General features: G+C 40.3%; 4 protein-coding genes, 1 long non-coding RNA gene and 2 pseudogenes across 9 annotated transcripts; 5 read left to right on the top strand and 2 right to left on the bottom strand.

Moving 5' to 3' along the window:
• Positions 1-7,101: 7,101 nt before the first annotated feature.
• On the bottom strand, positions 7,102-9,886 carry LOC123518150. Its single transcript, XM_045278847.1, has 2 exons — positions 9,660-9,886; positions 7,102-8,198 (listed from the first exon to the last, which is right to left on the bottom strand). The coding sequence occupies exon 2, from the start codon at positions 8,087-8,089 to the stop codon at positions 7,283-7,285; it is 807 nt and encodes a 268-aa protein (XP_045134782.1). The 5' UTR covers positions 8,090-8,198; positions 9,660-9,886; the 3' UTR covers positions 7,102-7,282.
• Positions 9,887-19,649: 9,763 nt separating this feature from the next.
• LOC123517980 lies at positions 19,650-20,491 on the top strand (annotated as a pseudogene).
• A 27,079-nt stretch (positions 20,492-47,570) lies between these two features.
• On the top strand, positions 47,571-49,483 carry LOC123518154. 2 transcript variants are annotated; one of them, XR_006678684.1, is made up of 3 exons: positions 47,571-47,744; positions 47,838-48,034; positions 49,001-49,483. It is a non-coding gene; the product is annotated as an uncharacterized LOC123518154 (long non-coding RNA). The 2 variants fall into 2 exon arrangements; XR_006678685.1 differs by having other exon boundaries at positions 47,573-47,740.
• Positions 49,484-49,485: 2 nt separating this feature from the next.
• LOC123518153 (protein ALP1-like) lies at positions 49,486-53,562 on the top strand. Its single transcript, XM_045278850.1, is given in 4 exon segments — positions 49,486-49,839; positions 51,033-51,381; positions 51,531-51,584; positions 51,587-53,562. Coding segments are annotated over 3 exon segments (1,158 nt in total). The 5' UTR covers positions 49,486-49,839; positions 51,033-51,152; the 3' UTR covers positions 52,462-53,562.
• Positions 53,563-54,310: 748 nt separating this feature from the next.
• On the top strand, positions 54,311-83,985 carry LOC123518149. 2 transcript variants are annotated; one of them, XR_006678683.1, is made up of 3 exons: positions 54,311-54,676; positions 54,764-55,059; positions 82,854-83,985. XR_006678683.1 is itself a non-coding variant. In XM_045278846.1 (2 exons), exon 2 carries the CDS (start codon positions 54,787-54,789, stop codon positions 55,393-55,395), a length of 609 nt encoding a protein of 202 aa, XP_045134781.1. In that variant the 5' UTR covers positions 54,311-54,676; positions 54,764-54,786; the 3' UTR covers positions 55,396-55,537. The 2 variants fall into 2 exon arrangements, 1 of the variants encoding a protein (XP_045134781.1); XM_045278846.1 differs by lacking the exon at positions 82,854-83,985 and having other exon boundaries at positions 54,764-55,537.
• Positions 61,528-139,159, bottom strand: LOC123518147. Of its 3 annotated transcripts, none has more exons than XM_045278843.1 (8): positions 139,098-139,159; positions 133,385-133,490; positions 114,717-114,854; positions 98,958-99,095; positions 98,308-98,513; positions 66,186-66,297; positions 65,754-65,934; positions 61,528-61,812 (listed from the first exon to the last, which is right to left on the bottom strand). In XM_045278843.1, exons 1-8 carry the CDS (start codon positions 139,144-139,146, stop codon positions 61,543-61,545), a joined length of 1,200 nt encoding a protein of 399 aa, XP_045134778.1. In that variant the 5' UTR covers positions 139,147-139,159; the 3' UTR covers positions 61,528-61,542. The 3 variants fall into 3 exon arrangements, with proteins under 3 accessions (XP_045134778.1, XP_045134779.1, XP_045134780.1); XM_045278844.1 differs by having other exon boundaries at positions 98,308-98,501; XM_045278845.1 differs by lacking the exons at positions 61,528-61,812; positions 65,754-65,934; positions 66,186-66,297 and adding an exon at positions 97,185-97,658.
• Positions 68,509-71,711, top strand: LOC123518148 (annotated as a pseudogene).
• Positions 139,160-144,179: the final 5,020 nt, after the last annotated feature.

Below are 144,179 nucleotides of genomic sequence, written 5' to 3'. Positions count from 1 at the left end.
GCAGGAACTAAAGGACCTAACATACGAGGAACAGCTGAAGGAAATGGGACTGCCAACCTTAAAAGATAGAAGAGAATGAGGAGGCATAATAACAATGTATAAAATAGTAAATGCCATTGAAAAGATTGACAAGGAAGATAATAATATTAATACTCAATATTACTATCGACCATTGTGATGCTCTTGTCAATAAATCAGAGAAAGGTACTCACTCTGTTGCTTATCCTTAGGAGAAGTCATATTGCTTAGTTATTATAACTAGGTTTGGGCATAGCACATCATTGTGAGGAGACTCTGCTTGATAGCTCTTAATGGACCAGATATGGCAGGCCTTTGCTCCCGTTTGAGCACTATGAAGGGCGGGAATCCTCATAGGATGGCCAGTTACAGGCTCTATAATCAAACCCCAGACATCTTTGCACATGTAAACAAAGTGATGACTGGTACTACACCACAAAACAGCTATTTCTATCAAAATAACAATATATTATAGGTCAAACTTACTGATAATTCACATAGAATGACACCAGTCAGGAAGAATTTGCCTAAATGGCCAAGCACCATGCATTACATGTACCACAACAAACACGGGGTCGGTGATCTTGATCTTGACATGGCAAAGCTTCACTGCATTCTTTATAGTGTAATGTTGTTAATCCTTGAGGTAAAACAGAATTCATACAATTAAAATTCCACCTATCTTTTTACATTCTTACATGTAAAAAAAATTATGATAAAAAAAATTATCATTATTACCCTTGTAGTCTCTCAGTTACTGCCAACACCATATGCCAGGTACATGTTTACATCACACAACATGAATGGTAAATAGGCTACTAGCAAACATTACTTTTGAAATGCAAAATATTGGGATCTAATAATAATGATCTAAATGCATGTGAAACTCTTCAAGTGTCAAGTGAAATCCTTCACTTCACATTCGAGGTTTAAATATGCTCATTTCTCTCTTTCATTTCAATGTCTGCCAAAACCAGGTGTGTGGAGTCGGATTTTCAAAAGTCCAACTCCAACTCCAACTCCGTTTTTTGTTTTTTTTTTACAGTACAGCGATATAGTCTATTTTTTTTTACATGAGGGATGGTGACCAAGGGAAAAGATTAAGCAAAAAGCCCGCTAGTTGCCACACCCAAAAAAGACGAAAGTTAAGAGAATCAATACTTACATATTTTCGAGTCAAATCCATAATAAAAGTGTACTTTACGATTATATAATTGTCATAAATTAATAAAAATTATCTTTATATGTAGTGCTTGATTGGACACATCCTCCACAAAGTCAATTTCTCCCAATTTGTAGGAATCTCCAATCTCCATGAAGTAGTAGAATCTTTACTCGAAAATTTATCACGTAAAGGAGTCGGAGTCGCTCATATTTTTACCGACTCTGACTCCAATTCCGACTCCGACTCCACACCCCTGGCCAAAACTGTGGGTGTCTTATAACCCCATGCATCTTATGAATCAAATATGGTACCTTTTTCTTACCTAAAAACTGTAAAAAAATTGGGATGCTTTTTTTGGAAGACTGGAATGGATTAATAGCATCTCAATGCATTTCAATGAAGAAATTTGTTTTGAGATATGTACAATTTGAGATATGAATTAAACTTGTATCTTAAGGTACCACTGTATTATGTTTCTGTATACATACTTTCATCTATATCAGATAGAATATACTACAGTAAAGAAAAAAAAAACTGCTTTTGGCACCTCAGCAATGTGGCCTTCACTGCTGGCCTGGCCAGTTGTGATGTGCTCATGTGATGTGAAGGAAAATTAAAAGCACATCTTTACTTTTTAAATGCTGATGAGTGTCACTAAACTATCAATGATTTCAGATCATTGGAATACTACTTTAGTACTCTGACTGCTCTAGAGCCCCAGTCTTCAACTTGGCCATCATGAGTAGAAATCAGTTCTCTCTAAAATTCAGTGTTTGATCAGGCACTCACAACCTGATGATGCTAAACATAAGAAACCACTTACCAGGACTGCTACATTCTTCAGCACATTGCAGGAAAATACCAAACATTTCTCAGCTGGTAACAGCTTTGCAGCTGATAAATCATTGTTTTTATTCAAAGGCAGACAACACTATAGACAATATATCAAGACAAAGAAGAAGTGGTTGGGATTGAAATCATTTGCTCTTTGTCCATGCATGTTCAGGAAAGGAAAGACTGTACATGGAATTTTTGCCTCTAAATGACTTTACAACATAATGTTTGAGAACACTGGCTTCTTTGTCTAAATTTCTTTGTGTGCCAATCTTCCTCATGCTAGACTGCGTAACGGGAGACATGTAGTTTATCTGACTTTTATGTTTACATATATGTATAATGAACAGTGAACCACTTCATATGCATATAAAATGGCTTCTAAAGTTATCTTAATTCAACATAATTTTGCCATATAGCAAATACAGGTAACTCTACTTAAGCGAGTACTGTGTCCTTCAGGAGGTTGTGTAAAACAAAATATAAATAAAATAAGAGATATGTTTGTTTGTACCTTATTGCCTGTCATTGATTCAAATTCCTCTCCCTCTTGTGATTCTCATTTGGCTGCCAATTCTCTTGTGGTTCCTCTTATGACTGCTCTTCTTCCTCTTCCCCTTTCCTCATGAAGACAGTTTTCTGTTTTTCATGCAATATTTCTTGATAACACCCAAAATCTGCCAACACTTTGCGAGAGACTGAGAAGCTTCTTTGTACATTTGGGTCATTTTCCTCAATCAAATCAAGAGCTTCTCTTAATTTACCCATAGCCTCCGACAGCACCTTAAATGAAAGCACACGTTGTTGTTGTTGTTGTTGATGTTGAGCTTGTGATGCCTCTATTTCTTGTTCCTTCACTCGTAATCTGTTCATACATTGTGATTTGATAATAATTTCATGTATTTAATAAGAATACTAAATATCACAAGAATTCTACTTGTATGTTATTGATAGATATATTTGTTGATTAGCAAAAACATACTAAACATACTAAAATATTTAGTTGAATCTATGGATTGTGTTACCTGTAGACCAGACACAGGTAACTCTCATTTTATGTGAGTATTGTGTCCATGAAAAGGTCATGTAAACAAAAAACTGTATATGAAACAAGAGATATATTTGTTTGTATCTTTATTGTCTGCCACTCTGATTCAATTTGTTTGTACCTTTATTGTCTGCCACTCTGATTCAAACTCTTCTCCCTCTCGTAATTCCTTCTCTGGCTACCCATCCCCACGTGGTTTCTCTTCTGACTGATATTCCTCTTCCACTTTCCTTTTAAGAATGAAGTCATTGTCATCTGGACAAACTTTTGTTGTTTTTCTCACATCTCTTGATAACACCCAAAATCTACCAACACTGCAAGAGACTGAGGAGCTTTTTCGTACATCTGGATCATTTTCCTCAATGAAATCAAGGGCTTCTCTTAATTTACCAACAGCCTCTGATAGCACCTTGAGTGAGAGCATATGCTGTTGTTGTTGAGCTTGTGATGCTTCTGCTTCTCGTTCCTTCATTCGTATTCTTTCCAACTCCAGTAAATCTTCATTGATTAATTCAACATAAGACTTGTCAATTTCATCTTCCTCTACTTCATCAAATCCAACCTCGAGCAACTAGTGCAACACCCTACTCATCCCTGACTGTCTTGGAGATATGTCCAACATTCTTGATCTTTTCCTTACCTCTAATCCTGCTTATGCTGTTACCCTATCTCCATTGGGCTCCTCCGATCACAATATCATTTCTGTATCTTGCTCTATTTTTCCAATTCCTCCTCAGGATGCCCCAAAAGGAAAGGTGCCTCTGGCATTTTGCTTCTGCCAGTTGGGGGGACCTCAGGAGGTATTTATGTTTATTTTCCCAGGAGAGATTATTATTTGTGTGTTAGAAACACATCTCTGTGTGCTGAACACATAGCAGAGGTGATATTGTCTGGCATGGAGGTGTATATTCCTCATTCTTTTTCTCAACCTAAACCTTCTAAACCTTGGTTTAACACAGCCTGTTCTTGTGCTATACATGATAGAGAGCTTGCCCACAAAAGGCACTTAAGCCTTCCATCTCCTGAACCTCATGCACTTTATATTTCTGCCTAGAATCATGTCAAGTCTGTTGTTCAACTTGCCAAACACTCCTTCATAAATAGAAAATTTCAAAATCTTTCAAACTCTAACTCTTCTCGTGACTTCTGGCATCTGGCTAGAAACATCTCCAATAACTTCACTTCTTCATCTTTAATTACTTTATTTCATTCTGATGGCACCACTGCCATCACATCTGTCTCTAAAGCTGAACTCTTCTCTCAAACCTTTGCTCTCAACTCCACTTTGGATGATTCTGGGCTTATCCCTCCCTCTCCTCCTCCCTCTGACTATTTCATGCCTTCAATCAAAGTTGTTCATAATAATGTTTTCCATGCCCTCACTGGCCTAAACCCTCAGAAGGCTTATGGACTTGATGGGGTCCCTCCTATCATTCTCAAAAAATGTGCTTCTATACTTGCCCGACCAAACTCTTTAAACTATGTCTATCGACTTCTACCTTTCCTTCTTGCTGTTCCTAAAAAAGGGTGACCATTCAAATCCCTCAAACTACCATCCTATAGCTTTAATCTCTTGCTTGTCTAAAGGATTTTAATCTATCCTCAATAGGAAGATCCTTAAATATGTCACTTCACAATCTTCTATCTGATCATTAGAATGGTTTCCATCAAGGTCGCTCTACTGGTAATCTTCTGGCATTCCTTACTGAGTCTTTGTCATCCTCTTTTAGAGATTTCGGTGAATCTTTTGCTGTCATGTTACACATACCAAAAGCTTTTGATAGAGTTTGGCATAAAGCTTTAATTTCAAAACTGCCCTCCTACTGTTTCCATCTTTCTCTCTAAAATTTTATCTCAAGTTTCCTTTCTGATCATTCTATTGCAACAGTGGTAGACAGCCACTGTTTTTTTTCCTAAATCTATTAATAGTGGTGTTCCTCAAGGTTATGTCCTGTCATCCACTTTCTTTCTACTATTCATTAATGATATTAACTAAACTTCTTGCCTTATCCACTCCTACACTGATGATACCACCCTACATCTTTCCACATCTTTTCAGAGACAACCAACCCTTCAAGAAGTCAACAGATTGCGCAGGGACACCACAGAATGCCCGACTTCTGATCTTTCTAATATTTCTGACTGGGGTAGAGAAAACTTTGTAGTGCTCAATGCCTCAAAAACTCAATTCCACCATCTATCAACTCGACACAACCTTCTATGTAGACAACTATCCCCTCTTCTTCAATGACATTCAACTGTTTCCCTCTTCTACACTGAATATCCTCGGTCTGTCCTTTACTCATAATCTTAACAGGAGATCTCACATCTCATCACTTGTTAAACAGCTTCTATGAAGTTAGGCATTCTGAGGCGTCTTTGTCAGTTTTTCTTGCCCCTCCAACTGCTAACTCTGTACAAAAGCCTTATCTGTTCTTGTATGGAGTACTCTTCACATCTTTGAGAGGGTTCCACTCACACAGTTTTATTAGATAAGGTGAAATCAAAAGCTTTTCATCTTATCAATTCCCCTCCTCTGACTGACTGTCTTCAGCCTCTTTCTCACTGCTGAAATGTTGTATCTCTTTCTATCTTTTATTGCTATTTTCATGCTAACTGTTCTACTAATCTTGTTAACTGCATGCCTCCCCTCCTCCTGCAGCCTTGCTACACAAGGTTTTCTTCTTCTACTCATCCCTATTCTGTCCAACTCTCTAATACAATAGTTAACCAGTATTCTCAATCATTCATACCTTTCTCTGATAAACTTTCAAATTATCTGCCTGCTTCTGTATTTCCATCTTCCTACGACTTGACTTCTTTTAAAAGGGAAGTTTGAAGATATTTGTCCATCTTTTGGCTAATTCTTTACTTATCTTTTAGGGAACTTGCATCTCAAGTGGGCCTTTTTTTCTTAGTCTTTTGTTGCCCTTGGCTAGTCTTCCCCTTTCGCAAACGAAAAAAAAGAAATCTTGTATCAGGATAGGTACTGATGCGCCCTGCAAACAATAAGTTTATTATAATTTTTTGGAACCAATACGTACATATAAGATTCATTATGATTAGTTTACCGTATAAGTGAATATTTTCTGTTGTTTGTCATCTTTAGAAAATGGCCAAGAGTAGGAAAACTATAATTCTTTTTGTCTAAAATTTGCATAGGTTTATTTTATAATGTATGTACCAACCTATTATGAAAAATAACTTATGTTTATCATTCTTATTTCTTGAGAGAGAGAGAGAGAGAGAGAGAGAGAGAGAGAGAGAGAGAGAGAGAGAGAGAGAGAGAGAGAGAGAGAGAGAGAGAGAGAGAGAGAGAGAGAGAGAGAGAGAGAGAGAGAGAGAGAGAGAGAGAGAGAGAGAGAGAGAGAGCTGGCAGCTCACGATAACTCAATTTGTGGCTCTCGAAAAATAAATAAATAAATTAATAAAAAACTAAAGCACACTTCCACTCATCACAGTATTAAGTAAGTTTGGTCTTTATTTTGCTATTAATAATAAGATATATAGGCCAATATTACCATGTCTAATTTTTCTTATTTATTATATTACACTAGCAGTCCAGTACTACTTAATTTAGTTGAGTTAAGCCTGCGATGCTACGCCATGCACGCCACGCGCTCGGTGGAAGCCACATCGCTTTCAATCGATTCTGTACTTTTCAATGAGAGTGCTCACACTGCCTGTGTATGCTAGCGATGCCAGCCACATAGCGGGCATCGCTCTGCTGATCGCCCAGCCCGCGATTTTTGAAACATAGCTTCACTTGCGCATGTGCACTTGACTCACTCCCCTACCACCCACAGCAGGGCTCCTCTCCCCTACTCCCACTCAGTGCGTGACACTGACAGTCCATCTGTTGCTGTCGTGGTGGGGGGTATTTTGCAGTGAAGTCCAGTGAAGCAGTGAAAGATAATGGAGAAACTCATTGAAGAAGTACGGAAATACCCATGCCTGTATGATATGAGCTCCGAATGGTACAGGGACATAGGAAGGAAGGACAGTTGTTGGGAAGATATAGTGCAGACACTACAAATGGATAGTGAGTAGATTTTATTTCCTAATTGATACAATACAATATGTATGATATAATGTTGGAATATCATTTGTCTATGAAATGAGGCTACATTTAATGTTGTGACTTTAGATCATAAAAGTAGTATGTAACTTCCATTAAATGATATTCTCTCTCTCTCTCTCTCTCTCTCTCTCTCTCTCTATCGACGATTGACCACCATATCTGCCTGCCAGGGAACACTACCTTCCTCTGATAAAAAATATTCCATGAATTTGTTTCGTACTTCAAATGCCTCACGGGTGGAGTTATTACCTACCTTTCTCATTCTAGAGAAAGCATTGCTACTATCATTATCTGATGCAGATTCTGGTGTAATTTCAGAGGTACTAGTGTGTTCATTAATACTTGATCTTAGAAAGTTGTGTAGCACTGCTGTTGCTTTAATGATTTTATCAGTCAGTTCTACTTTGCACTGGAATGGTTTTTGGAATACCCTCCACTGTTGAGTGTATATACTAAATGCATTTTCAGCAACCCTTCTACATCTACTAAGCCTGTAATTGAAGATTCTCTTTGAAAAATTCAAGTTCTCTCTTGGAAATGGTCTCATCAGGTTTCTTTTTAATGGGAATGCTTCATCGCCAACAATGACATGAGGCGATGTGGTATTCATTACAGCCTGGTCTGCAGGGACACCTAAGGAATTATTCATCAACCTTTTACCCATTAAACTATGATTGAATATTGCACCATCACTATTTTTACCATAGGAGCCTGTGTCTATGATGGTAAATTTGTAATTTGCATCCACTAAGGCCAAAATAACAACAGAGAAAATTTTTTTATAGTTGAAAAACTGTGATCCCGAGTTTGGTGGTGCCCTAATGTTCACATGCTTACCATTTATGGCACCTATACAATTGGGAAAATTCCATTTGGAGTTGAAATCCTTCTCAATGTTGATCCAAGTGTTCATGTTTGGTTCTGGCACGAAGATAGGCTGCATGTTTTTCCATATAGCATCACACACTTCATTCACAATTTCTGAAACTGTTGTGGCTCCTATCCTGTAACTGAATCCAATTGTTTGGAAGGTGTCCCCAGTCGACAAGTACCTGAAAAATTATATATTTATATACATATATATATATATATATATATATATATATATATATATATATATATATATATATATATATATATATATATATGACACACACACACACACACACACACACACACACACACACACACACACACACACACACACACAGTGCGGCGAGGCAAATGGGCAAGCCTCTTAATGTGTAGCCCCTGTTCACTTAGCAGTAAATAGGTACGGGATGTAACTCGAGGGGTTGTGGCTTCACTTTCCTGGTGTGTGGAGTGTGTTGTGGTCTCAGGCCTACCCGAAAATCGGTCTATGAGCCCTGAGCTTGCTCCGTAATGGGGAAGACTGGCTGGGTGACCAGCAGGCAGTGGTGAATTACCCACACACACACACACACACACACACACAGTAGGGAAAATTACCAATTTATATTTTGTTTTCTCTGCAGGTAAATATATCAGACATGAGTGGAAGAAGCTGCAAGACTGTTTTCGGCAGGCCCTTGCTCGGAGGAAGACTTCAAGTGGTCAGGCCGCCAAGAAAATAAAACCTTGGCGTTATGAACACCAAATGGAGTTTTTAATTCCATTCATGAATCAACGAGAGTAATTTGAAATATTTATGTAATTATGGGGGAAATAGGTAGATTACACCAAAATAATGTACAAAAATAAGTATAACCATTGTAATAAATATATATATATATATATATATATATATATATATATATATATATATATATATATATATATATATATATATATCTCTCTCTCTCTCTCTCTCTCTTAGGACCAGCACTAATATTGAGGAGGACATCAATGATGATGCTGATGCTGATGTGGCAACACAGGTGGTGGAACCAGATAACCAACATCCCACCCCTGCCATTCATACAGAGGAAGGATCTACTCAGAAAAAGACAAGCAAACTCAAATCAAGGTCTCCTAGCGAGGTTGAGAAAGTAATCACTTACTTTGAAAATAAGAAACGGTTTGCAGAAAAGGATGACTTGGAGCATTTCTTTATCAGTGCATGCCAGTCAACAAGAAAATTGTCTCGCTACATGCAAAATCAAGTGAAAAGAGACATTATAGAAATAATCATTTGGGCAGAGGAAAAGATCAAAATCTAACACAACTCCACACTCACACCACATTTCCCTACACACCATTACCAACACAACATACATCAACACACCATACACCATCACCGCAGCAATCCCCAGTTGACTCTGTATACACACCAATTTATACACCATGCCCTCAACCTCAACAATCCCCAGTTGAAAATGTGTTGTCCTGCGAATAAATAAATAAATAAATAAATAAATAAATATATATATATATATATATATATATATATATATATATATATATATATATATATATATATATATATATATATATTTTATTTATTAACTCAACAGTGTCAATGAACTTTTGAAAATAAAATTAGTTTTATTTACCTCAAGGTGATGGCCAATCGTTCCCTCGCTGTGATAGATTTCCTGTAAGTTGTGTCTTGTTTTCTTATGTCATTTTCAATTAGTTTCAGCGTTTCACTAAACTGAGATGGAGATAGCCGAAAATACTGACGAAATATTTCTTCGTCATTCTCCAGCTCCTTGATGAGATGATGATATTCACCATACTTTTCCCTTCCCAAATTTAGTTCATGAACCCACTTTTTTTCTTTTCTTTTTCAATGCTAATGTCAGCATTAATAACTCTTCCTCATCTTCCTCTTCGAGAGACCACGGAGTAGTAGTGTCGTTCACTGCAGTAGTAGAAGGCTGGTGTTGAGCCGGAGATCCTATGACGAGTGATAGTTGCTTCCAGAATTCAAATGTGGCTTGGCGGCATCGCTTCCTGTGTGAGGATTGACATAGCAGGCATCACGCACATCTGTCCGCAGCATAGCGTGCGTGGCGTAGCATCACAGCCAGTGTGAGGCGGGCTTTACACTAGCATGCAGTAGGTGTGGCTCTTTCAATGAATGTGTTTAACTGAAGTGGCTCCCTTGCAAAAATTAGTGAATAACACTGGTCTAGAGTGAAGAGGTTAATGATAAACTTCCCTATTTTCTAGTTGCAGGGGTAGAAAAATCTGGGGATGGCTGTTATGGGGAGGGGAGGGGGGGCTAAGTCCCAGTAATGAAGAGGTTAATAGTTTGCTCAACATTATTACATGCCACACTTTGTGCATCTAGCACTTCATCAGGATACTATTATCAGAGCTTATCATCATATCAACATGATCACTATTGTTTGGACTTTGAAATAGTGTCAGAAAATTAAACTATACCTTTCTATATACAGGTAACTCATTTTATGCGAGTTTCTTTAATGCATTTTTTTCATTTACATAGCCTGTCTGCTATAGGAGACACTGGGCATTATATATACTTGCTTTGATACTTATCAACAGCTGAAGAAGAATTTATGTTTTTATAGCTTTTATGTTACTGACTAGTGGTTAAAGTAATTATTTTTGTGTATTATTTGATGATAAGCTTGTCAATATAATGGTTGAACTGTTAAATGCTTTATATATAGTATTTCTCTGTATTCTATGTCTGATTATTAATGAAGCTTCACAGTTAGTGGAAATGCCAGGCAATGAGGAGCAGGAATCTAAAGATTCAAATGATGGTATTAGAGGCAAAGATATAGGAAAAAAAACATATTTTCCCTTTTCAACATACAGCAGAAACAGATGAGGATTCAGATAAGGAAGACAAGAGATTTTAATCACCTTACCATACCTCAGTTAGTTTCAGACTGTGAAATAATTGCCACTGGGAATAAGATTTCTAGGAATGGAAGACAAACAAAGATGAGGAAAGAAAGAAAGACAGTGGAAAGCTGATACAGACCTCTCTGTGATATCTATAACAGAGATTACATATATATATATATATATATATATATATATATATATATATATATATATATATATATATATATATATATATATATATATATATATATATATATATATATATATATATATATATATATATATATATATATATATATATATATATATATATATATATATATATATATATATATATATATATATATATATATATATATATATATATATATATATATATATATATATATATATATATATATATATATATATATATATATATATATATATATATATATATATATATTTAAGTCAAGGCTTTCACTCACGGTCGGTTTGCTCCCAAAGACGAGATTACGTTATCCCTGTCTCAGGAGTTTTAAGGGTCTGGATATTAAGAGAAAATCTCACCCTCCCCAGCCGTCCGTGGCCTCTACTCACTGCACAACACTATTATAACTCTGCTTACCTCCAACAGTCTCCCAAGGCTTCACTCTGGTGTTATGATCAGTTACGTGAATAATTGGAATAATTCAAAAGCAAGACATAAATAAACATAGGTATATTACATAAAGAAAATATAGGCAATGCATGAAATAATACAAAAATAAAATATCAATGGTACACATATAAATCATGGAAAAATATTAATTTCATAAGAATTAACCCAGGGGACGACACTACTCCAGATCAGTGGTCCCCACAAATCTCAACTGAGATAAGATCCAAGGCCACAGCTGGCCACATGGATTGCAATCAATCAATACTCTCAAAATTAATCTTTAACTCCACATATCAAGAAATGCCGTAGTAACATCCCATCTACTCCTAATTCAACACAGTATGAGCAAAACAAAATATCCCCAAAATCACGCTCCACCTCACACCTCACCCGTGCTCTCCCTCAGTTGACGCCACGACCTCCTAAAGACTAGTCACCAACAAGAAAACACCACACAACCCATGAAAAGTCTCCAAGATCCACTTATAGTCACCACTCCCACTATGCGGTCCTTCCCGCTCAAGAGCCACTCCACATCACCACTTGTTTTCACCACAGCTGGTCTTGCCAGACCTTATAAACACCACAAAAATCTCCCAGATAACACCACCAACCTTTAGGACTGGAGCACAAATAACCAACACACTTTATACCCACGACATCACCACAAAATTTCTCCAATACCACCAAAACAAATCCATTCCAGGAGGCGCCCGCTGAGGAAGAGAGCAACAAAAGGAGCGCGGGCTCTCACAATGCAACGGGGGCAACAAAAATAGCGCATAGCCTTGCGCTGTGGCAAAGACATTACTCCTTATTCTACATTTAAATTCGCTTTGCATAAACATAATAATAATAATAACATATTATAGACAATAAAATAAAGAAAATCAAGGCACAAACCGTAACACAATTTTTAGTAGGTGAGGTATTAGGGTGTTAACGTGCCAAGCGTCAGTAGCACACGCCCTCAAATGATTGTGGCTACTGCTCTTACCTTCAGCCTTCAGGTGAAGGTGACTGTGACTGTAAGCAGGTATGTTACGTGTTATGTGTTCTTGTTCATACTGAGTACTGTATTCAATTTTGTTGTATAATCATTTAGTTGTATTTTGAAAGTTGTATCATTATTACTTGTTTTCTTCTTACAGCTGTGTATAGTAATACTCCGCTAAACGAACGTTCGTTTAACGAATTTCCGGTTTAACGTACTATATAAAGTTAGACCAAAAAGTCTGCGTAACATACAACCACATCCGTTTTAGCGAATTTTCTGGGTTTGAATTTGCGGGTGAGGAACCGAACGCAGTAGTTTCGCTGTGATTGGCTGGCTCCCCGGCTCTGTCTCTAGCGCTCCTGGAGCTGGATCCAAGATTCTTTAACAACGTACAAGCAACCTCTTGCAGCGAAATGTCATCCATGAACACTTGGAGGGACGGTGACAAGGTTGCTATCAGGTTGCTCTGAGGTTGCTGGGAAATCCACCTCTGGAGGTGTTGTTACTGTCTTATATATGCATTTATGTTCACAAAACAACATTTCTATTAGCTTTTTACAAACCTTGCTCCCAAGAAAGGATTGTTTTGTAATGCATAAAGTGAAATCTTACATGGAATACTAAAAAATAAAGCAGAGATGAGATGAGCCACAGATGAAGCGGGAGACTCACGGCCACTCAGCCGCTTCTTCTTCTTGAGACCCTTTTGCTTGCGTGTTACTTTCATCATGATGTTTATGTTTTCACTCCTCTATTGCCTGCTATAATGGACATCATATCTTAGTATTCATATACGCTCATGCCACGAGGATAATCTTGACTTCGTGGCACTGAGTGATAGTGAATTACTAATGAAATACTGCGGTATTTCAATAATAATTCACTATCACTCTGTGCCATGGAGTCGAGGTTATCCTCGTGGCATGAGCGTATATGAATACTAAGATATGATATCCATTATAGCAGGCAATAGAGGAGTGGACACAAATATCATGGGGAAAGACAACATGCAGGCTAAAAGGGTCACAAGAAGAAGAAGTGGCCGAGTCGCCGCAAGTCTCCCGCTTTGTCTGTGACTCATCTCATCTCTGCTTTATTTTTGGTATTCCATGTAAGATTTCACTTTATCATAGACAGACTACTTTGTTAACGCGGAGTAATGTAATGTTCTGTATATGGTGTACTGGGGCTGTGTATTGTTCCGTTACCCCAAGGGACGCCACGCTCAGTCTGGTTCCTAACGCAGCTTAAGGAACAGGCTCCCGCTCCGTTTGGCAATCCACCTGCTTTCCTTCTTTGACTGGTCCTCCTGTCCTGCACAGCCAGTCTACCTCTACAGTCTACTGTCTACAGTCACACTCCAGTGTGTAGACTGTAATTCTACATCATCACGCTCGCTACAAGCTTCATCTAGCCGCTCTGACTACAAGTCTCTCTGGCCGCCGGCTACTTCTCAAGCCTCCCTCACGGCTACTCGCTACCAAGCTACCAAGCCTCCAGTACATTTTGTAACCTACAATAAACACAGGAAGTTTCTCCAGTGTTTCTCTTCAACTACACCAGAACATATTGATGGTGCCAGCGGTACCAGGACAACTTTATGCATTACAAAACAATCCTTTCTTGGGGGCAAGGTTTGTAAAAAGCTAATAGAAATGTTGTTTTGTGAACATAAAGGCGAGAATGTGAGAGAATTTGTATGTAGCTTCTCTAACTAACAAGTACTCATATGACATCATAAAAGTAGTGGTACACCGGTGGCCCAATATGCTGCCAAACATATATATAATTTTTTTTTTTAACCCATGTGGTATGTTGGGGACCCGCCAAAACGCATCCCCCACTATTTCCATTATTTCCTATGGGAAAATTACATCCACTTAACGAATTTTCGCTCTGAGCTGCCGTTGATGAACTGGGGTCAGTATCGAATCTCTCTCTGGTAAAAGGAGAAGCTCCATGCTACTTAGGGAGATGTCATGTTCTCACACCCAATTCAGCACAACAGGAAATTTGTGTATATTAAATTGAAGTGCTACATAAACACACACCTATCTCTAGGTTTTAACATACACAAAATCCATAGGAAATAATGGAAATAGGGGGGATGCGTTCTTGGCGGGTCTCCGTTAGAGGAGAAGGGTGGCTTAAAAGGAAGCACATTGAGATGGATAGAAAATTATTTGAGGGGGAGAGAAATAAGGACGGTAGTTAAAGATATGAAGTCCAAGTGGAGAGCAGTAGAAAGCGGAGTGCCACAGGGATCAGTATTGGCACCAATACTTTTCCTCATTTATATTAACGATATGCCAGAAGGAGTGAACAGCTACATAAATCTGTTTGCAGATTATACGAAACTGTGCAGAGTTATAAAGCAAAATGAGGATTGTGAAATACTGCAAGAAGACCTAAATAAGATCTGGGAATGGAGTAAAAAGTGGGAAATGGAATTCAATGTGAACAAAAGCCATGTCATGGAAATGGGAAAGAGTGAAAGACGACCTGTGGGAATCTATAAGATGGGAGATGGAGTAGAACTGGAGAAAGTAAAAAAGGAAAAGGACTTAGGAGTGACGATGAAAGAAAACAATCAACCAGTAAGCCATATTGATAGAATTTTTAGAGAAACATATAATTTGCTAAGGAATATTGGAGTAGCATTTCACTACATGGACAAAGAAATGATGAAGAAATTGATAAGTACTATAATAAGACCCAGATTGGAATATGCAGGAGTAGTGTGGACCCTCATAAAAGAAACACATAAGGAAGTTGGAGAGACTACAAAAATGGCTACAAGAATGGTTCCAGAATTTGAAGGGATGACATATGAGGAGAGACTAAAGGCTATGGATCTACCAACCCTGGAACAAAAAAGGGAGAGAGGGGATCTGATACAAGTTTATAAATTGATCAACGGAATGGACCAAGTGGATAATGAGAAACTGATCCTGAGAGAAGAATATGACATTCGAAGCACAAGATCGCATAGTAAAGAGCTGAGAAAGGGAAGATGTCTGAGAGATGTTAAAAAATATAGTTTCCCACAAAGATGTATTGAGACGTGGAACAGTTTGAATGAAGAAGTAGTGTCTGCAACGAGTGTGCATACTTTTAAAGTAAGATTGGATAAGTGTAGATATGGAGACGGGGCCACACGAGCATAAAGCCCAGGCCCTGTAAAACTACAACTAGGTAAATACACACACACACACTTTCTTGGACTTCCTGTGACTTTTAATTTGCTCTCTCTCACAGGTTTCTCTCCCTCTCCTGTCTTTTCATTCCTTCCCTTGAGAATAACAAATCCTTTACTTACAAATGTTTCTGAGGTAATCTGTCCAGAGAGGTGTGAGTGACTGTACTACTATTAGAGATAAATCAAGCAAAGAAAACAAAGCCTGGGACAAACATATACCTTGATTCACTCTCATATTGCCATGAGTCTCGAGTTCCAAGTGACGATTCAACTTCTTCTTTTACATTTGTTTCTGAAATCTGATCCATTCTGGTTACCTAGGGTTCTGAAATTAAATTGGAATATAATAAAGTTTAGTAAATGTTACCTTGGGATTTACACTACAATCTCCTTTTGTTCTTATTCCATCTACACAAAGAATAAAAGATCCTGATGGGAATAGAGGATTTTTGAGAGGAAAACTTGAATTTCACAAACATAATCCATAATTCTTAACTTTAACTTCATATAGCACCATTCATTTTTATTATCATTATGGTTTTATCATACATTATTAATACATAATTGTATAAGGAAAAAAACATAAACCAGCTGATAACATGATCACATCTCTATAGATAATGTCAAACTTAACTTTACATATGAGAGATTAGCTGCATTTTATGAGTGACCTTTCATTACTCATAACAATGATGGTTGTGACAGTGGCTTGAGTTATGACCACTGTAGCTTAGTCAGGGGTGCAAAAATACATATAAAATCAGTGTAGATCAAAAGTGCTTTATTTTCTCCAATCTCTACAGTAGAACCAGCCCAACTTATTACTTTAGGCATTTGCTATACCCCTCTGTGTTGTTGCCCGCTGAACCCTAGAATGACCTAACCTGACCATGGGCAGCAGGGAGCAACCTCAGGGATTCACATGTCAAGGATAATGGGGTAGCAGCACAGCATGGCCTACACATGTTGCAAAGTGTGGCGGAATATATACAGCAATGTTCTTCCATTTCCAAATAAAAAATCATTCAATAAGCCATGCAGTTGTATAATTATGAAGTATTATAATTATAGATAAATAAAAGCAAAGGATGAAAGTATGAGCAAGAGAGATCACCACGTGTATGCTGAGTATAAATGTGATATCAATGGTGGCAGAGATGTGCACAGGGTTGTAGAGGAGCAGGGCAGTTCAATTCCATGTGAGCACACGAACTAAAAAAAAAAAAAAAAAAAAAAAAAAAAAAAAAAAGTGCATTTACTTATTAATTAAAATGCATAATATGGCTTTTAACATTGCAATCAGATTATATTGATGCCTGGTTTTCATTTACAATCTCATCTGGTGGTGAGTGAGCCTACAGTGCTTGACAAGGAAGTACGAACGGGGCCACCATCATTCACACTTTCTTGTCAAAAATGGAAAGACCCTAGCAGGGGGGCTAAGTGATATGGACAAGGAAGTACAAACGGACAAGTGGGAGGAACTAAGGGTAAGGTTTATGGTATGTGCTACCAATCATCCCTCAGTTCCCTCTTAGCCTTCGTGGGGAGAATTTTTTTTCGTGAGTGTTCCGACAACTCCATCTAGGCAGCCAGTGTTTTTTGCAGACAGAGGTGCTTTCTAGCTTTAATATGGGCAAGAACAAGTATTTATCACAAGAGACAATAGCCCAGATCATAGCTTTACATAGTGCCAGTAACCAAACAAAGGAAATAATAGAGCTGGTTGGAGTTGGCAAGACGTCTGTGTGCAAGTGGGTTGCCATTTTTAAGAAGGAAAGTGGCTGTGACACACCAGGTTACAAACCAAGGAAAAAGTACCCCAAAAAAGACATCCCATCGTGCTACTAATGTTATCAAGAGACAGTTAGAGCATAATCCACGTGTTACTGCCAGAAAAATAAAAGAAAGTAACCCAGGACTCTTTGGGGAGGTTAGTGTACGAACCATTAGCTGCCGCATACATGACCTTGGGTACAAAAGCCACCGCCCAGTGAAGAAGCCTCTTCTCACCCTTAACCAGAGGCACTGTAGGGTCGAGTTTTGCAAGTAATATCTTCAGTGGGATGCTGACAAGTGGCTGGTTGTTCTCTGGACCAATGAGTCCACCTTTACTGTGACTGGCGATACGGGTGGAAACATGTATCGGCATGCAGGTAGCGACCCTCTTGACCCCCAGTACGTTCAGCAAACAGTGAAATACCCTGATTCTCTCATGGTATGGGGAAGTTTTAGTGGAAGGGGACTTGGGAGCCTTGTTGTACTACTGAAAAATGTAAAAGTGAACCAATATGTTTATTATGAACTCTTAAATGAAGAGGATTCTTTTAATAGTTCAGGTGCTACCATCTATCAGCAAGATCATGCCCCAGCCCACACTGCTTGTAGTGTTACTCAGTGGCTTAAAGACTGTCATATACCTTACATAGCAGACTGGCCAGGCAATAGTCCTGATATTAATGCAATTGAAAACCTGTGGAACCATATTAAAAGAGATCTGCAGGGTAAAGATATCAGCTCTTTGCCCAAGCTTGCAGCAGCCATTCACCAATCCTGGGCTAGTATAACCCCTGCACAGCTTGCCAAGTACGGCACTTCCATTCCAAACCGTCTTCATGAGATCATCGCACGTAAAGGCCACCCATCAAAGTATTAGATGTAAGGAGTGAGCTTTTGTTCACTGATTTATGACTCATTCATTCTCCTCGTCACTCATTCTCGCTAATCGTTCGTACTTTCTTGTCGAGCACTGTATAATCAAGGACCAAGTCTATTAAGTCTAATTATCTCAAATTTATACTAAGATAGCACTTGATATGAGATTATTAACATTTAACACTGATGTTTGGAAGAAAATGTGCAATTCAGCTGCAATTCTAAAAAGCAACAAAACACTAACACATTTTCAGGCAACTTATTATCAAAGAATATAACACTGTGTGAACATTGTTTCTTTTTACAACTATTTTATCAATTTTTTTTTTTTTGTAACATCTTTTTTATTTTTTTGTGTAAAGTCTTCAAAATATACAAACAAAATAAAAACAAAAACAAGATCAGTCTGCCATATAAAACACAAGTTTTATCAAATCTAGCGTGTTAAGAGCCATCGCCACACTCACTACACAACGACTTCACTATGGCTAACACTATTGATATTAGTGAGGATGAACTTAGAAAATGGACAGTGCCAACTCTGAGAAACTTTCTGAGATCAAAAGGCATACCAAGTTCGCTTGTTGTGATTCAGTTAGGAAAATTCGCTTTCGGTAATGTTGGCCAAGCTATTTCGGCACAGACTCCGAAATTTTTTTTTTTTTGGAAATGCTACTCAGTGATATTTGCTCTACACTTTTTGATGAGGGGAGCATTATCCTATGCAGAAACTCTGACAATTTTGTGATAAGGTATATATGTACTATTAGACTTACAAAAAATATTTTGATGGGACACTGGTACATCCATACTTTGCACCATTAGGAAAATATATTTGCATATTTTTATGTCATTTTCAATCAGACACATAGTGAAATAACCAAACGTTTATATTATGAGGAATGTAGGCATGAATATCAATATATATATTTTCTTAATAGGGCTTCCACAAAAGCGATAGTTCGGCACGATAGGCAGGACCAACTTGTGAATTAAACCAGCTGGCAAACAATAAAACTACACAGATCGCGATTGGTGCCATTCAAAAACAGTTTATTTTCCTGGGTCAGGTCTGGTTTCTAAGATACAGTCAATTTCTTTTCCAGCATATTTTTTTTTTTAAATATCGCAATCCAAGCGTTTATGGGCTTTGCTTTTGTAAAACTGGGTAGTGGTTAACCTTTAATAATTATTTTTATTTCCATTTTCAGGTCTAGAAAAATGGATTGGAAGTGTAAAAACCATCCTAATAGGTTTTGTTACATCTGTGGACATGTGGTTCTTCCAGACCGTCAAGCAAAAAATCACTGATTTTGTGAAGAAGGCATATCATGCTTACTTTGGAGTCAAACTAGGGGACCAGGATAAGCTATTCGCTCCCCATATCTGCTGCAAAACATGTGTAGAGAACTTATGGGAATGGAGGAACAAGAAAAGGAAGAGTATGCCATTTGGTGTCCCAATAGTGTGGAGGGAAGGGAAAGATCACATTACCGACTGCTACTTTTGCATGACAAATCTAAAAGGCATCAATCGCAAGAACAAGCACCATGTTCAATACCCTGATGTTCCTTCTGCCATAAAGCGTCCCCATGGCCTCGATCTTTTTCCTGTTCCTGAGCCAAATGTCACCATGGAATCTAGTTCTGATTCCGAATCTAGTGACATGATTGATACAGCCAAGTGTGATGAATACAAGCCAGAAGACAACGACCAACCGGTGCGTTAAACCCAAGCCGAACTCAATGACCTGATACGAGACCTGAACCTTTCAAAGGAGTCTGCCCATCTACTGGGTTCTTGTCTTCAAGAGAAACGTCTATTGGCGCCAGGAACAACATTCTATTGGTATCGGGACTGTGAGAGAGAATTTACAAAATTTTTCATGTTTGATGAAGCATCTTCACTGGCCTACTGTAGCAATATTGCTGACCTGATTGAATTACTTGGTCTGAAGTATGATGCTATGGAATGGAGACTTTTCATTGATTCATCTAACAGGTCTCAAAGCAGTTCTTCTGAATATTGGAAACAAATTTTCATCGATCCCTGTTGGGCACTCAGTTGAAATTAAAGAATCCCACAAAAGCATAGAACGTCTGTTGTCTGCTCTGAACTACCAGAAATATAAATGGTTGATCTGTGAAAATCTTAAATTTGTTGGACTCATTCTAGGACTTCAAGGTGGTTACACAAAGTATCCATGCTTTCTGTGCTTATGGGATAGTCGTGCTGATGACCAGCAATATGTCAGGCAAGAGTGGCCATCAAGATATTGCTTCCACCCCTCCACATCAAACTTGGTCTAATGAAGAACTTTATAAAGGCATGGACAGAGAAGGTGGAGGATTTGCTTTCTTACATCAGAAATTTCAATGAAAAAGCATGGAGAAAATTAAGGCAAGTATATTTGATGGTCCTCAAATAAGGGAACTCATCAAGGATAATAGTTTTGATGATGCACTGCATCCTGCTGAACTCTCTGCCTGGTTGTCCCTTAAGTCAGTCATTGCAAACTTCCTTGGCAACCACAGAAGTTTCCAGTATCAGAAGGTGGTTGAAGAGTTAATGGAGAATTTCCGCCAACTTGGTGCGCGTATGTCAGTGAAAATGCATTTCCTCCAGTCTCATCTGGACTATTTTCCAGAAAATTGTGGAGACTTCAGTGAAGAACAGGGTGAGCGCTTTCACCAAGATATCAAAGTTATGGAGGAACGCTATCAAGGCCGATGGGATGTCAACTTTTTGGCCAACTACTGCTGGTGCATAAAGAGGGAGCACAAACGGAAGTCCCTGAAGAGACCATTCATCCATGAGTAGCTTCCTTAGTTCATTATACTCTTCTTGCTATCAATTCAAAATATTTTGTAAGCCTCCTGTGAATAAATCGGTCTAATATTTTCAATTTTGCATATTATTCACCTAGAAATCAATCGGAATTTAGGATATTTTTAATGTGCTAATATTTCATTAACCTGATTTGATTAAGTAAAATGAGCATGATTTTCGGATTCAGTGCAAAAAACTAGCCTAAAATGAGGTATTATAAGTTAGACCTTGAAAACATCGCAAACCAGTGTTATCAAAGAAAATGGGTTAGATGTAAACATCTAGAAGAGGAACAAGTCATATCAAACAGACAATTTGGGTTCAGGACAGGGCAGTCATGTGTATCAAACTTATTAAGCTTCTACTTGAGTTATAGAATGACTGGAAAGCAGATACGGATGGGTGGACACAACATACCTGGACATAAATAAAAGGCTTTTGAAAAAGTCCCTCATGGAAGACTACTTTGGAAACTAAAAAGCATAGGAGGACTGAGAGGAACTTTGTTAGAATGGACAAGGGATTATTTGAAGGATAGGGAGATGAGAACTTATCTGAGATACATATTCATCTTGGGGTAAAGTAACAAGCAGTGCCAAAAGTATCAATGTTTGCCCTCATTATGTTTCAGATTTATGTAAACAACATTCACAATGGAGTAAACAGTTATATTAATCTATTTGCTGATGATGCAAAGCTGCTAAGAGTTATCAAAACCAGGGAGGACTGTATTCTGTTACAGGAAGATATAAACAAAATCTATAAGTGGAGTAAGAAGTGGAAATTAGAGTTTAATGCCAAGTATTTTGGCATTAAACTCTAATTAAGGATGTGGGTGTCAGCTTTGTGGATGTATGGGATAGGTTCTATGGGCGAAGGGATTTGTATGCTGGGGATGGTGTGCATCTGAGTAGGAAGGGTGTGGATGTGCTGAGTGGATGTCTGGAGGGGGGAGTTGGGATGGAGTGTAGGGGGTGAGGTAGCAAATGCATTCCAGAAGAAAGATGCTAGTCATAAATCAGATAGGATAAACAGAGATAGTGAAAAGATTAGGAAAGATTTCCAGGTGCAAATAGGAGAGAATAAGATTAGGATTCCAAATAAGGAGACAGCATCTAGGAAGGTAGCTGGACTTAAATGTTTTTATGTAAATGCCAGGAGTCTTAGGAACAAGAAGGACGAGTTATCTAGTTATATAGTTGAGGAGGACTTAGATGTTGTATGTGTCACAGAGGCATGGGTAAATGAGGAAAAGTTTAGGAAAATAGGAAAGAATATGAAGTAGATGGATACATTATGTATTTACACCAGAGAATTGGTAGGATAGGTGGAGGAGTAGTTATTTATGTAAAAAATCCTTCATTTCCAGTCAGGTTAATGGTATTAAGGTAGATAACAGAGTAGAGTCCTTATGGCTGGATGTTAGAGTAAACAAAAGTAAGGTTATTAGAGTAGGAGCTTTTATAGACCACCTAACCAGTCAGCAGATGTAGACAACCTTATGGTAGATGAGATAAATAGGGGTGTACTAGTCAGACAATTATCTTAGGGATTTTAATCTTAAGTCAGTAAACTGGGAGAGGATGGTAGGAGATGCTAGTGAAAATAAGTTTATGGAAAGTTTTCAGGATAACTATTTAGTGCAGATGGTAGATAAACCTACTAGGGGGAGGAAGGTTTTAGACATAGTACTAACAAATATTGAGCATTGTTTAAAGGAAGTTGAGGTAGGAGAGACTTTAGCAAACAGTGACCATCATATAATTAGATTTATCATTAATTCCAGTAGGGATAATATAGTGAATAAGACTAGAGTCCCAAACTATCAGAAAGGCAATTATGGTAGGTTACGTCAGTTATTAGGAGAGGTAAACTGGGAAGATAGTTTTGGAAATAAAACTGCACAGGAGATGTGGGATATTTTTAAGGTTGTAGTAAAGGGTATAGTGATGCAGTGTATCCCTTACAAAGATATAAGGCAGAGAAACAGGAAGCCATTATGGTGGACTCATGAGATAGGTAGCCAGATCAGAGAGAAGAAGAGGGCATACAGAGAGTTGCAGAAAAGTGGGAAGATGTAGATTTGATTAGGTACAGACAGGTCAGAGATGATTTGAGTAAGGTTATAAAAAAAGTAAAAGGCAGGCAGAGATAAAACTAGCTAGAGCTGGGAGTAAAGATCCCAAAAATTATATAGTTATTACAAGGTCAGTGATAAAAGAAATAAGGATAGGATTGGACCACTCAGAAAAGATGGTGTAGTAGTGGATCAAAATGAAGACATAGTAGAATTATTGAATGAACAATTTTCTTCAGTATTTACTAGGAAAGAATAGGAAATCCTGTTACAAACAGTGCGACGAGTAGTTTAAGAGCTTTAGAAAATATTGATATAAAACCGGGAATTATTAGGAAATTTATTCTTGAACTAGACGATAGGAAAGCTAGTGGTCCTGATGAGCTACATGCCAGAGTACTTAGGGAGGGTGTAGACAGTATTTCTGAAGCACTTAAGTTAATCTTTGAAAGATCACTTAGGTTTGCTGAGATACCACAGGACTGGAAGTTAGCTAATGTTACTCCAATATTTAAAAAAGGTAGGAAGGATGATGCGAATAATTATAGACCGATCAGTTTAACTAGTATAGTATGTAAGATACTAGAGAAAATCATTAAGGGTAGTATTTGGGAGCATTTAAATGAGAATAGATTAATTAGAGATACCCAACATGGCTTTAGATCAGGGAGGTCCTGTCTTACAAATTTGCTCGATATCTTAGAATATATTACCAAGGAGTTAGATGATGGAAATAGCATAGATGTTATATATCTAGATTTTAGCAAGGCGTTTGATAAGGTACCGCATAGGAGGCTAGTGTACAAATTGAGACTACATGGGATAGGGGTAGGTTAGTTGATTGGATTAGTGAATGGCTTTCTGATAGGAAACAGAGAGTAGTATTAAATGGGGCAATGTCTGAGTGGAAGGAAGTGGTTAGTGGGGTACCCCAAGGATCAGTGCTAGGACCTCTTCTTTTCTTGGTGTACATTAACGATTTAGATATAGGAATTAGTAGCAAAGTATCAAAGTTTGCAGATGATACTAAGATAGCATGTGCAGTACAGGGTGAAAAGGACAATTACAGAATACAACGAGACCTGGACAGGCTGATAGCATGGGCAGACAGGTGGCAGATGGAGTTTAATTCTAAAAAGTGTCAGGTTATGCATTTAGGTAAAGACAACACAAACTTTAACTATGAGATGGAGGGATGTTGGCTAGAGGCAGTAGAGGAAGGAAAGGATTTAGGAGTAGTGATAGACAGGACTATGAAATTTTCAAAGCAATGTTTAGAAGCAAGAAATAGGGCAAATAGGATCCTGGGTTTTATAAATAGAAATGTTAGTTATAAAAGTAAGGAAGTGGTGCGTAGCTTATATAATTCCTATGTTAGGCCCCATTTAGAGTATTGCATACAGGCCTGGTCACCCCACTATAGGCAGGATATCAACATGTTAGAAGCAGTTCAGAGAAGAGCAACTAGGATGATACCAGCTTTAAAGCGCCTGGAGTATAGAGATAGATTAAAGGCATTAAACATGTTTTCATTTGAGAGGAGATGTATAAGAGGGGATATGATAGAGTTATTTAAAATGTTCTCAGATACAAACTACATAGATGTGAGATCTTTCTTTACCTTAGAGGAGGAAGTAGGACTAGAAATCATGGCAGGAAGATTAGAAAGCAAGGCTGCAGGTTAGATATAAGAAAATATTTCTTTAGTCATAGGGTGGTAGACTTCTGGAATGCATTGCCAGAGACGGTTGTAAATAGCACTAGTTTGACAATGTTTAAAACAGATTAGATAAGCACTTAAATTTATTAGATTTATAATTATGTATAGCGCTGCATGATAGTTTTATAAGAAATTTACTATAGTTAAACAAGACATGATCCCCATGTATGGGGATTACAGATTGTAGAGGAATTCGCTGCAGGACTTAGCCCTGTTAATGGGCCAAATATTTAGAATTAGTATATAATGTATTGTGTACTTGTAAGTGTATCTTTAAGTACTGATGACGAGGTCGCTGTGCGACTGATACAGGATAACTTAGATGGGCCCTGGTGGCCCTTTGTTATCCTATTATTTATGTTATGTTATGTTATATGTCACATAATGGAACTAGGAAAGAGCAAAAGGAGACCAGTATGGAACTATCTGATGGGAGAGGAATAAATAATGAAGACTAAAGAGGAAAAAGATCTGGGAGTGATTATACGGAAAAATCTGAACCCCAAAAAACACATAAGCAAGATATTTGGATTATCATATAAAATGTTGACTAATATTAGAGTGGCATTTCAATTCATGAACAAAGATATGATGAAAAAGATCATCACAAGCATGATACATCCGAAGCTGGAATATGCAACAGTGGTGTGGTCTCCAAGCTCTAAAAAAGATATAAGAAGATTAGAAAGGATACAGAAGATTGCTAGAAAGATGGTGCTGGAACTAAAAGACCTAACATATGAAGAATGACTGAAGGAAATGGGACTGCCAACCTTACAAGATAGAAGAGAATGAGGGGACCTAATAGGAATGTACAAGATAGTCAATGACATTGAAAAGATAGACAAGGAAGACCTGGTGCTGGTGTCAGAAGCAAATAGATGGACAAGAGGACATGTAAAGATCAGGATGAGGCAGTATGTGAAGGATATTGGAAAATACAGTTTTTCACACAAAACAGTGGAGAAGTGGAATGCATTGAGTAATGAAGTTGTTACAGCACATAATGTGCATAACTTTAAGGAAAAATTGGATAAATGGAGACATGGAGACAGGACACAATGAGCCACACTTGAACCCTGTACAATACAACTAGGTAAATACACACACACACACACACACACACACACACACACACACACACACACACACACACACACACACTTCAAATGATGACCATAACACAGTGTGAGTAGTCTAGACAAACAAGTCCCATGAAACAATAACAAGTAAAACTCCTGCTCATCTCTTAAGATTTCGTTCCACTCAACATCAAGACCTTCAAACATTACCAACAATACCCACACCACTGCTTTTAATACCAAACTAGTTAACAACACCAGAAACACTCACACCTCACCTTTCACATCAAACACCTGCAACACTGACGTCTATCGTTCTTCTTCTTGATGTTTTGTTGGGGCTGTGCAGGCTGTGCGTTACAGCCTCTAGTGAGCCCAAAGGTGCCGTATGCAGTGGTTATGTGTTCAGCTTAGATGTGGTGGAGCTGGTTCATTTTTTGTAAGACGGTCCTAGTGAAATTGAGAGTCTTGAAAGCCAGATTGGAATTTGTGGAGCTGCCCAGGAGGTCAGTCAGTGTTGGCCTGTGTGGTTGAAGAGCAGATAGTGGAATTATTGCAATTTCAACCAATAAACCACACAACTATACACATTCTCACAGTCTAGATCACACTTCTACAAGCATTTCTTACCTCATTTTAGCTGATCGGAAATGAATAATAACTTGGACAGAATTTCTAAGATTTACCTCAATTTTAGCTATTGATCCTTCCACAGCAGTCAGTCAGAGGGTACTGAGTGTGTTCATGTGCTTGTTATTAATATTGTGTAGGCGCTATAGCAATCTGTCAGTCATTAGCTTAGGTTAGGGGTCTGGTGTTCACTATATCCAGGCAATTTCATGAGTTCTAGGAAAATTTCCCTATATTTTAGTCCAAATGTTGTTTTTTATTTCCATTTTTTTTTTCTTACCCAAAAACCCCTCTTCCTCAAGCTTGTTAGACATATGGAAAAAGAAATATCAGATATGGTATATTGGTTGAAACTGCAAATTTACCCAGATAGTGAGTGGAAGATGGCCACACTGTGTGAGTGGTGACGAGGGAAGTGCAGTAGCAGGTGTTCTGGGGTGTCACGCTATGTAGGGCAACAGGGGCAGTTGGAGAGAATCGGACATGCCGAGACTGTGCAGGTGGGCGTTGAGGTAGGTGAGGCCAATTCTCAGTCTGATGACTGCTGTGTCCATTGCCCAGTTGGGAAAGTATGTCCAAAAGATGTGTCATGTGTCCTGTCTACGTCTATCGTTCCTTCACCTCTCAACACCAAACAAACACCAATGACCAGCATGACACGTCTCTCTTACCTTCAACACATCAAGCAGCAGCAAACAACTGCTGCTTCCCTCAGCGCAAAGTCACGTGAAGAAACAAAGTTGTTGGTGGTGGTGGTGCTAACTGACTCACTTTACTCAGAGCAAATAATTCATTCAAAACAAGAAAAAAAAAAAACACTTTAAACTTGATCTTGATCTTACGCCCCCTTCTCGCCTTGATCTTGATCTTGATGCTACAGGTGGCTCGGGATCGCTCCGGACTCCGGAGCCAGCAGGCCTTTGGATCGGCAGCTCCTGTAGAGGACAAAAAAAAAGAAAAAAAAGAAAAAGAAAAAAGAACAAGTAAAAAAAAAAAAAAGAGCAGTATTCTATTGGCTAATCATCCCTACACCTCGCTCGCCACATTATCTCTAGATACTCCTTCACAGCCTCCATAATCCTTTCACTCGTCTCTACACAGTCCCAGCAGCAACACCATCCATTCCCTTCCTGTCTTCTCCACTCTTTCATCCCTATTATGCCCTAATTCACTCAAAATCACTTGCATCATCTCATGCCTGTCTCTCTCATACTTCTCACACTCCAACATGACATGCTTCATTGTCTCGTCCTCCCTATGTCACACATCTGGCACACTTTGTTGTGGAACTCAGACCACCTGTAGTTCCTTGCATTCACATCCATACACTGTGCCCTAGCTCGAAAGAGATCACCACCCAGGAGAGAGAGAGAGAGAGAGAGAGAGAGAGAGAGAGAGAGAGAGAGAGAGAGAGAGAGAGAGAGAGAGAGAGAATGAAAAAAGTCATGTTGCACTCATGTCTGTTAGATGGCATTTGTACAATTTGTTCAGGTGTCGTCCAATGGTTGTCTGTTGTCGTTGAATACTGTATTGTCATTGATGTACCTTTGTGTGACATCTCATCTTTATCGTGCGAGTCGTGTAGCCATCGTGTTGGTGTCATACTGGAATTGTATAAAATGATTGATAGCAACACGGTATACTCTTAAATGTCGTCCTATGCTCATTGTGATCTTAGTAATACCATGTGCTCATCCCACAGCTGTTGTATGAATGTCTGGCGTTCGCCTCTCATCATGATGTGTGGGACGCAAGCTTAAGCAATTGGTGCTCAGGTAATCTGGTCCACAATTCAATTGACACTCTGGACAGATGATAATCATGGCAATTCAGACTCAAGCCAATTGACACCCAAGTCAGTTGGTCCCCAAATAAATTGAGACTGAAGTCAGTAGGTCCTCAAACTTTATTTTTTCTTTTTATGCAAGAGGGGAAGCCAGCCAAAGGGAAAAAAAAGGCCTACTTGATTGCCTGTTTCCTTAAAGAACAAAAGAGTTAACCAAAGGTCAGGGACAACTGTCTTGAAACCTCCCTCTTAAAAGAAGTCAAGTCATAGGAAGTTGGAAATACAGAAACAAACAGGGAGTTCCAGAGTTTACCAGAGAAAGGTATGAATAATTGAAAGTACTGTTTAACTCTTGCATAAGAGAGTTGGATGGAATAGGGAGTGAGAGGAGAAAGAAAGCTTTGTGCAGTGATGTTGCAAGAGGAGGGGAGGCATGCAGCTAGCAAGATCAGTAGAGCCGTTTATTAGATAGGGTGGAATCAAAAGCTTTTCGTCTCATCAACTCCCCTCCTCTGACTGACTGTCTTCAGCCTCTTTTTCACTACCAAAATGTTGGATCTCTTTCTATCTTTTGTTGCACAAGGCTTCCTTCTTCCTCTCATCCCTATTCTGTCCAGCTCTCTAATGCAAGAGTTAACTAACCAATACTCTCAATCCTCCATACCTTTCCCTGGTAAACTCTGAAACTTCCTGCCGCCCGTCTTCTGGCTAAATCCTTTTTCAATCTTGTAGGAAACTTGCAGTTTAAGTGGGCCCTTTTTTTTTCTTGCCCTTGGCAAGTTTCCTCTTGCATAAAAAAAAAAACAAAAAAACATGAAAAGAGAGGTAGAAGATAGCGACAGATGTAAGATTCTGGTGGTGAGAAAGAGGCTGAAGACAGTCAGTCAGAAAAAGGGAGTTGATGAGATGAAAAACTTTTGATTCCACCCTATCTAATAAAACTGTGTGAGTGAAACTGCCCCCTCCCCCCATAAACATGCGAAGAGTACTCCATACAAGAACGGATAAGAGCCTTGTACAGAGTTAGCAGTTGGAGGGATGAGAAAAATTGTTGGAGAAACCTCAGAATGCCTAACTTCATAGAAGCTGTTTTAGCAAGACATGAGATGTGAAGCTTCCAGTTTAGATTATGAGTAAAGAACATACCAAGGATATTTAATGTAGAAGAGGAGGAGAGCTGGGTGTCATTGAAGAAGAGGAAATAGTTATCTGGAAGATTGTACTGAGTTGATAGATGGAGGAATTGAGTTTTTGAGATATTGAGCCAAAAGCGAATTTCGCCAAGCTGAGATTCGCCAAGTGTGGGGGCTTACTGTACACAAAATTCACATCACTCACCAAATACACACCCAGAAATATGAGTTTAACGTGTGTGTGTGTGCATGCTCGCCATGTGTGAAGTACCTATTCACATAATGCATTATATAGACCACTTCAACGGTTAATGGTAACAGGTATACAAAATGTGAAACAAATCCCTTGGGTAAGTAGGACTGACTCTGATTCACCTTCCCTTAATTAGTCTTACGTGTGCTTTACTGTATCTGCAAAGTATATTCATCTGATGTGAAATTCCTATAGTGTCGACCACTCTAAACCTGGACTACACACCAGATTGTAGCTTTTTGCATAGGAGCCCCAGAAAGATGACCTCTTTACCAGCTAAATATTAGAGATCGACCGATGTGTTTTTTTCATGGTCGATACCGATTATTAGTAGTCAAGGAGGCTGATAATCGTTATTTGGAGCCAATATTCATTTGCAGTATACACACACACACACACACACACACACACACACACACACACACACACACATATATATATATATATATATATATATATATATATATATATATATATATATATATATATATATATATATATATATATATATATATATATATATATATATATATATATATATATATATTATGGTCAACGTACTCCACACGGCTGCGGTTAACTGCTACAGCTCACTAGACTGTTATTCTGGCAAAATCGCCAACTTTGTTATGGTCAGTACAGTGGGGATTATAAAACACTCCACAGAGTCCCCACTACTATAACTCACAGCCGCCGTAACCCTCAGGTTCTTTCAAGGTCGCCAACAGTGTATAATTTCCCCCACTGTAAGGGAATCTCCTCAGCAACTCCTTCTCCTCCTGTACCCAACCAAGTAGAATTTATAAATGGTAGATGTTATATGTAACAGGGCGAGGCCTTAATACCCCCTAGAGAAACCGCCCACAAGGACAATTCCATCCACTTCTCTATGAAGTATTAATGCCTCTCCACACGCCTTGCACCCAGGCTGTGAGGCTTCACAGACTGAGACAAAACGTGCAGTATATATTACTATACTATCCTACTACAACAAGTGCTTACTAACACCTGTTAGACTGACATCCCTGGCCTACTACTACTGCAATATATGATGTGTACAGCACATCCGGTGATGTACACACAAGCCCAGACACCACCTACGGGTGACACCAGCTATACCGAATCCAAATACTCGTCGCAGACAAGTCTGGCGGACGACAACTACGCACCACTGGCCGACATGAAGCCTCTCAGCCTTCAATGGTGTGCGTGGCTACTACCACTACAATACAGTATACTACTGAAACTATACAAAAGATGGTGGGGGCACACAGCCGCCCACCAAACCCCACTGGTGACCACGGCCACCAACATACAAACAGAACGAGACAATGCCGCGTCTCTCCCACGCGTTGCCGCCACAATACAGGACGGACGCAAACCAGAAGTGCAGCCAAACCAACTACACTTCTCCTAGAGCAACAAGCCCGTTGCTCTAGCAGTCACGGTCTACCCAGTAACAAACCAGCTACTCAACAGGAGGGCACAACTCCCAGACCAATGACTAGCGAGTAACAAGAGAAGCCCAGCAACACGAATCTCCCTAACACTGTGCCAGACCGACGAGGGTGCGTGTCTATCTCCGCTGAAGGCTACCTTGAGACTATAAACAGTATACTACTGATACTACACAACAGATGGTGGGGGCACACAGCCGCCCACCAAACACACTGGTGACTGCGGCCACCTACAAAACGACAATCAGGACGAGACAGTAACGTGTCTCTCCGCGTCGCCACACCCGAGTGGACGAACGCACGACAGGAAATGTAAACCCAACCGGCCACACTCCTTAGGACAACAAGCCCGTTGTCCTACACAGCCACAGTCTACCAAGTACAAGCCAGCTACTCAACAGGAGGGCACAACTCCCAGACCAATGACTAGCGAGTAACAAGAACAGCCCAGCAACACGTGTGTCCACCCTGTGCCAGAAACCAAGAGCGCACGTGTCTACCTCCACTGAAGACTGGCTGGTTACTGAGGCGAGGCTCGCAGACACAACAAAATGGTGGAAACAAAGAGAGGGTGGCGGGTCGTCTGCTCAGCATAACAGCCTGAGGGGCCCGCGATGGGTGGACACAGGCTTCACATATAATGAAATAATAAATTAGAGGGGATTAAGACGGTGCCCATCACACGCCCTCCCTTAAAAGAAAAAATTTTGGAAACAAAACATTTACAAAATTTTTTTTAAAAGGCATGGAACTGATTAAAGGGAATGGCCCCGGGACAGACAATCGGCCACAATGTTCTCTGCTCCTTTTATATATCTTACTATGACATTGCACTCCTGGGCTCACTCGGTATGGGGGCCATTTGACAGGCTTTTCGTTCCCAACATCAATATCGTGTTTTATCAACTGTGTCCTGCCCGGGACACTGCTAAACACTGAAGAGTACTTCCTCAGCCGCCGAAGCAACTCATCTTGCTGATCCCCTAAATGTTCAACCTTCTCTTTCAAGAGATGGAGGCTATTCCGTTCCCACTGCCCTGTAGAAACAACAGGTTCAGGACCAATAACTTCTGGAACCTCTCCCTCCCGGCAGAAAAATAAAACTGAAGATGCCTCTTGCAAGGCAGAACTAAAAGAGCCCTTCTGGCTAGTAGAACGAAAATAGGGCTTTAGCATGTTAACGTGACACAGCTGAGCCCTCTTGCGCCGGTCAGGAGTGACCACCAGGTAGTCGAGGTCACCTACCTTCTTCTCTATAATATAGGGGCCACTATAGCGGGCAGCAAGCGGCTGGTCCTGAAGTGGTAACAGCACGAGCACTTCATCTCCAGGGGCAAAACTCCGATACTCGGCCCTTCGGTCATAATACCCCTTCATACTCTGCTGGGCCTTACACAGGTGGGCCTGCGCCACCTCTAATGCCTTGGCCAATCTCTCTCGACTGCTCATAATGCTCTTAAGCAGTGAGACAGGGCGCTCAGGCGACGGCTGACACCAAGCCTCCCGAACTACGTCGAGCGGTCCACGCACTCGGTGTCCAAACACTAACTGATTGGGTGAGAAACCCAAGGACTCAGTGGGCGCTTCTCTCACCGCAAATAAGACAAAGGGACACCCTCGTCCCAATCCTTATCTCTCCATGCAGAAACTCTTGAGCATGGTCTTGAGAGTTTGATGATGTCTCCAGGGCTCCCTGAGACTGCGGATGATAAGCACTGGAAACAATATTCTTGATCCTTAACGCAGTCAACGTATCTTTAAACAACTTAGAAGTAAAGTTGATCTGATCGGACTGCAGTTCTGCTGGCAATCCAAAGTGTGTAAAGAAGGTTAACAAAGCCTTCAGCACCACCTTAGAGTGAGTGCTTCTCAGGGGAATTGCTTCAGGGTACCGCGTGGTAACATCCATTATGGTCAACAAATACTTGTGACCAGCCCTGGTAGTAGGCAGAGGACCTACTATATCAATCAAAACCCTCGTGAAGGGAGGATCAACAGCAGGGATAGGGTGGAGTGGCGCCACAGGGGGTGTCTGATTAGGCTTGCCCACCACTTAACAAGTGTGGCAGCACTTAAGAATCGTGGCTACTTCTCCAGACATGCTGGGCCACCAAGAATTGCGATGCAGGCCATGGGCCCCTCATGTGCCAACAGCACAAGTGCCTCACACAGCTTCTGTGGCACAACTACTTGCAGTAGTTCACCACCGTCACTCTCCTGCCATCTACGACATAACACCCCTTGATGCAAAACAAACTCCTCCCTGCCCTCCAACTCCTCACTTCCCTCACCCACTCGAGCAAAGAAGGAGGCCAACGCTGGGTCCTCCTGCTGCTTACGAATGAGCTCTGCAGGCTCTAGCTGGGTAAGAGAAAGGGGGACTATAGGGTCATGGGGTTGAGGCAACGCTGCAACCCTACGTCCCACACGGCATCGAGGACGGAGAGCTGGCCCAGGCTGCTCCACTCTTGCCCTGTGATCCGGTGAGTCCTCAGAAGGATCATCACCACCAGCCAGGCAGTCACCAGGCAAGGGAACAGCTCGCTCCCTGCCTCCACGATGCTCCACAGGGGGAGAAACTTCCAACTCCCCCGCAGAACTGGAAGTCTCCCCACCCTGGGCGCCAACTTCCAACAAACTGCTTGACTTATGCTGGGGCCTGTGCTGAACATCAGAGACCCCAGCCTCCACACCAGGAAGCAACTCAGCACGAGTGCTCCCTCCGGAGTGCTCTGCAGAGTGAGGATAACCATCAAACAACTCAGCTACACCCAACACTCCGTCCTCACTCTCAGCAACAACTCCAAAGCCGAGTCCGGTGCATTAACAAGTGACTCTACGCCGTCACCGTCAGCCTCTACACCTGAACTCAATGGTGAGCCCAACACTGGCTCCACCACATCAGCACTGCTACTCCCATCTGGAGTCAATCCCACCTGGCTGCTAGCAGCCTCCTGGGTAGTAACAGGCTCTCTCTCAGCCCGGTGGGCCTGAGAGCGGGTAATAACGTTCACAGAGTCTTGCACCACTGGCCCAGACTCTTCAGCAACCTCATCCTCATCAGAGGTTGGGATCCATACACGACCACCAGCCAAATCATTCCCAAGCAGGAAGTCCACTCCTGCGACTGGCAGTTCGTCTGCCACTGCTACCTGAGCCGTAGCAGTGACAAGAGGACATGACAGCGTCACCTCAGCCGTCACGAACTCCTCCACAGTGTTAAGTCCACGACACAACACTGCCTTGCTAGATGTCACCTTCCTACCAGTGACATTTCGGCACACTGACTGCTGTGCACCCGTATCACGCAGTACGGTGACGGGATACTTTGTGCCATCAATCTCAACAGTGCCTCCACACAGGAAAGGACGGCACCAGTCAAGCTCACTATCCTTAACAACAGCGGGCGAGGCAACAGGGGGAGGGACAGGCGGGCCAACCTGCTCTCCCTCCTCCAAACACAACTCAGGCACACGCCGTGCCTTCTCACTTCTAAAGCCTGAAGGAGCAGTCAACTCATCACCACAAACTTTATCTGGCCACACCAACAAGGCAACTGGTTTCTGCGAGGACTTTGGAGTTTCAGCTGTTACTAATTTTGGGCAATTGAACTTAAAATGCCCTTTCCCTCGGCAGTGATAGCACGTAGGCTGGTAATCATACTTGGGCGTTCTAGGGGCCGCCTTCCCCGCCGTCCCATCCTTCGCAGAAGAAGGAGGGGTGGGGGCCTGGGGCTTTCCCAAACCCATCTTACTGCCGAATCCAGTATATCGCCTAAAATGGCCTGGAGAGCCCGAGGAAGAACTGCCACCACTCCCTGGGCCTCCCTTAGGACCACCTTCCTTACGACTCCAACTCCCAGGCTGCTGCACAGGACGGTGGGCCAACACATAATCATCAGCCCATGTAGCAGCCTCCTTCAAAGTCCTAAACCTCTTCTCCCTCAACAGAGGTACCAGCTCCTTATCAGCAATGTCGATGAACTGCTCCATAACTACTAACTCCTTCAGGGCCTCGAGAGAGTCAACACCCTCGCTTGCAATCCACCTCTCAAACACTTGCTCCAGTGAACGAGCACACTCGAGGTAGGAGTCACTTGCTCGCTTCCTCTTTCCTCTGAATTGCAAGCGATAGGCTTCTGGTCGCAGCTCATATGCCCGCAAAATGTCAGCCTTAAACTCCTCATAATCATCCAGATCATCAGCTGACATTTTATCATAAACTTTCAAGGCTTTTCCCTTGAGTTTATTCCCGACCAAGCCTACCCATCTCTCTCGAGACCAAGCAAACTCCTTGGCTTTCCTCTCGAAGCGGACAAACCATTCAGCCACCTTAGCCTTATCAAATTCAGGGGACTAGCTGGAGACTTTGAACTAAAGTACGCTCAACACTCTGTTCTCCTCCTCCTCCTACACTACCAACAACTCCAGGCGTACTTATTGCATGGCGAGTTCTCTCCCACTCCAACTCTCTATCTTTATCTGCCCTTTCTCTCTCCATCTCCAATCTCATCATCTCCATCTCTCTAGCCCCCTTCTCTGCTGCTAGTCTCTGAATTTCTCGTCTTTCTTCCGCCTCTCTAGCCCTCTCTTCCACCTCTCTAGCCTCCTGCTCTGCTGCTAGTCTCTGAAGTTCTCGTCTTTCTTCCGCCTCTCTAGCCTCTTAATTTCTCGTTTCTCCTCCGCAGCTAGTCTGTTTGACTCTCGTCTCTCTTCCGCAGCTAATCTCTTCAACTCTCGCCTCTCTTCTGCTTCTATCTCCATTTTCCTCATTTCCAGCTTCAATCGCAGTTCCTCCAGTCTGGCAGCTGACTGGACACTATCAGCAATACTGCTTGCTGGACTAGATCGTCGGGAGCCTTCCCTGCTTCCAATACTCCTGCCAGGGCTAATATGTCCCACGTCACCTTCTCTGGGACCGCCACGTGCGTTATCATGACACGTAGTAAATGCGTCCTCCCTGACCCCACGCGCGGCTACCGACTCATCATACCCACGTGGTGAGTCTCGCCGGCTCACACTCGCATCCTCACCCTCCACTGGTGGGGTGAAAAGACCAGTAACTCTCTCCATGGTGCTCACAAGGACTCGTTTTCACAAACAATAAAATAATATAAGTAATAATACCCCACACAATATACTACAACACTATAAAGCACTTGGTTTATCCTGGCGAGGTCGCCACTGTTATGGTCAACGTACTCCACACGGCTGCGGTTAACTGCTACAGCTCACTAGACTGTTATTCTGGCAAAATCACCAACTTTGTTACGGTCAGTACAGTGGGGATTATAAAACACTCCATAGAGTCCCCACTACTATAACTCACAGCCGCCGTAACCCTCAGGTTCTTTCAAGGTCGCCAACAGTGTATAATTTCCCCCACTGTCAGGGAATCTCCTCAGCAACTCCTTCTCCCCCCCAACCAAGTAGAATTTATAAATGGTAGATGTTATATGTAACAGGGCGAGGCCTTAATACCCCCTTGAGCCAGCTACTCAACAGGAGGGCACAACTCCCAGAGCAATGACTAGCGAGTAAGAAGAACAGCCCAGCAACACGTGTCTCCACCCTGTGCCAGAAACCAGGATGGATGGATTTTAATTTTAGGCGCCGCAACATCAACGGTCATATGGCGCCGCTACGATATTTTACTTACTACAATGTAGTTTATAAAAACTAAAAGAAATTAAAAAAGATAAAATCAAAGGTAACAAAAAATACTAAAATTACAATAAAATTCAATAAAACATTAAAAATACATATAATAAACTTAAATAAAATGCATAAAATAGCTAAAACAAGTGAAAACGATAAAATTAATGGTAATTAAAAACAAAAAGCTACAATAATATACATAAAACATTAAAATACATATATTAAAATTAAATAAAAATCACAGCTTTGGGAGAAGGCCAGCTTCTCCCAAAAATCTAAAAACGTCATGGCCTTGGGCCAGACACTTTGGTCCAAGGACCTTTGAGATATAATAGACACCGCTATCTCTACCGCGACAGCGGTAGAGGTAGCGGTGTCGTAACTCTATCAAACTAGGGCACTCTACCAATAGGTGCCGCACGGTAAGCGGCACCAGGCAGTCATCACAGTAAGGTTGAGGGTTCCTGGTCAACAGGTACCTCTGTGTAAGGTACGTGTGACCTATACGCAGTCGCGCCAATAAAGTCTGTAAACGTCGATCTCGAACATGGGTGTATGTCCAGTGAGGGATAGAGGAAATAGTGATCTCTCCCATTTTCGAGGTTGCGACCCCCGTTAGCCATCTCCTCTGCCAGATTGCTGCAACTGCCTCACGAATTAGAGGAAAGACATCTCGAAACGGAACAGACGCAGGAGATGGAGCGCGACTTGCTGCCTGTTTAGCGAGGCGATCTGCATGTTCATTCCTGGAACACCAACGTGACCAGGAACCCAACAGAACCCAACACGATATCCTCGTTGTGTAAGAAGGTATAGCCACTCCAAGGCTGATAAAACCAAAGGGTTAAAGGATATAGTGCAAGAGAGAGAGTAAGACCACTGCGACAGTCACTAAAAATTGTAAAAGACGAAACCGGTAGAGTAAAAATTATTTGTAAAGCTAGGACTATGGCAGACAGCTCCGCAGTAAAACGGACGCCACTGAAGGAAGGCTGCCAGACCGATAAAAGAGGAAAACCACACTAAATCCAACGCCTGAGTCGGATTTGGAGCCATCAGTAAAAACAGGGATATCATCAGAATGCATAAAAAGTGTTCTAAAACCGTGTGTGGGACAGAGCTGGCAAAAAATCCTTCTTGCCATCCATGGCAGGGCATAATGAGATAACAGGAAGCTGCCAATTACCAACTCGCGGGAGACGGAAAGAGTACACAGGAGTGGGGTCGATAGATAACTCTGCCATGAGATTTGCAACACGTAGGCCAAAAGGTTTAGGGAGACTCGGTCGAGTGACATACGCCTGCGAGCGCGAGTCCCGCAACATTGACACACAGGGGACAAAATCAGGCAGACGGTGGGTGCGAAACCAACACCGGAGCATCGAAGACTGGCGCCGGAGGTCGAGCGGCCAGAAACCAGCATCCACTAGAAGGCTAGGTATTGGAGATGTCCGAAATGCACCCGTAGCCAAGCGGACCCCAGCATGATGCACGGGGTCAAGCGAGCGTAGTCGTGCATCTGTTGCGGATGAGTAGATCTCACAGCCGTATTCCAGCTTCGGAAGTATGAGTGTACGGTGAAGCAACAGCAACGTGTCCCTGTCCGCACCCCAAGAGGTATGACTTAAAACCCGAAGAAGGGATAGTGCCTGCCGGATGGACACCACGGTTGCGACAAAAATGCATGGCTACGGTCTTCGAGGTGGAGAATCGAAAACCGTTCATGTTGGCCCAACTGGACACCCTATTGATCGCCAGTTGGAGCTTGCGCTCAATCAGTGACATCCTAGAAGCAGCAAAAGAGATGCACAAGTCGTCCACATATAAAGAACTGTGAATGCCATCCGGTAGAGTATCTATAACACCATTTATTGCAACTGCGAATAGCGTAACACTAAGAATACTTCCCTGTGGGACACCGTCATTTAAAGCTGTAGCATCGGAGAGAACACTCCCAACTCGAACCCGTAAAAAACGGCTGGATAAAAACTGCTGGATAAAAATAGGAAGGTGGCCCCGAAGGCCAAAATTAAACAAAGACTGTAAAATGCCATGACACCAAGCCGTGTCGTAGGCCTTCTCCAGGTCAAAAAAGACTGTTACTTGATGGTGGTGATTAGCGAAGGCCTCACAAATGGAAGACTCTAGGGATAAAAGAGCATCAGTAGTAGACCTCATCTTTCGGAAGCCGTACTGTACCGGTGACAAGTACTTCCCCTCTCCAAATACCACATGAGTCTTATATTTACCATCTTTTCTAACACTTTGCAAATACAGGACGTTAAAGATATAGGACGGTAGTTCGTAGCCTGGAGATTATCTTTCCCAGGCTTCGGAAATGGGAGAACCACTGCCACAGCCCAAGAAGATGGAAAGTCACCGGTATGCCAAATCATATTATAAAGATTTAAAAGAAAGTTAAAAGCAGTGTCAGACATGTGGCGCAAGAAGGCATAAGGTATATCATCTGGCCCAGGAGAAGAGTCGTGACACTGGGACAAAGCGGTCCGCAACTCGGAAGCAGAGAAAGGGACATTATAAGACTCCCCTCCAGCGGAAGAAAAGTTTATGCCGAGAGATTCCATTCTCTGGCGGTGACGTGCGCCCGGAGCTGCAGGATGCCTCTGGGAAACACTGGCAAAGTGCTCCGCAAAGAGGTCAGCGACATTCCTAGGGTCTGCCACCGTTCGCCCAGCAGACAACAAAATTGGTGGGGAAGCAGCAGAATACTTCCCAGCAATTCGGCGGACTTTGTTGAAGACATCCGTAAGAGGGGTGCGGACGTTTATGGAAGAGATATAGGCTTTCCACGAGGCTCTTTGTGCCTCTTTCAAAATGCGGCGGGCCTGAGCTCGGCATCGCCGAAAAGCTTCCAGGCACTGTGGGTCCCCACGATGTCGCCGGAGACGAGAGAAAGCTGACCGTTTCTCTTTAACCGCTGCAGTGCATGCTGCGTTCCACCAAGGAACGGGACGCTTAGTAAAGCGACCTGACGTCCTAGGGATTGTCTGAAGGGCTAAAGAAATAAAAAAATCAGTAAAATAATCAACAGCCTCAGCACAAGTAGAAAAGTCAGCCAGCGGACGAATAAAAGAGCTAAGGTCTGTGAATCGACGCCAATCTGCCTTGTCTAAAACCCAGCGTGGTGGCCGGGACTGTGGCTCAGATTTCACAGATTGCAATAAAATCGGAAAGTGGTCACTACCGTGTAAATCCGGTAGGACTCGCCAATTAAAATCAAGGAAAGAATTAGATGTACAAAGAGAAAGATCGATAGCTGTAAAAGTCCCAGTAGGAGTGTGGAAATGTGTAACATCCCAGAATTTAAAATCTCAATCCCTCATCCTCAATAAAAGAACCGATTAAAACCCCACGAGGATTACTAGCACCTTCATCCCACAACGGGTGACGGCCGTTAAAATCTCCCAACAAAAGAAAAGGCGGAGTCAGCTGACGCACCAGGCCGTCAAGCTCACCCCTGGAGACAGGAAGCCGAGGAGGTAGATATAAACTGCAGATGGTGTACAGTCGTCCCATAAAGACCTTAACAGCAACCACCTGAAGGGAGAGTTAAGTTGTACCGGGATAACAGGTATATCCTGACGGACTAGAATAGCTGTGCCACCGTGGTGGCCCTGGTCAGGGAAAGGAGTGTTAAAAAAACCACGATAGCCAGGAGGACTAGAATAAGTACTATCACCTATCATAGTCTCTTGTAGAGCTACACAGGCTGGAGAGAACTCCGACAGCAAAGCTCGGAGTTCCCCACGAGGCGCGAAGGCCTCTACAGTTCCATTGTAGAAGCTTGAAGACGACTATTTGGGTGCAGTGGACGAGCGAGCCTTTTGAGGCTGCCCGTGACTGACCTGACTAGAACTAATCAAACGACGAGAAGACACCGGGAATTGAGGTGTGCCGGGTCGTTGGACCTCAGCCTTTCGGCTTATCGGTGGGTGATGCGAACTATCATCACTTTTACTGGTCCTCGGAGGACGAGGATCAGGCAGGACTGCACTTTCCGATACAGTTGGTCCACGAGGGACGGCTATGACAATATCATCGGACGTCTCCATGCTCAGACCGTCCTCATCATAAGAAGCCCGATCTGAGACGGAGGGCGTCACAGAAGGCTGGACAGAAACTACTGGAGCTACCCTAGCAGAGCGGTCCCTGGAGGACTCACGATTATAAGCACCGGGAGAAAACTTAGACTGCTTATGCTGAGCTAAATCTAACGACTCCGCAGAGCCGCGGTGCCGCTTAGTTAGACCCTTGAAAGGCTTAGGAGATACAGGTGGCAAATGGACATCTACTACATGGGTAACTTTGTTCAAGTCCGTATTTTTCTCGTCACTTCTAAGAGATGACTCAACCGAGTCATCAGCCAAAATGGCAAACCTGTTAGCCAGATAAACAGTACCACCCGCCCCAACAGAGCGAGAGGTAGCAGGAGGAGTTGTCTTCGGACCGGCAGACTCAGCCGAAGAGCGAGCGGCCAATGAAGCATAGGATGTCGCACCAGTACCATCCTTCTGGCGGTACAGGAGTTCACGGCGGGCGCTACCGAGGCTGATAAACTGACTATTGGCAAGCTGTAGAATGTCCTGCTCCAGGCGATACCTAGGGCATTGCCTGGAACGTACCTGGTGAGCATCACGACAATGAAAACAATAAGCTGCACCATTGCAATGCTCCTCTGAATGCGAGTCGAGTGCAGAGCAATTACCACATCGGGAAGCTTCCTTACACGAGCTTTTCCCGTGACCGTACCCATAGCATGAGAAGCACTGAAGAGGGCGAGAAACAAAGTGCCTCACCCTAAGGTTGATAGGACCGATATTAACACGGTCAGGAAGGGTGGACCCAAAAAGTGAGAAGGACCATGTTGGAGGAGTTCCTCATCTTAGTCACCTTTTGTACTGAGCTAGGGCACATTGCTAGTATTTCCTCTTCTGGGAATTCATAGAGGTCTTGGCTATAAACACAACCTTTGCTATAGTTAAAGGTGGGATGAGCCTTAACAGTCTCAAACATGCTGTCAGAAGGGCATGGGAGATGTTGCAACATCCTAGCTTGCGTAAGATCTTTTGCTCGCACAAGCACCCCCTTCCCATACTTTTTCAGATTCCCTCAGGAATCGTGCCGATTTCTTTGGACAGGTACCGGGAGGCATGGATGAAATTCCACGCCCATTTCTATAGTACGCCACAAACCAACGTGGAGGTGGGATCTGGCGGACTGCTGGAACTGAATTCTCTAAATAGTTTTCAAAAACATTTGGGATGTAATCCATGTCACTGTCTGAAATATTACGTGACTGGAGAAATTCAGTTTTAAAGCCATGGCCGGCGAGGGCAGAGATGCTACATGTTCATAAGCTAAACGAGCTTCATCACATGACATAAACGTTACATAGCATCGGTTAGAAGGAAAGTCCTTATCATAAACCAGTCGAATGCGAACAACCGTACCATACGCCTTGAGAAGTGAGTGCAAGGCATGATAGGAAAATGATGGATTAACATTTACCATTACAAGAGAATCATATGCAGCAGAAATGCATCCCTCAAAAGAACTTCCAGAACAAGAGACTGCTGTGGGAGGCCCTTGTGGAGGGGAATCCTCCTCCTTACTCAGACCTGAAGATGACGTCTCGTGGGCCAGGTCAGCCACCTCACGAGAACCTGAATGTTTTTTGTGTTTTCCCATAAAAACAGCTACACAAAAATTGGCTCCAGGGGCAAGGAAACCACCTACTGGGACTACAATGGGAGGAAGCGCTGGCTGCCGTGGACGGGTACCTCGTCCCCATGCGGACCAGTCGTTTTAAAAAGGCCCCACATGATACGAATGTTTGTCCACGACAGAGCTGAGACCCCCCTCCCAAAGCATCCCAGCCTGGACACCCAACCATCCAGAACAGGACAGCCCCTATTGGGCGATCCCTCCAGCGGGTGGCTCCGCTGGTCCACTGGCAGCCTACGTAGGAACCATTTAGTCTGGCCCCTCACTGGCGACCGTACTAGCATGGGTAGCCCTCTCCCCCTCGAAAGGGCAGAGCAGGGGACTAAGCCCCCTCTAGCCTAGCTCGCCAGGTCACTGGGGCACGCAAGCCCCCACCACGACAAGGCGGTTCCCATCTGGGGGGGCCAGAAACCAGGAGCGCATGTGTCTACCTCCACTGAAGACTGGCTGGTTACTGAGGCGAGGCTCACAGACACAACAAAATGGTGGAAACAAAGAGAGGGTGGCGGGTCGTCTGCTCAGCATAACAGCCCGAGGGGCCCGCGATGGGTGGCCATAGGCTTCACATATAATGAAATAATAAATTAGAGGAGATTAAGACGGTGCCCATCACAATATATACAGTCAAACCTCGCCCAACACAAGTTACGTTCCTGAGCTCGTCGTGTACAGCGAGATTCGTGTTCGGCGAATAATAGGCCTTATGGGAAAATGGGGGTTACGTTCCCAGATCCTCCCGCCCAAATTTTTTTTACCAAAAAGGCTGAAAAAAAAAACAATAAATGAAGTATCAATCACACATTTTATTGAATTATAGTACTAGTACCTTTAGTTTATTTGCTGGTTGGAGAGCTTGAAATATGAAGTGATGTGCCTCTGACTGGCAGATGCTTCCATATGGCGTAAAGTCTCCTTGTAGGGCAAAAGAAGCTCCTCAACATCCCTCTTGAACTTACCATATTTTACGGCTTACAAGGCGCACTTTTTTTCCTAAAAAATATCCTGAAAAATACTAGTGCGTCTTTCAAGATGAATGTTGTATTGTAAGGCAGCATCCAACCTCAAGTGAGCTTGGACACATGACAGATAGCGACCTGAATTTGTATGTCGAGTCATTACATTATGATGTTAGCTTAAGTACCATTTAATTTAGCCTTTTATATTATGTAAACTCAGTACTTAGGTGTTACAAGTATTTACAATACCATAATCCTTCCGGCAGCCTACTGAGCGTGTAGAGAAAACGGACCGCTTCCTCGTCTCATTGCAACACACACAACATGCACACGAACGCACACACATCATACCAGGTGCCTTTATAACTTTATTAATAGAACATCCAAGTGGCTTACTCATTCAAGCAAGAGTCAAAACTCCACTTGTGAATTGTATTCACATTGATAAAGCCTATGAAGCACGACTGCAAAATAAAATAAATACAAACTGCAACACTGACGTGTTCGGTTTCAGCAATCGGACAAGTTATTCCGTAATGTAAACAACAAGTCCAAAAACATGCCGTCGCCCGCCAATAAAACAAGAAGAGATGGCCTGTTTCACTGTGTATATGTATTTACCTATGGTGTTTTCATTTACATAGTTTCAAATTTGTGGTGAGTGCTCCAGCAAATTTGTAATGAGTGGTGAAACAATAGTGTCTTGCAGACTCCTTGCTTCTGATGTTTTTGTGTTCAGTGGTCGGGTATATGGTGAATGCGTTCTTGTATAAGAATGACATTCTTTTTCTTAGAAATTTCTTTCAAATATTGGGGTGCGTCTTCCAAGATGCAGCATCTTGCAAGCCGTAAAATACGATAATGCTCCTCTCCAGGATGGGATCTGTTTCAGTGAAGAGGGATTTTGTATCTTCCATGACTTTCAGAAAATTACGAAGAGTCCAAGACGCTTGGGAAGGGAGGTCAAGTGCATCCACCAAGACCAGCGGGAGATTCAAATGGAGACCAAATTGTGCAATCGCGAGTCAAAGTTGTGCTCGGCGAAATATGTGATATTTTATCGATTCGTGTATATGCGAGTTTCGTGTTCGGCGAATTCATGTCCAGCGAGGTTTGACTGTATATATATATATATATATATATATATATATATATATATATATATATATATATATATATATAAAAGTAATACTCCGCTTAACGAACGTTTGTTTAACGAATTTCTGGTTTGACGTACTATAATTATAAAGTTAGACCAAAAATCCGCATAACGTACAACCACTTCCGTTTTAGCGAATTTTCCGGGTTTGAGGGACCGAACGCGGTAGTTTCGCTGTGATTGGCTGGCTCCCCACCTCTGTCTTTAGCGCTCCTGGAGCTGGATCCAAGATTCTTTAACAACGTCAGAGCAACCTCTTGCAGCGAAATGGCATCCATGAACGCTTGGAAGGACGGTGACAAGGTTGCTTCAGGTTGCTCTGAGGTTGCTGGGAACACCACCTCTGGAGGTGGTGTTACTGTCTTATATATGCTTTTATGTTCACAAAACAACATTTCTATTAGCTTTTTACAAACCTTGCCCCAAGAAAGGATTGTTTTGTAATTCATAAAGTGAAATCTTACATGGAATACCAAAAAATAAAGCAGAGATGAGATGAGCCACAGACGAAGTGGGAGACTCGTGGCCACACGGCCGCTTCTTCTTCTTCTTCTTGTGACCCTTTTGCTTGCGTGTTACTTTCATCATGATGTTTATGTTTTCACTCCTCTCTTGCCTGCTATAATGGATATCATATCTTAGTATTGATATGCGCTCATGCCACGAGGATAACCTTGACTCCATGTCACTGAGTGTTAGTGAATTACTAATGAAATACCACAGCAGTTGTTTCCTTTATGGCAAAAGCAAGAACACACACACACACACACACACACACACACATATATATATATATATATATATATATATATATATATATATATATATATATATATATATATATATATATATATATATATATATATATATATATATATATATATATATATATATATATATATATATATACGTACAGGGCATGGTACAATAACGAGACAGGTAGACGCACGAGAGTCTCAAAGCCCTACTGGTAAGTCTTCTGAAACGTTGTTTCTGTGACGTCATCCACTCGCCTAGCCAGCTCTGATCGCGATAGTCTGCTACTCAATAAATCATGAATAATTAATATAAAACTTTTTTCTTTTCATAATCCATTAGTTATGCAGTCGAAAATTAAATATGATACACATTAGTGATCGAATGTTGATGATATTTCATAGCGATAGACAAGATATTGTACGGATAAAGACATGTCAGGCTAGTAGATGTGGCTCAAAAAACATTGTTAGTGGATTTTTCAAGCCATATACATTATGCATAATTGCATAATTGCACATTGATTTCCTCTGATCCTCTTCGCCTTCATGTACCTTCGTCGTCTTCCTCAGCACCTCACTGTTCTCTCTACATGTAAAAGTAAAACTACAAGAAGCTAAAGGCTAAAGGCGATCCACACTATACAGGGACGGTCACGCTCTGTTTACGGTGCTGTCACATACTAAATGCATTTCAGTGGGGACCATAAGCCATTGAAATGCATGTAATATGAATGGACCGTGAGTGTATACCGCTATTTAAACGTGGCAATCCATTCCTTTAGCTTGCATCGGCCCTAAACTATTCACACTTCATATAAGTACTTTATTCTTGAGTGTAAACCCATGGTACAATAACGAGAGACATCAAAAAGTTATTGTACCATGGTACACTCAGTAGCCTGTCAGGCTGGCATAGCTTGTAAATTATGGACTAGGTCTAGGCTACTAATAGAACTAATTTCGTTCATTAGGCATAAGCAGATTATGCAATTTCTAATTTGGAGTGTTGAAACTGATCAGATTTAGCCAGTAAATCTAAGTTTCCTTACCTGTATTTTCTGCAGAAAGGCCACTTCCATTATCGTGTCCACGAAATGGCAGATTTTGATCAGGGACTGTCTCAGTTTTTAGATCCCTCCAACTCCTTGGAACTGGGGAACCTAATAACTCACATTTCAAATTGCACTTAATTTGGGCGGAACTAAAATGTTGCTCACAAATCACAGTATTATTTACGTTTGCTGTGTCAGCACGATAGCATTTTTGGAGCCACTGTCTTGCGATGGTCTTGTTCTTGGGGAATTTATAATATTTAAAATTACTAGACTTGGCAGGCGTGCATCCATACACTGCACAAGGTCTAGTCTTGCCCATACTAACAATAAGAAATTAATATTAAGGCACATGAAACATACAATCCAAGATCAAATTCTGCCACACGTGTACACTCACTCGAAGATATGGAGTTGTTTACACGACCGGATGACGTCACTGAGTCAGCTGGTGGTTCCAATAATGTTCTCGTGTGTCTACCTATCAAAAAGTTATTGTACCATGGTACAGGGGATCCTCGCAAGTCGACGGGGTTAGGGCGAGTTTACATCGGTCGAATCAGCGTTTATTCAAATCGTTAAGCAATTTTTTCCATAAGATACAGGTAGTCCTCGATTTATATGAATTTACTTTATACGAATTCAGAATTATACAGTGTCCAAAAATAGGGGTTATTCATCACATTGTACGAATTCTTCAGAATTATATGGTTACGAGAAAGTTAAAATTCGCGCGGCGATTTAGTTCAGAATTGCGCACCAAGCAGCCTCATTGTTTACCTACACGTGGTTGTGGCAACATCTCCCTCTCTCGTGCCCAGTGTATACCATGGCTCCCAAGCGTCCTTCTGCATCTCCAGCTGGTGGTGATACGCCCAAGAGAGCAAGGGGACTCTCTCCCGGGACACCGCGCCAACCACGTCTCTTACCCGCTCTCCTGTACAAGGCAACAGCTCGCCGGTTCGCCCGCTGCTTGAGCTGCTCTGCCTTCTTTGTGTCCCGGTGTGAGACGGCTACTCTCTTGTAGGTAATGTTAGGTGTGTTAGATTAACAGATTTGACATTTCTGTATCATTGGAAATTGTCTGGTCGTATATTAATTTTCGTTACTAACATTTCAGATGCCGTGGTTGCCAAATTCCAGTACTTGAGAGGCCAGTTTCAGAAATTATTAAGGAAAATAGAAAAAACACCAAGTGATGCTGCTGGCAACACCTCATGTAAATGGGAGTACTTTGAGGCCTGCTCCTTTTTGACACCCATTTACACTGCAGCAACAAAAAGTGAGCCAAGCTTTGAGCTACCACCAGAAGATGAGGTTAGTTTAATATAATGTTGATACCTATTATCAATTTACTCCTTGTCTTTCTCCCTTTATATTTATAGCACTGTTAATTTCCTGTTCATCAAAGATTAAAGTTGAGGGCATACGTTATGCTGTGCTTTGCCACGGGTGCTCATTATATCCTCAATAACTCTTCTATAGGTTAGCTGTATAGGGAAGAGGGCTGACACTAGAGCATAGTAGGATGATTGTGCTTGACAGGAGTGAATGGAGCAAAATTGTGGCTGTGTGAGAACGGTGGTGTGTATTTACCTATTTGCCCATCAAATTCCAGATAATTAGTGGAAGATATACTAGTCAACTCCTCTCCATCCAGGATGTCCACTCCATGTACTATTTTAAACATTGTTATCATATCTCCCCTCATTCTTCTTTCTTCCAGTGTGGTTAATTGCAGTCTTCTTAGTCTCTCCTCATTAGGCACCTCCTTGAAACCTGGTATCATTCTTGTTCCCAATTGCTGCACTCTTTCCAGTTTCCTCACGTGCTTCTTCAAATGTGGCGACCAAATCACTGCTGCATATTCTAACTGTGGTCTAATTAAGGTGATCAATATTTTCTTTACCATGTTGTCGTCTAAATAGTGAAATGCAAGTCCCATACTTTGGAGCATATTGTAAATCTCCAAATATTTGGTTAATATGTTTTTTTTTCCGGTGATAAGTTATTTTTACAATCACTCCCAGGTCCTTTTCTTCACTGACTTCAGTTATTTTCTTTATTCCCAGTTGATAGTTCTTATATGATCTGTATTTACTTCTGCCCATTCTCATTACATGACTTTTGTTTATGTTAAACTCCATCTGCCACTTCATACTCCACTCGTGTGTGTGTGTGTGTGTGTGTGTGTGTGTGTGTGTGTGTGTGTGTGTGTGTGTGTGCTTGGGTCTCATCCTAAGGGTCACTGCAAGATATATATGTGTCTTATAATTATTCCAGAATCCTTTAGATGCTGCTTCTTGGCCTCATGAAGCGGTCTTGTACGTGGACTCCTCCAATCTTGCTTGTCGCCTACCAAGTACATCAGAAATAAGCGACACTGTTCAACGTGGACCTTCAACATCATCATCATCATCATCTTCATGACCATCACCATCACCCCATCCCAGCCTGCAAGCATCCACTCCCAAGGTTGCGCAGAAGAGGAAGAATGAGAACAATGACGAGTTACAAAGCATCTCATGACATGCATTCATACATAAAATTGATGCATGGCATGAGAGTGCAAAGCAAGAAACTTTGCCCAAGTCACGCTATGATGTGACAGTAGACCTCCTCAATACGTGCTTCCAGTATATTCCAGATAATAGAAAATATATAAAGGACAGGCTTGTAACCAAAGTACAAAGTCTCCTTTTTGAAAGTATGAATGAATGTAATCAAGGTGAAACTTAAACATAATTTTGATAAATAAAACAATGTAAAAGGCCTTTTGGTTTATATTTCTTTGAACATAGTACTAGTGTCTTTTTTAAAAGATGAAGAAACACAATTGGGGTGCCACTGCTGAACTACTAATTAATGTTACTACTACTACTATTATTACTTCTACTGAAATTGCTGTCATACACATTGGTAAAGTGTGACCGAGGCTTAAAGGGGTAATGTTTACATGGGTTAAGTCTCGGTCACACTGCCCATAAATATCTGTGGGATCCCATCCATATTGATGGAGTGGACACGACAGACTGCAGTGACTGCACGTGCTCACCAAGGAACCAGTGGGAACTTGTGTGTTACTCCTCCTTGAAGAAAATTTCTGCATTTTCGGCCTTAATGTGAGTATAAAGCTAATTTGATATCCCCATTGTATTTTTTGTCATTGCAGAAATGTTATAACTATGGAAACATCGGTTAAAATGTGAGAGAGTCCTGAAGGGGTTAGTCAAAATAGCGTCTACACCTAAGCAGTTATTAGCCATATGTGGATCTAATTTAGATTAGATAAGACGTTCTTCTCACTTCATATGAGTATATATATGTCTTCATTTATGATGAGAAAGGTGAAGGTTTTACACCAACCATAACACTTGGAAACAGCTACCTACTGTCGCCACATTGTCATCATTCATATGTGTGTTTTATTTTTTATTTTTATTTTTTTTATTGTTTTCATGTTTTTTTTTCATACACTGCAGCAGCATAGTTAACTTAGGTTAGGTTAGATTAGGCTTGAATAGAAGAAATTTCAATATTTTAGGGAAATTCCCTAAAAAAATATTCAAAAAGATATAACTTAAATCTAACCTAACCTAGCATAGCATAGCCTAACGTAACCAAACCAAACCTTAACCTAACCTAACCTAACCTAACCAAACCAAACCAAACCAAACCTTAACCTAACCTAGTCTAATGTAACCTAACCTAACCTAACCCTGCCGTTGCAAAATTAGGAAAAATTTCCCAAGGTTAGAGTTGATTCTTAAAAATTCCCCTAAATTAGAGGATCAGAGGTTGTTCTCACCTCATATGAATATATATATGTCTTCTTGATTCATGATGAGAAAGGTGAAGGTTTTACACCAGTCATAACACTTGGAAACAGCTACTTACTGTCGGCACATTGTCATCATTCATACATTGTTTTTGTTGTTTTATCTTTTTATACACTGCAGCTGCATAGGTAGGTTATGTTGGGTTAGATTAGGCTTTGATAGAGCAAATTTTCTAATTTTGGGAAAATTCCTTAAAATTTTTTTCAAAAAGACATAACCTAAACCTAACCGTAGTGGCAGAAAATGTCTTAGAAAAGTGTGCACTTCCTATTACTAAAGTAGTTTTTTCTTGTCACACAGTTTGTGCATTTTCTAGAATAATACTGCTAATTCAGCCTAACTTAACCTAATCATTGCCTTTTGGAGCAGGCACATGCACAGGGAGGCTATAGGCTACAGGCTAACCTTATGATTTTGTGCAAAAGCTTTGTTAAGTGGAGAATGAAAGCTAATGCCCTTGTTTTTACTATTCACAGTTTGCAATACGGCAGAATGAAAAACAGTGACTTGGCCCGTGCCAGATCCCTACTTTCCATCACTGTATGTCTCGCCGCATATGAATACTTGAAGAAACCAAGGAAATCCAAAAGGAAAACATGGGTGAAATCCTGGATGGCAAGAAAAGAAAGAACTACAACAACTTAGTAGCAGAAATGGTACTTGAAGATACTCAGGGGTTCTTTGATTTCCACCGAATGCCCAAAGAGTGCTTCAATGAACTTCTCCAACTCATATCTCCGTTGATTGAGAAGCAGGATACCAAACTCCGGAAAGCAATACCAGCCCAGCAACGCCTGTCTGTCACGCTCCGGTACTTAGTTACAGGTAAGGCTTTTGACCTGGGTTCAGTTCTGCGTCCGTTGCTGGTATTTTAGTTCACAAATTAAGAAAATATGTTAAGCGTTATGAATATATCTCTGGGAATTAAGACCCTTGTTATTGAAACTACTTAAATCGTAATTTTCTCCTTTCAGGTGAATCACGGAGATCCTTGGAGTTCCAGTACCGAATCAGCCATAATTTAATATCAGAATTATTCCACAAGTCTGTAGAGCTCTACGTGCAGTTCTTAAGGACAAGTACTTGAATTTGCCAACAACTACAGACCAGTGGGAAAATGTAGCAAGTGAATTTTATAGGCTGTGGAACTTTCCATTGTGTATAGGGGCCATGGATGGAAAACGGTTCCTTGTGAGGAAACCACTCAATTCTGGCTCTGAGTATTATGACTATAAGTTACACCACAGTATCATCATGCTTGCTGTAGTTGATGCACACTATAATTTCTTATATGTGGATGTGGGTACCCAAGGTTGTGCTAGTGATGCAGGTGTATGGGATTGCTGTTCACTTAACAACTATCTACAGGAGAACAAGCTGCAAGTGCCTGATTCCACAGTATTGCCGTTTACTACCTCCAAGTCCCCTTATGTTCTCGTTGGGGATGATGCATTTCCATTAAAGACATTTCTCATGAAGCCTTATGCAGGTAAAGATGTACCAATGCCTGAAAAAATTTTCAGGCATTATAGACTTTTGCGTGCACGACGTGTAGCTGAAAATGCTTTTGGTCTTTTGACATCAAAATTTAGAGTATTTTTGCAGCCTATTATTTCAAAGCCAGAGTATGGCAAAGATATAATTTTTGCTGCTGTGGTTTTACATGACTTCTTGAGAACCAGTTGTGGCAAACCGGTTCAACCTGAACTTCTTCAAAGGGAAGACACTGAGAGAGGTGTAGTGAGGCTAGTATCATGGGAGGAGTTGCAAGGAAGGGGAGTTGGAAGGCTGGAGGTAACTGCTAGGAACCCAACCCAGGAGGCTAAAAGAGTTAGAGACACCAAGGAGTATTTCATGAACAGAGGAAGGGTAGATTGGCAGGAAAGAATGGCGCTGTATCATTGAAAGGAGGACACTTATTGTAAGCCCTATTGTCTTTAATCTTAATACTAACTTTACCAATGTGTATGACAGCAATTTCAGTAGAAGTAATAATAGTAGTAGTAGAAACATTGTTTAGTAGTTCAGCAGTGGCACCCCAATTGTGTTTCTTTATCTTTTAAAAAAGACACTAGTACTATGTTCAAAGAAATATAAACCAAAATGCCTTTTCCATTGTTTTATTTATCAAAGTTATGTTTAAGTTTCTCCTTGATTACATTCATTCATACTTTCAAAAATGAGACTTTGTACTTTGGTTACAAGCCTGTCCTTTATATATTTTTTATTATCTGGAATATACTGGAAGCATGTATTGAGGAGGTCTGTCACATCATAGCGTGACTTGGGCAAAGTTTCTTGCTTTGCACTCTCATGCCATGCATCAATTTTATGAATGCATGTCATGAGAATGTTTTGTAACTCGTCATTGTTCTCAATCTTCCTCTTCCGCGCAACCTTGGGAGTGGATGCTTGTAGGCTGGGATGGGTGGATAGTTGCTCCCACAGTCAATGAGGAAGTGTTTGTCAACAGGAAGAATTTTCATTAATGCATTTGTGGTTAGATACAGCTGTTAATAGTGATTTGGTTGTGGTTAGAACTATCTGTTTATACTTTGTTGTGATTTAGCTGTGGTTAGAATAACCTGTTTAGAGTAATTATTTTCACCTGTTTATAATTAGTCATGTTTAAATTCAGCTGTTTATAGTTTGTTGAGGTTAGAAGTACCTCTTCCATATTTATTTTCACCCTTTCATAATTTGTTCTGAATAGATTTAGCAGTTTATAGTTCCTCCACAGCTGTCTACCCAGCTTGCGTGAAGTCCATACATGAATGGCGGTGCGTGCATCTAGCAGAGCTGTCAGATGCAGGGAGATTTCCCTGTTTTAGGAAAATTTAGGTCTCAACAGGAAAACAGGGAAGAAAATTCAAAATGTTCCAAAATCTAGGGAAATTTTGACCAACGGACTCACACCCTTCATCCGCAGTCCTCACCCTTGTCCTCCTCCCATCCTCTTCACCCGTCATCCGTACAATAATTATTTGTATTAATTTTTATCAATTATTTATTGTTTCCTTTCCCTCTCAATTGAATTTCAATCCACTTCTGAGGTGTCTCTCGATCACTATATCCTTCCTCTACCGCTCACTCTTCCTTCCCTCATCCCCAAACAGCGTCATGACTTGTACGAGACCCGTATACCGTCCCTTCCCTTTCCTCCCTCGCCCTTGCTAGCTAGCTGAACCTGTATTCTACGAGACCGATAGAGACCCGTATTCAGCCAAACAGTGTCATGACACGTATGAGATCCGTATATCGTTCCTCCCCTTTCTTCCCTCGCCCCTGCTTGATAGCTGAACTTATGACAACTATATATATTCGTGTGTGTGTGTGAGTGAATGTTCAATGTTTGATCTGCTGCAGTCTCTGACGAGACAGCCAGACGTTACCCTACGGAACGAGCTCAGAGCTCATTATTTCCGATCTTTGGATAGGCCTGAGACCAGGCACACACCACACACCGGGACAACAAGGTCACAACTCCTCGATTTACATCCTGTACCTACTCACTGCTAGGTGAACAGGGGCTACACGTGAAAGGAGACACACCCAAATATCTCCATCCGGCCGGGGAATCGAACCCCGGTCATCTGGCTTGTGAAGCCAGGGCTTCACTGAGCTACCGGGCCGTGTGTGTGTGCGCGTGTGTATATATATATATATATATATATATATATATATATATATATATATATATATATATATATATATATATATATATATATATACACACGAATGTGTGTATGTACATATATAAGAAGTAAAAAATTACGACAGGGAAATGCTGCGCTAAATAGGGAAATATTCTTAGGCAAAACAGGGAACTTTTGGCAACTTGCTGGCAGCACTGGCATCTATCAAATTCTAGAGCTCAGTACTTGGTGCGCCTTTGTTGTGCTGAGACGATTACCGCCTTTCGCTCTGACGGCCGCTAGGTGGCGTTGCCATTTGATAAGGAGTCCTTCCTCACTGCGCTTTGGCTGTTTGGGGCGCAGAGGGTTTTACACTGCTTATTTTAGCACATAATTTTTGTGACCCGTTGGTGTCGCTAGCCACAGGCAATACCTAGTGCGGTTGCCTGCGTCTCGTTCCTCTGCCTCAAACCCTGTTCGGGGTGGTATGTATGGTGATTTTTGTTTGGTTTACATCGCTTGCCCCTTTATACAATGTCTGTTTGACATAGCCGGGATCGCCTCCTTCTCAGGTGGTGTTCTTTGTGTTGGCGTGATGGAGAGCGGGGCTCGACGACGCTCCCATGCTTCTCCACGTGATGGCCAGGCCCAGCTTCCTTCCAAGGTAGCTCGTCTTTCTTCGGACAGGGAGGAGAATGGCCACTGTAACCCATCGGTCCCTTCTACCGTCGTTCCGGGCCCTTCTGAGGCCCCTGACCCGGAGGATCAGTTCTGCAATTCGGTGGTGCAGAAAATATTACCGGCTTTAGTGCGAGCTCTGGGAAAAGGGCCGGTGGGGCAGATGCCAGCTGATAGCAGTGACAGTGATGTGAGTAGTGATAATGATGATATACATTCTGTGAACAATCCTAATGTGTCTCAGGATGTCTCCCAGACTCCTCATAGTGGGCTTTGTACCCATACGCCCTACATCCCTCCCAAATGTCATCACAGGTTAATGTTGGGGTTTCCACCAGTTCAGGAGAGGATTTTTTTAGGTTTTCTTGTGACAACTGACCAACATGTGGCCATTGGTCGCAGTCTGGGTGCTGCCTTTGACTTTGATGAGGCTGATGGTGCTCCTGTTACAGAGACCTTAGCAAAGAAAATTAGAGTTTATTTGCGCATGATTCCTGATGACAAAAAAAGCCAGACTGTTAGCTGATCAATGGTCTATTCCAGCCAGTATTAAAGAATTAAAAGTTCCAGAATCTGATGCTCATGCCCTCTCCACTTCTTGATTATCAACATCACAGGATGGAGAATAAATTGGCTCAAACAAATTCACTGTTGGGTAAAGCTCTCATTCCTCTCATTAGATATGTTGACAAACATGCAAATTCACAGGTCCCTTCTATTTTGGAATCATATAAAGACATCAATGACAGCCTTGGCATGCTCTTACCAGTTTTTAATTATCTAAATTTAATGAGAAGGGATCTTATCACTGATAAACTAAGAGCCAAATCTCTCCAGAAAATTGTCAAAGATAAACACGTGACTGGTGACAAATTGTTTGAAACCAACATTGTGGATATGGTTAAACAATTCAAGAAAAATAAAAAAACATATCAATCCTAAACGATTCAGGACGAAGAGGAATAATTCTCGTACCTTTCGGAAAGGGAGTAGAGGTTCTGGAACCAGCAACTACAGAGGTAACCTTCGCGGTAGAGGAGGCAGAGGACAGGGCCACTTTGGCAACAAATAACTTACCAGAGGACACTGATTATCTTTGGCAAATTTCTAACATGTATGATTTCACCCTGCTTAATACCCCTATGAATTTCATGGGAAGGAAAATTCAAGTCTCTTCCATTGTGGCAAGAATTATCCAGTGATCCTTGGGTAACTAACACTGTTCAGGGCAAGTTCCTCTTTTCTTTTCATGATTTGCCATCACAATACCAAATACCTCCTCCCCTCCATTGCATTTCTCTCAGAAGGACATACAAGCTATTGATGCTGCCATGGATGTCTTTATTCAACAACGTATTGTTGAGAAAGCAACTCCTGGTTTATCGGGTTTTTGCTCCAATATTTTCCCTAGATCAAAGAGAGATGGTACTGTTCGCATTATACTGAACTTGAAATACTTAAATGAATATGTGGAGTATTGTCATTTTAAAATGGAAACACTGAGAGATGTTTTACCACTGATTACACAATTGTTTCCTTGCCTCAATTGACTTGAAACATGCTTATTTTTCTGTTCCCGTGTGCAGAGAGGATCGCTCTTGGTTAAAAATTTTCATGGAATGGTTTCTTATGGCAGTTTACTTGTTTGCCTCAGGGGTTTTCCTCTTCCCCTTGCCTTTTCACCAAATTTTTGAAGGTCCCTTTCTCACACTTCAGGGCTTTAGGCATATTAACAACTATTTACATTGAAGATTGCCTCATTATAGCAGACTCCAAGGAGAAATTAATTACTGACGTCATGTATATTGCTTCCACATTAGACCAATTACGTTTCACAATTAATTTGGAAAAATCAGAACTCCAGCCCAGCCATGCAATTGAATTTTTGGGCTTTGTTTTGGACTCCACTGACATGACCATCAAACTCACACACAGTAAAGCAGATAAGATCAGGACTTTGGGTTTACAATTATTGAGTCAGAATAATGTCAGAATTAGAGACCTTGCTGTGTTTATTGGCAATGTAGTAGCTGCAGGTGACTCTGTTAAGTATGCTCCTTTAAAATATAAATATCTGGAGGTGCTAAGGAATGATGCACTTAAACAACATAGTGGTGACTATGAGGCCTTATTGTGCCTTGATGAGAAAGCTAAATGTCTAATAACCTGGTGGACATCCAATATCCATTCTTGTGTTAGATCCTTATATACACCTGGCCCTGACTTCGTTCTCACCACAGATGCCTCAATGTCTGGTTGGGGGGCTTCTACTGGTGACACAGTTACTGGAGGACACTGGGCAGAGTATGAGAAAGAACACATAAATTTTTTATTTTAGAATTAACAGCTGTTCTTTTCGGTTTGAAAATGCTCTTCTAGGATGTCACCAATAAACACATTTGTATTAGATCTGACAATACTATAGCAGTTGTGAGTATTAACAATTGTGGAAGCATCAAACATCATTTGCTGGATGTGACAGAAGCCATATTTGACTGGGCTCAGAACAGAAACATCGAACTATCAGCTGAATATATTTTAGGTTCTCTGAATATCACCGCTGATTTAGCCTCCCGTGAGAGAGATTTTAACAAGGAATGGCGGCTTATGCCTACTGTTTTCAATGACATCTGCAGATTGTATGGTGAACCAACTATAGACCTCTTTGCCACTCGCATCAACACTCAATTGCCTCTTTTCTATTCCTGGAAACTTGATCCTGAGGCATTAGGCACGAATGCTTTTTCATGTAATTGGAATATTGATTCTTCCCTATATGCTTTTCCTCCTTTTAGGGTCATAAAAGACATCATTCACAAAAACTATGGGAAGAAAAGGCATCTCTGTTAGCCATACTTCCACTGTAGAGAACACAGCCATGGTTCGCAGAGGCCCTACACCTTCTACAGGGTGCGCCTCGGCTGCTTCCTTGCAAGTGCCTCTATCTGCCTCAGGATCCACAACGAAACCACCCAATCAGGAACCTACAGTTGGCAGTCTGGCCTCTCTCAGGGAATCCTTCCACAGGTCAGGATTTTCAGAAGCGGTTACCGACTTTTTACTCAAGGCCTGGAACGAGAAAACTCTTGAGGCATATGGGAGGCATATCAAAATCTGGAACGAGTTTTGTGTACGAGAAAAAGTTGATCCATTTTCTCCCCCTGTAACTAAACTGTTAGACCATTTATTCCTGCTTTTCCATAACGGGAAGGCAGATGGTTCAGGGTACAGCTATAGTAGCCTCAATGCTGCCAGGTCAGCTATTTCTGCAGTTGCAAAAATCAATGGTGTCCCTGCAGGTCAGAATGAGATGGTGTGTTTATTTATGAAATCAGCAGCTAAACAACTGTCAAAATTCCCCAAAAATAATTTTACATGGGACCCTGATGCATTTTTACATACATTCAATGTTTGGGGATGCAATAATCAACTCTCTCTTTCCTCTTTAGCCAAGAAAGTGGCAGGTTTGCTCCTCATTTTATCTGGCCAAAGGTTTCAGACCATAGATTGCTTAGACATCAGGAATGTGTCACTTACGGACAATGAGATCATTTTCAAAATTCGAGATCCACTAAAAACTAATATCAGACATCATGTACAGAACATAGTCTTCAAAGCATTTCCTACAAATAAAAAATTATGTATTGTTGATGCCATTTCCACATATTTACAATTAACGAGCAAATTAAGGACAGCGTCTGATCAAACTAAGCTCTTGTTAACAACCAGGAAACCTTTTGGCCCAACATCTAAGACCACAGTTACCAGATGGATCAGAGACCTTATGACAGAATCTGGCATAAGTCAAGATTTATTTAATACCTACTCAGTCAGATCAGCTTCCACTTCTAAGGTTTTTAAATCAGGCATGGCCTGGGAGACTATAAAAAAGTCAATTGGGTGGAAACGGGAATCAACATTCACCAAACATTATAACATGCCCACCCATCCCGTTGTATTGTTGTCCCTTGTTTGCTTGGGCACCTTTTGGATTTATTTCATGTTGTTAGGTCTAAAGGCATGTTTGTTTGTTTAAGTATGCCTTGTGCCTTAGTTTACCACTCATGTTTGTTTGTTTAAGTATGCCTTGTGCCTTAGTTTACCACTCATATCTGAGCTGGGACTGTTTATTGGCCTACCTCACTCACCTGTATGGGTTCAATTTATTGTTATAAAATTGTATGGTTGTTTTATTGTGAATATCCATACAAACCATCACTACTTATCCCCAACCTGAGACGAAATCTGAGCTCTAGATGCATGCACCGCCAGTCATGCATGACCAAGCAACAACTGGGCAGCACAGCTTAGGAGGAACTCCGATCATCGCACACTTACCAAGGTAAGTGATTTCATAATTACTTGAAGTAAGAATTACCTTTTTAATATTAATTTTCACTTGTTTATAATGTTCTGATCAAATTCAGCTTTTTATAGTTTGCTGAGGGTAGAATAGCCATAAGTAGCAACACATCTTTGCAGGGGAAAATTTTCAATATATGTATTTTTTATATATGACATTAACCCATTAAGGCCCAGACCTATTCCCCGTGTTCAAATTCTAGTACTTTTTGGCAAGATGTGTATTTGTAACCTAACTAAGACATTCTGAAGAAAAAATCATGATAAGTCAAACCATAAGCAAGTTGCAGAGGGTAACATATATGATCCACTGGGCAGATCAGTTAGCATCTCGCCCCCATTGCATATACTTACCTTAGTAAAGGAAAAAATCAAGGTTTCTTTACTTTTTTCGTACTAAACTTAGCATCTGCGTTTTTTTCTAGTTACAAATTGGGCTAATTGTAATGTTTCAAATTTCTACATTTTTAGTCATAAATTGTACATGAGCAAAAATCAGTCATAATACTTGATATACACATATTTCTCTATCATATTACTTTCTACTGCAATGCTGTTCATCAACAAAATATACATTACTGTATTTGTTGCTATGAAAATTCGACCTCATATTCATGTACGTGTGTGGAAATTTGCAAAACACTCCATGCAAAGTGCAACGTCACACTTCACGCATTTTGTTGTTGGTCTTTTATCACATCCTACTAACTGGCATCTAAGCCTTTTGCTGTCACCAATGCGGGCAATGAAATGCTGTACACCATCATATCGGAGACTCAAAGGTGTCAGCAAACCCAGTGATGAGGTGAATCTTGGCTTTTCTCTATTCACAGCAGCAGCTTTGAGGTAGCTCACCGCAATCTCGCGATGAAATTCCAGGAGGGTCATAGGCTCATCTGACACAAGTCTATGAAGCAACCAGCTATTGATGATTGTCATGTCTATCATCCTGGTCAAGAGACACCAATACCACTTCTTCCCACGTATAGCAATGCTGTACTTTCCTATGAGCCAATCGTGCAGATCAACTCCTCCCATGCCTTTGTTATATGTGTTGATGAGTTCAGGCTGCACCATGTCGATTCTTTTCTTTTCTCTTCTGTCACACCTCTGTGCCGTGGTGAGGGGATCAACACTGTCATAGTTTGTCATTACTGATACCACTTTGTTGTCATTCCACTTGACTACAAGGATCTTCTTCTTGTCGAACCTACAGTCATATGAACCCCTTTCCTCTTTGGTCATGACTTTGCTGGCCTTGACGGGACACTGCTGCAGCCTATTTTCTCGCACGGTTCCAGTGGCTCGTGTTTTTTCCAGTGAGAATGGTTAGGAGGCCACGCGATGTGAAATGGTTATCAATCACACTGAACAAACCGTGTCCCTAGAGTCATTTCTTGGAGTGCTGGACGATTTTCACGGCCACAGTACAGGTCAAATTTGTAGCAATAACCCTCATCACCACAAAGCGACCTCAGCTTGTACCCAAACCTGATGGATGGGCTTCCCCCTGATAAATTGCTTGAGGCCATCATGACCATAGTATCTCACCATCATTTCATCAACAGATAAAGTCTTATGGAACACACCATACTGCTGGAATGAAGAATTTAGCATATCAATCAGGGGCCGGACTTTGAAAGCCTTGTCTGTGCAATCTTGTGGGCGACTGTTGTTGTCTTGTACATGTAGGTACGCTTTTATCTTCAAGTACTTGTTCCTGGATAGAGCTTAATTGTTTGACAGTATTTTGAGCCACATCATCAGCATCAGACCAGTAAAGTGGTTCGCTAGGAAGAGTGACGTACCCAGAATAGATCAGGAAGCCAATGAAGGCTTTTGGTTCATGGTCTTCCAAGCTAAACAGGGGATCATTTTTCACTGTGTGTGCATAACGGATTGTTTCTCGCTTTATGAGCGCAAAGATGTCGTCGGTGAAATATCCTCAAAGATGTCAACTGGTGTGTGACCGTCAAGTTGTTGGTGCAGTTTGGCCTTCAGCTTTTCGGTTTGGTTTGACATCTCACCCCACTTGGAGTACCGTGGTATCATGTGCCTGGAAGTAGAAACAGCATTTTAGTAAATATTTAGCATTAAATGCATTTCCAAGTTAAAACTCCAACAGTAATGATGAAAAATCAATGAATTAGTTTTTTAGTAATTCTGCCCACAGACAAATACCCTGAGTAAACATGACAAAAAATATGCTGAATACACATTAATCATCATCATATTACTTTCTTAACACAGAACATGACATAATACTAAAAAATATAACTAATGCTATCCTTCTTACCTCCACACTGGTGTATCAACAGAGTTGAGACGTCTTCTTTTCTTCATTCCTTCGCCAGATTTGTGTGGTATGAATTTCAATGGCACCAGGGACATCTTTCACCATTGGTATAAGTGGATTATCATCATCAACTTCATCCTCATCACTTAGATCATCATCAGGAGGAATGTTCACCAAGTCTATTACTTCTGCATCATCATCAACGTTGAACTCCTCACTATATAACAAGTCTATAGCGTCTTGCACACTGAGGCATTTCACAGGAGCATTAGACACATTTCGCAGCTGTTGAGCAAAATAACTTTTCAAGTTAGTAAGTACAGGCAATTCAAGTTAGTAAGTACAGGCGACCCCAGCGTAACAAAGGGGTTACCTTCCTAAAAAAAACTTTGTTAAGCGAAATTTCGTTAAGCTAACTGATTATAACAAGTTTAACCCCTGACTTGAACTTTCATTGAGAGTAAACAAAGCGAGAGTGCATCATAGTACAGTGAAAGGTTTCATGAAAGTAAAAATTATGAAGTTAAACATGTAGGTCGTTTAATTTAAGTCATTATAATGTAAGTAACTTTATAATGTTGATGATCTTAAATTTATGAAGGGAGGGAGAGTGAAACGGGAAAGACACTAAAGGCCCTATCACACTGGCCTATGATACGCGGAACAAGGAACATCCGCTCTATATAGCTGGAACTTGCCCGGGATTAGCGGAACCAAGTTGGGATGGCTTCATATCGATCCCGGTTCTCCGTATGCTATCCCAATGGAAAAGTAAACATGATATATGTAATAAAAACCTTTCATTTGAACTAAAAATAATGTGACTAAATTTTTCATATTGGAATATTAAATAATATTTCATCAATTTAGAAAGGTAAAATATATATATATATATATATATATATATATATTGTCGATAGTTTGGGCTCATGGCAACCACCTCTGACTCTAAAGTTGCCATCGCGCACGTCTCAGCTTTTCTCTAGTTTTTTTTTACTTACTTTTCTTTAACAAAAGGAAGTGCAAGTGCAGTTCCAGGACAAAGCACAGGCTGAGGTATAAGTGGCATGGTTTTGTTCTGGTTTATTTTGATTAGGCTTTGTCTTGGTTAGTGGGCCATTTGCCTAGCATAACAAGAACATGGGCAGCTTGTGTGTGATAGTGTTCCTGGTTTCGTACCAAGAACCATGGCCCGCATTCTGCATATCATAGGCCAGTGTGATAGCCCCTTAACCGGCAACCTGTGGAATGTAAACAAAGGCCGCATCATTGTATCACATACAAAACTTATGTACCACATTTCCACAAGGCTTTCCATTTTATCCATTCTAGAGTCACGAGTTCAGGTGGTTCTTTTAGCTTGCAAGGAAGATACGGTCTCACCAGCCTTCTTAATAGAGTCTGATGACTTACAAATAGTAGAGACAGTAGATGGAGTCAAGATGGTGGCGAGCAATGCTATTTGTTTTCTTGCCTCTCTTGTGTCTGTGAATAATATTCAGCTTCACTTCGAGAGTAAGAGACTTCCTGGTCTTCTTAGCAACACTAGGCGACATTGCAGGGCATTTTGGTGGTAAATTGAGCGAGGAAAGATGAGCTGCTGCTGACGCTGTTATTGTTTTGAACAGGGCAAGTGAATGATGCATGTGTTGTCCACGAGGCGTTGGTGTATTCAAAAGCCTGTCGGCTTGCGTGATACGGTGGGGTTTTCAAACTTGGAAAAAATTATCTGGATAAAACTTCGCTAAAGCAAGTTTGGTGTTCATTAAACGAGCAGATGGTAGTAAAATGAATCCTTCATTGTAACGAAATTTTATAGTGTGAACCTTTGTTAAGTGGGGGTTGCCTGTATATGCTCTGCAAAGTATTCATCTACAATATCAGAGAATCAGGAGGATGTATACAGTATGTCTACACTTCCTGGTCTTCTTAGCAACACTAGGCGACATTGCAAGGCATTTTGGTGGTAAATTGAGCGAGGAAAGATGAGCTGCTGCTGACGCTGTTATTGTTTTGAACAGGGCGAGTGAGTGATGCATGTGTTGTCCACGAGGCGCTGGTGTATTCAAAAGCCTGTCGGCTTGCGTGATACGGTGGGGCTTTCCAACTTGGAAAAAATTATCTGGATAAAACTTCGTTAAAGCAAGTTTGGTGTTCATTAAACGAGCAGATGGTAGTAAAATGAATCCTTCGTTGTAACGAAATTTTATAGTGTGAACCTTTGTTAAGTGGGGGTTGCCTGTATATGCTCTGCAAAGTATTCATCTACAATATCAGAGAATCAGGAGGATGTATACAGTATGTCTACATGCAACTGTGCTGCTGTCTCACACTGGGTGACTGATAAAGGTTCTGCCCAGTGGACCATATTTGTCACCTCTAATTTTAGTGAACTTGCAATTCAGTAGATGGTGTGATAGGGTAGATCATTCAACTGATATGTCACGTAGAAAGTGTTGTGCTTATATAGTGGAAAAGATCAAGAAATATGACATACACTTCATCACAATTTTTTACAGAACATGTAATGTCACTCACATAATGAAAAATTTGAGAAAATTAAATCCTCCTAATTACACGACCACTGGGGAGATTTGAATGTCGTTGCTATAAATAGGTGTTCCCACTTCTGTTTACTGTAAGAAAACTTTTCTAAACTCAATTTGCTTACCATGTTTAAGATATAGGCCATCAAAGACAGATAACCAAATATGATCCAGTGGGCATTAATCAGTTAAGATAATAAAGTACAGGCAACCACTGCTTAACGAAGGTTCACACAACAAAATTTCGCTACAACAAACATTTCATTTTACTACCATCTGCTCATTTAACGAACACCAAACTCGCTTTAATGAAATTTTATCCAGATAATTTATTCCAAGTTTGAAAGCCCAGCCGTATCATGCAAGCCGACAGGCTTTTGAATACACCAGTGCCTCTTGCGGACAAAATGCGCACCACTCACTCCATCCTGGTTCAAAATAATAAAAACGTCAGCAGCAGCTCATCTTCCCTCACTCAACATGCCACCAAAACGGCCTGCAATGTCGCAGTGTTGCTAAGAAGACCAGGAAGTGTCTTTCTCTCAAAGTGAAGCTGAATATTATTCACAGACGCGAAAGGCGAGAAAACTAATAGCATTTAGGGAGGTGGTGGCATAGTGGATAAGGTGATGAGCGTGGGATTGGGCAGACGTCCACGCATAGGTTTGAATCCCACCACATACAGCCTTAAAACACTTTGCCATTTGCCGAGTGGTTTAAAGTTACCTACATGTCACCATGATACCCAGGCTCTAGGTGGTTACACCCAAGATGAGCTTGGGTGGTGATATGGGCCCTAATATGGGTACCACTATAAATAAAACTGCCTGCGCCACTAATGGGCGGAAGCTAAACAGCGCTTCCAACGCACTCTTCAAGTGTGCCTACAGGTGCTATAGGCCTTAACGTAAAAAAAAGCGAGAAAACTAAAAGCATTGCTTGCCACTATCTTGACTCCATCTACTATTTTCAAGTCAGCAGACTCTATTAAGAAGGCTGGTGAGACTGTATCTTCCTTGCAAGCTAAAAGAACCACCTGAACTCGTGACTCTGCAATGGATAAAATGGAAAGCCTTGTGGAAATGTGGTTACATAAGTTTTGTATGTGGTACAATGATGCGGTCTTTGTTTACATTCCACAGGTTGCCAGCTAGTATATTTCCCGCTCCACTCTCCCTCCCTAAATAAATTAAAGATCATCAAGATTATAAAGTTACTTACATACATACTTTAATGTACATTATGACAAATTAAAGTGCCTTAATGTTTAACTTCATAATTTTTACTTTCATTAAACCTTTTACTGTACTATGATGTACTCTCGCTTTGTTTACTCTCAATGGAAGTTCAAGTTAGGGGTTAAACTTGTTACAATTGGTTCGCTTAACAAAAATTTGCTTAATGAACGTTTTTTTAGGAACATAACCCATTTGTTAAGCGGGGGTTGCCTGTACAGATGATGTTTGATTAACTCTATTTTTTATTCCTTATATCTGCTGTACAATATAAATACTAAATGAATAGAAAGCTTTACTTCCTATATGCTGCTATTTCAGCTAATACCGCCATGTATTCAAGTTCTTGCTCTACAACTAGTATTTTTGTCGCTGCTATTACTTGCAGTTTTTTAGCTGCAGCTGCCTTTAAGCTGGCGAGACGTGTCGAAGCCTGTGGACTCACCAGTGCGGGTTGCTGCAGGTCTGCAGCCTGCTGATCTGCCGCTGGTGGCTGCAGATCCCCAACCTGCTGGGCCACCATTGTTGGTTGAGCAGTGACAACAGACGGCTCTTCCTCTGCAGTGGGCCCTACAGTTATTACATCTGGACTGTTGCTCTGCAGGGTTGGTGGATCTCTTTCCTGACTGAAATGATAACCAAAATCATTCATTCACTATGAGAAAGTGGTTGGAAAGTTCAGAAATGATAACCAAAATCATCCATTCACTATGAGAAAGTGGTTGGAAAGTTCATAAAATTTCCCTACCATTCTAGTTCCTTTAAAATTTTAGGTTGCTGCAGATAAATTCTTATAGCTCCACATCAGTATGCATTTTCCACGTATACATAGTTGGTAAAGATAGTCTAACACTATGATTAGGAACATTCTACTTACATTGGCTTATCTTGATTGGTGTCTATTCTGCCTTCAATCCCCAAAACACAGGAATTGCGTGTTCCAATGACCTTGGCAATCTTGGATAAATCATTAGTTGCAGGGCCACCACCTGGAGTGACATGATAATATGTCATGTTCTCATATTTCAAGATATCGTTACAAAAAAAAATAAATAAATAAATAAAATAAAAAGAATAAAAAAGTATTCAACTGGACTAGGACCATATCCTCAAAACAACAAGCATTTATAGCATTGCAGCAGTAGTTATGTCATCTCAAAGAAAATATAGGAAGGCTAAATCTGTGAGGCTAAGTTTAGTTTAAATATTTTTCTTTCACAAAAACATCGCCAGTGGTATTGTTTTTCCGTGACTGCTATATCAATTGTTGCAAAGTGGTTAGTGATTTGTGGTGGTTGTGTTTAAGGTTAAATTCAGTTGGATTGTGGTAAGATTTACCTTTTTATACTCAGTCATAATAAAATTCAGTTTTTGTTAGATTATTTTTTTTAGTAACCTGTGATTAGACTACTGTTTATAGTTAGGTGTTCTTAGCTTGAGCAGTTTTTGGTTGGTTGCTGTTAGACTTCGTTGTTTAAAGCTAGATGTTGTTACATTCAGCCATTTCATGTTAGTTTATACATACTGACATACAGATGTATGGAAGAATTTGAGATGTAAACCAGGATCTGTCTGTCTGAAAGAGATGGTTGCCAGCTCATGAATTTAAAAACATTAAATCTACTCACTATGTAATCAAAAGTTTTAACAAATTTTTCACTCCAGTAAGTAGAGGAAGAACTGAGCTGTTCAGAGAAGTGTTTTTTAGTAATGTAATCTCATTAGTAATGGCAATCAAAATCACTTTTAATTACTCCACATCAGTCCTATTGTGGTGAGGGGGGTGGGGGGATGAAACGAAGCCTACCAGGGAGTTAAGCTGTGGGAAAATCAGGAAACACAAGTTTGCACAGTCTTGTTCTCCCCTCCACTCCAAGCAGGTTAGCTGCATACTCACTCATTAAATTTTGATGTACCTTTTAAATAAAACATATTTCTTGTACATATACATATTATTGAATTGTTTACTCAGGCTGGTTCTATCTCTGCCCTAAGCAGATACGGCTTCTCTCTGTATATGTGCGTGTGTGCGCTTTAGTTTGGCTCGTTTAATGAAGTTAAGGAAGTGATGTTATTGTGTTGGCGGTGGTGTTAAGGAGAACAATTGAGGGGATTGTGTCACCGCCTGGTACACATCTCCATAAACAGTGCATTTCAGGCTAAAGACAAGTGAAGTGGGTCTTTTGTTTTGTGTGTTGAACAATGAACAGAGATAGGACAATTGCCCTGAGATAATTGCTCCCTTAGGACATTCAAATGAAAGTTTTAAATTGTATGTTGTGAGTTAAAATTGTTAACAATTGTCAGTAGTGAGTTAAAAAAAAATCAAATTGTGAGTTGTGAAATCCAACACCTGTTTTCATAATCTCTAACTAGGTTTGGGTTTTGTTATCCTCATCGAAAGATGGAGTTTTATGAACTGAGTCTTGCTAGAATTGTAGGTTGTGAGCAACACCTTTTATGAAATACAACACATCTCTGGTTTCATAATCCCTAACTAAGTTTGTTATCCTCATTGAAAAATCTTGATATTTCTTTCTCTTCGGTGGTCCCTGCTGCCCTGCTAACATCTGATTGATGATAAGCTTGTTCTTTCTTTAACACCTGAAGAAACTTAGAAATGTTTGGATGACATGCAGAGACGTTTGACTGCAAGTGATTATGTCATCCTTCCAAAGAGTTGTTCGTATGAGGCAAATCTTCAAGGACACAGTCATACATGTTCCACATGCTGATCGGGAACAACGGAGATCCTCTTCTCTTCCGACGTACTCTTCCCACGTACACATCCTCGAAATAGTCAATGATTGGGTCAGCTTCAGAGGGGAGATGCTCCTGCAGTATTTCAAATGTGTTGATAACATCATGTTGTGGGACAAAGGCCAGAGCAGGGATCATCCGTATCTTCAAGCTGAAATCCTTATAGGGGCTTCTCATCCAGATTGCACCCCTATGGGCACTGCAGGGCTGGCTTCACAAGGCAGTCCTTCTCCAGGCAGGAAACTGAGCCAAAAAACGCCTGAGGCCGGGGACACTGCAATCCCCGGCAATAACTCAGGTAAGCCACAAATTTGAAGCAGGTAGACTTCATAAGTTTGTGCATGAATGGCATAAGATCACAAGTGATCCATTTATTTTAGATATTGTTGCAAATTGTCATCTTGATATTGATGTAAACAACATTGGACACTTATTTCATGAAGAAATTGAATATGTATTTAGCATTGAAGAACAAAGAATTTTATCTCAAGAAATTAATAAATTGCTAGAGCTTAAAGTGATCACAGAAACTCATAGATGGAATGAGCAGATTATATCCCTTATTTTTCTGAGGAAGAAAAAGAATGGAGAATATAGAATGGTCCTTAATTTAGAGAAGCTAAACAAGCATATTACATATAAACATTTTATGATGGAAAACTTTGAGCAAGCAATTAGGCTTATCAATAATAATGACTACATGGCTTCAGTTGATTTAAAGCATGCATACTATTCAGTGAAAATAGCAGATAAGCAACATAAATATCTTTGTTTTAAATGGCAGGGGAAAATTTACCAGTTCACATGCCTTCGCAACAGTATTTCTGATGGCCCTCGGCTGTTTACTAAGTTAATGAAGCCCATCTTTGCTAAGTTGAGAGAGAAGGGATACATTATCAGCAGCTTTATTGATGACACTCATGTGCAGCAGTTCATGGTTAGATTGCAAGGAATGCATTCAAAGCACAATACAGGTCTTAAGAAAAATGGGTTTCTGCATCAATGAAGAAAAGTCTGTGTTACAACCCACCAAAAGAATTGAATATTTGGGTAATATCATCAACTCAGAGACCATGACAGTTACGCTACCAGAGCACAGAATAATTAGCCTTGTGAATAGTTGTAAACAATTAATGAACAAAAGGAAAGACAAAATCAGGGAAGTTGCTAGAGTAATAGGCATTTTGGTCGCTGCAATCCCAGCAGTTGAAATGGGTAAATTACATTACAGAAAGTTAGAAAGGGCAAAAATTGCAGCTTTAGCAAAAGAAAGAGGCAACTTTGAGAAATGGATGGAAATTACAGAAGAAATGAAAACAGATTTGAACTGGTGGGTAAATCATGTGGCAGGTGAAAATAGGAAAATTTTCAGGGCAGGTACTGAAATTGAAATGTACTCGTACACTGATGCTTCAAACTTAGGTTGGGGCTGCTACCTTAACCACCAAACAGCAAATGGCAGGTGGTTGCCAGAAGAGAGTGAATTACATATTAATGCACTGGAACTCAAAGCCATCCTTTTTTCCCTGAAATCATTTGAACAACAAATTCAGGGGAAGAACAAAAATATTTTGTGACAACACTACAGCAGTGAACTATGTTAATGAAATGTGTGGCATAAAATCTGAGATCTGTAATGATATCTGCATAACATATGGGAATGGTGTGTAGAGCACAAAGCATGGATTATATGTTCTCACATACCAGGTAAAGCAAACTTCTTGGCTGATACAGCATCTCGCAAATTTAATGATAAACATGAGTGGAAACTGGATGAAAACATTTTTGGGGATATCTGCAAAATTTTTGGACTACCAAGCATTGATTTATTTGCATCCAGACTTAACAAACAGGTGAAAAGATTTTGTTCATGGAAATCAGACCCAGAAGCTGAACATTTTGATGCATTCTCAATAAACTGGGCACAGTTTGAGTTGATTTACATATTTCCACCCTTTTCCTTGATTGCCAGGTGTCTGCAGAAGGTTCGGGCAGAAAAGGCAAAAGGATGGATGGTTGTGCCACTATGGACATCCCAGCCCTGGATGGGAATGTTAGTGAGAATGCTCATTAGGGAACCTCGCCTCATAATGAGGAAGAACGTATTAAGGCTGCCCCTGTCATCAGAAGAGCATCCCATCATGAAACACACAAAGTTGATGGCCTGTCTACTGTCAGGGAAAGAATGCGAGAGCGAGGAATTTCTGAAGCAGGTACAGAACTCATCATGGCGTCCTGGAAACCAAGAACAGAAAAGCAATACAGACCGCATCTTAAAAGATGAACACAATTTTGTAGTCATTGGGAAGTTGATCCCTTTACTCCCACTGTAGAACAAATCATCAATTTCTTATCTGAAACTTTTCGCAGAGGTGTCGGGTACGAGTGTATCAACACTGCAAGGGCAGCTCTCTCCTCACTAGGGATAGTGGTGGATGGCTGCAGGGCAGGGGACCACCCTCTCGTTGTCAGGTTGCTAAAGGGAGTATTCAATCTACACCCAGCTAAACCCAGGTATATTGAAACTTGGGATGTCAAGCCAGTTTTAGAAAAATTAAGAGGCATGAGTCCTTTACATTTTCTTTCCTTGAAAGATTTAACTTTGAAATTAGTTATGTTGTTGGCACTTGTGCAAACTCTACACTTGTTACTTTTAAAGGATATCATCATAGGCAAGGATTTTATATGTATGTGGTTAGCAGGCAATATTAAGCAGTGCAGACCAAATTTCAATGTTCAGTTTATCAAAGTGAAAGCTTATGAAAAGGATAAAAATTTGTGTATATTTGAAACTTTGAAAATGTATGTCAGTAGAACTAAGCATATAAGTAATGTTGAAGATGAGAGCAAATTGCTCATTAGTTTCGTTAAACCACATAAAAATGCCTCTAAAGACACAATTTCTAGGTGGATCAAGTCAGTCCTTCACATGTCTGGTGTGGATACTATAAAATTTATTGCCAGAAGTGTTCGCCCAGCTGCAGCATCAAAGGCCAAGGCAATGGCAGTTCCAGTTGCCCACATCATGGCAAAGGCTGGCTGGGCTAGGGAGGCAACATTGCCAAATATTATGATAAAACCATAACCCAAGATACTGATCCCTTCCAAGAAACAGTATTAGAATAGTTAGTTAATTGTTAAAGGTGCCATAAAGTAGTTTGGGTGTCATCAGTTTATAATTTCTCAATAAACACTAATGTTATTCAAAGTTTTATTTAACCAGCTAAAAGCACGGATTCTCAACATAATAAAGAAGATATATGAAAAATAACAATATTAAGGTACGACATCCACATGGCTTTAAAAAAAAACTCATGGGAAAGCATACTTCAGCAGAAAAGTGATTTGCTGAAGTACACGAGACTTACCGTAGGTTAGTTGAAATGTGCTTCTAATTTTACGAAGCAAATCACGTCTGCTGAAGGAAGCTTTCACATGCCCTCCTCTCCACCCATAATTGTATGAAGTGACATGGCCAATCTGCCCTCCCCTGCTGGGCCTAGTGATGTCAGCGCTACTCCAGTTCAGGCCCCACCGACGGATGATAAGTTTGACCGTATCAGCGCCTTACTTACAGGCTTAATGGAGAGGCTGGATAAGGCCTGATTCACACCTAACACTCACGCTCACACTCACGCGCAAGCCGCAGTCAAGCTCTAGCTCAGCTCATTTTACTTGTGTGTTCACACATGCCGCTCAAGCTCTCGCTGACCTCAGTCTGTTTTGTGGCGTCGGTGAGCCATGAATGATTTCTCTACTCTGGAATTAGTGGGTATGGCCATAGCACTGGATGAGGAAGAGAGAGAGAGAAAGAGAAAGAAATTTTGGGTGCATCCTATGCTAGTGAAGAGTGAAGGGGAATTTGAAAACCCTGTATCCCCATCTTATTGATGACGAAATGTTTTTTAATTATTTCCGCATGCCAAAAGGGACATTTGAGTACGTTTTGTCCAAAGTTGGAGCAGACATAATGAAGGAAGACACCTATTTCAGGGAATCGATATCTTCAAGAGAAAGATTGGCTGTATGTTTAAGGTAAGAAAGAAATACATCATTTAGTTGGGAATTTATTAGGTACAAAAAACGAATGCTTATACAAATGCGATTATTCCATAGCGAATACAGAACTAAATCAAAATAGAAGCTTCCTGTTTGAACTAAAGAATAGGTTTTCTTAAAAAACGAAATAGTTACATATAGTATATGAAAAATGAGGAAAAAGAACTAGTTCCCTAGTATGTAGAAAACAACAGTTTATAAATTGCATTATAATTTCCTAGTTATATTTTCTGTGACTAGGCTACAACATGGATAAGGGCATTTCACTTCATTACATAGAAAAAAAAGTTGAAAGATTTCCAGACACAGCAGTCATGCTGCACAAATGCAGCATTCGAATCCGAAGAAATTGATGCGGTAGCAGGGGACACTGAGTGGGGGGTGCAACATGAAGATTCCGCATTCAAATTACCCTGTGCCATAAATGTAGTGTTTTCAATGGAAGAGTTCCATGAGAGAGTAGGGGACACCGAAGGGGTGTGTTGTTGAGAAATATATCGACCTTCAACATCAGTGACTATTTCGAAAATTTTCTTTTTCACCATCAGTTGATCGTTGCTGTTAAATTTTTTTACAGTTGATAGCATGGACTGAAAAAATGTGTCAAGCGAGTCTGACGAAGTAGATTGCTTATTTTCAAGGATGTAACTCATCAATTGTGCCGAAGCACTACTTGTTGCTTGCTGTTTTCGCTTCCGCGGACGAGGTGTAGGAAACGCTGTATCTGAAGTTGCTGGTTTTCCAGCAATCGTGTCAATTGGTGACTTTTCTGAATCTTGCACATCATAACCTTCACTTATATCACCGACCTTCTCAATTTCATCTACAGGTGTTTCATACATATCAACCTCTTTTGCTGGTGTAGAACATATTCGCGTCCTGTCCTTCGAGAGAGAGCGAAGAAATCCCATTTGCTCTTCATATTTCCATTTAACTGTTGTACTTGCGCCTTGCCCGCTCTTGATGCACTTACCCATTATTTTCCGAAATTGCGAGCGTAGAGATTCCCAGCGCTCTTTGCACCCTGGAAATAAAGGAAACATACAGTTTATTAGTGTTATGTTAGAATTGGATTTATATATACATAACAGTTTAATAATAATTTTTTTGTCTTTTCAGGTTTCTGGCTACAGGAGATTCATATAGATCATTGGCCTACAGCTATCGCCTGGGCCATTCAACCGTTCAGGGTATTGTTGTGCAAGTGTGTACCGCGATAGTCAAGAACCTACTGAAAGAAGCTATACCAGAACCCACCGAAGACAAGTGGAAGAAAATTTCTGACCAATATTGGACAAATTGGAACTTCCCAAACTGTCTTGGGTCCTTAGATGGGAAACATGTTGAAATAGAATCCCCAGCAAATAGTGGTTCACTATATTTCAGCTATAAGAAGACCTTCTCTATTGTATTATTAGCATTAGTCGATGCGAATTACAGGTTTATATGGATTGATGTGGGATCCTATGGCAAAAATAGCGACAGTGGAATTTTTCTACATCAAGCCTTTGCAAGAACTTGGAGGAGAACAAACTGAATGTTCCGAATGATGCTGGCACTGATATTCATGCACCATATGTTATCGTGGGCGACGAGGCATTTCCTCTCAAGAGAAACTTGATGCGCCCATACCCCGGTTCTCAAACTGAACATGATGAGCACAAGAGGATCTTCAATTATAGATTATCTCGTGCAAGAAGGATGGTAGAGTGTGCATTTGGAATACTTGCTCAAACTTTCAGACTGTATTTAAGAAAACTCAAAGCAAATCCTTGTAATGCTACTACCATAATAACAGCAACTTGCATACTTCATAACCTAATACGTCCAAGTGACGTTGCACAGCTGGGATCTGTCGACATGCCTTCTGCAAATCCAGTTAATTTACTTCCACTTACAGGAAGGGGTGGGAATGCTACTAGGGAAGCTTTTGCTGTGAGAGAAACTCTAAAAAACTATTTCGTATCACGTACTGGTTCAGTTGATTGGCAAAATCAAAAAATTTAAACATTCATAAATTAGCATTGCTTACCTTCACAACCCAATTGTCTGTTAACTTCGCCCCAGGATTTTCTTTTAATATTAACATTGCTGTAGAGGGTGATGCCAGGTCATACAATTCGGGTTTCGACTTTACAGCTTCGATGAGCATTTCATCTGTAATGGAAAAAAGAGTAGCTGTAATTGGGTACGGAGTTTTTTGTACTATAATTCACGCAATTGCACGCAATCATTTTCTTTACTCATTATCACTATACGATCTTATTTGTGTTATGTACATTTAATATTTTGTATCTATAATGACTAATCTATTCTGTATCTTTATAACGTCCTAGCTAAACATGAAACATGCATAACCTTAAAATGAATAAAACCTAATTTGTTTGTTTCTTTTATTCACTTGTTTACCTACCTTTCGAGTTGTCCCATTGTTTCCTGTTGCTTTCACTCATCGTTGTTAACAAGCAGAGCATCAATCCACACGTCCCGCGCATAGGAAGAGCTAGCTAGCTACCTGACCGCGACTGGTTCACACCATGCACTCACGCTCTCGCTCTTGCTGTCGCTCACGGTTGAGCACGCTCAAAATATCTTTTGCTTCGATCGTGAGCTTGATCGTCATGATGAGTAGAGCTGAGCGTAGATGATTGCCTACTTTAAGTTTCCTCAGATTGCTTTATTTCTTTTCTGTGGCCGTTGGGAACCTGGTGTTTTATTTTTTCATATTTATGACGAGTAATTTTTAGTTCCCAAACTCTGTTATGTGACCTGGAGTTATGTTTTGGTTCGCAGTAACATGGCAGATCAGGAGGACGCTAGACCGTCTCGGTCATCCCCCTCCTCAGCGTCTGGGTCTGTGCAAAAGAAAAGACGTGATGTGGAGCCTTCGGGGAAGGACTCCAAAAGGAGGAAGGGCTGTCCTGAGGGACGTCGTGGTCAGTCTCACTCTTACATGGCCGATCTGCCCTCCCCTGCCAGGCCTAGTGATATCAGTGCTACTCCAGTTCAGGCCCCACGGATGATAAGTTAGACCGCATCAGCGCCTTACTTACAGACTTAATGGAGAGGCTGGATAAGGGTGCAGGGCCTGCTTCGTCGGCCAGCGGTCCTCCTGACTTTGCTGGGTTTCAGGAGGTTTCGTCCTCAGAGTGTGAGGACAGTGAGTGCCCCGAGGATGACCTGGACCCCTTGGATGAGTTAGACTTGCTGAACGTCGCCCCTGACGAGGATGACTCTGACTTTAGCAGGGCCTTGAAGGAGTTGTGGGGCCATTTTCACGGTGAGGAGGAGAAGGGTGAGCCACTAGCAGAGCGCCTTGCTTCTATTCTAGACTCCAGTCTCCAGCGCCGCCCCACGCCTGACGGCATTAAGCTGACTTGTGACAAGATTAAGTTACCAAGTAATGTGCCTAACTTGGCAGTTCCTGTAACCAACGCTGCGGTTATGAAAGCTATGAGTGTGGGTGGCCGTTTAGTGGATGCCCGCCTGTTCTATGCGAATGGTTTACTCTGCAAGGCCTTAGTGCCGGTGGTCCAGTGCATCAGCGACATCGGTGAGAAGGGCAAGCCAATCCATTGCTATTTAGATGGCCTTAACAGCAGTCTCAGGCTCATGACTTCAGTAGTGAATTACCTTAACCATTTGCGGAAAGAGGTTGCTCACCTCCACATGCACGACCCTGCCATGACCGACCTGTGCAAATGGGAGTGTGAGGTTGGTCGGGATGAGCTTTTCCCATTTGATGTTGGAAAGTGAGAGGAAATCCACAAGACGCGGAAGCTGGGCAGGCCAGTTTTTCGTCCCTTTCGAAACCGACGCCTGGCTACTTCTCAGCAGTTTTTCAGATGTCCTGGCCACTACCAGCAGTGGCAGGCCCTTCCTCAGTGCACGGGTTCACAGAACCCTGTTCGGCCTTTTTTCGGCCAAAGGGCGTCCCAAGGAAGGGGAACGCAGAGATACTCCATGCCACACCTCTCCACCCAGTAGATATTCTTCCGGTGAGTGCACCTCAGGTGTCCTTGATTAACACTCCAAATAATTTTGTGGGAGGTAAAATTTTCACTGCCAGATCTCAGTGGTATACCTTGTCTGAGGACAGATGGATAGAAGATGTAGTCCATGGTAAGTTTTTGGAGTTTACTACCTTACCCACCCAAGCGCTTCCTCCTCCACCCTTGAAGTTTTCGGTTGCTGATCATTCGGCTTTGGAAACTGCTCTTACAAGATGTCTTAAACATAAAATCATTGAGCCTTGTACACCAGATAAACAGGGGTTCTTTTCTAATGTTTTTTCCTGTTTTAAAGAGATGGTACAGCCAGGGTTATCCTTAATTTACGGGAACTTAATGACTACCTTTCTCATTTGCATTTCAAAATGGATTCTATTAAACATGTACTTCAGCTCATCCAACCTAACTGCTACTTTATGACTTTTGATTTTAAGGATGCTTACTTTTCAGTGTATATCCAACCAGCTGATAGGAAATGGCTACAATTTTTCTGGAGGAATCAGACTTTTCACTTTACTTGTCTCCCTCAGGGGTTGACCTTAGCTCCACATACTTTTACAAAACTGCTCAAACCAGTTCTTTGTTACCTTCGGATACTTGGTATAGTGGTAGTTTGCTATTTAGATGACTGCATCTTCTTTTCCACTTCTCCAGCTGAGCTTCGACTTCAGGTTGGCTGTGCTATGCATCTGTTTGACACTCTAGGACTGACAGTTGATGTAAACAAATCTGTTCTTATTCCTTCTCAGGAAGTGGAGTTTCTTGGCTTCATCCTTAACTCTATAAATATAACTGTTGCCTTGCCTCTACGCAGGAAGGAATGCATTAGGAGACAAAGTTTGGCATTGTTGTGCCATGTAGGAAGGAATGCATTAGGAGACAAAGTTTGGCATTGTTGTGCCATGAGGTAGTTACCTTACATGATCCTGCTTCTTTTATTGGGATGACAGTGGCTGCTGATCCGGCAGTGGAGTTGGCCCCATTAAGGTACAAATATTTAGAGATCATTAAGAATCGTGAACTGACTAGGAATCATGGTGATTATTCTGCTACAATTAATTTAGATTCACATGCTAGGGACCTTATACATTGGTGGGTCCACAACATCAATTGCCAAACGAAGTCTCTTCGTCCTTCCTCCCCACAGTTGGAGCTGTACGCGGATGCTTCCTTGACTGGTTGGGGTGCTAGTACGGGTACTGTCAAGACAGGTGGTCATTGGGCTCAGGAGGAACTGGACCACATTAATGTTTTAGAATTAAAAGCCATATTAATGGGCCTGTCGTCTCTCTGTAAGAATCACCAGGACACTCATGTCCGGCTTAGGTCTGACAACAACGCCACAATTGTTGGGTTAGGTCGGGTTGGTAGTATTAAGCCCAGCCTTAATGCAGTCATATAGGAAATTTTTGCTTGGGCAGAGTCTAGAGGAATCACTTTATCTGCTGAACATGTGAAAGGGTTACATAATGCGGAGGCTGATTTTGAATCACGTGTTCGGAACTTAGATGCGGAATGGATGCTCCACCCTGAGATTTTCAAATTAGTTTGTGGTAAATTCTTTACACCTGACATTGACCTTTTTGCCACTCGCATTGATGCCCAGTTACCAGTGTATGTTTCTTGGCGGCCAGAACCGACTTCAACTTATGTTAATGCCTTTACCATTTTTTAGTCCACTGGAAACCTTTATGCTTTTGGCCCTTTCAGCATCATTTGCAGGGTCCTAGAGAAGATCAAGGTGGAGGGGGCGACAGTTCTTGCCATTCTGCCCCTATGGCCAACCCAAGTTTGGTTTCCGAGGGCCCTGCAACTGTTGGCAGCCCCTCCTTTCTTGCTGCCTCCCAACCCCATTTTTCTACCACAGGACCCTTCTCTTTCTCATCCCCAGGGTCGGAGGTTAGTTTTGACTGTGATGTTATCATCAGGCATTCCTTCAGCCATCAGGGCGTTTCAGTGGCTGCCCACTTTCTCCTTAAGTCATGGAGGGCCAGTACAAAGCTTCAATATGGGGCACATATCAAAAGATGGATGCTTTTATGTGACAAACGGGAAACTGATCCATTTTACCCATCTAAAAGTGCTTTGTCGGATTTTTTGTTATCTGAATTTTGGAAGAGACAAGGGCGCAGTTATAGTTCCATGAATAGCATTCGGTCTGCTATTTCTGCCATCGCCTCGGTCCAAGGTCAGCCTGCAGGACAGCATCCGATAGTCAGCAGGTTTTTGAAAGGAGTTTTTCTGGAGAGACCTTCTTTGTCGCGGTGTCGTACCACCTGGGACCCGGATTTAATTTTCAGGCATTTACAGAAGCTAGGTCCCAACAATGCTTTATCTCCTATTCAATTGTCCAGGAAGCTGGTAATCTTAATGCTACTGACATCTGGCCAACGTGGCCAAGCTTTACATCTCCTTGACATTAGGAATATGTGTGTTTCTGCCTACCGTGTCACTTTTAAGAAGACTTGTTGAAGACTTCTAGGCCAGGTGATCATTTGTCTGAGATAAATTTTGATGCTTACACCCCAGATATTTCTATTTGTGTTTACACAGCCATTACTGACTACCTAGAGAGAACCAAGTCTTCACGGGGATTGATCACTAGATTCTTCATTACTACTAAACCGCCTACAAGATTAGCTTCCCAGGGCACCCTACGCCGTTGGATGTGAGATATTTTGCGAGTTGCAGGTGTTGATCTATCTATATTTTTCCCCTCATTCCACCAGGTCTACCTCGTCCAGCAAAGCCACCCTTAAGCTTTCTCTGGCCACTATTGTTTCTGCTGTGGGATAGGCTAGGGAGTCCACTTTTGTGAAATTCTACAGAAAGACAATCCAGCCTAGTAACCTTTTTGCAAGTGCAGTTCTTTCATAACTTTCATTTCTTATGTGTTTGAGTGTCTACACGTGATTGTGCCTTCTGGTTCTTGGTTTACTTTTTAACATGTATTTGCTGGTGGACCCTGTGTGGTCTTTTGTTCTTGGATTCTGGGTTTTTTCACTGTGCATTGAATTTTTTGTCACATGGCTCTGGGTTTATTTGTCATGTTTTGTTTGGGTTGACTTTATGTATAATAGATTTTTGTCATACTTCTGTATTGAGTAATTATTCCCAGGGTAGGGCCTCTGTGTTTTTGTGTCACAACTTTGTTTTCTTCCAGTCCTTTGATTATGTGTACATGTCTCTTGTTTTGTGACTGTTTTGCCTTACCTTTTCTGCATCTACTCTTGGGCAGTTCAGACAAATAAAATTTTTGGTTGGTATCATGGATTCCATTTTTCGCTTGTTCCTTTGTAGCCTGATTCGGGCTTTGGTTTCTTTAGGGCTTATGGTTTTTGCTTGTGGTTTGAAGAATCACTCTAAAGGCAGCGTCACACTAGCACTTTTTCCGTCGTCTCAGGCGATTTCCGTCGTCTTTTTACTCTTCCGTCAACTCATTCCGTCGTCTTGAATCAGACGGAACGCATCGTTTTCGTCTAGCGCCAATTTTTAGTCAAAATAAGAACTATGGTTTCTAATCAACACTTTTATTTTATTTATTTATTTTTTTTTTTATTTATTTTTTTTTTTTGTTAAACGGAAGAATGCTATTATCATGACAAGAAATTTAAAGAGTTGATGAATATATATTTGTATACATATTATTTTTCTTTTAGCCTAGCAATGAAAAGTTCCTCAGTTGTTTGTGTACATTTCCAGGGGAGTGCGAATGTGCGATGCTTTTGAATATTTCCAAGGCAACTTCCAAGTAGCTGGCCAAGATGAGCAGTGGACAAAACACACTGACGAATTTCTCATAGAGAGTATTAGAGGTCACCGTTGCCTTTGGGATCACAGAACAGCTGATTACATTATAAGGTGCAAAAAAGCCACGGCTTGCCGGGGTGAATGAGGAGCCATGTTTGTTTACAATCGACAAGCGCGGCAGAGGCGGAAGCAAGCTTGTGTATGACAGCCACCATCTACAAAAGTTGACAGTCGTCACAAATTTGACAGAAAAAGAAGAACGAAAAGTTCTAGTGTGTCGCCGCCTTAAAGCTCTCATGGAGTACCGTGGTGACGTCAGTTAAAATGTCGTGAGGTGAAATTGTAAGATTAAACGAATACTTACCAAGTATGATGTTTGATCATAATTTCACGAACATTTTTAACTGCATCACTGAGGTACTACATGCCCTGCCAGCCCGACCCGATAGGATGCTATATCTTGGTTTTTGTTTGACTGCTTCCTCAAACCTACTCTCTAAAAGGCTGACGTGGGGAATGGATGACGATCGTCTCGTGTAGTACCTCAGTGACGCAGTTAAAATGTTCGTGAAATTATGATCAAACATCATACTTGGTAACTATTTGTTTAATCTTACAATTTTTTTTCATGCAATTATAACAAATCTACAAAATTCCAATATCTTTCTTTATACTTAGCAGGCATCTGTTGTGCAATGGATGTTTTTGTATGCATATAAACCCTGCCTTTTCATAAACTTGTAACACCAACCTTCTGTTCCTAAAAAGTTCTGTATTCCTTGTAGTTCTACTTTCCTGGCCTCATGAATTATCATTTTGTAAGAAACACTTCTCCCTGAATTTCTTTAATTTATCATCCATGTTTTTATATCATCCTGAAGTTCTGGCCAATATGGGGATGGGCAACGAAGGTTGTATTTACATTTCTTTGCGCTCTTGAGTTGGTCTTCTTGCTGTCGCCAGACACGTATAATTTTTTCTGTAGGTGGGGCCCAAAACCCTTGCTGCTGCTCTATTGCCATGCTTTGGCATAACCTACTACTTGTAGTTTGTAGGAGATTGGGTAACTCGATCTTTTTTCCTCTTGCTGCCATAGCTGAGGGTGTGTTGATGTGTTTTGTTATGATCATGATCTTGGAGTTACAGGAATTTCTCAATTTATGCATGTTTAGAATATGTGATTTTGGAATGACAAAATAAGAAACCTACATAGTAATTTTTCATATTAAAATGGTGCCTTGCAATAACAGACCTTACAGTAATGGATTTTTCTCAATGAGACTGGTCAGATACTAACCACATTTTTTTAGACCGTAATGGCAATTTTTTTTTATATATAAAACCATAGTTCCCACATGGCCACACAGAGGAATATACATACAACACGATAAACATGTCAATAAAGGCCAATGTTTTTTTCATTTCTACAGGCTGGATACCACCATAGGTTGTTTTATTGATATATGAATTACAAAACTTGTAATAAAGTAAAGAACCCTGATTTCTTGGCTGTGGGGTCACTGGAGTGGCATTTGCTGTGAATTGGGTTCCTGGGCAGGTTAGACCCAAGGCCTGCTGGTGTGAATTGCTATAGTAAAACTAAATTTTACTGACCCATAGGGTGCTGTTTGCCATTCTGCCAGATTTCCAACCAAAACATTCAGCCTATACTACTCATGGCTATTTAATCATAGTATTATCAACAACTGGCATTCTAAGAATATTCTGACTAATTCATTAAATAGCAGGTGATACAAATAAGTGTTATATACCAAATGAGATTAAGGTATTTCATGTACATGTATGACTATGTGGCATATCAGGACGGACGACATTACCACTCAACCTGAGGTGGGATTTTCCCTTGTGGAAGGGGGAGGAGGGGAGTCAGGTCACCACGCAGGTGCAAATCGAATCACTTCTCATCTGGTTGCCACTGACGCTTCAACATCTTGCTGTGTATTGCACAGCCAAACCAAGGAGTTTGTCTATAGAATTAATAAATACTTCTTCAAAGAAAAAGCTTGCAAAGACCACTTTTACCCATAAATCAAATGAGGAAGAGGACAGCAGATACATGGTGAAGAGGATTTGTCCCGGTGTAAAGCAAGATATACACCACAGCACCACAACCCTATCAGTGTTTCTTTTCCACACATTATATTACACTGGGCATCTCAAGAGGACATAATAGTAAATATTAGGTATATTATCAGCCTCATTTTCACTTATATAACCAGCACCTTTACTGTATTTGATTTACCTATAGCATATTATGTCTTGTCCCTCACCCAATTTTTTTTTTTTTTTTAGCGGTCATGCATTGAATAAAGAACAGTTATTCCGTTTTCCTTGAAGAAATGAGAGATATGGCAGTGTTGCACGGATTATCGGTTTTGTTAAATAAAAATTATCTGTCTTGTTCCATAGTGAGTTATGAACTGAGACGTCCCTTCGCTCTTATCAGGGTGCTTTCGACACGGCGGGTCGCTGGGGTTGCCAAGTGTCGCTCTCAGAATGGGAGGATAGCTTCGTTACCCCTAACCATACAGAGCTAGTGGCAACACTACGGGTGAAAAAAGAAGCCAGATACTTCCACTCGCCATCTGACTCAAGAAACCGCGCGTGGAGCTCAAACATGAGGCGCGAAAATTCTTGATTACGGGAACGATCGCTGTCGCTACAGACGCATTGATGCAATCGTTCATATATGATCGCCGGAACATAACGGTTAATCACAACAGCACGTGATCCACTCGTACCCTTTAATTTCTTTTGCCTTCTGAGGGCGTCACGATGACAATTACGTATTTTCAACCATGCCTCCTTTGCAGCAGTCCCTGTACAAAATAGAACACAATTAACACTACAAAAGAGAGAGAGAGAGAGAGAGAGAGAGAGAGAGAGAGAGAGAGAGAGAGAGAGAGAACAGGGTGAAACTATAGTCCAGCTTAATATCTTTTCAGATATCTGGCTACTGAAGATTCCTATAGCTACAGAATGGGGGATCGGACCATGTCAAACATCGTCAGTCAAGTAGCAACTGCTGTGTGGAACAACATGAAACCTTTTTATTTACCAGAACCCACAATGGAAACATGGGAGAAAGTGGCATGTGATTTTGAAAAATAGTGGCACTTGCCACATAGTGTGGGTGCAATTGATGGAAAACATATATGCATCCGAAAACCATCAAACAGTGGGTCACCCTTCTTTAATTATAAGGAGACATTTTCAGTTGTGTTGATGGCCACTGTTGACTCAGAATATAGATTCACTACAATTATATAGTCCATGGGCCGTTTTAGTGACGGACATGTTTTTAGCAACTCTGCACTGGGAAAGAAAATTGTAAGCAAATCTTTGAACATACCTAAACCAAAACCCATTGAAGGTGTACAAGGAGAATTGCCATATATATTTGTTGGAGATGCTGCATTTCCACTGCTAGATAATTTATTGCTTCCATATCCTAAATCAAAGACAAAGGATAATTTTGAGAATAAAGTATTTAATTACAGACTGTCACGAACAAGGCAAACAGTTGAGTGTGCCCTTGGTATATTGGCTTCTCGATTCAGGGTATTCATGCGGCCATTTACTATAAAGGTAGATACAGTTGATAACATGATAAAGGTGGCTTGTGTTCTTCACAATTACTTGAGAATACATGTCAACAGATGCGCATGAGGAACTCGAAACATTGCCTGATAATCAACTGATTGCATTAAACACAAATGTATCTAGATGTAGTCTCTGCATTTCAGCAACAGGAAGTCTGCCATGGCAAACAGAGTGTGTTCGTCAAGGAAAAAATTAAAAGATGAGAGGAAGGAATAACTGGAAAAAGGTAGTGATAATGATGTGGACAAAAAAAAAAAACATAGTAAGAACATAAACAGTAGACAGGGTAATATTTTTGATAAATTTTGTTGTGTAATACAATATGCATCAGATATTAGTTTTCATTGAAAAACCTGATAATTGCTAATTACAATAAATGTACGTATCAAGAGTGATTTTCATTATAACACTGCCAGTCAGTTGTTCTCTCTCTCTCTCTCTCTCTCTCTCTCTCTCTCTCTCTCTCTCTCTCTCTCTCTCTCTCTATATATATATATATATATATATATATATATATATATATATATATATATATATCCCATACTCACCATCTTTTAATTGTAGACTCAATGCAATGTGAGCCCATAACTCGTCCTAATAAGTTCCTCTCATATAATCAGGATGACTAGTGTCATACAGCACTCTTTGATGGCGAACAGCCTCTATGAGTTGCTTCGTGGATGACATTGTTGAGTACTAAAGAGTGAGTTGCTCTCAAGCTGCGCTGGACATGGCACAGGAAACTGTGTTCAAACGACTGTGTCGCGCAGGCCGACACAAGTCTGTACTTGTGCTGTGCTGTCCTGCGTGTCTATATGCGTGCTTAGGTTTAAACCAGTGAGATGCAGTTTTCTGCCCTGCTCTGTGCTATGTCGTCTACGTCTCAATGTGCGCCCAGCCTTAGTAGCTAGGCGGATATATGACTAAATTGTTCATTTTGGGTTAAAAGCATGACATTTGGCAGAAAGTTAGGCTAGGCCTATATGATGATTTTCAGATATGGGGCCATCATGAACTCTGCCCAGGAGGCGAATGGCAGCCATTTTCCAATATGGCCGCCAGTAAAATGTACATAACCTAATTCAGGGTAATTTTGTCAGCATAACGTGTTTAAAAGTGGATTAAATGCTTTCAGATTAATAAGATATTTATTATGACGTTCTGAGGGTAACTACATATTTGACCTATGATGACCTATGATGACCTTGGTTGACCTTAAAATGACAATTTTTGCGAAAATAGGGGAAATACCCCTTTTTTACCCAAAACATCATATTTTTTCGGATTTTTGTCCTCGGTAAGTTTTATTACCATAGTATCGCTCGGTCGAGTCAATCTCCGACCGTCATCAGGCGGTTGCTGACCCTGAGAAAGGCCTAATAATATGTTGAATATGGACAACCTACTTCAAAAATACGTAAACAAAGCTGAACCGTTACGCGAACTTGAGCCCTATATGTAGGTAATACATAGTGGTACACAATACACTCGTACAATACACTCAATACACAAAGAGTGGGGTACAAAATGTCATTACTACACAAACTATACACTGACGGTCCAGTACCGTACACACCGAGCCTCAGCCGATAGCCCCAGTGAGTGTCACTGTTAGTTTTCACAGTCACCTCCACACTGGCAGAGAGCAGTACACCTCAAGGCCGCCTTGTTGCACTTGCAGTGACCTCTGCAACCTTTTCTGCAGCCACAGCACAGCAGCTCTCGAGAGGAGATGCTGGCCTCAGGAAGGGTAGTCCACAGTGGCTTCCAGTCTGGTGGCTCTGTCCAACCCCAGTCTCCTGGAGATGGAAGGGCAGGAGCGGCAGTAAAGGCTTGCCCCCAGATGTGGCCAGCCTGGTAGACTGCCCTCTTGGCATGCTGCACCAGTGCAGCTCTCGTTGGCGGCAGCGATTCCATTGGCATGCCCGCTTGGTGAAGAGATGCTGGCGCACTTCGTCAATGCTGTCCAGGTCACTGGTGCGGTCATACAGGAAGACTGTGAAGTGCTCCAGCATGGTCATAGCTTCATCATCTATCTCTCCAGGAGCATCGCACAGGAGACCAAACGTGGCTGTTACATCATCAAAGGCATTCCAGGTCTGCCATGCTAGCTTCTTCCCTCTTCTGGTGAAGGATGAGACGACATCACACCCTGTGTAAGCATGGAACATAGGTAGAGCAGTGGCTCTTTCAGGACCAATGCGAGATGCTATTTCGTCGGCAGGTATGTATTTGAAGTTCTGGCCAGTCCCAAAAGCAATCCACAGGTGCTTTAAGTGTAGCCTTGGCACTGCAGCGACTGACAGGACCACCACATCGGTATCAACTGTACGCAGGACAATCTTCTGGCATCCTTGTCGGACAGCATCAGCAGTGTGCAGCAGCATTCTTGTGTCGGCTTCTTCCTGAGTACAGGGGCTCAGTGCTGCAGTGATGCTTTCATCTGGTGGATTGCAAAGAACACCATCACCTAGGGTGGCAACAAGCTGCTTTCCATCTGGTCGGTGCTGCATTTTCATTGTGCATCTAGCCAGGAATGTGAACAGTTCCTGCTTGTTTGCATCAAGTCTCAGAAACTGCTGCCAGTTGCCAGGTAAGTTGTTGTTCCCTTGAACCCGGCGTCTGATCCCCTTTCCGCGGCGCTTTCTGGTTTCAGACTTCAAGCTGTTCTCAAGGTACTGGTCCCACACTATATCCACCCTGTCTGCTCGCTCCAGCTGCTTTTCAATGTAAGGCAAGAAGACTTTGTCTGCATAGTCATTGAATGTTGTGCAAACAACTGGCTTCAGCATGTTCACAAGCGCAGCACCATCGAGGATGATCGCATCAGAATCGGGAGCATCAATGCTACACTCAACACTGCTAGTGAGGCAGTCAAGAAGATCTGACTTCTTGCCCTGGCGTAACTTGCCATCCTGAGACAGAGACGGTGGGCACCTCTGATTTTCGTGTCTGAAGAATTCATTTAGATCACCGTCTCGTGATTGACACGCAATGTACAGTCGCGAAAATAGTGAGCAGTCACTCTTAAGAGACTGTAACTTGGACGTGGACTGGGACTTGCCTCTTGCTGGAGGTTGTCCGAACAGTTGGAGTTTGTTCTTCGTGATCCTGTCACTGAGAGGCTTGCTGCCATTCACGAGGCGCTCTTCAACAAAGGACTGATACTGCTGTACTCCAAGTTCTTCAGCCTGACGAACGGACTTGGCAGCTTCTTCATCCATGATGTCATGGGTGTCAAGACATATCAACTCCTGGCTCTCCTCGATGAATGGATTCCCCATGTCAGTTATGACCTCAACCAGGGAACACACCTGTGTGACAAACGTCTTCTGAATGCTTGCAGTCTGTTCAAGGTGCCTCATCTCTTTGCTCTGCTTGCTCTCCATAGCCTCCACTGAAGACTCAAATTCAGCAATCATCCTTGCCATCTCAGGACCTGCAACAGACCATCTTCTGAATGCTTCAGGGTTTTGTGTTAGGCCCACAGCACCACCATCTTCTTTCAGGGTTGCATTATTCTGCTCATGTGCCTGATCAATGGCCATTGCAGAGAATGGGCGCTGGCTCTTACGAACAGTGAATCCTCCATTGCGAAAATCCTCAACAACTTCTGGATGCATGTGTTCCAGACTGATCATGTCTCGCACATGAACAGATGCCCATCGAGCATAGTTCACATGATCTAGGGCAAAGAACCATGGAATCAGCTTGCTCAAGATCTCAACATAGAGATCAAAGTCAGACTCTCGCAGTGATCTGACATAGGTCATCAGAAGGAGCTCAAGCCGCAGGGTCGTACACCAGAAGTAGAACTGGACACTCTCAGTACTCCTCTCATCACACCACTGTTCAAATGTCTTCACATCATCAGGGTCTGGTTTCATTTCAGCATACTGGAGATAGGCCTTCTTCATGAGGATATGCAGGCAACAGGCTGTCACCTGGTGAACATCCACGAAAAATTTGGGCTGCCTTTAAGAAGGAGTCTGCGGTGCCTGGAGAGGCAACCTTTGCCTGTACAAGGGCCTCTACCCATCCACTATCCTCTAACCAATCTTAGGGTCAATTAAGCCTGAATAGGGTTAATGGAGCAAAATTCTAGCATTTTGGGGTTCAAAATTTTTTTATGACCACAAAAATTCATTTTTGAACTTCTGATATTAAAATCTGGATTTATTTCGTATATTTTTCAATTTGACCTGACATGACCTAAGATGACCTTTACCTGACATTGACCTCATAAATAGATAAACTGATGTAAAGTTAATCTCCATGTCAAATATCAATCGCCTTGGGCGAAAAATGGGCTAGTTATAAAAGCTACAGCTGAGTTACCTACGAAATAGTCGATTTGTGACGAAAATTTTGACTTTTGACACGTTATAAGTCCCACATTTTTTGACCAATTTCCAATGTTATTTTTTTTTGTTAGAAGCCCTATGAATTCTTCTTAGGATGTGGGTTTGGTTTTTGCTCCCTGTTTTTTGGTTTTGGAACAGTCCTCGAAAAACCGTAGGGAGGGGGCATATAATATTCTACTGGCGGCCATATTGGAAAATGGCTGCCATTCGCTTCCTGGGCAGAATTCATGATGGCCCCATATCTGAAAATCTTCATAAGGGTCTAGACTAACTTTGTGCCAAATGCCATGCTTTTAACCCAAAGTGAACAATTCGGCCATTTTTTGTCATATATCCGCCTAGCTATAGAGAATCATGAGTAAAGAAGAGATTCCATCCAAATGCAGGTATGAGACTAGGGAAAAAATGAAAGAAAATGATGACTTTGTTGATGAGGGAGTAAGAGTAAGCGCATTCGAAGGTTTTGATATGGCAAATACTTCACTATTTAAGAGAGTGTTGACTATTGAACGTAAACTAGATAAATGGATAAAGGAGAGTATGGGTATGAAAGAGAATGAAGAACAGGAAAAAGAGTTTCAAAAACTGAGAGAAAGGATAAAAAAAAAGTGGAAGAAAATGAAGCTAGACTAAGAGCGGAAAACGAAGAACTGAAAAAGGAAGTAGCTAATTACAAGAAACAGATGGAAGGACTCGGTAAAGCCGAGAAAGAAAAAGAGAAGCTGAAAGATCTAGTAAACAAAGAAGAGGAAAGAGTACAGTACAAGATTAAGAAAAGTACAAGCATGGAGAGTCCAAGATAAGAAAGATAAGGATGATTTTCAGGTGGTGATTCAAGAACAACTAAAAGAAAGAGATGAAAATATGACAAACAAAATGATAGGAGTCCTCAAGAAAAAAGAAAATCTAGTTAGGGAAATTGCAGAAAAAAAAGTGTAATCGTTTTTGGACTAAAAGAAAAAAATATAAAATATAGACCAAGAAGAGAAGAAATTAAATCAGTCAAAGACCTACTAAAAAATCTAAATGACGAAGATAGGCAGAACTTAGAAGAGGAAGTAGAAGAAATAAACAGAATGGGACCATATAAAGAAGGAACAATGAGACCAATTAAGATACTACTAAAATCACAAGCAGCAATAAAAAAATATTATATAGAACAACTAAACTCAGAGAAACAGAAGGTTCCAAGGATATATATATATATATATATATATATATATATATATATATATATATATATATATATATATATATATATATATATAGAGAGAGAGAGAGAGAGAGAGAGAGAGAGAGAGAGAGAGAGAGAGAGAGGAGGAAGAAAGGAAGAGATACAACGGACTGGCAGCAGCAGTACGGGAGAAAAATAATGAAAGGTCAGAAGAGGAAAAAAAGGCATTTTTTTGGAGAATTCTAGGAGACAGGATAAGGAAATAGTATATAAAAGAGAAGGAAGAGGAAAAAATGGAACAAGTTTAACTAAAAGTGATAAAGGTAAGAGACTAAAAATGATGTATACGAACATAGACGGGTTTATCAAGTAAATTAAAATTAAGAGATTACATAAAGAAAGAAGAACCCGATATTGTATGCTTGGCTGAAACAAAACTAAATGAGGCAATCAAAATAGACTTGGATAATAGGTATAATGTATGGAGGAGAGACAGGGGGTAAAGGAGGAGGAGGAGCCATGATAATGTCAAGGAAGGAGATGGTGGTAAACCAAGTGGAATGTGGAGACGGAAAAGCAGAAGTACTGTATATTAAGATGCATATTAATAAAAAAAAAGTTAACATTGTAACATATGTGCCACCAAAAACAAATTCATGGACCAATCAAGAATATAAAGACATGATAGATGACACAATAAGGAGTCTAACAAGAATTATTAAGGAAAGGAGAAAAGTGATATTAGTAGGATATTTCAACTGTAAAGAAGTGGACTGGGAAAATTATGAAAGTGGTATAGGGGAAGAAGCCTGGGGAGAAAGATTCCTGAACCTAATGACAGATAATATGATGGACCAAAGAGTAAGGGAAAACACAAGATTCTGAGGAAATGATGAGCCAGCAAGATTAGACCTGGTTTTTACAAGGGTTATACAAATGAATGATGATATAAGATATAAGTGCCCATTGGGAAAGTGATCATGTAATATTAGAAATGGATATAGAAGAGGGAAAAGAAGAGAGATGAATCATACAAAGGGGACTGATTAAATCATAGAAAGGCTGATATTGAGAATCTCAAGAACTAGGAAATAGAAAACTCTGAGGGAGTGCTAGAGAAATATAACTTATTTTTGGAAATATACAAAACAGGAGTCAGGGAATATGTCCCGAAATATAGACCTAAGGAAGAAGGAAAGAAAGATTGGTTTAATGCAAGTGTGCTAGGCAAAAGAGAAAAGGGAATGAGCATGGAAAAGGTGGAGAAGAAATAGAAATATAGTAAATAAGGTAAACTTCAAGATAGCAAGAAATGAATATGTAAAAGTGAGGAAGGAAGAGCAGAGGATCTATGAAAAGGACATAGTCGAAAAATACAAGGAGCAATCGAAACTGTTCTACAGATTCATAAATGGAAAAATAAGACAAAGAAACAATAGAAAGGTTAAAAGGAGAAAATGGGATGGTGAAAGACCCAAAAAGTATGGCAGAACTGTTAAATAATAAGTTCCAGGAGGTCTTTACTAAGGAATCCAAATTTGAAAGACCACAGGGTAATAGAGAGACCATGTATATGGAAGAGATTAATGTAACCAAGCTTGAAATAAGAGAATTAATGAAGGAATTGAATGAAGAAAAGGCAATGAGACCAGATGAAGTCTCAGGCAGAATACTGAAAGAATGTGGGGAAGAACTAGCAAGTCCTATATACATCATAAAATGCTAAGTAGAAAATGGAACAGTATCAGTGGAATGGAAAAGAGCTGAGGTGGTTCCCATATATAAGAGCGGAAGGAAGGAAGAACCTCTTTAAATTACAGACCAGTATCACTAACTAGTGTAATATGTAAGATGTGTGAAAGAGTAATAAAGAAACAATGGATCGAGTTCCTTGAAGACAACAAATTACTATCAAGTAGCCAATTTGGCTTTAGAAAAGGTCGGTCATGTGTAATAAATTTACTGAGTTTCTACTCTAGAATAGTTTATAAGATACAAGAGAGAGAGGGATGGGTTGACTGTATTTACTTGGATTTAAAAAAGGCATTTGATATAGTGCCACATGCAAGGTTACTGTGGAAATTAGAGGAGAAGTGGTTTAAAAGGAAACACAATGAGATGGATGGAAAATTATTTGAGGGGGAGAGAAATAAGGATGGTAGTCAAAGATATAAGTCCAAGTGGAGAGCAGTAGAAAGCGGAGTGCATTTCACTACATGGACAAAGAAATGATGAAGAAACTGATAAGTACTATAATAAGACCCAGATTGGAATATGCAGGAGTAGTGTGGACCCCTCACAAAAAGAAACATATAAGAAAGCTGGAGAGACTAAAAAAAATGGCTACAAGAATGGTCCCAGAACTTGAAGGGATGACATATGAAGAGAGACTAAAGGCTATGGATCTTCCAACATGGGAGTAGAGAAAGGAGAGACGGGATCACATACAAGATTATAAATTGATAAATGGAATGGACCAAGTGGACAATGAGTATCTGATCCTGAGAGAAGAATATGCCAGTTGAAGCACAAGATCACATAGTAAGAAGCTGAGGAAGGGAAGATGTGTAAGAGATATTAAAAAGTATAGTTTCCCGTAAAGATGTATTGAGACATGGAACAGTTTGAATGAAGAAGTAGTGTCTGCAACGAGTGTGCATACTTTTAAAGTAAGATTGGAGACGGGGCCACACGAGCATAAAGCCCAGGTCCTGTAAAACTACAACTAGGTAAATACAACTAAGTAAATACACACACACACACACACACACACAGGAAAGAAAGATTGGTTTAATGCAAGGTGTGCTAGGGCAAAGGAGAAAAGATATGGAGCATAGAAAAGGTGGAGGAGAAATAGAAATCCAGAAAATAAGGAAAACTTCAATACAGCAAGAAATGAATATGCTAAGGTAAGAAAGGAAGAAGAAAGGAACTATGAAAAGGACATTGTCAAAAAATGTAGGGAACAACTGAAATTGCTCTACAGATTCATATAAAGAAAAATAAGGCAAAAAGAAACAATAGAAAGGTTAAAAGGAGAGAATGAGATGGTGGAAGACCCAAAAAGTATGGCAGAACTGTTAAATAGTAAATTTCAGGTCTTTACTAAGGAATCCAAATTTGAAAGAAAACAGGGTAATAGAGAGACTGTCCATATGAAAGAGATCAAAGTAACCAAGCTTGAAATAAAAGAGTTGATGACGGAATTAGATGAGGAGAAGGCAATGGGGCCAGATGAAGTCTCAGGCAGAATATTAAAAGAATGTAGAGAAGAACTAGCAAGTCCTATATACAACATTATAAAATGCTCAATAGTAAATGGAACAGTACCAACAGAATGGAAAAGAGTTGAGGTGGTTCACATATACAGTATAAGAGTGGAACGAAGAACCTTTAAATTACAGACTGGTATCACGAACTAGTGTAATATGCAAGATGTGTGAAAAAGTAATAAAGAAACAATGGATTGAGTTTCTTGAAGACAACAAAATATTATCAAATAGCCAACTTGATTTTAGAAAAGGTCGATCATCTGTAATAAATTTGAGTTTCTACTCTAGAATAGTTGATAAAGTACAAGAGAGACAGGGATGATTGACTGTATTTATTTAGATTTAAAAAAGGCGTTTGATAAAGTGCCACATGAAAGATTACTATGGAAGTTAGAGAAGAAAGGTGGCTTAAAAAAGAAGCACATTGAGATGGATGGAAAATTACTTGAGGGGGAGAGAAATAAGGACGGTAGTTAAAGATATGAAATCCAAGTGGAGAGCAGTAGACAGCGGAGTGCCAGAGGGGTCAGTATTGGCGCCAATACTTTTTCTCATACATATAAAACAACATGCCAGAGGGAATGAACAGCTACAAAAATCTGTTTGCGGACAATGCGAAACTCTGCATAGTCATAAAACAAAAAGAGGATTGTGAAATACAAGATCTAGAAATGGAGTAAAAAATGGGAGATGGAATTCAATGTGGACAAAAGCCATGTCATGGAAATGGGAAAAAGTGAAAGATGACCAGTGGAAATCTATAAGATGGGAGATGGAGTAGAACTAGAAAAAGTAAAAAAAGGAAAAGGACTTGGGAGTGACGATGGAAGAAAATTTTCAGAGACATATAATTTGCTAAGGAATATTGGATTAGCATTTCACTATATGGACAAAGAAATGATGAGGAAATTGATAAGTACTGAAATAAGACCAAGATTGGAATATGCAAGAGTGGTATGGACCTCCTATAAAAAGAACCACATAAAGAAATTGGAGAGACTACAAAAAATGGCTACAAGACTGGTTCCAGAATTTAAAGGGATGACATATGAGGAGAGACTAAAAGCTGTGGATCTACCAACCCTGAAACAGAGAAGAGAGAGAGGGGATCTGATACAAGTTTATAAATTAACAAAATGGATCAAGTGGATAATGAGAAACTTATCCTGAGAGAAGAATATGACATTAGAAGCACAAGATCGCATAGTAAGAAACTGAGGAAGGGAAGATGTCTGAGAGATGTTAAAAAATATAGTTTCCCGCAAAGATGTGTTGAGACTTGGAACAGTTTGAGTGAGGAAGTGGTGTCAGCAACGAGGGTGCATAGTTTTAAAGAAAAATTGGATAAGTGTAGATATGGAGACGGGGCCACATGAGCATAAACCCCAGGCCCTGTAAAACTACAACTAGGTAAATATACACACACACACACACACACACACACACACACACACACACACACACACACACACACACACACACGCACACACACACACATACACACACACACATGAAGTCCAAGTGGAGAGCAGTAGAAAGAGGAGTACCACACGGGACAGTACTGACGCCAATACTTTTCCTCATATATATAAACAACATGCCAGGAATGAACAGCTACATAAATCTGTTTGCAGACAATGCGAAACTGTGCAGAGTTATAAAGCCAAAAGAGGATTGTGAAATACTGCAAGAAGACCTAAATAATATCTGGGAATGGAGTAAAAAGTGGGAGATGGAATTCAATGTGGACAAAAGCCATGTCATGGAAATAGGAAAAAGTGAAAGACGACCCGTAAGAATCTATAAGATGGGAGATGGAATAGAACTGGAGAAAGTAAAAAAGGAAAAGGACTTTAGAGTGACGATGGAAGAAAACAATCAACCGGTAAGCCATACTGATAGAATTTTCAGAGAGCCATATAATTTGCTAAGGAATATTGGAGTAGCATTTCACTACATGGACAAAGATATGATGAAGAAATTGATAAGTACTATAATAAGACCCAGATTGGAACATGCAGGACCTCTCATAAAAAGAAACACATAAGGAAGTTGGAGAGACTACAAAAAATGGCTACAAGAATGGTTCCAGAATTTGAAGATGACATATGAGAAGAGACTAAAGGCTATGTATCTACCAACCCTGGAACAGAGAAGGGATCTGATACAAGTTTATAAATTGATCAACGAAATGGACCAAGTAGATAATGAGAAACTGATCCTAAGAGAAGAATATGACATTCAAAGCACAAGATAGCATAGTAAAAAGATGAAAAAGGGAAGATATATGAGAGATGTTAAACAATATAGTTTCCCACAAAGATGTGTTGAGACGTGGAACAGTTTGAGTGAAGAAGTGGTGTCAGCAACAAGTGTGCATAGTTTTAAAGAAAAAATGGATAAGTGTAGATATGGAGATGGGGCTACAAGAGCATAAAGCCCAGGCCCTGTAAAATTACAACTAGGTAAATACACACACACACACACACACACACACACACACACACACACACACACACACACACACACACACACACACACACACACACACACACACACAGGAAGGAGGAATGCCTTAATCTAATTGATACCAGGATGAAAGAAGTGAACCATAACATCAGGAGGTACAAAGGTCTTTTAGGGAGATAGTGAAAAAGCAGGAAGAGGAAAATAAAGGGATTACGCAGAGGGAAATGGTAAAGGCACTAAAGGAAAATGAGTATGTGGTGAGAGATATTGCTGAAAAGAAAAAATGTGTGATCATAATAGGATTGAGGGAAGAAACTAACAGGAACTGGCAGGACAGGAGGGATAAGGAAAATGACAGGATTAAGTCTTTACTGAACAAGATTTCTGTGGAAGAAGAGGACCTATATGCTGAGGTAGAAGAAAGTATGAGATTAGGAGCTTTTGAGGAAGGCAAGAATAGACCATTAAAATTGAAATTAAAGTCTCAGTTGGCAGCTGAGGCCTTGTTGAGGTTTTGCTTGGAAACTTAAGGACTCTGAGGAAACCAAAACAATTTACATAAGAAGAAATATGTCACAGGATGAGCGAATGAAAATGAAAGAGCTTGTAACTGAAGTGAAAGAGAGGAATGACGAAAGACCACGCTATCTTAGCTGTTGGACTTTATGCAATTGCACTGCAAGAGCAGAACAAACGAAAAAGGAAGGCAAGGATTTGGATGCGAAGGTGGCTAGCAAGAAGGCAAGAAAGAAGCTTGTTCAGGAACTTGGTCCAGGAGCTGTCCCTCGAAGATGAGGAAGGCTATAGAAAATTCATGAGGCTGAACAAACACCAGTTCCATGAAATTTTGGAGCTTGTGAGATCGGCAATCACCAAACAAGATACAGATATGCGGAAGGCTGTGACAGCAGAGGAACGTCTGGCAATTACGTTACGGTATTTGGCCACAGGTTAGTACAACATAAACTAGCAAGATTACATTATATATTTCAAAGAGCCTTACCTACATTTCATGCCTTTATTTAGGAAGTGTAAATCTATTAACGGCCTTTAATTTAATTACCATGAAGTTTATTTTTAAGTAATTGGAAGCTAGGATAGGTTTGGTATGGTTAGATTAACCTAATATTCCCAGGTAAATATACAGTTTAAGATATTCCTTATATCTACACCTACCCCTCAACCCCTCCAACAAGCTTGGGGGTCATTGTGCGGCATTGGGGGCTTTAGGGAGGGAGGCATATTTCAGTTATATGGACTTTGAAAAATGTAGGAAAATCTCCCTATAAGTTACTGGAAGTCCCTAGGTAAAAGTGCAGAATAGGTTAGGTTAAGAATGCTCATTAAAACCTTCCTGCATGTATTAAGGACAGTTAGTACAATGTATAGTACCAGGTGTTAGGCTGATACTTAGCCTAACCTAACCTAATGTAGGTTAGGTTAGGTTAAGTTACGAGCGCTCATTTAAACCTTCACTCATGTATTAAAGGTAAAATGTGGAACAGTTTAAAATGTGGAACACGCCGGAATACATGTTATATCATGTATATAGGTACAAAACCTAACCTGTATTCCAGCTGTATTCTGCATTTTCCGCCGTGTTCCAGTGTTTGCCCAGACCGAACTTTTAATTAACCCCGCCACACTTGAATTTCACCCCACAACTAAACAAAGCCTCAAAATGCATATGTGCATAGAACAATTTCTACTTAGAATAACTTGTACTTTCACCTCTAGAAGTATTTGCATAAACTCGTGTTACACAGCAGTGTCTGCAGTGACCATGATCGACCATTAACAGAGAGTTCAGAACCAGCAGTTAATTCTCTCACTGCAGGAGCGAGAAAAAAAAACAGAGACCTTCGACTAGTCCTGCTGAAAATGTTCTCAAACTCATCGGAGAGCGCATCACATCTTCCCGGCCAGAGGATGAGTTTGACATTGTGGGAAAAAATGTTGCAACAAAACTCAGGAAAATGACAGCAGATATGCAACTGCTTCTCTCTCTCTCTCTCTCTCTCTCTCTCTCTCTCTCTCGCAGAAAAGTTAATAAATGATGTATTGTATCAAGGCCTCAGTGGAAAACTAACAACAAACATGGAATTAAAAGACTCATCAACACCTTATTCTTTCACTTATGTTTCACCATTAACTCCTCTCCAAATGTCTGTCCAAGATGATAAACCTCAGGGGCAGCAAACTACAATAAATTACATATAATTAGGTACTCAAACTGTATCTATTTTGTGCTGCTTTGCACACTAGGACAATAATTTCATTTTCTTTTTTCGCATAACAATGTCATTCCAATAAAGATATCAAAAGCTGATTATTTTTTAATGTCCTCACCAATTGTTACCATTTCTAGTAGCTAGTGTAACCTATTGTACTTACTTTCATGTAGTCTGCTTGCAGTGCCTTTCTTATTGCATCACATGTCTCTGGTATAATGCATCCCAGGGCTTGTGGAGAAATGCATGTCGAAAACTTCAGATCTTCATATGATCGACCTGTTGCCAGGAAGCGGAGTGTAGCAGTTAGTCTCTCATGAGGTGATATGGCCTTGCGCATACATGTCTTGCTTTTTAATAAAAGGACTTACTAGAGACAGCAGCGTCAAGTAAGTCTGTTCATCCATCCTAAGATAATTGAGCCAATCTACTGGTTCTAATCTCAGCTCCTCCAGTAACTTCAAATGTGACAGTCCATCCCTTTTCAGCAGCCACTCCTTGGTCCATACTCTCCTCTTTCTCCTCTTCTTGGTCTTCTGTAATAACGTCGCCGCTACAGCTGCAGCCGCAAGTAAATCCAATTCCTCTTTATCTAAGGGAGATGCCATGATCTTCACTCCGCAGTGTCTCTCTAGAACTGAGAGTGGCCTTGAGGCAGGACTGAATAGTGTGTGGGTGACATTAGGTGTTCAGGCGGCCGAAGAGGCCGCCTGAGTGTGTGTGGGGCCCTTTATGAATACGTCACAAGGTTAGAGCCTGTCAGAGATGGGCTAATATCTAAAATGTGTTATTTTGTCTCACTATGACCACATCATTCGGTATGATGGTTTGTAGAATATGGCCCACATCAAAGAATTAAACCAGTCACGTACCTTAATTTTCTTGACATTGTTTTTTTTCTAATTAATCTGTGTAATGTGAAACAATGACTAGGTTTTTACCTAGTGTTATTCCAAAATCACTTATTCCCAGCACTTATAAATCGAGAAATCCCTGTATTGTGGAAAATCAAATTTACCCCAAACTGCATGGCAGAGATATTCAGTCTACCTGTCCTTTAGGGGTTAAATACACTTATCTATTTTACTACAAAATAGAGTCAATAGAGTGAAATGAATTACTTAGATTGAGGTGTCAAATAGTATCCATACTAACTTACATTAACCATATGAGGCCAGTCTTATTAAATATGGAGCTCGAGCCCTAAGGGACTTGAAGCAAAGACACTAGGTGTACTTTGATTAAATGCATAACTTTTAATAATACAATATATACAAGTAACTTACCAGCAGTAAACATTCCTAATTGAGGATCCAAAGAGTTCATACTCTCTCCCACTGAGATGAACTGGCTTTTATGGTGTCTTCTCAGTTTATGTTTTTCATTTTGAGAATCCTGCAGGGTTGGGTGATCCCTCACTGCTTCTACTAGACTCATCTCAACTTCTCTCATCCCTTGGCTGGCCATCACTGCGCTTCCACTGTGATGTGGTCTTTGTTTACACCAGTCAGGAGATAAAATATGTAGTCCTAATTCTAAAGGTGCTTTTCTTTTTTATTTTAATTATTTGTAATCATTATACTATTGCAAGTCATGCAAAAAATAAAATACTTATGGCAAACTATTTAGTTTTTTCAATAATTTACATAGAATGTCATTTGACTGAAATTTTTTTACTGAACACAGCAAGAGAGAGAGAGAGAGAGAGAGAGAGAGAGAGAGAGAGAGAGAGAGAGAGAGAGAGAGAGAGAGAGAGAGAGAGAGAGAGAGAGAGAGAGAGAGAGAGAGAATAATAGAAGATTGCTAAATAGAATGAGACTGAGTGAGAATAAAATGGATGCAACAATTGACAACTCATACTATAAACATTGATGGTGGTTCCTGTCCAACCCTGGACAAGATATTCACATCAGTAGACAGACTGCAGTATCCTTACCTTGTTCTAATGGTGTCTTGCTTGCCTGTAGATTCCTGCTGGTTGGGGAAGAATGGCTCATCAGGGAGTCCCATAACCTCATCTTCTACTTTGATCTCAAACTCTTCTTTCACTTCCTGCATAAACTGACCTTCCTCTCTGAAAAAAAAAACCATATCATTTGCACAGTTCTGTAAGTTTATTATTTTTTCTTATCAATGTAAGAGGAGAAAGCTGGAAAATGGTAACAATAAATAAATAAATAAATAAATAAATAAATAAAAAAAATAATAAAAAGGCCCATTAAAAAAAAAAATAATAATAAGGCCCATTTAGTTGCCAGTCCCCTTGCAGGTCTGAGCGGGTTAGCCATAAAAAAGAATGAATGGCTTGAAACCTTCCTCTTAAATGAAGTCAAGTCATTAAAAAATGGAAATACAGAAACTGGTAGGGAGTTACAGAGTTTACCAGAGAAAGGTTGGAATGACTGAAGTGCTGGTTAACTCTTGCATTAAAGAATTGGACAGACTAGGGGTGAGAAGAAGTAGAAAGCCTAGTGTAGCAAAGCTGCATGAGGGGAAGCATGCAGTTAACAAGATCACAAGGGCAATAACAGATATTTCTCAATTTATGCAAGGGATACGTTCCTGAAGTGATCGCGTAATGTAACAATTGCATAAAGTGAACATTACTGAACTGAACAGTATACTGTTCAAGGGTTCACTAAACCAAAGCAATTTTCCTCATAGAAATTAATACAAAATAGATTAATCCATTACTGGAAGACCTGTATCTGGGAGAGCATCTGGGCATGCATCCTGCAGTCCCTACAGCACATATCCTATATTAAACACTTGTGTGCACATCTCAGCTAGAATAAACTAGGGATCATCATTGTTACAGTAACAGCATCTAATGACAACATCTGCATCTGAAAGAGCAACTTGGCATGCATCCTGCAGACCCTGCAGCACATATATAAAATGCTTTTGTGGACCTCTCAGCTAGAATAAATAAGGGATAATCATTGGTACAATAACAATGTGTAATGACAGCAAGAAAACATACACTGACTGTCCTGATGATGTTTATCATGCATCACTACTTGTCCTGGAGTTGAAGCACATCTGTGCTGTGATCAGCTGTGATAACAATATGGTGGCGCAAACAAACATCTCATGGAATCTCGTAACTCTCAAGATTTGCTTTACCAGCAAAGCATCTTGACATTGTGTTATTCTAAGTAACCTATGTAATATGAAAAAATGACTAGATTCTTTTACCTCATGTTATTCCAAAATTGCATATTCTAAACACGCATAAGTGGAGAAATGCCTTTAGCATGAAAATAGTGGTAGAAGATAGCAAGAAATGCAACATTCTGGCAGTGAGAAAAAGGCTGAAGATAGTCAGTCAGAGAGAGGAGTTGATAAGAAGCTTTTGATTCCACCCTATTTAATAAAACTAAGTGGAACCCCCCCACACATATAAAGAGCTAGCAGTTGAGGAGGGGGGCGATGAGAGAAACTGGTGGAGATGCCTCAGAATGCCTAATTTCATAGTAACTGTTCTAGTAACACATAAGATGGGAAATTTCCAGTTTAAATTAAGAGTAAAGGACAGACCAATGATATTCAGTGTAGAAGAGGGAAACAATTCACTGAAGAAGAGATAGTTGAGTTGATAGATGGAACAATTGAATTTTCAAGGCAATTCTGAATACTACTAAGTTTTCTCTGCCCCAATCTAAAACCTTAGAAAAATCAGAAGTCAGGTGTTATGCGGTGTCCCTGCAGGATCTGTTAACTTCTTGACAGTAAGTCATCTCTGAAATGACATGGAAAAGTGTAGGGTGGCATCATCAGCATAAGAATGGAGAGGGTAAGAAGTTTGGTTTAGATAATTAATGAATGATAGGAAGAGAATGGGGGATGGGACAGAATACCGAGGAAGACCACCGTTAATAGATTTAGAAGAACCATGGCTGTCTACTATAACAGCAATAGAACAGTTGGAGAAGAAACTTGACATAAAATTATAGAGAGAAGGAGAGAAACCACAAGAGGGTAGTTTTGAGATCAAAGCTTTGTGCCAGACTCTACCAAAAGTTTTTGATATGTCTAAGACAACAACAAAAGTTGTGCCAAAATCTTTAAAACAGGATAACAAAGACTAAGTAAGGAAAACCAGATCACCAGCAGAGTGACTTTGACAGAAACCACACTGGCAATCAGATTGAAGATTGTGAAGTGACATATTTAAGAATCTTCCTATTAGAGATAGATTCAAAGACTTTAGACAAGCAAGAAATTAAAGCTGCATAGGATGATAGTTTGAAGGATTAGAATGGTCATCCTTTTTATAAATAGGCTGAATGTAGGCAAACTTTCAGCAAGAAGGAAAGGTAAAAATTGATAGAGTTGGATGAGTTTAGCCAGACAAGGTGCATGCATGAAAGCCTTCTGAGGATTTAGGCCAGCTAAGGAGTGGAAAACATTATGAATAATTCTTATCAGAGGCATGATATAGTCAGAGGGTGGAGGAGAGGGAGGGACAGACCCAGAATCTTTCAAGGTAGAGTTAAAAGCCAAGATTTAGGAGAAGAGTTCAGTTTTAAAACTAATGTGATGTTAGTGGTGCCATTAGGATGAAATAAAGAAGAGAAAGATGAAGAAGTAAATTTACTGGAAATGTTTTTGTCCAACTGGCAGAAGTCTTGGAGGGAGTTGAATTTTGAAAGATTTTGACATTTTCTAATAATGAGTGTTTGAGAAGTTAGGTAAAGAACAGAAATGGCACAATTCCAGGTAGAAATATAAAACACATGAGATTAAGATGATGAAAGGCTCAAGTACCTTTTGTGGACAACCTCTCTATCATACGTATATAGCATGAGAACAGGTTTTAGATTGTTATGCCCTCAGTACACAGAGATTGGTCTTTGACATAGAAACACTAATAATTATGTGTATATAGCTATAATTGCAATGCAATGATCCATAACTGATGCCCACAGATTACACAGATTACTTGACTTCCTTGACAAAAGTAAATAGAATACATTATCAGAAGTACTTGCAGTAAATAAATACAGTGGTACCTCGAGATACGAAAACTTCTGTACACGAAAATTTAATTTAACAAAATGATATGTGAAGATTTTTTTGCTTCATATTAAGAGAAATTACTCAGCATACGAAAGATATGAAACAAAACTCAAAATTTCTGCGCGCATAAATTTTTAAATTTGTGCCACACAAGTTGTCTTCTTGCACAGTTTAATGACATTTGCCGGAGTCATTTCAGGAACATATTGAAAAGTAGGCAGAAACAAAGTTCCTTGGATCGCTATTTTTCAAAGGTTTCCTGGTCAAGACGGCCCCTGACCACAACGGCCCTCCCCATTTTTACCACGACGGCCTCATATGTTTACCCTAACGGCCCCATGTTTACCATGACGACCCCACACCAAATTTTGGGTTATTGTCCTCTTATTTCTTTCATTATGTTAACACATTAACCGTGGATGGCAATTCAGCATTCCTGAGACAGTGTTTTAGTATGGAGCGTTAAAAACCATACCGTATTGGTACACCAGTATACCTTATGCATATAGTGTATATATACGTATACAGGGTGTAACACAACTTTCTGTAAATATTGAAAGAGATGAGAAAACATGCATTTCTAAGCAGAAAATGTTATATACAGGCAACCCCCGCTTAATGAAGCGGTTACGTTCCTGAAAAATCCTTCATTGAGCGAATGTTCGTTAAGCAAACCAATTATAATAAGTTTAACCCCTAACTTCAGCTTCCATTGAGAGCAAACAACATGAGAGTGCATCATAGTACAGTAAAAGGTTTAATGAAAGTAAACATTATGAAGTTAAACATTTAAGCAGTTTACTTTAAGACTAAGTCATTATAATGTACACTAATGTATGTATGCAAGTAACTTTATAATGTTGATGATCTTAAACTTATGAAAGGAGGGAGTGGAGCAGGAAATACGCTAGCTGGCAACCTGTGGAATGTAAACAAAGGGCGCATCATTGTACCGCATACAAAACTTATGTACCCCATTTCCACAAGGCTTTCCATTTATCCATTGCAGAGTCACGAGTTCAGGTGATTCTTTTCGCTTGCAAGGAAGATATCTCACCAGCCTTCTTAATAGAGTCTGCTGATTTGAAAATGGTAGACAGCAGATGGAGTGAAGCCATGGTGGGAAGCAATGCTATTAGTTTTCTCGCCTCTCATGCCTGTGAATAATATCCAGCTTCACTTCGAGAGTAAGAGACTTCCTGGTCTTCTTAGCAACGCTAGGTGACATTGCAGGGCGTTTTGGTGGCATGTAGAGCGACACATTAGTGTACATTATAATGACTTTTATTAAACTGCCTAAATAAAGCTACTTACATACATACTTTAATGTACATTATGACAAATTAAACTGCCTAAATGTTTAACTTCATAATTTTTACTTTCATTAAACCTTTCACTGTACTATGATGCAAAAATCCGTTCTTTGCAAAAGTACGCAAAAACCTATAAAATGTAAGTAAAATACATAAAATTTTCTAATTTTCGTATTAGTTCAAGCTTAGCAGCAACTGCAAGAGCTTTTCGATTACGCTTCACTGGTTTACTAAGTTTAGGAGGCATTTTTTATAGGTTAAGCACTCGTGAGAAGGGTACAAATGCATAAAAAAGCCGTGGTAAGCACTGGACAATGTTCGCTGTTGGTTGAAAACGCACGGACTGAAGATGGCGGCCAACAGCTGATGACGCGACCGACCCGCCACCTACCGGACAATAATCTGCCAGGAACGGACAATCGCGCGCACTTTAATATTCGTCCATAGATTAAACCGAACTCCAGAATTTGTCTGTAGTTTCCGAAATCCGTTGATGGGAGGTCCGTTGTTTCGAGGGTCGAGTGTATATATATATATATATATATATATATATATATATATATATATATATATATATATATATATATATATATATACACACACACACACATTTGTCGTTGTACAACTTGAAGTCAATAAATGTAACAATCAGTATTCCAAACAATTTTTTATTGTTGCTTTCCCTCTAATAAGTCATCCCTAACAGATTAATTTGTGGGTTAATAATAAAGTAACACTGAGCATTGTCTTTAATATCACATCACAGTCACAGTTCTAATATATTGCTTGCACTGGCCATATATATATATATATATATATATATATATATATATATATATATATATATATATATATATATATATATAGAGAGAGAGAGAGAGAGAGAGAGAGAGAGAGAGAGAGAGAGAGAGAGAGAGAGAGAGAGAGAGAGAGAGGACATTTCTTTTTCATGCCATGCAATTTCATGTTTTATTTTAAGGTCTATGAGAAATTCCTTTTTTGTGTAATACGATGTTATTAACTGTTTCTCATGGCGAAGCAGTTCTAGCCATTCTTGAAACAAACACTCATCAGCTTCCATGTTTTGCTGATGCCTTTCCTCAGCTAGCTTCAAAGCTCCCAGCTTTGCATCTTGTACTAGCTTCTTTACCAAGTGCCTCTTCTTTGGCCTTAGAGTTGCTGGCTGTTCCATGGTGACAGCAGGACTGCTGTGGAGCACAAGCTGAAGAGGGACAGCTGGATCACCATGGGGCACTTGCTGAGGAGGGATTTCTTCTTGGATAGGATCCTCCAGCTGTGACAGAGAAAGTGTCACAGATCCATCAGCTGAAAATAAAATTATAGACTTTTTATTCTTAACCCACATGAAGATAAATAAGAAATTAACTTATATGTACTCTAATTTTTGTGTTGTGTTGGTATGTTATGTACCTTGTTTGCTTATGATTAGTTTGGTTTGTTAAATAGATATGGTTGTCAGGTTAAGTTCAGTTGGTATAGCAAATACATTTGACATACCACGTATTTAAATATAAGGGGGTGGATATTATACCAAAAACAGCACCAAGGTTTCAATAAATAAATAAAAAAAAAAAAAAAAAAAAAACTTTCCCTCACTGGTTCATCATGACTAACCTTCATTTTCAACAACAACTGTGTGGTGTCCATGATCACTTTCCCATGCATTGCATGGTGGGTCCAATTAATTGTCCAGCAAAGGAAAGACACTTCCTGAAAGAGGATCAACAGGCTTTGGTGTCCTACCACCTCCTGTCTTGACCCTCTCAGCCTTATGCCAGGAGTAATCATTCTTGCTCCTGGAAAGGTTTTCATGATGGGTTATTATGAGTAAATCTTCAACACTTAACTTGATAATGAACACACATCTTATAATTTATTATGTACAACTCAATCACTTGTTGTCTCAATGCTAATTAAATCTGTAAATTTTGAAACCATTCTCTATCCTACTGGTGATCAGGATAACATTTTTTTTTTTTTTTTTTATATGGGTATCAATTCAATATATTGTATACCTGTTTCTCCCAACACCTTCCCTCAAAAATCAAGATTGCTTGACAAAATCTGAAAAGCAATTTCATTCAAAACACGCCAAAATAAACTAAAAAAAAAAAAAAAAAAAAAAAAAAAAAAAAGATGATCTGACATATCTAACATTACATTACATTAGACTACATTCAAGACACTACCTCACTCGAGGGGCCCCACTGCTGCTGGGCGTTTGAGGGTTGCTAAACGACTTAGGTTAGGTTAGTTTATTTTAGAAAAGAACAATGAAAGTGAGTTCACATTTGCATCCATTAGACATGCAGCTTTAAAGAAAATGTAACTCACCTAGCTTTGATGTTCTCCCATATCTTGTGTAACTGTAAGGGAGTTTTTAGGTGACCTGTAGAGTCACAAAACTTTCCTGCTATCTCTTGCCATGCTTGTGCTTTCTTGTTCAAGGCGTAGAACTTGGTGGACTTGTCATTAAGGACATCAAAGTGTTCCTTAACAAGTTCCACAAGTACCTCTTTATCAAAAAGAGACAAAGGAGAGGCATGAGATAAGACAGAGGAGTTGCTTGTAAAAGCCATGCTGCCAGCCAGACGTAAACAAACTAGCATTTCACACTCTTTTTCAGTCACTGATGTGCTACACAAAGCAAGAATACAAGATGTTAGCGCCAAACAACACTCTTGTTCACCAGGTGTAGCCATCGTCAACCTTGGCTTTTTAAAGTAATACTCCGCTTAACTCTTAAAGTACGGTGATCATATATGTACGATAGTAGCATCACGTGCGGAGAGGCAGGGATCGTACCAGTAATCATGATTTTTCCGGTTTGAATTTGCCAGATGAGGGACCGAACGCGGCACCTTCGCTGTCATTGGCTGCCTCCCCGCCTGTTTCTAGCGCTCCTGGAGCTGGATCCAAGGTTCTTTAACAACGTCAGAGCAACCTCCTGCCACGAAATGGCATCCATGAATGCTTGGAGGGACAGTGACGAAATACTGCGGTATTTCATTAGGAATTCACTATCACTCACTGCCACAGTGGCACATGGCATGAGCGTAGATGAATACTAAGATATGATATCCATTATAGCAGGCAATAGAGGAGTGGAAATATAAATATCGTAGTGAAAGACAACACGCAAGCTAAAAAGGTCACAATAAGAAGAAGAAGAAGCGGCCGTGTCGCCATGAGTCTCCGCCTCGTCTGTGGGCAATCTCATCTCTGCTTTATTTTTTGGCATTCCATGCAAGATTTCACTTTATGAATTACAAAACAATGCTTTCTTGGGGGGAAGGTTTGTAAAAAGCTAATATATATAATGCTTTTTTAACTCATGTGGTATGTTGGGAACCAGCCCAGAACGCATCCCCCTTATTTCCATTATTTCCTATGGGAAAATTACGCCCGCTTAACGAATTTTTGCTCTACGAACAGCTTTGACACCCCCTATCCTGTTCATTAAGCGAAGTATTGCTGTACAGTAAGTCTTCGTTATACAGTACATATGGGTTCCTGAAAACCTTACCACAAATCAAAATTACCGTATACCGAACCCATTATAACATGTAATATAGTGAATGCGTTCCAGCACGTCAAAAGACACTCCTTCAGAAATGAAAATACATGAAAATAGTCATTAAAAAAAATAATAAATAAAATAAAAAAAAATTAAAGTACTACGCAAAAGAAATAAACAGAAAATGTTTTTATTTACCTTTCACTCGCCATGTACAGGCAAGCCCCACTTAACGAAAGTTCACACAACAAAATTTTGCTACAACGAAGGTTTCATTTTACTACCATCTCCTCGTTTAATGAACACCAAACTTGTTTTAACGAAGTTTTATCCAGGTAATTTTTTCAGTTTGAAATACCCGCCATAACACGCAAGCCGACAGGCTTTTGAATACACCAGCGCCTCTCGTGGACAACACGCGCACCACTCACTCCCCCTGTTCAAAACAATAAAAGTGTCACCAGCAGCTCGTCTTTCCTCGCTCAACTTACCACCAAAACGCCCTGCAATGTTCACTTAGCGTTGCTAAGAACACCAGGAAGTCTCTTACTCTCAAAGTGAAGCTTGATATTATTCACAGACACAAGAGAGGCGAGAAAACTAATAGCATTGCTTGCCACCATCTTGACTCCATCTACTGTCTCTACTATTTTCAAGTCAGCAGACTCTATTAAGAAGGCTGGTGAGACCGTATCTTCCTTGCAAGCTAAAAGAACCACTTGAACTCGTGACTCTACAATGGATAAAATGGAAAGCCTTGTGGAAATGTGGTACATAAGTTTTGTATGTGATACAATGATGCGCCCTTTGTTTACATTTGAGAACCCCTAATTTAAATGAAGGATAAATAAACTGAATATCAGGTGAAAGTTGGCCTGAAGTTTGATTTTTCTTGGTATAGCAATTAGCCTGTTCGCACTCAGCGTTTTGATGCCAGACAGCGCTAGATTTTGAAATTCTTGCTGGAAAATCACTACTTTTTGGGGCAAGTTTTACAAGCTTACATGGGTGTATAGTTGCACACAAATGCACCTGAAATTTAAGTAAATTAATTTCATGATAACTAACTGCAAATAACACTGTTTGAGCCTCAATTCATAATTTCAGATGATGTTCTTAAAACAGCATAAAATTGTATCAAGGCAAGCAATTAATCATTTCATACTATTATCAACGGATGTATACTGATACATAATTTCATTTGAGTATAGCAAACAACAGAAAAGTCCATGCAGTACATAGAAAACATAGTTCAGTCAACCCTTGGCTATCGCGACTTCAGCTATCGCGTTTTATTGCTATCACGCACCCATGAAAAGCTGCTAAAATTTCATTATCACGACTTCAGATGCCTGCTATCGTGCGCCCAGTCATGACGTCATGGGGTATCTGAGCTCATTGGCCAAAACCGATACCAGAATTTTGGCAGATTCCGATACCGATACCGATACCACCTAATTGGGCAGATACCAATACTACTATCGATACCGATACCGATACTACTACTTATAGTGATTACTGCACTGGACACCAGGATGAGTTGGTGGACGGCGATCGTTATCAGATGGGAGGCTTTGTTTTGGGGGATGATGTAAGTCCTTCTGAGAACGTTTGTGAAATAGGAGCAATTCTAGAAGCTTTTTGAAGCCATTTGCAAAGGTAAATTACTCAGTAATCAATAACTTATATCGAATATATCACAAGTAGTAAATTCCTTTTAGGTATCGTAAGTATCGGCATAAAATAAGCTGATACCGATACCCAAAAAAGGGCCGATACCGCCGATTCCGATACCGATACCGATGCATCGGTACATCTCTAGTAAATACAATGAGCTGATGTAATTTTTTTTTTATGTTATAACCTTGACATGTTTTAATTGGTACCAATGGATTATACAGTAATTTAAAAAGAAGTAAAAATGAGGGATTTAGGAGTAAAATTTGTGGTTATGGTACCAATAACAATTTTCACCATTAGTTGTTCAATTCGGCTATCGCGTTTTCGGCTATAGCGCGGCTATTTTGGCCCCAATTGGGCGCGATAGCTGAGGGATAAGTGTATTGTGTTGCAGACTTAATGCTTTCCGGTACGATATCGTCAGCTGCTGGCAGCAAATCACAACAACATTAGGTAGCCGCTACCCTTGTCCCTGAAGCCTACCTAGCTCTCACAGCAACACCTTGAAAGCAAATGGATTCCTTACCGCCACTGTCGTGTACTGCAGCTGACCTAAGGAAATTCCTTAAGGCAAGAGGTATACCTTATTCTGGATACAATAAAGCTGAGCTTGTGTGTATAGTTGAGAAGGCCATTGCTAACCCTGGCATAATTCATATTACATAGGTAAGTGATCATGAGGCAGCTTCTACCTCAAGAAGAACAATTACTGTTAACGAAAATCTGATATTGTTTCCCGATCCTCTTGCCATTACCTCGTGGGATACAGATTTAACATCATTTACACTCCAAGCCTTACCAGTCTTCTTAACGGCGCGAAGTTTAGTGCGTCGCACGTCCGCCAGCGGTGCTGATTGTTTTTATTTCGCTGATTATCTTTATATATAGGACGTGACAGTGATATCCATATTTTTCAACACTCAGATTAAATGCAAAACTAAAATTGGCATCATTTTATTTTTCGTGCTCATACTTAAATAAAAATTATTATCTGTTTTTAACTTTATCTTATAATTTCATTAACAAAGACTTTTCATACACCAGCAAATTAGAATAATAACATTGAATTATGCTTTTAATTTTAAATGCACATGTGCAACAATTCATGTTGTACTTTTATCTACACATTGATTTCCAGATTAGCTAAGTCACCCCTTTGCCTCAGGAACTGAGACAATTAAAAATTCTAGCGCTGATAGGTGTCTACGAGCCTAGCTGCGAACAGGCTAATTACTTAACATCTCTCTCTCTCTCTCTCTCTCTCTCTCTCTCTCTCTCTCTCTCTCTAAAGGCCGGTTCACACGATCATGCTGCATGACAGTCAGCATGAAACAACTGCATGAAGTAGATGCATGAAGCGCGTTCGGACGAATCACACCTATCGTCATTCAGTGCAAGATCTAGCGGTGGTTGCGGCACAATGTCTCTTTCTCGTGATGATGCAATTGCGCTTGGTTTGGCAATAATTTTAAGAGAGAAAAAAAATTCTTCACGCCAACGGAAAAGGAGATGGGTCAAGGCATGGATTGCCCGAAAACAACATTCGCACACAAACTTAATGAATGAATTGCAGTGTGAGACAGACGACTGGAGGAACTACCTCAGAATGGATGAAGGTACCTATAACAATTTGTTGGAACTTGTGTCACCTTATATCAAACGTGAAAATACTAACATGAGGGAAGCCATTACTCCCCATGAACGTTTAAGTGCGACACTACGGTTCCTGGCAACAGGACGTTCTCTGAAAGATTTACGATACTCCGCACGAATGGGCACCTCAACATTATCAGAAATCATCCCTGAAACATGCAACGCAATATTCCACGTCCTGAGAGGTGAATTTTTACAGGTAAGTCAACGTTTATTTCAATAAACATTTGAATTAATGATTAGTCATTGCTTATGAGAAATACCTTATATATTTCCTGTAAAGGCACTGTGAAACACTTCGTTTTAACCAAAAACATAATTTACTTCATTTAATATACATTATTTATGTAAATAAGTACATGTTGCAAAAACATAATAAATCTGCAAAGCTACTTTTAGAAAAATATCCTTTAAGCACGGACATGTATATCATCATAAATACAAATGAAACAAGTCTTTTCTGAAAAACATCTTCAAAGAGGAGTGAAATTCGCGAAATAACAACCTAAATTTTGTGGATCATTGCCTACATTTGGGGTAAGGGGAGGTTCACTAATGTTGACCCTCGGATTTGGGGGCATCATTGTAATTGGAGTATTGTTGGGATTGTATCATAACATGAGGTGACGTAACTTGGTTTGAAACATTTTGAACAATATCTGAAGGCTTAAATGTTACATTATTAAAGTTTAGGCTTACATTGCTACTAAGCTCTCCTCCTTCTGCAGCGTCTAGAACCTCATTAATTAAGCGACGTGCTACCCTACTTGTTTTAGGGTCGAACTCGTCCAGTTTTGAACCTACATATTTACCAAAAATACTCATTGACGACTCTGGACGCTGCAAGTTTTCGGCCACTCTCTGTAGGATGTCATGTGTCACATCATTTTTCTTTGTGGGTCTCGGTCTTTTGTTCGGAGTTGGTGTTTGAACTGATGTGCTGCTTTGTGGCGAGGTAACATCAGTATCCAAGTCGTCAGCATGACCTGGTTCAGTGTCTTGCGATACAAGGTCTGTTGTTTTCTGGTAAAGAAAAGGTTCATCACGTGTTAAGTGCGAAACATATCATTCAAATTATTTATATGTAATATGCTGAATAACAAAGACTTTCAAGAGTCTGTAACAGTTAATGTTTCCCACGTCTATTATTATTTCCCATTTTTTCCAGTTCCCCAAAACCGAACAAGAGTGGACAAACATTGGAAACCTATTCGAAGAAAAATGGAATTTTCCAAACTGCCTTGGCGCAGTTGATGGAAAACATGTACACATCACTCCTCCAAAGGATGCAGGGTCTTACTTCTATAATTATAAAGGGTACAATAGTCTAGTTTTAATGGCAGTGGTCAACGCCAATTATGAATTTTTGTACGCAGACATAGGTACCAATGGCCGTGTTTCAGATGGTGGCGTATTGAATAACACTACTTTTGGAAAAAAACTCAAAGACAACGAACTTCACATTCCACCCATTGGGAAGCACGGTCTCCCTTGTGTTTTCGTGGGAGATGAAGCATTTGCGCTGCGACCTGATTTTTTAAAACCATATCCACAAAAGGAGCTGAATGATGACAGAAGAACTTTTAACTATCGTCTATCAAGAGCTCGAAGAGTAGTTGAGAATGCGTTTGGCATATTAAGCGCTAGATTTCGCATTTTCCACTCAACTATAAATCTCAAATTAGACAGCATTGAGAAGGTGGTGCTAGCTACAATTGCATTGCATAACTATTTACGAAGTAAAACAGTCACTACTCATAATATTAATAATGATTGTAATGACATGATGCCCAATAACAACAGCGATGAAAATTGCATGGCTAGTTTAGAAAGAGGAAGAGATGCACGGGTTGCATCTCAAATTGCTCGAAATGTTCGGGACAACTTTATGACATATTTCACAGGCGAAGGTGCTATTGCATTTCAAGAGAATGTACTGTAAACATGTAAGCTAATGAAGTACTTACCCTTGTATTTCCATCTTCCTCTAAAGTGCTTGTACTTTGGCGAGGAACATCTTGGTCCGCAACAAACCTTAGTTCGTCAAAATAGTACAGAGATGGTGTGTATAATTCATCTGTACCAGAGCCAGATTTTTTTTAATCATTAATTTTCTTCAATTCTCTTCTGAAACTACTCCTCAGAGTGTTTATTTTTCTAAGTACATCTGCCTTTGATGCTCCAGGGACTAGTTTCCTGTATATGTCAAGTAACGCATCTAAGGCACTATTCCTTTTGTTTTTGTTACTATAATCCTTACATTGCACTCTCCACAAACATTCATGATTTCTATACATGGAAATAAATTCTAATGTATTATCTTTTTCGTTTTGCTTATCCATTGCACTGAAAAACAAGAAAACAACTATATTAATCAAAGATAAGAGCTTGTGTACTGTTCACAAATACTGGCAAGAATGACGCAATTTGCATGACTGACGTTCACTCGGTCATGCCATACATCAGGCCATGCCAGCTCCGCCCCTTGCTCACAGGATTTCCCTTCATACGTCATGCCGCGTGTTCATGCTGCATGTCATGCCAAAAACGGGGTTCACACGATCATTCTTTCTAATCATGCATCCGCTTCATGCAGTTGTTTCATGCTGCCTGTCATGCAGCATGATCGTGTGAACCGGCCTTAAGCGATATACATTATTTGATATTCTCTCTCTCTTTACAGCTTTTATTTAGAATGATGCGTAATTTCATGTCACTGCAGGGCATTGAAAATGCATCATCACTGAAATATTACTTCACTGTTTGATTTTTGCCATGTAATAAACAAGAAAAGTAATCTTTTACCATAATTTCTCCCCAAAATGTAATGCTGTATTTCTTTCAATATTGTAGCTATATCGTATTAACACCATTAATAACAGGTCTACATGACATATTTAGGAAACTATAATGAGGTTTACATAAGTTAAACCATCAGTTCTTTCTAAATTTTTCTCTAGTAATGAAAAAGAAAGTGGCAATTTCCCATTGCTTAACACGGGAGAGGGTAATGTTTTAGGTGTAATTTGCGATAGTAAGCTTTGCCCACCACCTCATAAGCTCCACCCAGTGGCTTCACTTTTTCAGTACAGCAATATAGGCCTGCACTGTCTCCTGTCTATCTAACCTCCTTGAAGCTTCTGCCTAATCCCATGCTCACTACACCACCAACTTCCTATACATAGTAGACTGTTGGTGATTTATTGCCATTTGATATACAATAATGTAAAATGTACATACACTGTGAAAAAAGTGACAGTGGGAGAGAGACCCACTGTGGCTATAAGCAAAGAATTTAAAGCAAAATGCAGAAAATGGAAACAAGAAATTCAAGGGCTAGTGACAAGAATGAGGAGACATGTAGAGGCCTTGTAGATATAATTAATCTTATGATTTTCAAGGGAATAACTCATCTTGAGTAATGCATAACACTAAGCTATGATTTCATGTAGCATTGTTGGTAATAGAAAAAAAAGATTAAAGCAAAAAAGGTCATTTAAAAAAAATCAATTCAAATCAAATAAATCTGATTTAAATCAAATAAATTTTTTTTTTACTCATTGTTGGTAATAGAAAAAAAAGATTAAAGCAAAAAAGGTCATTTAAAAAAAATCAATTCAAATCAAATCAATCTGATTTAAACCAAATAAATTTATTTTCTTTACTTTAGTTAAACAAAAAGTGTGATTTTCTCCAACCCTGACATGTGGGGTACACGTATCACGTGTGAGCTTCCATGAGTGATGTCATAAACCCACTACATTGCATTGTAAAATGCTCTGTAACATTTTGGAAGCTTCCAGAGCACATTTTGGAATGCAAGCTGGAGTTAGATGGAAGAGCAATAAAAAATTGCATCACCACACACTGAAAAACAACAGTAATCAAGATTTGTGTAATGTAACTTGTGGGTTTTTGGTGGTGCAACTGAGATGTGAAATGCTGTCACGGGATTGATCAAGACTCATGACTTTACTGTACTGCATTTTTCTTCTCAGTCATTCATTTATTAATTTTTAGGCTACAAAACTTTTTTCAACAAAAATCTCAATTTCAACTGGCCACAGTAACCCACAATATACTGAAGAAACCATGAAAATTATCAACATTGAATATTTATAAAAATCTGCAATGCACTGAGGCAGCAGTAGGTGAACCACAATAAAGCATGGGATTTCTGTAAAGGTATTCCTTGATATCCAATCACAATTAGCTCCTAAAAATTCAAGAGTAAAGTGAACAATCATATAGCAGAATTAAGATGAATACAGATTATAGAAATGTCTTCCAAGACCTTTTAATATGTCCCATAAAACACTTAAAAATCATAAAATATCATATGTAATACATTATTGGCTATATTAATAAAACACAGAGAGAGAGAGAGAGAGAGAGAGAGAGAGAGAGAGAGAGAGAGAGAGAGAGAGAGAGAGAGAGAGAGAGAGAGAGAGAGAGAGAGAGAGAGAGAAAAACTGCAGCATTCCCTTACCTTGTTCTAATGGTGTCTTGTTTGTCTGGAGATTCCTGCTGGTTGGGGAAGAATGGTTCATCAGAGAATCCCAAAAACTCATCTTCTACTTTAATCTCAAACTCATCTTTCACTTCCTGCATAAACTGAGCTTCCTCTCTGAAAAGACATGGATATAATTTGCACAGTTCTGTATATTAATGTGTAGTTATAATCACTATGCAATGAACCACCACTGATGGCCACATATCACACAGATTGCTTGACTTTTTTTTACTAAAGTAAATAGAATATATTGTCAAAAAATAATTGTCTTCATTATTTGTTCCTCTCCCATCAAATAATTTTATACCGGTCTTCTCTTACTCTTTCCTAGTTCCACTATGTGACATTTCTTGGCATTAAATTCCAATTTCCACTTCCTGCTCCAGTCATAGATCTTGTTTGTATCTTGCAACAGTACTCAGTCCTCTCTGGTTTTGATAACTCTTTGCATCATCAGCAAATAAATTTATATAACTGTTTACCCCATTAAGAATGTCGTTTACATAAATCTGAAACATAATGAGGGCTATCACTGAACCTTGTGTCACTCCACTAGTTATTTTATCCCAAGATGAGTATGTATCTCTTGATCACAGTTCTCATTTCCCTATCCTTCATATAATCTCTCGTCCATTCCAGCAAAGTTTCTTGCAATCCCCTTATGTTCTCTTGTTTCCAAAGTAGTCTTCCATGAGGGACTTTATCAAAAGCCTTTTTAATATCCAGGTATACTGTGTCCACTCATCCATCTGTTTTCATGTCCTGCAATAACTTTCGAGTAGAAGCTTAATAAGTTTGATTTGATACACATGACCTCCCCTGTCCTGAACCCAAATTGTTTGTTCGATACGACTTGCTCCTCTTCTAGAAATTTAACCCCTTTTTCTTTGATAATTATTTCACACCACTTCCCCAAGACACTTGTAAGTGACACTGGTCTGTAGTTTAGTGGTTCAGCTGCCTTTCCTCCTTTAAATATCAGTATTACACTGGCTGTCTTCCATTCTAGTGGAACTTTCTCTTCATTTATTGAACTTGTAATCATTTCCCAAATTGGATCCAGTAGTTGCTCTTTACATTCTTTTAACACCCACCCTGATACACCATCTAGCCCCATTGCTTTCCTGACATCCAATTTATCCAGTAATCTTCCAAAACACTCTTTGTGCACTGCGATCTCCTGTAATCCTTGGCAATGTCCTTCTCTGTTTGGTATGTCTTCCCTTCTTTAATTACTTTTTCAGTTGTTTCCTTGTTCTTTGTTTTGCCATTTATAAACTTGTAGAAAAGTTTGGGTTTGTCTTTGCTTTTCTTCACCACATCTTTTTCAAAGTTTCTTTCTTCCTCTCTCCTTACTCTAATATATTCATTTCTGGCATCCTTGTCCTGCCATCTGTTATAGACATTTCTCTGTTTTATGAGTTTCTTCCACACTTTATCTTTTGCCTTTTTTAGCTTGTATGCATCTAGCATTGTACCAAGCATGTTTTTTTTCTTAACTCTATAAACAGGTTCAATTTTTTTTTTACTCCATTATATTTCTATAAGAATATGTCATATTTCCCTTGTACTGTCTTTCTGCACAAAATATTTCTCCACTCAATATCAGCAAAATAGATCCTTAATTTTTCAAAATCCTCTCTTGCATAATTTTATTTCTCTCCTTTGTAGTCATCTCTGTAACTTATCCCATTTTCCTCTCGAATTTGCTTCTCTAATGTCACATGATCACTTCTCCCAATTGGACTAAGGTATTGTATGATTGGAGGGGACTCTGGTTTCTTTGTGAATACTAAGTCAAGCAACGATGGTTCTTCTTCCCCCCTGTACCCTGTATCTTAGGGTAAAGTAACTACCGGATTGCCACAAGGCTCAATGTTAGCCCCCATTATGTTTCAGATTTATGTAAACGATATTCACATTTGGGTAAACAGTTATATAAATTTATTTGCTGATGATACAAAACTGCTAAGAGTTATCAAAACTAGAGAGGACTGTCTGCTATCGCAGGAAGATACACACAAGATCTATAAGTGGAGCAAGAAGTGGAAATTAGAGTTTAATGCCAAGAAATGTCACAATGGAACTAGGAAAGAGCAAAAGAAGACCAGTATGGAACTATTTAATGGGAAAGGAACAAATAATGAAGACTAAAGAGGAAAAAGATTTGGGAGTGATCATACAGGAAAATCTGAGCCCCGAAAAACACATAAGAAAGATATTTGGACTATCATATAAAATGTTGACTAATATAAGGGTGACATTTGAATACATGGACAAAAATATGATGAAAAAAATCATCACAAGCATGATGCATCCAAGGCTGGAATATGCAGAAGTAGTGTGGTCTCCGAGATTTAAAAAGGATACAAGAAAATTGGAAATGATACAGAAGATTGCTACAAAGATGGTGCTGGAATTAAAGGACCTAGCATATGAAAAACGACTGAAGAAAATGGGACTGCCAACCTTACAAGATAGAAGAGAACGTGGGGGCCTAATAACAATGTACAAGATAGTCAATGACATTGAAAAGATAGACAAAGAAGACCTGGTGCTGTTGACAGAAGATGGAATGACAATGGGACATGAAAAGAAGATCAGGATGAGGCAGTGTGCGAAGGATACTGGAAAATACAGTTTTCCACACAAAACAGTGGAAAAGTGAATGCATTGGATAATGAAGTTGTTACAGCACATAATGTGCATAACTTTAAGGAAAAATTAGATAAAAGGAGATATGGAGACAGGACACTATGAGCCCCACTCAAACCCTGTACAATACAACTAGGTAAATACAAATACAGTGGTGTCTTGGAATACAAACTTAATTCATTCAAAATTTTTCTTACTCCAAAGCATTAAAATACATGTATTCATAATAATTATATTATCATTATCATTATAATTCGTTCCAAACCACCTCCCAAGATCAAAAAAATTTTATTTTACACCTAATTTCTTACTTTTTGAATACTATTACTATATATACTACTACTATTATGCTATAACTATAAAAGATAGGAAAATAAAGCAGGAAAGTAAGCAAAATGTAATATAATGAAAATTCAACTTCTCGTGGTCAGAAACAAGCGTCACCACATCCTCATGTGACTCCATCAAACCAGCACTGCACACTCTTATATAACCCAATAAGTTTTTCTTTGATATACTGCATTCATTATGGAAAATAAGTAAGGGAAGTAAGCAAATTGTAATATGAAAATTCAACTTCTTCGCGGTCAAAAACAAGCGTCAACATTTCCTGGTCAAGATGGCCCCTGACCACAACAGTCTCCAACCACAACAGCCCTCCCCAATGGCCCCATGTTTACCTTGACGACCCCACACCAAATTTTATGTTATTGTCCTCTTATTTCTTTCATTATGTTAACACGTTAACTGCGGATGGCAACTCAGCATTCCTGATAGTGTTTTATAGTATGGAGCGTTAAAAACCATAACATATTGGTACACTGGTGTACTGTACCTTGCGCAAGGAATATACAGAGAGGAAGTTGTTTGGAGGACAGCAACAGTACGGTGCTGCCATCTGTTAGAACCAAGTACTTTCATAGAAAACATTTTCAGGAGTAACTTAATAAGATTTCTCCCATGCTTCCTCCCCACCCCCTATTTTTCCCTGCATTCTCTCGTGGTTATGAACTTATAAGGCAAATATATATATATATATATATATATATATATATATATATATATATATATATATATATATATATATATATATATATATATATATATATATATATATATATATATATATATATATATATATATATATATATATATATATATATATATATATATATATATATATATATATATATATATATATATATATATATATATATATATATATATATATATATACACAGGCACCATCCAAGTTACGACCTAGATCGGTTACGACCAACCAGTCGTAAGTCGAAATGGTCGTAAATCGGATATACGTATGCACTCAAAATATATATATGTTTATTATACGATCTATCTTTCTCATCCATTTTAAGTGTGAGATACTGAATAGGTACAATAACATTTATCTTTGTATACAGCATTGTTTTCAGTTGCTTAGTTGATAATATATTAATATGGTAGGCTAAAGAAAGAAAAGACTTTTACGCCATATGATAGCGAGGAAATAAAGTCTAAATTTCAATACAGTAATCACTCGCGTATCCGGATTATAGCAGCCAAGGCCCTGACGGATACGCAAAATATCCGTATTCACGGAATTTTCTCTCCAAACCCTTTATAAATTGAGAAAAAAGAAAAGCATACATAACCCAAATGGGTAAGAAAACAATGAATGAAAGCACATTAAATGATTGTGTATACAATAATGACTTCCCGGAGAATGATCGAATGATAACATATTAGATACCTGCTTCTCTAGAAAATGTGAGGGTTGGGAAAGTGCCATCAGCAGCGTCATGGCAATCTGCTGTTTCACTGCTGAACTGGACTACCTGAGTTATTATTATTGTGTTGAAGTGAGATAATGATAGTGATGTATTTATTGTTCATCTGGTGCAGCTTTCTACCTTTGTCTCAAAATAATTTTTTGTAACAATGTTATTGTGAGAGCTGTCATGTAAAGTTATGATGATGAAGGCAGTAAGAAAAAAAGTGTTTGAAAAGATCATAACAGTCTTATTTAAGTTATGATATAGAGATGGTGGAGAAGCCTGGCAGTGAGACATGGGGTGAGGCGAGGGTCTTGGAGGGGGAGATAACACGCATGAGGGGAGACAGGAGGCCAGAATTGAAAGTCCAGCGGTCTCCCAACGATACATTTGTTTGTTTGTTTCTAGTTGTCTTCTCTTCTTGATGTTTCTCATTCTAATTCTCGACTTAAACCTGTCAGGCAAAAATTAGAGAGCTAAATGACACACCTCCCTACTTGACTCTTGGTCAAGTAGTGTAGGCCATAGGGCTATGACACAATCACACAAGACATTTAAAAATGGCTTCCTGACAGAAAGGTTATTTAATTATCAAAAAATAAACTCATAAATGACATAGCAGCTCAACTTGGCCATTTGATACTTGGTAGTTCTGTCTTGGAGCATCTCAGAGAAATGTAAACAAACAACTGAACCACTTTTCGCTGCTAGGCTGGAACAATATATATATATATATATATATATATATATATATATATATATATATATATATATATATATATATATACACACACATACACACATATATTTACATCTACTTATGACGATGCTGGAGAGTGGCGATCCGGATACACGGGCAATTACTGTATTGGCATACTATAGCGTGAAAAGTAACATCCAAGAAGCAGAGAGAGAGAGAGAGAGAGAGAGAGAGAGAGAGAGAGAGAGAGAGAGAGAGAGAGAGAGAGAGAGAGAGAGAGAGAGAGAGAGAGAGAGAGAGAGAGAGAGAGAGAGAGAGGAGGGGAGGCAGAGAGACAGACGGGGGAGGAGGAAAAAAAACAAGGAGTTGGAGGAGTCATAGCAACGGGGCGTAGTCACTTCTACAAGCCTAAAATAATTGGAGTACTGCCACATATCCTACACATAGATGGTCATATTTCCTACACAAAAACAAGTATCCGTCATATATCCTACACATAAAATGACTACTCCAGGGCAAATATCCTTTAAATATAGCATTTTTAGAGTAATGACATATCTCCTACAGAGATACAGCATACCTCCTACACTCAAAAATCTGTTTTGTCACATATCCTACAAAGATACAGCATATCTCCTACACACAATAATATGTTGTCACATCTCCTACATTGTGTAGGCGCACCCCCCTAGCCTCTGCACTCGGAGCTTCTGGCTCAATACACTCCTCACGACCTTGACCAGTCAACAAGTAGTTAAGTTGTTATACATCCGTTCTGCGCAGTATCGTTCACATTCAGACATCATGGGTCGAGTTTAGTCTCGACCCAGCAGTATTTTTTTCTCCATTCGACGGGACAGATGGCATCATTATACTCCATTGCTCCTGGACCAAGCATGGCTACTATTGAGGGGAACATCCGCTTCAATGCAGTGGTTTACAAAGACAACTCTGGATTCCGGTACCTCCGAAATGTGGCAAGAAACAACAAACTATATCTGCGTTGCATTCAGCACCCCAACTGTGGAGGAAGAGCCGTATTGTCGGAGGTAAGAACAGTTGTAAAATGTTATAGACCAGGAGTTTGGTAAGATTTAATCAACATCACTGCTAAAGGTTTTCCGTTAAAACGACGGAGATTCACTGGCAGATTCACTGGTGATGATGGTGGTGTGAGGTGTTGTTCGAATTATTAAGCAGTCATATTTTACAGACAACTGGTGTCATCAGAGCAACGCAAGGTCACAACCATGAATCATCCGACTTTGCTGCAACAGATCTGAGGAACACTCTCAAGATGAAGGCTGCTGAGGAAGTGGGCTCTACCAGCTATTCCGAGATCTTCAGGCGGGTAACAAGACATCACCAACATGGAGCAGATGTGTCTTTCTCATCTGTAGAGCGAAGCATGCTTCGAGCCAAGTGCCGAATTCAACCAAGGCAACCACACACTGCAGAAGAGTGCGCCAACATTCTAGAAAGCCTAGAGGCCCAGGCCTTTAACGTAAACTTCAGATCTGTTGTCACAGATCAGGGAAGTGGTCATTTGGCAATTATTTTTTATTCTCTAACCCTGGTACCACTGATGACCACAATTAAGGAATGGAATTTTGATGGTACTTTTTACACTGTGCCTGCACTCTTCTACCAGCTCTTCACATTACTTGGCTTTTACAAAGGTCATTCATTCCCACTCATCTTCACCTTGATGACCTCAAAGTCTCAATGCAAAAAGTGAAGAACTCATCCCCAACCTGAATCCTGAACAAGCAATGGGTGATTTTGAGAGCAGTTCTGGTAAAGCAATTCTCTCTTGCTGGCCACAGGTTCAGATTGGGGGCTGTCAGTTCCACTTTTCACAAAACCTGTACCGGAAAATTCAGAAACTGGGGCACTGGGGCTAACTGAACTTTATAAAGACAACAAGCAGTTTAATAAGTGGGTCAAAAAGATCATGACAGCCAACCAGATGCATGACGCAGTTGACTCTCTATTCCAAGATAATTTTGACTTGAATTATCATTCCCAGCCAAAAATTACTGCATTCAAAACCTACATCACAGAGTACTGGATTCGAAAAGTCACTCCACAACGGTTATGTCTTCAAATTTTCTCGTGGAACTAACAATGATGCAGAGTCATATCACAGCAGACTGAAAGCCATTGTCTGCCAGCACAAGCCAAACATTTACACTTTCCTCACACATCTGAATAATATGATAACAGACACAACTAAGGACATTGAACGTCTGGATGCTGGCTTGGACATCACTCGTCAGAAAAAGGAGAAGTTTGTCAGAAACATTGAGCGCAGGCAGAACTTGAAAGAACAATTACAGAATGGAACATACACATTGACCCAATACATCAATGCTGTCGCTTAAACATTTGATAGCTCTGTTTCAGCATTTCAACTTCCCGGAGACAGTGCTGATGAGAGTGGGAATGAGCATCAAGGCCCTGACAACAACGCAGCTGGTACTCAAGATGTTCCTCCCGAACTTCGGTGCAGCATTTGCCTAAGGCGAAGGGAAAGGGCAATTGTTCTTTTGCCCTGCTGACACGCCTCCCTCTGTGCAGATTGCATAACTATCCTTGTATCAGCAGCAGATGCTAACAACCCTGCAACATGTCCCACTTGTTGTACTGCCATTCATGACAGGCTTGAGGTTTACGTTTAAAATGTGCCATAGTAACGTTACATTTTTTATATACGTATGTTTTAGTGAGAAATTTTAAAAAATATGATTGTAATGCTTCAATTTATATATGCAAGTTTTACTGAAAAATAAAAAGTGCCATTTTAATTCATGTGCCTTCCAGTTTTTACAGTTTTATATACATCAATATTGTCCAGATTTTTTACTTGTAGGAGATATGACAGTATAACTGTAGGAGTTATGCCGGATGAACCATACTGCCCCAGCTCCAACACAAAAACAAGTATCAGGCACATTTCCTACATAACTTCATACCCAGTGTATTTCCTACCTAACAACTCGATACCCAGCATATTTCCAACATAACTTGATACCCAGCATATTTCCTACATAACAACTTGATACCCAGCGTATTTCCTACACCTACTGCTTGTAGGAGATATGCTGTATCACTGTACGAAATATGTCACTACTCTAAAAATTGCTTAATTTGTAGGAGATGTGTCCTGTAGGAAATGTGGCGCGGCCCCATAGCAACCTCTGGCGGAAACATGTTAAGGCTGTAAACAGGTGCGGTCAGGTAGCTACCTGACCCCACCCTAACTTTTAATTTAGGATGGTACTACTACGTATATCCGCGATGGTATCCAGTCAACAAGTGAAGTGGTAGGATGCTGTGAGTGTGAGTCTGTGAGATGCTGTGCTGCTGTAACTGTCGTACACGATGCTGGGCGCCGCCACAGCTATTTTACGCGCTGCGCCGCCAAACGTATAATACAGCAAACTCATAATAGGCATCTGCTGATCTGCTGGACGTGGTCGTATCTCGCGTACGTAAATCGAAGTGATTGTATATATACGTATATGCTTTTTCTGCCCGCCTCCACCTGGGCCACACCATACTCCTCACTTGCACCGCCTACATCTGTCTCGTGATCCCTTCTGCCCTTGGTGTAGGACTACCCCTGGAACATTTCCTACTTCAATGCCCACACTTTCACTCTCAACATACGTACTGCACTATGCTCCCGGCTCTCCGCCTTGGCCATCACAACACTTGACCTGCCCACCCTCCCGGCGGCCAGCTACCATGCCTGTGATACCCATACAGGATTACCCCAGGGCTCATAAGGATCCATAGATCTTCGTGGCCTCTTTTGGATCCTTATGATCCCTGGGGTAGTCCTGTGTGGGTGTCACAGGCGTGATAGCTGGCTGGTCTTCCTCAAGATGGCACAAGTGAGGCAAAGGACAGCAGGCTGTCAGGAGGGGTGGACGCCAGGGCAGAGAGCCGGGAGCGTAGAGTAGTACGTATGTTGAGAGTGGAAGCATGGGCATTGAAGCAGGAAATGTTCAATGGCCTCAGGGTAGTCCTACACCAAGGGCAGAAGGGGTCACATGACCAACGTAAGCAGTGCAAGTGAGCACTGAGCGTGGTGTGGCCCAGGCGGAGGCGGGTGATGGCTGATGTACCTTGCGCTCCTACCCGTGACTGACTGACTGTTTGAATCTTGTAACGGCGCTCATCCTCCCCCGCTGGTGGACCACCCCATCCCTCGCCCCTTACTACCTGCAACCCGCACGCCATCTGTTAAAAGCGAAGCTCCCTAATCAATTCCTCCAGCCCGCTCATTGAACCCGTATATCCTTACAGAATCCTTGACCTTGCGCATATAGTGCATATATGTATCCAGGGTGTAACACGACTTTCTGTAAATATTGAAAGAGGTAAGAGAACATGCATTTCTAAGCAGAAAATGTTATATATACATATGCATTTTAAGGTTTTGTTTACCCGTAAGATGATTTTAAAATTTCTGAGAGGTACACGACAGTCCATTATGTGTTTATGAGGTGACGACAACTGTTGTTGGCTTGCTGCAGCAGCCAGAGGTGCCACTTGGCTAAATACCGAATGTTTTAATATCATGTTTTGCAATTTTACATTTGACACATTGTATCAACAAGTATGCAATTTACTGATAAACATTACACGATAACATTATTGTGGTGATTAAAAGTAAGCACTCACGTATGGTACTACGTGGTACAGTACCTATCACTGAGTGAGGAAGGATGGGGAAGGATGGGGGAGTAGGAAGTGACTGATTTATTAATACAATCCGTCTTAGTATAAGATGCTCTATTAACAAGTATAATTTAAAACCATCTTACGGGTAAAAAAGAAACTGAGGCCGCCGTGGTCTGTAGTGTGGGGCTATCGTGGTAAACATGCGGCCATCGAGGGAGGGCTGTCGTGGTCAGGGGCCATCTTGACCATGACCCAGCGTCAACACATCCTCCTCAGCTGACTCCATCAAGCCAGCACTACACACTCTTATCTAAACCAATAACAATTCCAATATTGTCATGCATCATAATATGTTTCTGAACTGCTTACTTATCCATGGAAATACATATCTTATATCTCACCAAGAAATACATAAAAAATCATAAAATACAGCATACTGACATAAGTGCTCTCACCATCCTCACGCCTACACAAACAAATCCTTGTAAAAGCTGATACATGATTGGCTAAAGGCGGTGTCACACTAGCACTTTTTCTGTCTACTTTTTCCAGTTTTTCAGAAAATTGACAATATTTTGGCTGTGGCCTGTCACACACAAACGATGTTTCGTCGTCACTTCCCGCCAACACAGACTGACAGTGTAAACAAACATGGAGGTCACGCTGTGGCAAAGATATGCTGCTCTGAACATAATACTGTATTACAAAACTTAGACAAGCTAAACAAGCCAAAAAGCGAGCATGGTTAGTGGTAGAACCAATGCACGTAGAAGTAGGTTGAGGAGACGCGGCAAGTCTTGTGGCCTTGGTCTTGGTATGTAAACAAAGGCGGAAAATTTCAGACGGAAACGATCCCTATCGTCTGATAAATTCATGCGATAAGTTCATGCGGAACATTGAATACTAGACGGAAATTGCATTAATCGACGGAAAAAGTGCTGGTGTGACACCGCCTTAAGTGTCCACCATCTTGAAAACAATGGGCCAATGACAGGCCTCGATATATGACAGATAGCCTCAAGCATAAACAAACTGTGCAGCATAAAGAAGCGTGGTTTCTGAAAAGCGCCAAGATCATGCCTGAAAGGCTTTAACATAAGAGCCACGATCGTGCCTGACAGGCTATAAGGGTTAAGGCTTTATAATTAATGAGCTAGATACTCTTTCTTCCCCTCAGATCTTCTAGAATTTTCCATACGTGTCAATGTCTTTTTTATTTTTTTTTATTTATACCATGTGGGCTTTTCATGGGAATTCATGGGCTAAAGGGGGTACTTTTTTCGGGTACCTATCTCAAAGCCCACCCGCTAGGAAGCCATTGCCCCGAGTGAGGAAGCCCAACCTACACTTGGGCCATGGACAGGATTCGAACCCGTGCGCTTGGAGACCCCTCGGACCCCAAAGCACGCATGGTTCCACTGTACCACGGCTAGGCAATTATCTTAATAACAAAAACACAATATTATTATCCCAGGCACTACAAAACAACAATCAAACCACTGCAAACAACACACCTGAGGCACTGAGGCAGTGTGGTGCCCCAGCATGCAGTCAGCTGATCGCGCAGTGCTGCATGCAATCTGTTGACCACATTTGTTATTGTTTGCACTCCAAAGCAAAGTTCGTTCTCCAGTGAAAAAAAAAAAAAAAAAAAAAATTTGTTTGTAATCCAAGTTGTTCGTACTCCAAGGTACCATTGTAGGTAAATACGTACAAACACATGCTGATGATGCCACACCGTCAAGATGTTGCTAAGCAGCTCCCAGGGAAAGCGCTTCAGTAGGCATTAGAGCAGCGTTTCCCAACCTGGGGTGCTGGCACCACCTGGGGGTGCTGAAATCAATTATAGGGGGTGCTGGGAAGTGTTTTTTTTTTTTTTTTTTTTTTTTTTTTACGTAGGGAAGAGGGCCAGCCAAGGGCATTTCGTTTTTTTTTTTATCCTTCTAATAACAAGCTGGACTGCTTAGATATGACAACAGGGGGTTGGGAAATGCTGCATTAGAACCTGACCTAGACATAAGTGCAGGGTGGTAGGAGCCCATAGGGTTCTCCTGTCTCCATAATAAATAAGATTTGGATACCATATAGGTGGAAAAATGGAGAGAAACGGAACTGGGTGATATGGCCACCAAAATAAACGCCATGTTGCGATAAACATCAATTTATTGAAACACCCGTTGGACTGAAGAGATTCACTGAGGATAATATGGATAAGGCCTTTTCTTGACTTAGAGACGAAAGAGGTAATATAAGGAGGTTGATAAACGTGGAAAGAGCAATAAGGTACATGAAGGAAGTGATGTCGAGATTAATGGACAAGCAGGACAGACTGATAACAGAAAACACAGAACTGAGATTGAGATTAGTCGAATGTGAGAAAGTGTCCACCATCTTGAAAACAATGGGCCAATGACAGGCCTCGATATATGACAGATAGCCTCAAGCATAAACAAACTGTGCAACATAAAGAAAAGCGCCAAGATCATGCCTGAAAGGCTCCTCCTTTAACCCCTTCCTCGGCAGAAACGAGTACAGTAATACTCCGCGTAACGAACAGGATAGGGGGTGTCAAAGCTGTTCGTAGAGCAAAAATTCGTTAAACGGATTTAATTTTCCCATAGGAAATAATGGAAATAGGAGGGGATGCATTCTGGGCTGGTCCCCAACATACATGGGTTAAAAAGAAAAAAAATTATATATACGTTTGGCAGCACATTGGGCCACCGGTGTACCACTACTTTTATGATGTCATATGAGTCATTGGAAGTTAAGAGAAGCTACATACAAATTCTCTCACATTCTCGCATTTATGTTCACAAAACAACATTTCTATTAGCTTTTTACAAACCTTGCCCCCAAGAAAGGATTGTTTTGTAATGCATAAAGTGAAATCTTACATGGAATACCAAAAAATAAAGCAGAAATGAGATGAGCCACGGACAAAACGGGAGACTCACGGCGACTCGACCGCTTCTTCTTCTTGTGACCCTTTTAGCCTGCGTGTTGTCTTTCCTCATGACATTTGTTTCCACTCCTCTATTGCCTGCTATAATGGATATCATATCTTAGTATTCATATACGCTCATGCCACGAGGATAACCTCAACTCCGTGGCACTGAGTAATAGTGAATTATTAATGAAGCGTATTTCATTAATAATTCACTATCACTCAGTGCCACGGAGTCAGGTTATCCACGGAGTCGAGGTTATCCTCGTGGCATGAGCGTATATGAATACTAAGATATGATATCCATTATAGCAGGCAATAGAGGAGTGAAAACATAAACATCATGATGAAAGTAACACACAAGCAAAAGGGTCTCAAGAAAAAGAAGAAGCGGCCGAGTGGCGGCGAGTCACCCGCTTCGTATGTAGCTCATCTCATCTCTGCTTTATTTTTTGGTATTCCATGTAAGATTTCACTTTATGCATCACAAAACAATCCTTTCTTCGGGGCAAGGTTCGTAAAAAGCTAATAGAAATGTTGTTTTGTGAACATAAATGCATTATATAAGACAGTAACATCCCCTAGAGAGGTGGTGTTCCCAGCAACCTCAGAGCAACCTGATAGCAACCTTGTCACCGTCCCTCCACGCATTCATGGATGCCATTTCGCTGCAAGAGGTTGCTCTGACGTTGTTAAAGAATCTTGGATCCAGCTCCAGAAGCACTAGAGACAGAGGCGGGGAGCCAGCCAATCACAGCGAAACTACCGCGTTCAGTCCCTCACCCAGCAAATTCAAACCCAGAAAATTCGCTAAAACATGTGATTGTACGTTATGCGGATTTTTGGTCTAACTTTATATAGTACTTTAAACCGGAAATTCGTTAAACAAACGTTCGTTAAGCGGAGTATTACTGTATACTCATTTTCACTAAATGTTCCGTTTTCAGTCGTTGAGTATACTCATCTAAAACTTGACCTTCAAAAACCAGCTACAGACGGATATACTCGTCGATTCTGAGCCTTTCTAAGCCATTCTACATGTGAGATGAGTATTCTCGTCAAATCGTGCGCCTGGCAGAGGCGACATGGTGGAGCAGTGGGATTTCAAGGACGCTCTTACTAGACCTACTCCGGCAACTACTGTCGTCGCATGGGTGTTGTTTTCATCCACATTACTCACTCATTTTTTGTACCCTTTTCAAATCATTTACACCCCAAATGTCTAGTTCTGAGGAAGATAGTGAATATGAACCTTCCCTCAGAAGCTTGAATACTTCTGATGACACTGCCAGTTCATCAGACAATGAATATTTCTCGACAAGTGAGGAGGAGGAGGAGGTGAGGGGAGAGCTTGGAGAATAGGTAAAATTAATTAGGTCCGATTCGAATGCCAAGGCTTTGCAGGCAGACTTGGATAGGATGAAAGAATGAACAGATAGATGGCAAATGTAGTTCAATATTAACAAGTGCAGGGTACTGAGCATAGGTAGAGATAATCCAAGTAATAGGTACACGATAGATAACGTGGCACAAGGAAGTTCCAAGTATGAGAAAGATTTAGGAGTCATAGTTAGCTCTGATCTCGGTAAAAGGAAGCAATGTATTGAGGCCAGGAATAAGGCGAACAGAGTATTAGGATTAATTTTCAAAAGTGTTAAAAGCAGGAGTCTTGAAGTAATACTAAAATTATACTTGGCGCTGGTCAGGCCACATCTTGACTATGCGGTACAATTCTGGTCCCCACATTTCAGGAAGGACATACCTCTATTGGAGTCAGTGCAAAGGAGGATGACAAAAAGATACAGGGAATGAGGGATATTCCCTATGAAGAGACACTGAAAAAACTAAATTTGCATTCCTTAGAGAGACGTAGGTTAAGAGGAGACCTGATGGAAGTATTTAAGTGGTATATGGGTTTCAACAAAGGGGACATGAATGTAGTTCTTAGGATCTATAGCGGGGACAGAACCAGAAATAATGGGTTTAAACTTGAAAATTTCAGGTTTAGGAAAGAAATGGGAAGAAACTGGTTTTCAAACAGAGTGGTTAATGAGTGGAATGGTCTCAGTGGTCATGTAGTCAGGGCTGAGTCAATAGTGAGCTTTAAAGGTTAGATAAGTTCATGATTTGGGAAGATAGAAGGAATTAGGTAGCTTAAACGCACAGGGACTGTCTCGTATAGGCCTAGTGGCCTCTTGCAGCTTCCCTCTTTTCTTATGTTCTTATGTTCTTAAATACAGATAGGTTGTTGTCCAGTGTGTTGGAGGTTAGAGACTATTTGAAGGAGAAACAACTGGATATAATGCGCATAGTAGAAAAAGCTAAAGGAGGAGGTCCATGTTAGGTTTAAGGAGGAGGGATATAAAAGTTGGAGAAGAGACAGAAAGGGAAAAAGGGTAGGAGGAGTACTAATAATGATTCGTGATGATATATGTGTGGAGGAAGTGCACTATGGAGATGGCATAGCTAAAGTAGTGGGAATAACAATCAAGACAGGAGAAATGAAAAAGAGGAGAATCATAGTCACGTATGTGCCACCTTAGACAAATACATGGAGGACAGAAGAACATAAGGAACTGCTTGGATAATATGAGGAGATGGAAAAATATTATTAGTAGGAGACTTCAATTCCAAAAGAGTAAACTGGAGAGAGAGATGGAAGTAATGAGTAATGTTAGATTGTGGAGTGAGATGTTACAGTTAACAATGGCTTTGCAGGATGGAAAAATCAACATGGTACAAAGGTGAAGAAGAGCCATCATTGCTTGATCTAGTTACAAAGAAGCTGGAGCCCCCTCCTATCATTCAATACCAGAGTCCAATTAAGAGATTAAGTTAAGCAAGAGCAAATTTTGAAAAGTTAAAAAAAATATTTGGTGGCACAGAATGGAAGACCATTATGAACAGCAAAACAGTACAGGGAAAATATTAATTATTCCTGCAATAGTATAACAAAGGAGTGAAGAAATATGTACCGATTTATAGAGTAAAGAAGAGTATAGTACAAGCCTGGAATAATAGCAGATGTATAGAAGCTAAAAGAAAAAAAAGATAAAGCTTGGAAGAAACTCATAAAGCAGAGAAATGAAAGCAACAGAAAGCAGTATAAGGATGCTAGAAATGAATATGTTAAGAGTAAGAAGAGAGGAAGAATGAAACTTTAAGAAAAGAAAGTAAGTTATATCGAACAGACAATTTGGGTTCAGGACAGGACGATCATGTGTGTCAAATTTACTAAGTTTCTACTCAAAAGTAGTAGAAGGACTGGAAAGCAGAGATGGATGGGTGGACACTGTGTACCTAGACTTAAAAAAGACTTTTGATAAAGTCCTATATAGCAGACTACTTTGAAAGTTGGAAAACATAGGAGGACTGAGAGGAAGAGTATTAGATCAAATAAGGAATTACTTCAAGGATAGAGAGATGAGAACTGTAATCAGGGATACATACTCATTCTGAAGTAAAGTAACAAGTGGAGTGCAGTTGTCAGTGTTAGCCGCCATTATACTCCAGGTATACTAACTAACATCAGGGTGGCATTTCACTACATGGACAAGAGTATGATGGAAAAGATCATAACCACTATGATAACACTTAGACCAGAATATGCAGCAGTTGTGCAGTCATCATACAAGCAGAAGGACATCAAGAAAATAAAGAATCCAAAGGACTGCTACAAAGGTGGTGCCAGAAATACAGGATCTTCCCTATGAAGAAAGACTACAGGAAATGGAACTTCTATCTTTGAAGGACAGACGGGAATGAGATCTAATAACGATCTATAAGTTAGTAGACCATATGGAAAAGATAGATAGACAAGACCTGGTATCATTGACTAAGGATAGACTTAGGTAAGTAAACAAGTGAACATTCCAAGAACATGATGAAGTCAGCTTTCAAAAACATTAAAAAATTTAGTTTTCCACATAGGTCGGTGGATATTTGGAACAGATTGAGTGAAGAGATTGTAGCAGCAGAAAGTTTGCACAAATTTAAGGAAAAGTTGGATCAATGTAGATATGGAGACAGGTCACTATGAGCCCTGCTCTAATCATATACTACACAACTAGGTAAATACACACACACACACACACACACATTTGATAAAGTACCACATAACAGATTGATGTGGAAGTTAAGTAGTATCGGAGGAATACGGGGAAATCTGACTGAATGGATGAGAAATTATTTGACAGGTAGAGAAATGAGGACGGTAGTGAAGGGAGTGAAGTCAGAGTGGAGGAAGGTAACCAGTGGAGTTCCCCATGGTTCGGTGCTTGGTCCCATCATGTTCCTGATCTATATAAATGACATGCCAGAGGGAGTGAGAAGTTATATGAATATGTTTGCAGATGATGCAAAGATTATGAGGAGAGTGAAGAATATGCATGACTGTAATATACTGCAGGAGGACAAAATATATGAATGAAGCAGGACGTGGCAAATGGAATTCAATACCAACAAAAGTTGTGTAATGAGAATGGGTAGAAGTAAATATAGACCATATAAAGACTACCAGCTGGGGGGGAAGACTGTAATTGAAGTCAGAGAAGAAAAAGACTTGGGAGTGACTGTACAGAGTAATCTGTCTCCAGAAAAGCACATTAATAGAATATTTGGAAAAACGTATAGCATGCTCCAAAGTATAGGATGGGCATTTAATTACCTGGACGGGAATATGATAAAGAAAATATTGACCACCCTGATTAGGCCACAGTTGGTATATGCATCAGTAATTTGGTCACCATACATGAAGAAACATGTCAAAAAACTGGAAAGGGTACAGAGGTTAGCAACAAGAATGATACCAGACTTTAAGGAGGTACCGTATGAGGAGAGGTTAAATAGGCTGGAATTAAGTAGGTTGGAAGAAAGAAGAGTCAGAGGGGGGATATGATAACAATGTTCAAAATAGTACATGGAGTGGACACATTGGATAGGGAGGACCTGATCACGATGGCATCCAGTAATTACCTAAGAGGACACCCAAAGAAAATACTGAAAGATTCCTGCACGAGTGACATCAAGTATAGCTTCCCGTATCGGAGCATTGATGCATGGAACAAACTGAGCGTGGATGTGGTGTGTGCGGCGAGTGTCAGTCAAATGAAGGACAAATTGGACAAGTGTGGACAAAGAGACAGGACATAGTTTAAAGCTATGGCTTAGGCCCTGTAATCACAAATAGGTAAATACACACACACACACACACACACACAAAGATGTGTTGAGACTTGTAACAGTTTGAGTGAAGAAGTGGTGTCAGCAACGAGTGTGCATAGTTTTAAAAAATTGGATAAGTGTAGATATGGAGACAGGGCAACATGACAGTAAAAAGCCCAGGCCCTGTAAAACTACAACTAGATAAATACACACACACACACACACACACACATTCTTCTTACTCATTATTTTCAATAAAATAACAAAAGATAGCAATAAAATAGGTGTTTCATAAGGTTTGTGTGGATTATGCATAGTGAAGCAAACCTGTAGCATGGTCAGTAACAAGGCGATGCTATATGCAAATCACAGGACAAGTGTAGGAAAAGCGAGTTAAATTTTACATGAAAAAGTTGTATGACTGGAGAGGTATGCAAATGATGGGTTTCCACTGTAGAGTACAAATTCAAATTTAATCTCACTCATGACTTTATCTAAAGAAAGATAAGCAACGATAGCATAACGTATCATGACTCATTTTTACCCATAAAAGTTCTAGCACATGAGTCATATTCCAAAACAAAAGTTGTTTACCAAGCAAATATATTTATGTCCAAACAGGATGTATACCAAGTAGAATTTATTCCAAAGCACTTATACTGTAAATAGATAGATAGATTAATTCAAGCACATAAAGCCTGGAAGAAACTTTTACCTTGATTCAATTTCATATTGGCATGAATCTGAAGTTCCAAGTGAAGGTTCAACTTCTTCTTTCACATTTGTTTGCAAAATACAGTCCATTCTCAGCATCTTAGCTTCTGAAATGAAATAGGAATGTAATAAAGTTCAGTAAATGTTACCTTAGGATGACACTAAAATTTCCTTTTGTTCTTTTCCTCTACACAAAGAACTCGAGATCCTGGTGGGAACCCAGGATTTTTCTTGGAAAGCTAAAATTTCACAAACCTAATCCATTATTCATAACTTCAAATAGCACCATTAATTTTTATTGTTCTTATGGTTTTATCATACATTATTAATAATTCTATATGAAAAAAAAAAAACTCAAACCACCTGACAACATGATCACATCCCTATAGATAATGTCAAACTAAAGTACTAAACTTTACAATACATATGAAAGATTAGCTGTGTTACAGTGGCCTTTCATAACTCTCACAAAAATGATGGATGTGACACTGACTTGAGAGCTGTAATCAAAAGAACTTCTAAAAGTCAAGGTTGCAAAATAAATATAAAATTGATGTAGTTCAAAAGTGCTCTACTACCAGCCCAACTTATAACTTTGGACATTGGCTGTATTCCTCTGTGCCAGTGCCAGCTGAAACCTAGAATGACTTAACCTGACCATGGCTACCAGGGAGCAAGCTGGGAGATTCACAAATCAAGGGCAATAGAGTAGCAATGCTGCATGGCCTATACATGTTACCAAGTGTAGCAGAACATATAGTGTCATTCTTCCCTCTCCAAAATAAAAAATATTCAGTAAGCCATGCAGTTGCATACAAAACATTATAATTATAGATAAATAAAAGCAAAGGATGAAAGTATGAGCGAGAGAGAGAGAGATCATGTGTTTGTTGAGTGTAAATGTGACATCAATGCTAGACATGCATAGATAACTATTGCCTAAATTACGTACATACGTTTATCTAGTTCAACTATAGTAACCCTCCTTAACCCTTAAAGAGATTATTAATAAAACTAAATCAGCAAACCGAACTATCCAAGGATTTCTGTCCTCTCACAACAAAACAATTTACTGATAAAAATTGAAATAATATTAGGCTTTCCACCCAAGGGATAGGTTAGCTTAATTTTGGTTAGTTTTGGATTAATTTAGTTAATTAACTTCCTTGCTAATCCCTTCACTGAGTAAACTATGAAACAAAAAGACATCATTTTCTCGCTCAGAAATCGATAGGAATAGTCCCTGTCTTAAAATGAGTAGTCTTTGGGTTATTGCCTGTGGTAGTAAATTACAGAAATCTTGTAAGCTTTTCTTTTTTAATTAAGAAAATAGGTGTAAAGAAAGCACGTCTACAGAATTCCTTCAGTGACAATGTGGTGAAGGAAACAGCAATCTCGCCCTCCCCTCCTCATATGTCACATGTACAACTGGGTGAAATGAAACCTTTATACAAAAAACACCTTTTGATTTTTACCTCAGTGGTGGCGTGGAATTAGTTATTACAATTCCATAAATAACTTTGGAATTACAGCAATCTATATAGAAACACACAGAGAGAAAGAAAGACAGAGGCAGAGGTTATGTAGGTTGAGCAGGGTTGGAGAAAGAAGTAGGTGGTGATAACAGCAACACTCAGGAAATCCCTTTGCCATGCCCTATCAGCCATTTATCAATGTTGCGAGTATAGTTATATGGCTTACATGATACACTTACAAGACTTGGCAGAAAACCCCTGAATTATCCTTGATGTGTAAATTTCCCTCAGTAACTCTCATTCAATACTCATTACAGAAAGATAGTTCAATCTTGTTTAACTCATACTGATTCTTACTTCGTTCTTGATTGATTTTGAAAAGCGTTCACCACTGCAGTTGGTAACCATTAGAGTTAAAAAGATTTTCAATGTGATCTCGACACTGGAAAACAAGACCCAAAAGAATGATCAGTTCGTAAAGGTACTACTGTTGAGATCCAGCAACAGTGTCAGCTAGGTCAGTTTGCAAAAGTTCACTAAACTGGATCAGTTCCTCTTTGAACTCCCTTTTCAAGTCTTCAGGGTAAGCGTGAATTAGTTTTGTTGTACTAGCTTTTACTTAATTAATCTGGAGAGAGTGTTTGCAGCTTTCGAAGAAACCCAAACATAGCTTTCAACTTCTTAAATGCTATCTGCCTTTTTCGAGAGAGCAGTAACCAAGCTGTCCACAATAAACATAAAAGCTCAGATTCTGAATTATTCAGATGGCTGGCTGGATTTTATGCTGATATTGTAGTATTGGTCATATTTGCAATTCCTTCGTCTTTATCGCGAAACATCCTTGCAGTAGTGATTGCAATCAAAAGCTGTGAAAGTTGGTCAAAGAGCCCAGTCTTTGCCACAAACTCTCTACACTCAGGTCTCCTTTCCGCCATTTTAATGATGCTTGATCAATAGACTGGCACACGTCACAGTCGGTGATGACAACACACACCTCCTGCTTGTTGCCTTCAGGAATTACAGGCAAATCCCGCTTAACGAACGTTCACATAACGAAATTTCGCTAAAACGAACGTTTCCTTTTACTACCATCTGCTCATATAATGAACACCAAACTTGCTTTAACGAAATATTAAGTTTCTTTTAGTTATTAAGATCATTGTATAGCATAGCAGAACACGTGGTCACGAGACATAAAGACAGACGTATAGAAGATTCTAGAAGATCCGAGGGGAAGAGAGAGTATCCAGCTCATGAATTAAAAGCCTTAACCCTTATAGCCCGTCAGGCACAATTGTGGCTCTTACGTTAGAGCTCATCAGGCATGATCGTGGCTCATTCAGAAGCCGTGCTCCTTTATACCACACAGTTTGTTTATGCTTGAGGCTATCTGTCATATATCCAGGTCTGTCATTGGCCCATTGTTTTCAAGATGGTGGACACTTAGCCAATCATGTATCAGCTTTTACAAGGATATGTTTGTGTAGGTGTGAGGGCACCAAGCGTGAAGAGTGAGAGCACTTATATCAGTATACTGTAAGTTATCATTTTTTATGTATTTCTTGGTGAGATATAAGATATACATGTATATCCATGAATAAGTAAGCAGTTCAGACATATTATGATGCATGACAATATTGGAATCGTTATTTTTATGTCGTTATTAGTTTAGATTAGAGTGCAGTGCTGGCTTGATGGAGTCAGCTGAGAAGGATGTCTTGACACTTGTTTCTGACCACGAAGAAGTTGAATTTTCATATTACAATTTGCTTACTTCCCTGATTTATTTTCCATAATGAATGCAGTATATCAAAGAAAAACTTACTGGCTTATATAAGAGTGTGTGGTGCTGGAGTGATGGAGTCACATAAGGAGGATGTGGGGACGCTTGTTTCTGACCACGAGAAGTTGAATTTTCATTACATTATATTTTGCTTACTTTCCTGCTCTATTTTCCAATCTCTTATAGTTATAGCATAATAGCAGTAGTAGTATATATAGCAATAGTATGCAAAAAGTAAGAAATTAGGTGTAAAATAAAATTTTTTTGGTCTTCCATACGAATACATGTATTTTGATGCTTTGGAGTAAGAACAAAATTTTGAACGGATTAAGTACGTATTCCAAGGCACCACTGTATTTACCTTTTGGTGGCAAGCTTCATGATGAGTGTCCCTTAACCAAGTGTTGAGAATATCCTGGGTGTTGGCAACACTACCATTAACATAGTTAGTCCTATGTTGATTCTTTGTTTCACGTTTGTTATACCTTGTCACAACAGTAGTTAAGAAATATTTTTGTTAGTTATGAGATCACTGTAGCAATGCAAATAATTTTAATTCACTCTATGAGCCCAAATTTTCACTTAAATGAATAAGAATTGAACTATGTAAAATAAATATTATTTATCTTTTGGTGGCAAGCTTCATGACGAACGTCACTTAACCAGATATTAAGAATATACTAGGTAGTGGCAGCATTTCCATTAGTATTCTCAGTTAATCTTATATGGATTCTTTGTTTCACTTCTGTTACTACATTGCCACTACAGAAGTTAAGAAATGCTTTTGTCAGTTACAAGATCAGTGTATTTCTATGAAATATTACTCAATTATCTTACCTGGTTAAGTGACTCTGGTCAAATGTCCTGACTGCAACTGGGAATAAGAGCAAGGCAACAACACAGAATCAAAATAAAGCAGGAACTAATATTGACCTCTCACCGACAACACTAGCATCACCCGACTAGGTTATAATGTTGGGTTTAATTATTTAGCCTCAGGGGTTTGCACTGAATGTAATGGATACAGCCAGAAATGTGCAAATCATTGGTAACTCAGCTCAACAAGAATAAAGCAATACTCGCCGGAGCTGCCACCACCATCAGTGTATTTTCAGAGACTTCTGATGTGATTTTCTTGATTTCTGACCTCTTTTGTAATGCACATTATTCAATTTAATGCTCCGCTACCTAAGAATTCAGATTTCCAACAGGTTCCTAAGGTTGCTGGGAATGAGAGGTAGGCATAAGTTTGAGTTGAAAAAAGTCATAACTTGAACAAGTATATATTTGCAACATAAAAGATGTATACCAGCAATAAATTCACTATATTTCTTACTAGAAAAATATGTCACATTAGAGATATGTACATACAAAGTATATATATGAACTGCACAAAAACATTAAGGTTAATGTCTACAATCAGTCCTCTTCAGGAACTCACGACCTGTCTCCATGTTGTGTCAAAATACTGGCTATAGTTACGTTATGCATTTTTTCTTAATGCCTCCGGCTATTATTGACTCATATTGATGCTTAAGAAAATAAATACATTGTGCCAGAAAGTTATATTAGGATGGATTAGTTTAGATAAAATTTATTTTGGTTTAGTTGGTCAGAGAAACCAAAATTGACAAAATTTGCATTTCTTAATAATTTAAGGGGATAAAAGACCATATTTGACAAAAAGAAGAGCCTCTGGTAAATTTTCAGTTTCAACCAACACAACTACCCTATCTTATATTTCTTTTTCCCTACGAATAACAAGCTTAGGGACTTCCTGGCAAACCTAACCTCATTATTCATTTCCAATATGGTAAAATGGGGTTATAAAATGCTCGCAGAAGTGTGATCCTGACCATGAGAATGTGTATAGTTACGTGTGGTAACCTAACCTAACCTTATCATAAATTTCTGATAGGGTAAAATGGGGTTAGAAATGCTCGCAGAAATGTGATCTAGCCCGTGAGAATGTGTTACATGTGGTGTATTGGGTGAAACTACAATAATTCTGGGCCTCTTTTAAATTTCCACCAACACGGTCCTAATAATGGACTACTTGTCTATTCATAAAAAAAAAAAAATAAAGTGTTAAAGAATCTATCTTGGCCATAATACAGTGACACAAATAACAATTGAGGCTACACACACAAATCCTGCACGTCTGACCTCAATAGCTGGAGTGAACATCTTCAACTGTAAGACCGTGACACATAAACAACACTGCCTGCCTCCAGCCCTGCTTCCCTCAGACAGGAACACAAACACACACACACTTCAAATGGTGACCATAACATAGTGTGAGTGATCCCGACAAACAAGTCCCATGAAACAACAAAATTGTCCAGCTCGTCTCTTCAACATTTCTTTCCAATGAACACCAAGGTCTTCAAACGTTACCAACAACACCCACACCTCTTCTTTTAATAACAAAGAAACCAGAAACACTCACACCTCACCTTTCGCATCGAACACCAGCAACACACGCCTCTCGTTCCTTATCACCATACATGAGCATGACACGTCTCTCTTACCTTCAACACCATCAAGCAGCAGCACACAACTGCTGCTCCCCTCAGAGCAAAGTCACGTGAAGAAGCAAAGTTGTTGATGGTGGTGGTGCTAACTAACTCACCTTCCTCACAATACAGAATACATTCAAAGTTGTTGTTTTCGGGCTTCGACGATCTCACAGATCCTATGAGCCCTAGTGGTGGCCTGTGAGGTGATCACAGACGGGATAGTTGTCCACACTTCTTCAGGAAGACGCAGGTGAGGCGGAGAACAGCAGCTTGGTGTGAGGAGTGGACGCCCGCCGCCGCCAGCAGGGTGGGCACTGGGCAGGTCAAAGGTAGACACACCCAAGGTACATTCAAACTATGAGGCCCTTCTCAGTCCATTCACGCCCGCGAAAAGAATTTGATCTTGATCTTGATGCTACAGGTGGCTAGGGATCGCTCCGGAGCCAGCAGGCCTTTTTTGGATCTCTCAGGGTCTTTCAACTGACGTCACGATGCTCCTCCCCCAAATGCATGCTGGCTGACTTGTTTGAGAGACCCTGTTTGGATTGGCAGCTCCTGTAGAAGATAAAAAGACACAAACAGAAAATAAAGGAGAAAAAAAAGAGTTAATGATCTCTACACCTCGTTCGCGACATTCTCTCCAGATACTCCTTCACAGCCTCCATCATCCTTTCACTCGTCTCTCTACACAGTCCCAGCAGCAACACCATCCATTCCCTTCCTGTCTTCTCCACTCTTTCATTCCTATTATGCCCTAATTCATTCAAAATCACTTGCATCATCTCATGCCTGTCTCTCTCATACTTCTCACACTCCAGCATGACATGCTCCACCGTCTCGTCCTCCCCCCATGTCACACATCTGGCACACTTTGCTGCGGGACTCTGACCTGTAGTTCCTTGCATTCACATCCATACTATGTGCCCTCGCTCGGAAGAGAATATCACCACCCAGGCTACCATCATACCACCTTTCATACATCAGAGTTTCCTTTTCCTTGTACCATTCCAGAGTACTCTTTCGTTCCATCTCATTCTTATATATATTCAGTCCCACCCACTTCACCTCTCTGTCTATCTCACTCTTCCATTTTTTTCGCATCCCATTCAGTTCTTATCATGCCTCCTCTTGTCACGATTCATTCACGCTCATTTTGATTCCTCCCAGCCATTCTCATCCCCCATACCACTTGTAATCCACTCCTCTCTGTCATTCTCATGCACCTCTTCCTCCACTGAATCCCACTTTCATTCCACAGGTAGGCTACACCTTCCTCACTATTCTTTCATCATCCATTCTTTCCAGCCTAACCTTGTACCTAAGTGTGGCTTTAACTAGTCTTTCCCTAAAAGTGCTCCATCCCATATCACCTCTCAAAGCTTCTGCTGCTGTGTTCCTCGGTGCATAATCAGTGCCATTCAACCTATTCTATTATGTCCCACTTCTAGCTTGTCAATTTCACTTTCATTCCATGCAATCACGTCCATACCATACATTATACCGAGCACCGCCACACTCTTTCACACCTCTCTCAGCATATCATATTTGCTTGCTCTTATTCTTGCACTCCCCAATCGTTCTACCCACTGATTCACTATCACACTGGCCTATGATACGCGGAACTAGGAACATCCGCTCTAGATAGCTGGAACTTGCCCGGGATTAGCGGAACCAACTTGGGATGGCTTTCGTATCCATCCCGGTTCTCCGTATGCTATCCCAATGGAAAGTAAACATGATATATGTAATAAAAACTTTTTATTTGAACTAAAAAGAATGTGACTAAATTTTTCATATTGGAATATTAAATAATATTTCATCAATTTAGAAAGGTAAAATATATACATATCATGTCGATAGTTTGGGCTCATGGCAACCACCTCTGACTGTAACGTTGCCATCGCGCACGTCTCAGCTTTTCTCTAGTTTTTTTTTACTTACTTTTCTTCAACAAGAGGAAGTGCAAATGCAGTTCCTGGACAAAGCACAGGCTGAGGTATAAGCGGCATGGTTTTGTTCTGGTTTATTTTGATTAGGCTTTGTCTATGGCAACCACCTCTGACTGTAAAGTTGCCATAGCGCACGTCTCAGCTTTTCTCTAGTTTTTTTTTTTTTTTTTTACTTACTTTTCTTCAACAAGAGGAAGCGCAAATGCAGTTCCAGGACAAAGCACAGGCTGAGGTATAAGCGGCATGGTTTTGTTCTGGTTTATTTTGATTAGGCTTTGTCTTGGTTGGTGGGCCGTTTGCCTAGCATAACAAGAACACGGGCAGCTTGTGTGTGATAGTGTTCCTGGTTTCGTACCAAGAACCATGGCCCGCGTTCCGCGTATCATAGGCCAGTGTGATAGGGGATGCAGGATGGGAGAATTTCCAGGTTGACCAGAGTGAGAGATGCTGGGAAGATGAAAACTTGAATGATGTGGATGAATTGAATGGTAGATTTGTTGATAATGTGAGGAACGCAGCTGCCAGCCAGATAGGGTATGTGAGAACGAGTGCCAGAAAACATACATGTAAACCGTGGTGGAACGATGAGGTTAGGGATGCCAGGAGAGAGAGAGAGAGAGAGAGAGAGAGAGAGAGAGAGAGAGAGAGAGATTAAATAGGGTGTGTAGACAGCTGAGAAAGAGGAGGCATGAGAGTGAAGAGGCAGAAAGTGATTACCAGAATGCATGGACAGCATATGTGAGGCAGCAGCGAGTGACGAAGCGGAAGATAATGAATGCCAGGGTAGGTGTGAGAGAAGCGTGATTCATTCCCTCAGAGAGAAAGGCGTGGAAGGTGCAAAGAATGGTATAGATTCCTGATGGGTGAGAGGATGCCTGACCGTGAAAATGTGGAGAGCCTCAAGGTGAATGGGACAGTGGTGACAGATAAGGAAGAGATGAGAAAGGTGATCAAAGAATTTTGGGAAGAGATTGGAGGTGTTGGTGAGGTATTTGATGTTAAAGAAGGGTGTGTGACACTGGAGAGAAAGGATGTGGATGAATTGAATGATAGAATCAGCAGAGAGGAAGTGGAGAAATGTGTGAAAAGGCAAAAGAATGGTAAGGCAGCAGGGCCAGATGAGATACCATATGAGATGTACAAAAATGGAGAAGTTCTGATTGATAGGATGACTGAGCTCTTTAACCAGGTGTGGGAGGAAGAGAGAGTGCCAAGAGTGTGGAATGAATGTAGGGTGACTCTGTTACACAAGGGAGGATACAAGAGTAAAGATGAGTTGAAAAACTACAGGCCCATTGCATTAGTGAATACAGTGGGTAAAGTGTTCAGTGGTGTGCTGAATGAGAGATTGTGTAAATGGATTGAACAAACTGGAGTGCTGGGTGAAGAACAGAATGGTTTCCGTGTGGATAGGAGAGCTGAAGACAACATGTTTGTGGTGAATGAGCTGATTGAGAGGAAAAGGAAGGAGGGTAGTAAATTATACTTGGGTTTTCTGGATATAGAGAAAGCATATGACAGGGTGAATAGAAGAATGTTAGGCAGAGTCTTAGAAAAGATTGGACTGAGTTCAAAGATAGTTAGTATAGTGCAAAGTATGTATGTGGACACAAGAGCTAGATATAGACTAGGAGACATAGAAACAGACTGGGTAAAGAGTGAGAGAGGAGTCAGGCAGGGTTGTATTTTGTCACCAACCCTCTTCAGTTTATATACAGAAGAACTGGCTGCCAGAATGAGAAGGATGAATGCAGGAGTAAAGGTGGGGAATGATAGGGTATGTGTGCTCTTGTATGCAGATGATGTGGTAGTCATGAGTGAATCAGCAGAGGAGCTCCAAAGTCTCCTGGATGTTGTAGATGGCTATGGAAGAGACTTTGGGGTGAGATTCAGCAGTGAGAAGAGCAAGGTGATGGTTGTGAATAGGTCAGATGATGAAAGAAACTTGGTGTGGAGACTGGGAGAAAATGAGGTGCAACAGGCTGAGGAATACAAGTATCTGGGGATGTGGATGAGTCCATATGGCTGTGTGAAAGCAAAGAATGAAAAGATGAGTTTGGTGAACCAGTGGGTGGGTCGACTAGGAAGTGCAGCAAGGATGAGAGCCAGCAAGTATGATGTGCTGCGAGAAGTTTGGAAGAGCGTGGCTGTTCCAAGCATCATGTATGGTATGGATGTGATGACGTGGAATGAAAGTGAATTAGAGAAGCTAGAAATAGGACAGAACAGAGTAGCAAGAATGGCTCTAAATGCACCAGGGTATGCAGCAATAGAGGCATTAAGGGGAGACATGGGATGGAGTACCTTCAGAGAGAGGCATGTGAAGGCAACACTGAGATTCAAGGCTAGGCTAGAACGAATGAATGATGCAAGAATAGTTAGGAAGGTGTTTCTATGGAATGTTAGGAATAGCAGGTGGGGGAAGAAGTGTGTCAGGATGGTAGTGAAGAGTGGTCTGGAAACTAGTTGGGCGTTCCAGCGAGTTGAGGGAAGCATGTTGAGAGTGACTGGAGCATGATTGTTGGAAATGGAGAGGGCCCAGACTGGGATGTAAGGAAGTGGAAGAGAGAGATAGACAGAAGGGTGAAGTGTATTGGACTGAGCGAATGGAGGAATAGGATGGAACAAAAAAGTACTCTGGAGTGGTATAGGGAGAAAGAGGCCCCAATGTATGAAAAGTGGTATGATGGCAGCCTGGGGGGTGACCTTCTCTTCCGAGCTAGGGCACAGTGGATGAATGTGAATGCAAGGAGTTACAGATGGTCAGAGTCCCGCAGCAAAGTGTGCCAGATGTGTGACGCGGAAGAGGACGAGACGGTGGAGCATGTGATGCTGGAGTGTGTGAAGTATGCCAGAGACAGGAATAAGATGATGCAAGTGGTGCTGAGGGAATTGGGGGATGCCAGGGTGAAGAAGACAGGAAGGGAATGGATGGTGTTGCTGCTGGGACTGTGTGGAGACAAGAGTGAAAGGATGATAGAAGTTGTCAAGGAGTTCCTGGAGAGAATGTGGAGTGCCAGAAGCAGGGATTAGTAGTATGAAGAATGGTGTCTGGTTTAGGTTTTTGCCG

Source organism: Portunus trituberculatus, chromosome 43 (assembly GCF_017591435.1).
Source record: "Portunus trituberculatus isolate SZX2019 chromosome 43, ASM1759143v1, whole genome shotgun sequence".
Lineage (NCBI taxonomy): Eukaryota > Metazoa > Arthropoda > Malacostraca > Decapoda > Portunidae > Portunus > Portunus trituberculatus.
This window is presented reverse-complemented; position numbering and strand designations above follow the sequence as displayed.

Coding starts and splice junctions, on each gene's coding strand:
- LOC123518150 (XM_045278847.1), bottom strand. CDS start 8,089: ATGCAGCCTATCTTCGTGCCAGAACCAAACATGAACACTTGGATCAAC.
- LOC123518149 (XM_045278846.1), top strand. CDS start 54,787: ATGGAGAGCGGGGCTCGACGACGCTCCCATGCTTCTCCACGTGATGGC.
- LOC123518147 (XM_045278843.1), bottom strand. CDS start 139,146: ATGGTGATAAGGAACGAGAGGCGTGTGTTGCTGGTGTTCGATGCGAAA. Junction 98,514..98,957: donor CAAGACACCATTAGAACAAG/GTAAGGATACTG, acceptor GTGTAAACAAAG/ACCACATCACAGTGGAAGCG. Junction 66,298..98,307: donor ATTAGGAATGTTTACTGCTG/GTAAGTTACTTG, acceptor ATGTCACTCCAG/GTGGTGGCCCTGCAACTAAT.